The 142,260-nt window shown below is 39.5% G+C and overlaps 8 protein-coding genes and 1 long non-coding RNA gene across 16 annotated transcripts; 4 read left to right on the top strand and 5 right to left on the bottom strand.

The window, feature by feature from the left end:
- The first annotated feature begins 2,315 nt into the window (after positions 1–2,315).
- Positions 2,316–7,564, top strand: LOC101465798 (cilia- and flagella-associated protein 100). 6 transcript variants are annotated; one of them, XM_076889114.1, is made up of 14 exons: positions 2,316–2,427; positions 2,746–2,845; positions 3,651–3,788; positions 3,885–3,949; positions 4,662–4,825; positions 4,949–5,032; positions 5,160–5,299; positions 5,470–5,557; positions 5,782–5,824; positions 5,921–6,066; positions 6,352–6,481; positions 6,599–6,801; positions 7,019–7,112; positions 7,418–7,564. In XM_076889114.1, the coding sequence occupies exons 2-14, from the start codon at positions 2,824–2,826 to the stop codon at positions 7,535–7,537; spliced, it is 1,437 nt and encodes a 478-aa protein (XP_076745229.1). In that variant the 5' UTR covers positions 2,316–2,427; positions 2,746–2,823; the 3' UTR covers positions 7,538–7,564. The 6 variants fall into 6 exon arrangements, with proteins under 6 accessions (XP_076745229.1, XP_076745230.1, XP_076745231.1 ...); XM_076889115.1 differs by having other exon boundaries at positions 2,324–2,427; positions 2,793–2,845; XM_076889116.1 differs by having other exon boundaries at positions 2,385–2,468; positions 2,793–2,845.
- Positions 7,565–41,602: 34,038 nt separating this feature from the next.
- On the top strand, positions 41,603–43,487 carry gsx1 (GS homeobox 1). The gene is made up of 2 exons (XM_004563997.3): positions 41,603–42,766; positions 42,877–43,487. The coding sequence occupies exons 1-2, from the start codon at positions 42,388–42,390 to the stop codon at positions 43,227–43,229; spliced, it is 732 nt and encodes a 243-aa protein (XP_004564054.1). The 5' UTR covers positions 41,603–42,387; the 3' UTR covers positions 43,230–43,487.
- Positions 43,488–51,870: 8,383 nt separating this feature from the next.
- arhgap31 (Rho GTPase activating protein 31) lies at positions 51,871–63,065 on the bottom strand. Its single transcript, XM_004563996.5, has 12 exons — positions 62,215–63,065; positions 58,790–58,892; positions 58,269–58,413; positions 56,979–57,061; positions 56,747–56,854; positions 56,510–56,646; positions 56,213–56,420; positions 55,993–56,114; positions 55,720–55,767; positions 54,879–55,511; positions 54,631–54,779; positions 51,871–54,322 (listed from the first exon to the last, which is right to left on the bottom strand). The coding sequence occupies exons 1-12, from the start codon at positions 62,312–62,314 to the stop codon at positions 52,322–52,324; spliced, it is 3,837 nt and encodes a 1,278-aa protein (XP_004564053.3). The 5' UTR covers positions 62,315–63,065; the 3' UTR covers positions 51,871–52,321.
- A 5,328-nt stretch (positions 63,066–68,393) lies between these two features.
- On the bottom strand, positions 68,394–77,037 carry b4galt4 (UDP-Gal:betaGlcNAc beta 1,4- galactosyltransferase, polypeptide 4). Of its 3 annotated transcripts, none has more exons than XM_004563993.5 (7): positions 76,938–77,037; positions 75,134–75,678; positions 73,944–74,176; positions 72,090–72,277; positions 71,812–71,934; positions 71,617–71,721; positions 68,394–71,538 (listed from the first exon to the last, which is right to left on the bottom strand). In XM_004563993.5, the coding sequence occupies exons 2-7, from the start codon at positions 75,393–75,395 to the stop codon at positions 71,409–71,411; spliced, it is 1,041 nt and encodes a 346-aa protein (XP_004564050.3). In that variant the 5' UTR covers positions 75,396–75,678; positions 76,938–77,037; the 3' UTR covers positions 68,394–71,408. The 3 variants fall into 3 exon arrangements, with proteins under 3 accessions (XP_004564050.3, XP_004564052.3, XP_004564051.3); XM_004563995.6 differs by lacking the exon at positions 76,938–77,037 and adding an exon at positions 76,804–76,899; XM_004563994.6 differs by lacking the exon at positions 76,938–77,037 and adding an exon at positions 76,677–76,797.
- Positions 77,038–78,587: 1,550 nt separating this feature from the next.
- Positions 78,588–85,090, bottom strand: casr (calcium-sensing receptor). Its single transcript, XM_004563992.2, has 7 exons — positions 84,937–85,090; positions 83,709–84,029; positions 83,324–83,630; positions 82,301–83,140; positions 81,978–82,208; positions 81,276–81,399; positions 78,588–81,193 (listed from the first exon to the last, which is right to left on the bottom strand). Exons 2-7 carry the CDS (start codon positions 83,891–83,893, stop codon positions 80,058–80,060), a joined length of 2,823 nt encoding a protein of 940 aa, XP_004564049.1. The 5' UTR covers positions 83,894–84,029; positions 84,937–85,090; the 3' UTR covers positions 78,588–80,057.
- A 498-nt stretch (positions 85,091–85,588) lies between these two features.
- zgc:175280 (cationic amino acid transporter 2 family protein) lies at positions 85,589–94,821 on the top strand. Its single transcript, XM_076889111.1, has 12 exons — positions 85,589–86,332; positions 86,977–87,346; positions 87,465–87,620; positions 87,833–87,989; positions 88,079–88,212; positions 88,483–88,705; positions 88,887–89,023; positions 89,161–89,263; positions 92,979–93,112; positions 93,198–93,364; positions 93,555–93,663; positions 93,773–94,821. Exons 1-12 carry the CDS (start codon positions 86,261–86,263, stop codon positions 93,913–93,915), a joined length of 1,905 nt encoding a protein of 634 aa, XP_076745226.1. The 5' UTR covers positions 85,589–86,260; the 3' UTR covers positions 93,916–94,821.
- Positions 94,822–96,159: 1,338 nt separating this feature from the next.
- Positions 96,160–97,883, bottom strand: LOC112435459 (uncharacterized). The gene is made up of 3 exons (XR_003024613.2): positions 97,557–97,883; positions 97,265–97,405; positions 96,160–97,130 (listed from the first exon to the last, which is right to left on the bottom strand). It is a non-coding gene; the product is annotated as an uncharacterized LOC112435459 (long non-coding RNA).
- Positions 97,884–97,988: 105 nt separating this feature from the next.
- On the top strand, positions 97,989–105,695 carry kif20a (kinesin family member 20A). The gene is made up of 19 exons (XM_004563991.3): positions 97,989–98,180; positions 99,256–99,430; positions 99,900–100,010; positions 100,104–100,223; positions 100,416–100,554; positions 100,676–100,851; positions 101,079–101,172; positions 101,414–101,626; positions 102,010–102,121; positions 102,215–102,289; positions 102,396–102,539; positions 102,837–103,005; positions 103,100–103,252; positions 103,428–103,567; positions 103,759–103,861; positions 103,976–104,174; positions 104,261–104,352; positions 104,457–104,594; positions 105,079–105,695. Exons 2-19 carry the CDS (start codon positions 99,266–99,268, stop codon positions 105,454–105,456), a joined length of 2,721 nt encoding a protein of 906 aa, XP_004564048.3. The 5' UTR covers positions 97,989–98,180; positions 99,256–99,265; the 3' UTR covers positions 105,457–105,695.
- A 323-nt stretch (positions 105,696–106,018) lies between these two features.
- cdc23 (CDC23 (cell division cycle 23, yeast, homolog)) lies at positions 106,019–112,254 on the bottom strand. The gene is made up of 16 exons (XM_004563990.6): positions 112,108–112,254; positions 111,608–111,680; positions 110,428–110,565; positions 110,249–110,291; positions 110,053–110,158; positions 109,816–109,948; positions 109,425–109,602; positions 109,226–109,323; positions 108,940–109,021; positions 108,618–108,771; positions 108,370–108,489; positions 108,182–108,257; positions 108,018–108,079; positions 107,812–107,890; positions 106,497–106,616; positions 106,019–106,413 (listed from the first exon to the last, which is right to left on the bottom strand). Exons 1-16 carry the CDS (start codon positions 112,218–112,220, stop codon positions 106,261–106,263), a joined length of 1,728 nt encoding a protein of 575 aa, XP_004564047.1. The 5' UTR covers positions 112,221–112,254; the 3' UTR covers positions 106,019–106,260.
- Positions 112,255–142,260: the final 30,006 nt, after the last annotated feature.

Here is a 142,260-nt window from a genome sequence, read left to right as displayed (position 1 = left end):
GGAGTTCACTCTGAAAACAAATCTCCAGTCCAAATCACAGCTTGAGCCATGAGGGGATTTAGTCAGCAGATTACTCCTGTCATCCAATCACAGTCGCCATGGCATCCAGTATTTTATTTCAGGATGTATTAGTCCTATTTTTAAGGGCCACAAGTCAACCTTCTATGAATCGGATATTCGTGTGCCAACCTCAAGTTTTTGACATCAAATCAAGACCGAATGAAAAGTTTAACTTTAGTGTGACACAGACGCTGCTTATCACTTTTTGATAAGCAGTAAAAATTTTATTGACCGTTTTAACAAAGTGATTAATTAGCAGAAAAAATTAATATATACAGTGGTTAAAATCTGCATAGTATTCTCAATTCTAAGGGTTAATTTTGTGCATTCTTTAACTTTTGCTCCTTATGTTTTTGTGTGTATGGGTGTCTGTTGTGTGTGTGTTATCACTTCACTTCAGATCAACTACTTGGCGTAAACAGGAGTGTGTCGGTCCCCTTTAGGCTATTAACATCACAGTAGGAATGACCTGGATTAAGAGTGAAATGAGACACTCAGAATTTTATTTGAAAGCTACACACACACACACACACACACACACACACACACACACACACACACACACACACACACACACACACACACACACACACACACACTCACAGAGATATACTGTTTTTTTTCTCACAGATGGCATAATCTGGCCTGTGGGAGGGAGTACTGTAACCCACATATCAGGGCTTAAACCTTTTTAAGTAGCACACTGTGAAATTATGATTCAGTTATTACAGGAGCATACCCTATTCTGAGACATTGTCTAATCCAGCTGTCTCAATGCAGTTTGTACAAGTGATAGTTTAAAGTTAACTCCTTATTTTTGCTTTCTTTTTTTGTCCAGATTGAGCAAATTTTTTAAAATATAGAGGAAGAATTGAGATGCGCATAAATACACTTTAAAGGTGGTTCTTTGTCATCTAGCGATGTCTTTTCCAGTTGCTGTGGAATAACTGCCTCTCTGGGGCAATGAATTGCTTGCTTGCTGCAGTCCTCTGGAATCATGACCTAAAAGCAAACCCTTTGTCACTCATCATTCCCTGGTAACTATCAGACCAGAGCTCTGTCATCTGACCTGAAGCGCTTGCTGTCTAATACATGTGCACGGGGTAGCTCGTTATTGAATCTGTAATTTTTCATGTATATTTTTTGTTAAAGTGTTTCATGATTTGCAGAAAACGTCACCAAGACACATAGAGTTTCATGTTCTTTTTGTCTCTAGAGGGCACTGAAGCATTACTTTTTTCCAGCCTCCTGTAGAGTCTTTTACGGAAGAGTAGTCTGAGGGTAGCATTGCCACTCTTTACATGATAAATATTTCCTTTTAAAATAAAAGGAAATATGAGTATCCAGGCTCGTTCACTGTGACATATCCCAACACTTGCCCTGAATGCTTTTTTTATTTGAGTTTTGGGGCTAATAGAAGTTTGGGGGTTGCAGCTCTCCTTGGTGTTGGTCTAATTCTTTCTGGGTCTGCACTACAAAATAACGATTCTCATGTATTGCCTCATTGTCTCATGCTGTAAACATTCTGATTACATTAATATAATGGTATACTTTTTTTTTTGCTGTATTTATTAGTCATAGCCACTCAAATGCACAGTAATATATGATTTTGAGCCACCCATCTCTTTCTTTTTTGGTTTTGATTCCAAGGAGTCAGACTTTTTTTAATTAAAAAAAGAAGCTCTTTAGCAATAGTTCCCCAGGTTTTCTGAAGGTCTTTCAAAGTTTTCTTCTTCTCTTTTTTTGACACCAGTTGCATTTTTTTACAGTCTTTGTATCTGACTAATTAAAGGGGATTTTGGTTTGTTTATTTCTTTCTCTCTTTATTTGTTATGCCACTTACCAGTGATCTATGAATCATTCAAGCATAACATGACACCCAGCTCAAGGGATGAACCAGACAACTTAACATTTTTATCTTTCTATCTTTCAGGCAATATTCAAAAACACAAGTGGTCATACCAAATATTGTCGTCCAAGCTTGTTAGACTCATACAAACTCAGTTTGAAAACCATTTATGTTACCCCATGTTTCAGTTGCTGTGGCTCAAGACTTTTGCACGTTACTGTAAATAATCTGAAGAATACATAAAATATGAGAAACTGTTATGAGCGTTTATTTATTTTTTAATCATCTTTTGCACATGGAACTAACATTTGCATCTAAACATCAGAAAATGTAAAACATTTCTTGCAGTTTTTTTACACAGTTCCTCTAAACACTGTCCACTTCCTCAGTCTTAAACAATAGTCGCAAAGAAGAAGAAAAACAAGGCAACAGTAACCAGGACAGTCGTCTGTTACTTTTAATCTTAAACATCAAAGTTTGAAGCTCCAGTGTTCCTATCCATGGGATAAAGAGAAAGAGTATGTTCAGAGGGTGCAGTCATTGAGTTTTTATGTATTTGGTAATTTATTTTATTTCTGAATTCACCATGTTTTAAATTAAAGCATGCATAAAAAGTGTTATCAACAAGTTAGCATAAAGGCTAACTTCTACGGTGTCGATAAGCTAGCAGTTCTACTTGCACAGAGGGTTAAATAAGCTAAGCTAACGCTAGTTCCAGTTTAAGATTTTGGTGGAATTACAAAATGATAAGAATGACAACATCACGTTTCAGTAGGGCAGTCAGTGTTTTTCTTTTGTTATGAATTAGTGTGTTGTTATATGGTTGCTGTTTGTAGTCTGAAGAAACTGCGGCTAAACCTGACTTTAAACGTCTGTTTGTAAGAACAACAGCGAATCTAGCATCAAGCTAAGAGATGTCTTCACTACTACAGCCAGGTAAGCACCCAAATCATATGTAAAAATTAATTGCTAGTTTTTCACAAAGTTTTGGTGATATTTGTAGTGTCATTTCATCGGATGAAATATGTACTTATTTAGAAATCTGGACCTTATTGGTTAAAAAAAGTGTTGTGAAATTGTAAAATGTAAATATAGCACTTAACTCCAATGTTGTGAAAAAATATTTGCCCACTCTTTAATTTCTTTTCCTGTGTCATATGTGTCACGCTTTAATGTTTCAGAACATCAAATAAATTTGAATACTGGGCAAAGATAATCCACATAAATATAAAATTCAGTTTTTACATGATGAATTAATTTATTTTGAAAAAAATACTATCTAAATCTGTGTTAAAAAATAATTGCCGCCCAAACCTAATAACTGATTGTACCAGCTTTGGCAGCAAGAACTGCAGTCACATGTTAGGAATAACTGTCAACGAGTCTTTGAAATCACTGTGTATGAATCCATGGTCCATGCTTCTTCCCCAGACCATCACACTTAACCAGCACCATGTTTGGCTGTTGGTATGATGTTTTTGTTTTTATCCCAGGTGTAACAAGAATTAGACCTTCCAAAACCTTTTAATTTGTCTCATCAGTCAACAGAATATTTTCACAAAATTCTTGGGGAATGCTTTTTGGTAAATTTGAGACGAGCCTTTGAGTTCCTTTTGATCAGCAGCATTTCTTTAACGATGTGAAACATGCAAGTGTGAAAAATACACACACACATACACAAAAACTGTTTCAAAGCACTGTATTGAAAACTATTTTTAGGGTTTGTTTTGACTGTCTTCAGTGCAGGACAGACAAAGCATGTCCACAAATGAGGTGATAGGTCAGCTGTTGAAAGAGCAGGAGGAAAGGGAGAAGAGGAAAAACACATCTCTCCCTACTCAAGACCTCACAGGCATGTCAACGTCTGAGGTTAATCAAGGTGGGTGAAGAAAGAGCAGAATGCAGTGTTTTAAAGGTTACATTTGGTTTGAAGGATTGCTCTCTAGTGTTGACATGACTTATTCTCTTTGCTTAGACATTTCTAAGAGAGACAGCAGTGAGAACTGGATCCTCATGTCAGAGAAGAATGCGCAGCTAAAGGTAATGTAATTAAAGGGTCTAAGGCATAGTTTTTGCAAAATCAGCAGTTGCATTAAACAAAAGAAAAGAAAACTTTAGAGGTCCATCATAAGCCCATCAAAATTAGATAGAGATACAGACACTATTATTTTCTCTTACATTAGTTCTTATAATTGTACAACTATGGTTGCATATTTCAAAAATCATTGAAACTAATTTCTGTTTGAGGGGTGGCTCAAAACTTTTGCACATTGTTCTACTTCTATTAAAATGTTTAGCTTGTTTTTCTAGACCCAAGAAGAATCCCTCAATTGTAAGGACTAATCCTGAGGTCGAGATTATTTCAAAATTCATGTGAGCAAAAGTACAAATATCCTGCTCTTAAATGGAGCTATAGAGATTTTAATCTGACAAACTTTTAATTTGAATGAAAAGATGTTTGGGATTAGCCTTACTTAGGATTTCGCTACAGCCTGGAGAGACTGGAAGCGGGGGAAATAAAATCAAATTTTGTTTGTTAAAAAAGAAGGACGTATTGGCTCTTATCTCTTCCTTGATTTATATTTCCTAAAATCTGGAACTATTTTTTCAATTGTATGCACATAAAGTCTAGCATATTTCATTATTTCTTTAATAAATGTGTTTTCTGTTAGAAAACAGTCATCAAAGCTTTTCTGTCTTTTAATTATGACAAATTTACAGTATGTTAATCTTATGTTGTTAAATAATCCAGTTTGATGATAAGGTGATCAGTTCAAAGATTAAGACGACCGCAAAGGCCATGACTGCACAGAAGTATGTAGTACAAAGACTTGAAGATTTCAAGGCATTTGAAGATTGCTTTTTGAAAGAATTCCTCACCTCTGTCGAGAAGAAAGTTATGGATGCCCAAAATCTGTAAGCATCAGAAAATTCCCCATATCAAAATGGGATATTTTGATATAAATATTGTTTTGAATAGGGGATGGGTTGATTTAAATATAATTTTCTGTTGTAATAACTGTAAAACTGCTTTTTTAGCAGGTTGAAAAACTCAAGTAGCTCCATACAGGAAATGAATGATAAGATTGAGAAGGTCACCGATGAAACAGCAATATTAAAAAGGTATGGCTAACAATAGGAATATCATGCATGTCACTTAAATGCGGTACGCATCGGTTTAATGCATAGATCTGTAAAAGAAAGTGACAAATTTGGAATAAGTAGCATGCTAAAGCTTTCTTCTTTATAGTGAAGTTGCCAAGATTGAGAAGGTTCTGAATGAATATAAGAGGTACAGGAGAGTTCTGTTCAAGCTTTCTCCTCCCGAGTGGCAGGAAGCCCAGAAAGCAGCGACTTTAACAACCAAAGGCTTGCCAGACAGACCAGATGGTAGGAAAACAACATTAAATGGATACGGGTCAGACTGGTGTGGGTTTCTTAAATAGGAGACCAGCCTTTTATTAAAAAATAAACCGTGTCTGAGTTACTATTGAATGCATTATAACTGCTGGCATAGAAGCTCACATACATCTGATCTGTAAGTATGAACTTTAACACAGGCTTGGAGAAAGATCTGGATTCCACTCCAGATAGAGTGCTGCCTCCCACCAGTGAGTCTACACTGTTCTCAAACCACAGTGATGCCGTGTAAGAAAGCACACACACACTATCACCAGTTGGTTCTTTTCTATCAATTCTCAGGTCATTTAATTTGATTAGTTAGTTTGATTAGTTTTAGTTTTGTTGGATAATTTAATCTGTGATGTTATCAGAGCAACAGGGAGCAATGCAACAACAGCAAAGAAGGTGGTAGGAGTTCCAGCAGAATAAAACTTTTTAAAACTATGATCTTAAAATCTATTTCATTTCAGGGTGAAGAATTCCCAGCTGAATGGAAACAACACAATCTATGAGGTCAGAGTTAGTGAGTCTAAAACCAAAGATCATTAAAGCAACAGCCATTTTCATCAGGAGGCTTTATTTACAGTGCTCACTTACCTTTCCCTGCAGGACAAGCTGGAACTATATAACTTCGATCCCCTGGAGGTAATCGTCCTGCTGTCAGAGCTGACTGACCAGAACCTGTCTCTGATTCACAACATCACCAGGATGGATAAGAAAATGGAGCACACTTTCGAGGTCACCATAAAGAAAATGTGAGAATCGCGGTTTTTCTAACAGTTCTTTCAAAGCCAGGTGTACACAGCATGAATTTTGGCTTTTGTGAAGAAGTCCTCACAGTATCTTGCAGATCTCTCGTGACAGCGGTTGGTTGCTTTTTGAACTTACAATTTATGTGACTGCTGCTATGTCTGCTAACCAAGCAAAAGGAAAGCACCAAGGATAGATAGATAGATAGATAGATAGATAGATAGATAGATAGATAGATAGATAGATAGATAGATAGATAGATAGATAGATAGACTCTTCTTTGTGTCAAGGAAAGAGGAAGAAGAGCAGCTAAACATGCATGTAGAAGATATGAAGGAGAGAGTTGACATCAAAAAGAAGAGAATGGCCATGCTTAAAAAGAGTGTTCATCTCCATGAATCAATAAAGACAGAGGACCAGGTAATGATGCAGAGTGTACTTTATGCTCAACTTTTTTAATATATCATCCTATTTGAAATCAAAGCAGCCTTGGGGAACCTTTTTTTCTCTCATCTTCTACAACTGTCTTACATACAGGATATTATGTTGAATGATTTGGCGATTAAGGTGGCAAAGGTGTATTCCTCATGCGTCGATGAACGGCCGACCCAACTCACCACTTTGGAGATGCTGACTGGTTTTGAGCACCATATATCTCTGCTGTTCCAGCAAGTTGAGAGCATCCCAGAGGACGTGCTGAAAACACTGAGGAACATCAAGGACAGCGAGAAGAGGAGCAGGTTTGTCTCACTGAACGCAGATGTTTAGTAAACAGGGCTAACTTGTGAATAGTAAATTTTATCCACCTCCTTAATCTCCAGTTTTTATTTAACAATCCAGAAAGATAAAAATGGGTTTTGTTTCTTTTTATATTTTAATTCCTGTCTTTGGTGCATTGACAAAAATCCAGTATACTGTATAACTACCTCTCTTATTACATGTTGTTACACACTCCAGACAGCGAGAGGAAAAACTTAAACTGGAGATGGAGCAACACAGAGAAAGGATGAAGGAGTGCATTCAGAGATCGCTGGATGAAGCCAAGAAAACAGTGAGTCATTTAACATAGATTCATACAACATTAAATACATTCTGTACTTGCATTAAGTCAGTGTGCCACATATATAAGTGGTTGTTGTGTGATGTTAGGGGGAACATCTGTAAAAATGCAGCTCAACACAAACACACAGAATGCTCTTCTTACAATTGAGAAATGTTACCTCTAGCTTTGAGAAATAAAGACACTTAGCCTCTCAATGCTCTACCAACAAATCAATTTTAGTTAGCTTAGAAAAAAAATCTCATAGCAAGTTATATCCTACTAATGGTTAAGGCTCCACCTTTAAAATCTTATAGTATGGACGAAAGCTCATGCCCAGATGTTTCCCGGTCAAGAAGAAGATTGAAGTTGTTGATGAGGTCATCACCTTGATGGAGGACTTCCGTTCCCACCTCTTCGCCGAGGACTCAGATTAAAAATAAGTACAAATGCTCTACTTGTTACACCTGTCTGAGTCCATGTTTTCACAGGGATTGTGTGATAATCACAACTTCAGGTCTAAAAAACTGGGGAGGATGTGTAAAATGTAAATAAAAACAGAATGGAATGATTTGCAAGTCTCACAGACCAACATTTTATTTATGGTAAAACATAGAAAACTTTTAGTATTTAGTATTTTAGTATTTAATGAAATTTTCTATTTGATGGCAGCAAAACGTCTCGGAAAAGTTGGGATGATAATGACACGTAAGTGGTAATAAAAAGCAGCTGGAATCCTAAATCAGACAACGGGGCAACACTCCCGCCCTAAAAGTCCAACAACTGGTCTCCTCAGTTTGCAGACGATTGTTCTTAGAAGAAGAGGGGATTCTTCTCAGTGGTAAACGTGCCCCTTCCCAACTTTTTTGAGATATGTCACTGCCATAAAATTAAAAAAAATAGCCATTTCTTTTTTAAAATTGTACATTTTAACAGTTTGATGTTTTCTATATTCTACTGTAAATAAAATATGGGTGTATGACATTTCAAAATCCCTGCATTCTGTTTTTATTTACACAGCCTTCCCAACATTTTTGGAATTAGGGTTGTAATAAAGCAGCAGTTACAGCTGATGTTCTAATTACAGCAGGGGTCATACTGACTCCTCAATAACCTGAATGTTGCCATCTAAAATCATTATTACTTAATGATCAGCCATTTGTGTCTGAATGTCAGCTCACTTGCAGCTTGGTCATGGCTACAGTTTTTCATATTAATGTGTAGTTTGAAAACTGTCTTCTCTCTTTCTGACTTTCTTAGCGGTGTAAAATCGGTGAGGTCTTAAATATTTTTCACAATGGCATAATCTCTTAGCCAGCTCAGAAGTATTAACCTCAATAGAGTGCTTACCCTCCCCATTATCATCATCATTGACCCTACTGGTGTCCCCCAATGTAGCCAACCACCAGCTTACCCACTTATTGCACACTGCCCTAAACACTCACACCTCCATCATCCATTACACACAGACTGCCTCTCCTCTGATATTTGTCGCCCTATTATGGCTTTCTAGTCCTACTCTCTGCTGGTCACTGCCAATGCCTTGGCAGTTATTTCTCAGTAAATGAGTAACAGACACACACACAGACACATATACAAGCACACACAAACACAAACTGTATCAGAAGTATTGATATATAATTTACCACAATTAAATGATTTTTTTTTGTAGTAATCCTTAATGTGTGAGTTTTCTTAAAGGAAAGCGAAGTTTCTTTCATATTCTGAATAAGATAAAAAGACATTGGTCAGTATGTACTTTTTCCCATGTAGTTTGTACCTCTCAAACAGATATATTCAGTGCTCTGCACCATGTGAGTTTGGAGAATGAATTTGAAGAGGTAATACATGAAAAGTAATAGACAAGGCACTCACAGGTGAAGAAATAATTTCCTGGTGTGGCATAATATTGGAACATTTAAATGCATCATTTCTTGAGTTGGAAAATGTAGTTTTTAGTCTTTACATAGTGGTGGGCTCAATGTCTTAATAAATATGACAGATAAAGATTAAGATACTTGTAAACAGTTTTGAGCTGCACTCATCAACTACTGTATTAGGTACACCTGGCTAGTACTGGGTTGGACCCCCTTTTGCCTTGTCCAACTGTAAAAAAAATATTTGCAATATTTATGTATTTTTCTTATGCTTTGCAATGGCGATGCTGAAGTTTAACAGCACTGCTTCTTTTGTGCTTAAAGAAATCATTACAATTTACCATACCTTATCATTATAAAGCTATCATTAAATTATCCAACTGTTTTCTTCTTATCCTGTTTACAATGGGCCTTCACAAAACACAAAAACTTCAATTTTCCCATAGCAGAGCACAGCACATCACACCGCAGTGGGAAAAATAATCAGCCAGAGCTTAAAGCTGTATCAAAAGCCTCACAGTTCCTGAACAGCCGCCTTCAGAGGGGGTGACTCTTAGAATGCCTCAGCTTGTTTGTCTCATGGTTTAAGTGGTGCACATAGCCATGGAAAGATCATTAAATCACTGTTTTACCACTTGGCTTAATCCCCACAACAAAGGGAGAAGATACAAAAAAAAAAAGGAGAAACTGGAGAGAAAAAAAATGGTGGGTGAGATTAAGTAGAAACTTGATGGATCTAAACTGACGGCTCTGTTTCCCAGCGTTGCCAAGGGGAGTTAAGAATCTTGATTCCACATCTCCCAGTCTGAAGAGTGGCTGCTGAACGGACGTTCCCCGTTTACCCCTGCAGTGGCTACACCCTCCCTTGTAGTGTCCGCTGCTGTGGCCATCTGCCGGATTACCCAGCAGGATATATTTTTATAGAGAGCATCCTATTCATATCCTGCCTGCAAAGGTTTACATTAAGGTTGAACTCGGGTGCACTTACAATGGCAGATGAAATAGGCTCTATCCTTCTTACAGCACCCCTCCCCATCTTCTCACTGTTTGGCAGACAGATAGCAGTGGGTTGAAAGGGGGGGCTTCACTGTGGCATGAAAGAGGATCTCATGCGATGCCACTGTCTGCTGCTGATTTTTTTTCAGGCACTGACAATAAAGTGGTGCCCAGCATGAAAAAAAACATTTGTATGTGCCAAGTGCGATTGTTTCTTCTAATAGGCATCAACAGGCCAACTTCGCCGTGTTACCATACAGGTGAACTCATTCCTGGGAAAATGTTTTTCTCTTTCTCAGCCTCGTAGGCGCGATGGCGTCCCCCTTTTTCCTCGGCCTAACGGGATTAGTCGTGCCAGTGCTACCCCGGCTGTCACGGTACTGTCTACTTCCCATCTCTCTTCTGGGCCTCTAATGTGATTAACCCATTCCCTGTGGTCCAAATGGTTCTGGAGGGTGGGTAGAGTGAAGGGGGTGGAGTGGAGCGCCCCCTTGGCATGTTCCACCCCATGGCTAACGCACCATCATTGGTACTTTTGTCGGGCAGGAAGGACTGAGGTCGGAGGTCTGTTAGGGCGTGCAGATGACTACAAGTGTGTAAAGAAAGAACTCATAGTCGCTGACACCTACATGTAAGGATGTCACTGAAATCATTTTAGCGGTCGTTTTATATCAATTTCCTTAAAATCACCATTATGGACCCTCGGGCTTTTAAGGCTTTCAAAATCTGGTTCTTGCCTGTTTAAGCCTGATCATATTCCATTCAGGCACCTCAATTAGTAATGAAAATCTGTTCAAGCTGATTTGTATTATGACTTTTGCTTTCAAAGACTGCAGCCCTGAATATTGACTGCTTTTTAAGCGGAGACAATAATAATTGCCTACGCCCATCATCTTGTCAAACGTCAGCGTTGCGGGGCTTCGCCTGTTTAACACATGTCACGCTCATTTTCAACTCATCTGCTGCAAGTCTTCTTCAGGGCATCTGCTGCACGCCGAGGATCACATGCCCTTTGCCACTGCTCAGAGGGAGAAGCCTCAGACCCAAGAGCGACATACAAAACCCAGAGCTGAAATCACCTTTACAGTGGCAAGCACTTGTCACTACACATTATATATCTGTGCGGTGACATACGGCATACTGTAGCCTCTCAGTATAATGAGGAAAATTCATTAACATGTGCGTGTTAACTGTTATGTTAACAAATTAGATTCCTGATGAAAAGGCCAGACTCTAGACAAGTTTGTTGTTTACAGGAAAAATGACACTATTAAAAAACATGAAAACTTTTCTTTTATTATAATCATGTTTATTCAATTTACACCTTACCTCAAAAATGAAAAACTACTTGCTATTAGGTCTTTTGAAATTTTTTTGCTACATAGTAGTGTTTTTATATTGAAAGTTTGCAACAAGCTACACAATTATATTATTATGAGAACTTTATTAAATAGATTTTAATAAGTATCTGTTAATCCTGGTTGAAGTTTGAAGAGTACAGATGATAGAACAAAACTGCCAACCTGGTCCAACGACGTCTATCCTCACGCTGCGTGCAGAAGGGTTCACGTGAGTCCACAGCCGTGGTCGGGCGACAGCACGGAGAATTAGGAGTCTTAATTAAGATTTTCTTACACCTCTACATGTGCTGTTCGAAAGCGAGACAACAGGCTTGAATAGGGTGGGGGCACGGTGGATTTTTAAACAGCTGCCTGCACTGAAACAAACCCCAAAGTTGATGTGAGGATCCACACAATGCAAGAATGTGTGTCAGTTTAGCCACTCCTTCAAAGAGCATCCATGAGATGGTGTGTGTGTCGGAGAAAGGTGTCAGTATGTGCACTTATCTACATTAAGTGTATATGTTTACACTTAAGACACTGGTTAAAGAGAAAAGAGACAACAATCTGACATTGTGGTTGAAAGACAATGCCATGCTTGAGGGGGTAGCACCGCTTGTGTGGAGATTTGGTGGGTTTCCAATCCTGATATCCAGCCGAGCACCATGTAATGGAAGGTGACGCTTATTGTATTAGTAAGAGCTAATGAGTGTCTAAAAGCCTGTGTGACTGTGTGCGCCAAGGAATCTCATCGTGTGTGGGGGGGTGGTAGGAAGAACAATATATCTGCTAAGTAGAGGAGGCCATGAAGTGCAGCATGGAGAAAAAAACAGGTCCACCATCAATGCAGAACTCACGAGGCACGCGAGGCCTCAGAGTTCTGTGCATTTAGGTTGTAATAAAGATATAAAGAGGAGAAAGTGACGAAGAAGTTTTAATTGATGATAAGTTTAGACAGGTAAACTTTAGTTACAGTTGGGTGCGTTTGCAGTGAAGCTTGAAGTGAAGTGAAGTGTCAAGTAGACACGTAAAACGCCCACTTCTCTTTCAGACTGAGTGAAAAAAATATTGAGGTATGATGCTGGCATGTTTAGATGATTTAATTTGATTTATTTTTGAATGCATGTTTAGATTTAAAGACCAAAATATGTTGCAAGGTCACAGTCTTGCATCATATCACACAATGGTTAGGTAACAGTTCCAACTCTATGGCTTTTTGTGGCTATAAAGTTGAGCAAAATACGCGCGACCTGTAAAATGGTGCAATACCACCTATTTACCACAAGGTGGATACCTAACTAAATGAATTGAGCTTCATTAGGTGGAGTGGTATCCTTATGCTTCAGCCAATTTTTAGGTTTCTTTTTAAACTCTGGTGTTCTGTTGTTTTTTGGAAACATGCATAATTTGAAGTAAGAGTCTTTTTCTTATTTCATCACATCAAAAATGATTTTACATAATCCATTACAGTAAGTCTCTTAATTCTTTGTCCACACCTTTTTTATGTAAACTTCTGATACTGGTAATATAGGTGTACAATGTATGTGCACTAAACAGCTACAGTGTATCGCTTTTGGTTTCAGTACATAGGTCCAAAAGCTGTTTGGTTTTCATATTGGCACAACTTATAGAAAGATTATGGGCATTGAAAGTACCCACATAGGCCCTTTACACATGATTTATTTTCTAATGTTGCATTTACTGGGTTACTGAACCCATAACGCAAAAACCCGAATATGAGCCGTGAGTTTAAACTACACACAAAGGAAAGATGCTGAAGTCCCCTGTGGGGGCTTTTCGTTTCACACTGTGTGCCTTTTCATACTTAAAATATATGCTAAATTTTGTCATTCACCATGATTATGTATCATGCATTATTGCTGTGGCATTTCTAAATCCCTTTTTTATGTCCAGTATTATCTGCTGTTTTAGAAAGCTACAATAACACAGCACCAGTACTGTTTAATTTATAAGGCCTAGGTTTGTTAGCTCCTGACTTGATTAGCTATTGTTGAAGTCATGAAGTTGAAGTAGACTCAGTTCATTTCAGTGCCATTTATATAGCGCCACATCACAACAGTAGTAACCTTAAGACAGTGGTTAGCATACAGTACTTGCTGTAACCTACAGCATATTGGTTTGAATTATGTAGTCAAGATAAAAAACACCTCACATTTACACATAAATGCAAATAATTACAGAAGTCACTTATACATGTACATTCCTTGCAGCCCCCCACCCCGGTTTTTAGTCTTTGCCCAGGCTAATTTTCAGGCTAGCTTAGCAATGCAGCCGGCAAATTGGGAGCTGCACTCCTACTAAATTTGTGCTCAGTTAGAGCTGTGCTTTATTGTCACTGAAACTCCTGCCAGGCATTTAAGCAAACAGCCCTCACCTAGGCCAAGATGGCAGTGAAGCAGCTGAAAGTGGACCCTTTGTTAATAACCATCACATTAATCAGGTATGGGCAGTTAAATTGTTACAATCCCTGAGTGAAAATTGTTTCGACATTCTGCATATGTTTCCTTATTTATATTACAACTGAATATACTTTCTGGCAGACATCCTATTGTAGCAACACACCAACGCCTTGTTGAATAACATTGTGATGAGCTGCAAGATTCACTGCTTCAGTAATCTGTTAACTGAGCGAACAGACCGGAGGTTTGCAGTTAACTATGTACCATAACTGAAAATAAATGAGGATTTAAATGATGATGATTTATTGCATATGAAACCAACAGTGGTTATTTTTTTTATGTTAAAAGTAACCAGCATTCCAGCATTTCATTTAATCATATTATCTGCTGTTTTTCATTCCCTGCTGATTGGGATGGTTTGCACTGCCAGGAAATAACTCTGAGCTAGAGCTTTACTTGCAATACTCATTTCAGTGGTGAAAAAACATATAACACTTTAAAAATATATATGAAAGGCTAATTTTTACATAACATGAACAACTTTTACAGAAACATTATTCTAAAAGCTATCTCCTTCAGTGTGCTACCTATAGCACTGTTCTTCACCATCACAGACCAGTGTGAATACTGGAATTCTTGTCATTGTTCAGGATTTATGAATGCCCTAATTTGTTGCCAGATCACAAATTTGCCATTGCACATTGCTGCAAATGCTTTCACCGATGGGCGGCTGTGAAAAATAATGTCGTCAAACCAGGAGGCTGTCAAGTGAAGGCACATGGCCCACTGGAGATATACTGACATCAAGGAGCTGAAATGCAAGCGGGCTTTTTCAACCGGCCGGTGGAGTCTAATACTTGGCACACAGGTCAGCTTCAGTGCAGTCATCTGAACGTAACTCAGGTTGACACAATTTGACCTCAGCCGATACCCCCTCTGCCTGCCTTTGTTTTCACATTCTCCCCAGGGAATTGCATTTAATACTATCCTTAGACATTCTATAAAAAATTCAAGTCTTCTAAGCTCTCATTTCTCAACATTTGCTTTTCTATTATTTCCCAGAACTCCTCGTCCTTTCAGAAACGGCCTTTTATAGACCTTCTGACAGAATTGTTTCTCTTGGCTTGCCCTTCAAAGAAACGGCTCCTTTAGTGGATTGAATGAAGAGGCTATTGTTGCTAGCTTAACTCCAATGTTTTTAATACTTAACATTTTAAAACTATATGTTTTTTACTCATTTAAAAATATCTCCAAATCACTGAGTTGTACTTTTATCTTATGAGTAGAAGTCTAAATGTTGCTAAACTTTCCGTAAGGCATGTTAAACAATTTGGAACCAGTGATTCCGAAGGTTTCGCAGTCAAATGAAGGGCAAAAGAGCAATATGTTTAAAGAAGCTCAACCCAAAAAGAAGTTGATGTTTCTTCTTTGGCTTTGAGCTTAGCATCAGGCTATGCAGCGACTAAACATTTGGTTTTTTAAAGCAGTGATCACCTGTTCACACAGGTCTGCACATTTAGTTTTGGGGGAAGTGTTTGGTTTGATGTTGAAACTGACTTCTGATGTTGTCTTTTTGCACAGTAAAGCTGTAAACGTTAAGATGCCATATGTAGCATCCTTTCATTCAGTTTATTTTCATTTTAAAAATGCTCTTTATTCAGTAACAGTGGAAGAAAAGATGAGTTTCTTAGTGTAAGTCTTAAAGCAAAATGTACATTTTCTTTCTTTTCAGTTAGTGAAATGACTTTTATTTATGAAAGAACACATTGCCAAACACAATTCTCCTCCCTAGCGGCTTAGTGGTGTTTTCCATGTTGTTGGGAACACAGTGCAAATATTTGAAAACTCATTTAAATTCTTTTAGGGTGAATCCAAACAAAAATAATAAAAAAAGGACCCATCATTTAGAAGTAGCAGGTGGATGATTGTGCATGGTTGACCGATCAGAAATAAAAAGATCCCAGAAAGAGCATTCAAGAAGGGAAGGACGATGTTCCTCATTTCCTAATTAGTGTTTGGATTCTCCTTCCTTATCCCACGTCATTGCAACAAACCAACAAAAAAGTTGAGTTAAGCCACAAAACCCTGTGTGTCTTTTCAGAGGAAATGGCTCCCTTGCGGGGCCCGGTGCAGCCGTGTTTATTTTCTAACTCTGAATGGTTGTGAGGTGTGAGGTCAACCCACCGTGATGCTGTAAATACTAACAGGGCCTGCTGGTAATGAGCGAGGCCACGGGTGAGCTCTCTATTCAACCCTTTAACCAAAAGAAACTGAACAGGGATGTGTACCTTTGTTTTCTTGAACAAAAAAACACATAAAAAGAGATACATTTAAAACAGACAAAAAAGAGAAACTAATTGCCATTGATCTCACATTAATCTTGTCTGTAACTTCAGCTGCTGGCATTTTGTTGAATGTAATGCTTTAATATAGACCGGCAAAAGTAAATTCCCTCATAGAAATAAATGTTTAAAAGGCCCATAGCTAGCAATGATACACTGATCCTCATCAAGAGATTTTGTGATGTGAAAAATGTGCTGGTCTATGCTCAAAAAGTTAACAAAAAAGAAAAGAAAATGTGATTTTTGAGTTTGGTTTTTTTTTTATTTTTATTTTTTTTATATTTTGACTAAATAAAAACCTCTCTAATTTTCTTCTTAGCAGAATTAACCTTACTATGATGGCAAATGGAGATTAAAAGCTAAGGGAAAGGAGAATAACACAGTTGTGCTTTATTTCAATAGTAAAGCACTAACCTGGGGATTTATGGACCTTTGTCTTGAGTTTATTTTTATGTCATTTTCTTGTCTACAGTATTTCATAGATAGCTATTGTGGGATATGACTGTGCAGTTTGCCTAGACTTGGAGCTCCTATGGCAGCCTGTGGAGATCTGCCAAGCTGATGTTAAATGAAGCATGAGGATCATTATATACAACTACCTTCATATGATAATGAAGGAGACTTGATTTTTATCTGGATTAAATAAACTTGCTTTATATATTTGGCCACAGGCATGGTTCATTACTGGGTTTTTAAAGAAAATTTATCTTAAATTAATCCCCATGTCCCAGCTGAACCTGGCAGAGAGCATACATGTCAATGCAGACAACCCGAGGACATGCAGCTTGGTCTTTTCAAGACAATTGTAGAACCTAGTACTCTATTAGAAGACTTGTCCCGCATCCTTTTCTGTAAAACTCATGGCCGACCAGCAGATTTATCTGTCTATATAGTACTATATTTATCTGTATAGTAGATTGGTCAGAACTTGTTGTGACGTTTTCTCCCCTGACAATCAGTCAGTGAGGAGTTAGTAGGTTAATACTAAAACATGCTGGCTGCACCTTTTTGTCAGATTTCTCACTGACTAACTGCAGTTGCACTGTTTCCCCATAGGATGTCACTATATATATGATTATCTTAAATCATCTGTTGGCATAGAGTACTTGTGCCTGGCAACTTATTGTAGTGCTAATGAAACTTGCTTGTTTCTCACTACTGTGAAGTTATTCATTTACATTATTGGGAAATATTTGGGATGAAAATAATTGTAAAGAAAGGACGGTACACTGATGCAATGCTACAGAATTTCCAGGATGCTATTAATCATTTGACTCAACTCAGAGTAAATGTAAATAGAGTAGCACTAAAGTAAAATAATTAATAAGAAAAGCACCATGGTTCTGCGTAATGTAACAGGCCATTTAGCTGTGGTGCAGATATTAAACTGAACACACAAAGAAGTTACTCCAACAGCAGCAGTCTCACAGCCTATGATAATGTGCATCGCTGTCAAAATAAAGAACGAAATAAAAGGGGCCGATATCACTTGTTGCACTTATTATTGCTAAATAATTCAATAAAATATCTGGAGTTTCTGAGATTTAATCTCCAGTATACTGAGCCTTGTTATAGTTTTCGCTGATGTAAGTGAATGTCAAACTAGGTCAGCAATTTGGCAGTGATGGTCTGTAAAAGGTACTATCTCAACAGTAACAACATATGAGGTGTTGTGCTGCATGTCAGGTCTAAGTAAAAAACTCTCTGTTAATGGAATGCACAAAACCATGGAGTCCCAGAGGATGATTTTTATTGTTTTTATCTTATGTGAATAAAACAGATTGTTTATTATGTTCCTGCATGGAACATAATACATTCACTGTAGTAATGAGGACTGTATTGCACATGAACTATGTTGCAGTATGGTGGCAGTGTGGATTGTAGAAATGTTAAGGAGCGAAAAAGTAATACAGATCCAACAAAACAAAATTCATAAAGTTAATCAAAATATTATTCAAGAAATCAGGGAACGACAGGAAGCAAAACCAATGCAAGACATGAAAACTTTAAATTAAAATAAGAAAAAACCAAAGGAGACTAATAGCAGAAGGAAACACAGAGGGATGAGGTATACACAGAATGAGACAGAGGGAGTACGGTGACAACAGCTACAAGTACTAAACACAAATTCAGACACCAGAAAACACCCAAAAGGCTGAACTCATCCCAAGCATAAACATAAAATAAACAGAAACCAGAGAGATGATTAAATAACAAGAAAACAAAGTCACAATAGAATAACAAAAAAATCCCTAACTGAATTCCCAAAACTTCACACAGAAGAACGGAAAGCCTAAACAGAAAGTCAAACTTGAATATGTGAACTAAGAATTCAAAACAGGAAACAGGGATCAAAGCAGGAAACTGTCAGTCTGCCCAGCGCAAGATTCCTGCTGGTAACAATCTAAACTTGTTTGTATCATGCATGTATCATAACAATGAGAGGTATAACTAAAACTGTCTTTGCTGTGCTCTTTTTATTTGGGGTGCAAGATAAATACATTGTGTGCAAAAGATAACTTTTGAGCTAAAGATTAAGGGGGGAAAAAAGCCTACATCTGCACGTGTTCCTCATGTACTACCCCTGACTGCTGCTGCTGCTGTTTATCCTCCCAAGAAGGAGTTAGGAGGTCATATCTAACAGAGATAGGACTAATTTCATGTTTTTATGCAGGGTGCAGTTAAATGGCATGTCCTCCACGTGTCAGCGGACATAAACAAGATTTTTGCATTGAATCGCACCAGCATGTTAGAGTTGAGTTTGGGGACTTTTAATATTTGTGCTAAAACCTCAGGTTGTCTATTTCTTTGTTAAAGAGAGATTTGATTTAAAAAAAGACAACTTTCTCCTCTGATATTGTTTTAGCAGACACTGTAACCTTTAAATACCTATAGCTGTTTTTAATCCAAATAAAATCAAGGCTAATGCTTCATTACTGGGTATTTTTACATAATGATCCTCATGCTGCTGCTGTTAATTTTTTTATTAACGCAATTACCGGGCTCTTAGTGGACTGGGTCAGAGAGGTCTAATTACCCTGCGTCATGCTGGTAAATAGTTGGAGGTGTCTCTGAGCAGGTGGCCCTGGAGGTAAGAGGGAGACATGGGGCATACCGAGGCGGGCAATTACTGGATGAATTTCACTTTAATAAATGTTGAGCTACATTTGGAAATTCAGATAACAGAGCTTTCTGCCTAATGGGTGCTGCACTGAGGCCACTTGAGCAAGAAAATGATCTGAAAGAGGGTTTAATTAACACAAGCTACATGATCCAGGGAGCGCATGACAGAATGTTAAAGTGAGGGGGAGAGCACGCAGTACAGGGATAGTATGAAAATTAGTGAGGGGGAGAGTGAGGTGGGGAGGAGTGGTCGGTATGCCAACTTTTATTTCACAGGTTTAAAGGCTGAAATGTGCTCCTGGTTTCTCACATTACTACAGGAATGAGAGTGAGTCACAAAATAACACATGTATACACTAATATAAAAGACACGAGTGCAGAGCCTTTGGGCAAACACCTCGAAATATAGCTCGGTTTGATCGACTCATGCTGCATATTCATGCTACGTAGAATATTTGACATCATAAGGAAATCAGATCAAGCTACCATCGCTGGCTAAAGATTTTTCATAACTTGATAATGATGATATTTAGTCAGAATTTTTGTTCATGTTGGAACTAGTAATATTTGCTATCAGGGAAATGAACATCAAAGAGTATGCACATTCTTTGATGTTGGCTGTAGCTCAGGTGGTAGAGAAGGTCACGTACTAACTGGAAGGTTGGTGGTTCAATCCTAGTCTGCTCCAGTCTGCATGCCAAGTATCCTTGGGCAAGATATTAACCCCATGTTGCTCTCCGGTGCATCCATCGGAATATGAATGTGTGTGGATGTTAGTTAGAAAGCACTTGCTGGTGTGAATGGGTGAATGCACAAGTTGTGTAAAGCGCCTTGAGTGCTCAAGATAGAGTAGAAAAGCGCTATATAAGATACAGTCTATTTACCATTGTATTTGCTCACTATGGTAAATGTTTACACTATATGCGGTATAGTGTAAGCAACCACGATTGTAACATAGTGAAATTTCTATCCCTCCTAGATCTTGAACAATGAACGATAAGTAGTATTATTACAAGTTTGAACCATTTAAGAACCACAGCAAATTTACTGCAGCAACATCAGCACAAAAACTGTGTGCCGAGAGCTTCATGGTATGAGCTTCATGGTATGGCCAACTAGCTCCTTTAGGTCTAATGCGTAGGTGGCCCAATACTTTAGTCTGTATACTTTATTTTAAAATGGCAAAATTGACGTCAGCATATGTGCAAAAAGATGAGACTTTAGAGAGCTCTAAACACTCTGTTTCAGACATTGTTCTGTACTCTTGGCTCTCTATGATGTAGACGAGAGCAGGTGTCTCTAACATGCTAATCTTAGGCCCACAGCTCTGGCTATGAGCAGAGATGACTCGCTACCCACCCACCAACTTATACAGACCTTCTGTTTACAAGGGGCAACCAGTCAGAAGCCAGTCAGAAGAAAGCTAAGAATTGTGGAACTTGAAATGATCGTAATAATTAATAATATTTATTACAGACTGAAGATATGAATGGTTGTCCATCTCGCTGTGTTAGCCCTGCGACAGACAACAGGGTAGACAACTTTTTTGCCCTGCGACAGGGCAAAAAAGTTGTCTACCCTGCTTTTTTGTCTAACCCACTTTTCGCCCTATGGCATTTGGGATAGGCTCCGGTCCCCAGACGACCCTATATTTTATAAGCTGAAGAATTTGGATGGATGGCTGTGTTGATAGCGTTACACATGTTACAGATTGCTTAAATATTCCATAGGTGTTCAAATATAATTCAGCAAACCATTAAGTGACCCGCTTATACTCACTCATTTAATAAAGTTTTTCTTCAAGGCTGTCGCTCCTCTGTACTTTATTTTCCTGCCATGTTGAACAAATACAGTGACCGAGGAATCCATTGCAAACTTTCTTGACTTTTTACCTGAAATGACTGCAAATAGCAAAAGTATTGCTGCAACCTGATTGTGCAGCATCGAAATGAATCTCCTAGTTTCCAGCTTTTTGATGATGCACAACACTTCTAAGTGGTACCTACTGTTGACCCTGGAGTTACTATACAACAGCCCTGCTACCTCAACCCCCTCCCCCCCAACTCAGCAATGTTATACAATGAGTGCTCTCAGCTATTTATAGTTGGTGGTTACTTAGAGGAAATGTTCTTTAAAGGGAAATCGGGAAGAATGCATATCTACATGACATAGCTTAGCATGCGGTGACATAATCATATGTTTGAAAAGTTTTTGTACATGTAATTCAGTGTTGCACCTGCATTACGTGTTACAGAGAGGACTGTATTTTGGCCTGTAGCTCATGTCACTTTTGATGTTTTTAGTGTTTGTTGCACTAAAGCCTCACCGTATAGGTCTGTGCTGTGTGTATAGAAAGAGGACGCAGGGTTTTGTTTTTGTTTAAACAGTGTATATGTGTGGTTTTGTGCATGTAAGGTCCTCATGGTTTTACACACCGCGGTCTCCCTCCACTCTCCACAGGAGCTAAAAGCCCCGAAACAGAACGGTAATTGCCCAATTAGGGCCCTCGCTCTGTGGGCTGCAGAGCACTATGCGCCTCCACATGCTCACAGAGTCAGATAATTGAGCTGAAAGCAAATGAACGGATGGCAGACAAACAAGCTACTAGAAAATAATTACTTGGAGTGTTTCTTTTCAGTACCTGTACAGCGAATTTCATTATTGTCAATAGCCTCTAAAGCTGCTCGAAACTGTGGTATTTGTCATTTTCATAGAGACTTGATAATGACATTAATTTGTCTTAATGGGTTGGTTCTATTGTTAAAAATAGTAAAATGAGCAGAAATTGTCTTTCCTCAGCAGGTAGAGAGGACTTCACCACACTCCTGTCAGGCATGAGGAGATAATTTGGTGTGCTTGTCAAATTTCCAATAATTTGTTATATGGAACATGAGTAATGCTAATACCATTAATGTCCATTTTCCTCTAAATTCATTACTGCCCTTTTTCCCTTTTATGTTTTTAATGCCTCTGCCATTTTTCTGTGCTTCAAGAGGTTATACCAGGACTGATTAAAAACATGCACATTTATACTTTCGCCTCATACACACACGTGCATACAGACATAAACACGTCATTTGAAATCTGCAAGATATGCCTCACATCAGCACTCCTTCTAAACAAGTAAAGTGTCTCTTAAGCCTGAAATATCATTTCTGTTTGCTAGAGTGATGTTAGACCACAAACAAAAACAATAACAGTATCAGCTATAAATTATAAAATGGTAAATAATCTAAATTGGCCACTTGTTTTCATTTAACATTGCTACGACTGCTACTAGAAGATGAATTTTATAGCGCTATTTATTGTAATTTGCACATTTTAATTTTGTTTAATATTGTACTGTATTTTTCTACATACCTGTATCATCCGTATTTCACAGACATCATGTGAAAATACTTTTTAAATTTAGCTTTGAAAGACTAAAGTATAATTTTTCACATACATTTTTTTAAAAAAGATTTCATGTATGTGTAGAAATAATACAAAAAATGTAAAATTAATTATTGAAATTTTAATAAATAAAAAATGAATTTCCAAAAGTGATATTTTTTTAGTATATGCAAACTAAAAGATTACATTTTCCTTAAATACAAAAGAGCAGTGCATGAATTAATTATCCACAAAATAATGACTGTACTTTGAAATAAAAACCTAGTCTTTCTAGTAATAATTTTCATCCAAACCAGTCAATTATTTTTTCATTTTTATCTATATGATTTTTTAAAATTAGAATTTAAAAAGTCATTTTACAGTAAAGTCTATTTGTTTAAAAAGTGTGCTTAAAGTCATTACTGGAACGTCATCAGAGAGTACTATAAAACAAATGTAAGAACTTAACATTTTTTTATTTGAATGTATGTATCCAGTTTTATTTCTAAAACCAGAAGCAACATACAAATATATATAAAAGCATAATGTACTAATTTATTTTCCAGCTATTTCACAGAATTAATAAAATCTTGCTAAAGATCACTAAAAATTGCCAGAAATAATAAAATTAAAGGTAAAAAAAAAAGTGTTTACATTTTGAGCAATGGGGCTCTGTTACAGTCGGATATAAACGAGGCAGCGGCTTGGAGTTGATTCTAAATTTACCTCAGTTGATGGCTCATTGTCCGCATGTTGACAAAACATCTCAGTTCTACTCACAATTAGTCTTTATGGCCAAAATCGGGATGTCAAGTTGAGCAATTTCTCGTTTCATTCCTTCACTGTGCTGTCAATAATGAGTGAAGTACAAGGAAGAAGAAAAGGGCAGCAATATTAAATACAAAATCTAATCTGCTGGGGTTTTTTGTTTTTAAAGCAGACACTCTAACAAGCAGTTATTTGATAATTAAATTACTGAAAAGGGACTGTTCTAGAAATGTTTGATCTAATCCTTAATTTATTGTCTCCCAAATGATCTTACACACTTTTACAATACTAGATTATAGAAAAATGTTTTATAATATTTTAAACTTATAGCATATTGCATTTTCAATAGAAATGAAATTTATACAGCTGTTGCTCATTGTGTTCTACTGTGTTTTAGTTGAAAGGGCTCTCCTCATTGACTGTTGCCTCAGTGAATATAACAGCCTGCAGAGGGCGCTAGTAAATAAAATGAGGTGTCTATGGCAGTTGCATACAGTAACAAATATTGTTTTAAAATGGGTTGCATCAAACATATGTGACTTTATTATTCATTTACACTTGATGTTGTAGTCTAGGAACTTTGCAGTTTCCATTTTGTACACGTTGTAATATTCCCCACACCTCCTTTTTTATTTTAATAAACTCAAGACATAATTCAGTATAGGACTTTTATAGTGCTCAGTAATAAAAATGAAATATAAATCAAATTTTTATGTTGTTAAACTCAAAATCTTGTCAATTATCATCAAGCTTTTATAGTAAGTAGATAAATAAGATGACTAAAAGCATTTAAGAGTACTTTTAATAAATTGAAGAATTCAACAACGACCACAGGTGTGCAGGAAAAATGCTTCACATAAGATTGTTAATATGATAAAAGAAATGTATGCTGTGTGTCTAGGATTCATTTGCTCTTTGCTCTGCATTTTTGTGCAGTATAAAAATGTCACATCGCTGTTTTCATTGCTGTCTAAATCTAATAACAGTAACATCAATTATGGTTAATCCTCTGTCATTTTTTATCTCCCGTTTATATTATGGGTGTCTTTTGATGACAACAATACAGGAAATCGGGACTGTTTTTGTAGATTGTACTGAAATAAAATGAAGATCATAATTTAACCCATTTCATCTGGCAACAAATATGATTTTATAACACGCACATTTTAGTCAGTCTTCTGACTTGAGACAGTTTGCAGTGTTTAGTCAGAGGGTGCTTCCATTCACATTTACCAATTATTCAAATATTTTTAGTTGTGTGTGACTCAGATTTAATGACACTCTTTTCACAATCTCAGCTGAACTTCATGTCTTCATCATTTTATAATTTTAATTTGCGCCCGCAGTGTTCTGTCATTGTCATGTGTATAAATGATTGTGCATACAACTTTACAAGCTTGTTTTAAAACCAGTGGTAAATAAGTTCATTCAAAACTGTAGAAACATTTAAACAAACACTGAAAAATGTGTCTTTATCAAAGGCAGGATTTTTTTCACTCCTATGTTGAATTGCACAATAATTCAATGGAACTGCAAAACCCATTTTGCCGAACCTTATTTTCAGAGGGGAAAAACAATCAAAATGTAGCTTTGCTAGTACAATGAATGCAAGTCTGTTGTTTGAAAATAAGATCAGCATATATTGAAATTTGGTTTTATCTGTAAATAAGACTTATGCAAGAGTAATCCGTAAATCTCTTTTTAAAACTTGCCGGTGAGTCATTTTGAAACCATCGTATTATTACAGAAGCATTAATGTAAGCCCAAGTGATACTTCTGTCTGTATTTAGTTGTCTGTGAGTCTTTTTATATAGCTTGAAACGTCACAAAGTGGTTTAAGTGCCAGTGGATCACTGTTTGACATGATGACTGAGCTCGTGATTCATTTGCGAGGCCTGTTTGGAGATTCTTATGTAACACTCGGTTGAATAATACTTTTTAAATAGAGACACTCTTACTTTCCACAACCACTGATAGGATGTTATGTCTGAATGTGAGATTTTACAGTGAAAAAAAAAAAACAGCATAAAGAGCAAAAAACAAAATGGGATGCAAAATACATACAGTTAGGTCCATATATATTTGGACGGGGACAACTAATTTTGCTTCTGTACGTTACCACAATGAATTTTAAATGAAACAACTCAGATGCAGTTAAAGAGCAGACTTTCAGCTTTAATTCAGTGGGTTGAACAAAAAGACTGCATAAAAATGTGAGGAATTCAAACATTTTCTTTTAACACAAACCCTTCATTTCAGGAGCTCAAAAGAAATTAGTTAAAATATAATAACTGAAAATAAAATGTTCATTTCTAGTACATAGTTGAAAACCCTTTGCTGAAGTCTTGAACTCATGAATATCAACAGATGCTGGGTTTCCTCCTTTTTAATGCTCTGTCAGGCCTTTACTGCAGCAGCTTTCAGTTGCTGTTTGTTTGTGGACCTTTCTGTCCAAAGTTTAGTCTTCAACAAGTAAAATGCATGCTCAACTGGCCATTCAAGAATATTCCACTTCTTTGCTTTAGTAAACTGCCAGGTTGCTTTGCCTACAGATGGACAATGTTTTGGGCCATTGTCCATCTGTATTATGAAATGCCGTCCAATCAATTTGACTGCATTTAGCTGGATTTGAGCAGACAGTATGTCTCTGAATAGCTTAGAATTCAGAAGCCATGCACGCCCAAACCATCACACTGCCTCTGCCGTGTTTTACAGATGATGTGGTACGCTTTGGATCATGAGCCGTTCCACACCTTCTGTATACTTTTTTCTTGCTGGTGGAGGTTGATCTTGGTTTCATTTGTCCAGTGAATATTTTTCCAGAACTGTGCTGGGGTTTTTTTAGGGTGGCTGTAGCTCAGGTGGTAGAGCAGGTAGAGCACCTACTGATTGGAAGGTCAGTGGTTCGATCCCTCCTCCAGTCTGCATGCCAAGTATCCTTGGGCAAGATGCTAACCCCAACTTGCTCTCCGATGCATCCATCGGAGTATGAATGTCGTTAGAAAGCACTAAGTGTAGCTAAAATGCTTGTGAGAATGGGTGTGATTGGGTGAATGAGGCATGTTGTATAGAGCGCTTTGAGTTCTCCGTGAGAGTAGAAAAGCGCTATATAAGAATAAGTGCATTTACCATTTAGATGTTTTTAGCAAAGTCCAATCTAGCCTTTCTATTCTTGAGGCTTATGAGTGGCTTGCACCTTGCAGTGAACCCTTATTTACTTTTATGCAGTCTTCTCTTTATGGTAGACTTGGATATCGATACGCCTATGTCCTGGAGAGTGCTGTTCACTTGGTTGGCTGTTGTGGATGAGTTTCGCATCACCATGGAAATGATTCTGCAGTCAACCACCACTGTGATCTTTTGTGGACATCCAGGTCTTTTTGCATTGCATCAGTGCTGTCTTTCTTTCTCAGGACTACCAAACTGTAGATTTTGCTGATCCTAATATTGTAGTAATTTCTTAAATGGGTTTTTTCTGTTTTTGCAGCTTAAGGATGGATTTTTTCACCTGCATGGAGAGCTCCTTTGACCACATGTTGTTTGTTCACAGCAAAATCTTGCAAATGCAAGCACCACACCTCAAATAAACTCCAGCCCTTTTATCTGCTTAATTGATGACATACGAAAGAATTGTCCACACCTCCCCATAAAATAGCCTTTGAGTCAAATGCCCAATTACTTTTGGACACCCTCCCTTTAAAAAGAGGGTGGCACATGTTAAGAAGCTGAAACTCCTAAACCCATCCAATTCACCCAGTTTCAATGTGGATAGCCTCAAGTGAAAGCTGAGAGTCTACACATTATGTCCATGTTTATGATAGAACTATAATTGGAATAGATTTCAGTAAACAGGTAAAAAAACAAAACTTGTGACAGTGTCCAAATATATATGGACATAACTGTAATGAAATACAACTTTGCTTCCAGTTGGAAGTGTGGAACTGTTCGATGTTTTTCAGTACATATATTATACAGAAAAAAAGATGGGGGTGGAGGGGACTTCATGAGCTCTCTGAAAATTGTTTCATGTCCCAGATAATTATGTATGTGTTTTATTTACACTGTGCAGTCTTGGTCATGTGTTCTTTTCAGATCACCTGCGAAATAGTTTTCATGGAGGTGTTAACTAAGGTTGGCCGATATGTAAAACATATCTGTTTATACCAGCCACAAGCTCACGTTCAGAATCCGTCTTCAGCAGTGCTGGTAATATTGTTAACCACCTGCGCACACTGCTAAAACATGATACAGTAAACATGCTTGTTTTCCTGTCAAAGAATTTATAAGTTTGGTTTGGAGGGAATATTTTACCTTCTTTTCTTGTTTGTTTTGGTATTAACATAGTTACTTTTTGGATTATTAATTAATTAATTTATTTATTTGAGATGCTCCAAATCGTGCAAAAGACTTAACTTCACGTCGGAGATTTTCTTTTTGTTCGCTGGAAGAGACATTTTGATTTTTAACTTTTTTGTTTAATTTTGTATTTGTTGTTTGGTCGAGTGTGTAAGATGAATAAACATGAGAACGGCCTGTAAACACGGTTATAGTGGGAAAAAAGAAGCCAGTTTCTCTTCATTTCCCTCCCCACCAGTGTTTTTTTATTTAAATAACATGTTTTTGTTTTTTTTCTGAACATAGGCTACTGCCGTTCTTTCTTTCTGTTATGAGTTTGAGTAAATGATTTGCTGCTGCATCTGGGTGCACTCTGAGTAGGGTGCATTTGCTTGCAGCTGAACCAGGGTGCTGTTAAAACAGCGCTATTATTTATTTCTGTTGACTGCTTCTATTAGCTTCCACCAAACTTACTCATGGGCAAATAAATAAATAAATGCTTCAAAACCATTGCATTGCAAAGCGTAAGCCTTGTGACATTTCTATTGGAAAGGTCAATAAGAACGTACTCCAGAGTTTAGAGCAGCATTCTCTTCTGACCTCTGGCATCAAGATGGCTTTTTCACTCAGAGAACTTCCACTCGCTGGATATTTTGGTATTTTCAGACCATTCTTTCTTAACACCTGTGTGAGAAATATGTGAGGACATTCCAGTAGATCAGCAGTTCATGAAATACTCAGATCAGCTCGTTTGGCATCAACAACCATGCCACACTCAAAGTCACTTAAATCATATTTGTTCCCTATTCTGATGCTCAGTTTGAACTTCAGCAGGTTGTCTATATGGTCAAGATGATGTGAATGCATTGAATTGCTGCCAAGTGGTTGGTTTATTAGGTATATGCTTTAATAAACAAATGCACCTAGTAAAGTGGCCAGTAAGTATATGTAGCCTCGACATGCCACATCCATGTAGTTTCCATTGATAAAAAAAAATTGTAATTATTTTTTCTACTTTTTATTTTGATAGTGAAATTTGTATTAATGTTTTCAAATTATCTTAATTATGTACTAGTGTGAAAGGTCCCGTTTTTCTTGATGCCTTCAAAAATATGCTATAAAAGATTTTGTAGCGTCCCTATTGATTTTTAATAATGCTATTTTATTCTAACTCGCTAAGGATAAAATGGTATGTCACGACAATAGAGACCCACTAAACAATATTATCCCAGTATTTAAATTTAATTTAAAGGATATGCCCTGTGTCTCATTTGAATAATTCATTGATGGTGTATCTCCACCTGCTTCTGCCTCCGTGCCAATGTCTGAATTTGTGTGACGGAGCGGCTGAATGGTGATGTGTGACACACTCCAGATGAAAAATAACAGCGGCCCTCAGATCTGCACAACAGCTGATGAAGAATCACTGACTTTTATTGGTGCTCAATAAAAGGATGTGATGAAAGAGTCAAAGGCTGAGGGAGAGAAAGAGGGATTCAGAGGGAGGGGCGGAGGAGTGCAAAACAAGGCCCCATCCATCACATGAGTTGAGAAGACACATTCCAGTGCCCTTAGCAAGAGGATACATTCACTCAAAGTCACAATAGAGGGGGATTCTGGGAGAAGCTGGGAGGGGCACCCATCAATACACAACCTCACCCTTGGGCTCTCTGTGCGCACAAACTCAATGGCCCTTCCAGTCCAATTCATTTCTCTCTATGGGCATGACAAATGTACATTTTGCTGCTGATAAAAGTTTCCATACTAAAACAACAAAACAGATAAAACAAAAAAAATGAGGGCATAGTTACAGCTGAAACTTTAACTGCTCAGCTCTTCCCCAGTCACTTTCTTGCCATCTCTCTGTCCATCTCTTTCTCCCTGGCTCTGTCATTAACTAGATTCAGAGAAATTTGAGCTGGGGTTGTAGGATATCTGTCTGGCAGAGTTAGTGGGGATTTGAGGGTGGAGGGAGCAGGTGATGGCTTTCTGGAGTGCACTCATTTACACTCCTCCTTTTCTCTTGCTGAGCAGCGTGAAGAGGTGGGAGAGATGAGGGGCCGGCTCCTCTCACTCCTGTGAGCTGCACCTGCCAGGGGTGAGAGGATCAATTGTGAACTCTGACCTTATACCTTCCACAGTCCTATATTATTACCCACACCGTGCAATATATACATTAAGAATGGACAAAAATGTATATTCACTGGCATGAAGTCCACATTGTTGCGCAGCTCTAGATTTCACTTTCATGAATGGACAGCATGTAAGATAGAAAAATAAAAAAAATATTAAATGCAAAATCTTTAGGTTTATAAGGTTATATCAGAAATGGTAAATTGAGCTGTATCTGATTTGTATATTTTAGCACAGTTATAATAAACATTTTAGGTGAAAATAAATAAATAAATGAGTTTCCCTTGAGGAACAATCAACATGCACCAATAAATACCAGAAGAAAAGTATTTGGACAAATGATGATCAGCAGGTCCATCATTAATGTTACACCTTTCTCCAGTTTAATTGATCACAGAACTCATTTGTTAAAAGCAAAGACAAAGATGAGTGAAACAAGCTCAGCAAAAAGGTCAAGTAATGTTTGTTTGCATGCCAGTTGAATCGTTGAATAAGCAAAAAAAAAAAAAGTTCTATCCTCCACAGGTGGGCTTACTGTTAAAAGTAAAAATCGAAAATAAAATAGAACACCTGAAGCATATCCAGCCTGATAGTTGTATGGAAACAAATTAAAGATATGTGGGAGAAAAACAGCTTTAAAAATGAGCGTCACCCAATATGGCATTGTTCGTAGACCACTTTAAAATATTATCAACAAGTATGGGTACACAGGGAGAGTGAAAAGCATTGATGGGTTCAAAGGCAGGTAGGATTACGCTTTCACAGGAATATACACAGAAACACGCAGCTTTTGAGATGGAATTTGAGAGTTCAAAATCAACCTAAATGGATCTGATGGTTGAAAGCTTGGGCGGAGAAAGTGGCACAACCCACCCCAGCTGCATTAAGGGTGTGTCAGGAACAGCAAAGTCTGAAGCTGTTTTCCTTCAATAGCAGGTGAACTTTTGTATCGTTAGAATGATCCAAGTCAGGGATGCACTGAACTGAACTGAATCAGCAGATGTCAGTGTGTTTTTAATTCAATTCATTTCAGTTCAGTTTTATTTATATAGCGCCAAATAACAACAGCAGACGCTTCAGTGAACTTTATATTATAAGGTAAAGACCCCACAATAATAGAGAGAAAACCCAACAATGACCAATTTTGAGCAATCACTTGGTGACAGTGGAAAGGAAAAATCTCCTTTTGAGAGGAAGAACTCTCCGGCAGAACCAAGGTCAGGGTGGGGCATCCATCCGCCGCTTTCAGTTGGAGGTGAGCGGAGGAAGAGAAGATAAAAGACACACTGTGGAAGAGAGATTAATAATTACTGATAATTAAATGCATAAACACATAGTGAGTGTAAAAGATGAGTGAAGAAGCAACACTGCCCCACCAACTTTAGCCTATTGCAATGTAAGTAAGGGAGATACAGGGTTACCTGATACAGCCTTTATCTAAAAGGAAAGTTTTAAGACTAATCTTGAAAGTAGAGGATGTCTGTCTACCGAATCCTGTTCTACTTTTAAAAACTCTTAGACCTGATTATTCAAAGCCTTGTGTGTGAGAAGAAGGATTTTAAATTACATTCTGGATTTAACCGGGAGCTGATGAAGAGAAGCCAGTTTGTTAGAATATGCTCTCTCTTTCTAGTCCCTGCCAGTACTCTTGCCACAGCATTTTGGATCAGTTGAAAGCTTTTCAGGGAGTTTTAGGACAGCCTGGTTATAATGAATTACAGTAGTCCAGTCTGGAAGTAATAAATGCATGAACTAGTTGTTAAGCATCACTCTGAGACAGGATGTTTCTCATTTTAGAGATCTTGCACAAATGTAAGAAAGCTGGCCAACATATTTGTTAAATATGAGCATTAAAGGGCATATCCTGGTCAAAAATGACTCCGAAATGCCTCACAGTCTTACTTGAGGCCAAGATTTGGCCTCATGTAAGGGCCGATCATGGCTCAAGAGTTAGCAATTCGTCTTGTAATTGGAAGGTTGCTGGTTCGTGCCCCAGCTCCGACAGTCTCGGTTGTTGTGTCCTTGGGCAAGATACTTCACGCGTTGCCTACTGGTGGTGGTCAGAGGGCTCTGTGTCGCCAGTGTCCAGCAGCCTCGCCTCTGTCAGTGCGCCCCAGGGCAGCCGTGGCTACAATGTAGCTTGCCATCACCAGTGTGTGAATGTGTGGACGACTGAATGTAGTGTAAAGCGCTTTGGGGTCCATAGGGACTAAGTAAAGCACTATACAAATACAGGCCGTTTATTACTTGTTATTTCTGTTTGTTAAAAAAAAAAAACACCAACTATTTATTTATTACTTTAAAAAAAAATCTGTTTCTTCATTGTTTTGTTTCTTTTCGCTCCAGGACCGTGTGTACATAATTTCGTTCTACCTCATGTTAACGTGATGCGAATGACAATAGAATCCTTGAAATACTGACTAAAAGTACACCCAACTTCCTGCAGTAGCTTTTTAACGACCACAGAAACATTGAAGTGGCATTATTTTTCCCTTATACAAGAAAATAAATTAGCTTATTGAAAATTATTCCATTAAGGCTGAACAAAACTGCAAATCTTTTCATTGTATCACATTTTTTAGTGGGAGGAGATAACATTGCATTCATCTAGATACTGTAGATACATTCATTCATACATTCATCTATAACTTGTTGCTTGCATCTTGGCTTATACGCAAACATGTAACAGTGCACATATTTTCCTAAACGTGTGTTCATCCAAAAATGGGGCCACTTTATTTTTTGTTGTTATAGCATTTTGCTGGCAGCTCATTTTGTGTGTGAGCTGGGTACAAATGGGTATTATTCTGTGTGATGAGATCCATTTGGGGTTTTGTCAAGACTTCGAGTGGTGTGAAAGTTGGTGTCAGTGGACCCCTGGCCTAGACCAGCTGAAAGCCAGTGTGTTAGTTTCTATGGTAATGGAGAAATAGTAACTAACTCCCAGCAGCGTCCCGCCGCGTGTCGCCTCCTCAATAGAGCGCATCTGCAGAAAACTGGGGGACCCCATGAGATGGGCAGTGACCCGTCATCACACTAGCTCTCACATATATGGTTATATTATGGACATTGAATTAGCCTAAATCTCTTTTTCACACTGCTTACGTCATAACTCTTGAGAGACGTTAAGACGGAGCCATATATTCCCAGTTTTTGTCAAAAGCAGAGTGTCAGACTGAGTTAAAAGCCATTGCAGAGGTCATTAGAATGAGGTGGGGGGTGAGGGGTAAAACTAGCGCAACCACAACAACCACGAAGTGGGACAGAAAAAAAAATGAAACAAAAGCTGACTCCAAATCACAATGTTTACAATGGAAATTTAAAAAAAATAGGGGGGGGTACTCAGTTATGAAAATAACGCAGACGTCTACTCTCATTCATGCAAATGTTCTTCACTTTCTCGCTCTTTGCCCCGAAAGTATGCCTGCCACTCAGGAAACTCAAACAGTTAAAGTGTAGTTACAGTTGAAAAATCTATTTTTCCTTAAGGTTTTAAACAGAATCATTAAAACCTTTTCCCTCTGTTTTCATTACACGTCTAAAACATCATGTGCATAAAAAGTTGTACCATCAGAGTTTGAAAAAAAAAAAGTAATTGAAAGTGTCGACACTCAAACCTTTGTATCCTAAAAAATGAAAACAATTCCAAAAACAATAGTGACTCTTGAATGGAGGCTAATGTGAGATGAATGGAGAGGAAATGGGCCAAGCTGCAGGAGGTCATTAATGAAAAAAAACAAACTTTAAAGAATCACAGTGGCTTTAGTCTCTGCTTCCTCATCTTGCTCCTTTAGAGGAAAACGCTGAGATGGGGGTAATTATAAACTGCTGAGCTAAAACTGAGTACTTAATGGTAACATGGGTAGTTTTGGTGGGTGTCTATTCCCCCTCTTTTTGCTGCTCTAAGTCTCTGACCTCCCTCCACCCAAACACTTACCCCCCTCTGTGATTTCCCATGGGTTTCCAATTGATTCAATTAAGTGAACACTCCAACACCGTATGATTGCAAGATTGTTTTTTTTTTCTGCCAAGCGAAAACCAGCCAGGCAGCTGCATCAAGAAAATGCCCATCAATACACGGACATTTTTAAAAAGTTAAACACAAAATGTAAAATAGTTGTTAATTCAGTTGAAAATCTTCATCTCTAAGCTGTAGAAGAAATCCCACTGGAAACATCAAAGGATCAAAAATCAAATCTTAGAGAAAAAAAAGTGAATGAGGGGAGAGAAAGAGGGGAGGATCAGAAAAGTAAAGTGGTGAAAAGGAGGGAGGAGCAGCCCGTCACCATCAGAAGTTGTTCTGCACCGTAATTCAGCTTTGTTTTCTCTACAAAAAAGTCTCCAACATGCGCGCCTACAGCATAACATTCGGCGAAGAGAAATGAGGCAAACACAACATCGCAAAAGACGCTTTGCATTCTTTGGCTTTTGTACTTGTGGGACTTGTGAAAGCGCAACGGACACAAAATAGGGAACAAAGGGAGCAGTGTGGATGAAGGCACTATCTCTGACATCCCCAGCACTTTGAACAACTTGTCAGCGCAGACACTGAAGCAACTGCATTCTGTCACATTTGTGTACAAACCCCTTGAAAGGGCTTGCTGACCTGCCCATATCCCTTTATTGGGGTTCAAATGGCAAGAGGCATTCATTGTGTCTGGGAGAGTTCATTAAATTCATTGGTTTGACCTGTTATTTCTAGGCCAAAAGTCTGCTGATTTGGAAAAATGTGAGTCAGCCATACGTAATAGCCTACTGACCTCCGCAGGGTAACAAACCCTTTTGAAGAACATTTCAAGGCCTTCACATGAATAGGGTCAAAGGGAACGTTTGAGACATAACTATAGCAGAACCAATGGATTCACATCAAAAGGAAATTTGAAATCATCCAAAGATATTTAGACCTCTAATGGTTTGTCTAATAATAATTCTGAGCACAGCACGATTTCTAATTATTTTTCATTTATGAGGAGTGAGTGCAAGGACTGGGGCAACTTTGACGTTAAACAGCACAATTTGAAAATTCATTAGCGAACAAATGCTTTGTATACTGGAACGAACGGCAAAGTCGGTAGAAGTCAAAAAGTTCAGGGAAAAGTGCGCTTGACCATTTTAGTTCCCATAGCGTCGTCACATTTAGATGTAAATGGGCTCATTACTGAGGCCAGGCTGCCAAGTTAGCATCTATTTCTCATTTGTTTTTTTGTCGAAATAGGCAAAGGCCCCTTTTTCCTTTTAGCTATATATGACATTGAGTGAGAAAAATGCCAAAAGCCCCAGGCTCGTGATTAAATTATATGATCTGTACAAGTCTTCAATATGAAACAATACTATTTAATATTCACTGGAGGAAACTGTAAATTCTTATGGATTTTTCTCATTGTTTTTCCAGTGATGCGTCAGCATTAGTATACAAAACTAATCACAATGCTAAAAATAAAAGCTACACAAACCAGGGATTTTTGGATTGAACGGTATCAAAATTTGCAACCTCTAGTTAGTAAAGGGCAAAAGATGATGTACAGTAATTTTCAGAGGCTCTATGATAACATTTAGGTATATTGAATTTTTACCTGTATGTAAATTTGTTCATCATTTCATTCACACACACTCATACAAGCTTATTGTTGACAGGGAGGTTGAGCATGTCATTAGTCTTATGGGGTTTTTGGCACTTCTATATCTTCCTCTGTTTGATTTTTGGTCCACGTGTATTTCTTTTTACCTTTAACTGCCACGTTCTCAGCCAGGACAGAAAATGCATCATAGCTCACTTCATCCACACATTCATGCAAAAGATAAATCTAAATAACCACTTATTTTCATTTTTAATAGTTTATAAATAAATAGGTTATTCATCGCTGGTTATTCATCCATTCAAAACATTCCAAGGATCTGTTTTTGTCATAATTAGCAGTAATTCATAACTGCACCAGTCGCTGGCACTCACAGTGTGGCTGTCAGCGAGACGCTCTGTGTGGCCAGCTGTGTAGAGACAGACATAGCTTTGACGATGCACCTAGCAACAGCACTTGACCTGGACTCAACCAGATCAGAGAGGCTCTACATGTCTGACTGAGGGATCGATGCAGCAAGCAGATTCACCGTCAGGGAAGAGCCAAACTTTTTAACATGTCATCAACACATCCGCTGGTTTGCTGCTCATTCTAGAAACACTTTAGATTTGTATTTTTAGACCTATGTGTTCATACCTTCTGTATATTTTTATGTTCATCCCAATATTGATTCACTGTGAGGTTTTCAATTTGCTGGATGCACCTCTGTAAGTTAGTTTTTCCTGTGCCCCCTATGTGTTTCTGTGTCATCTCCTGTGTTAAGTCACTTTTTTCTTTGTGGTTTACTTTTTCCTGTCAAGTTCCTGTATCTTAGTTTCTGTATCAGTGTGCTTGTCACTTCCTGCTTTACTTTGACAGTCATTTGTCCTGTGATCTTCATGTTCAGCCTTGTTCCTGTCTCGTTAGTTAGATTACGTTCAGCTGTGTTCCCTCCTGTGGTGTGTTACCTCGTTTGTCAATAGCTGTGTCCCAAAACGTAGGCCGCATCCTCGCACTTCCGGCCTTCTCTGTCTTCGAAGAACCTGGCCTTCGCGGTCTACGTGGGCCGGGTCCTTCGAAGACCGAGAAGGACAGAAGTGCGAGGCTGTGAAATGGGACAGTCTAGCCTTCAGATTTGCGTCACCGCTGTCTCGGTGAAGTTTAATAAACTCAGCCGTCTGCTCCTTGCTATCTAAAATATAACAGGACACTGGCGTAAATTCTCGACCGTCTCAAACTTCTGTTTATTCAGTTTTCTGTTTGACGTTTATTCAGCTGTGTGAAAATCCTGGAGAAACCCCCCCAGAGGATTAATAAAGTTTTATTTAATCCAATCTAATAAGTTTGATCTCAGCCAAACCGATTTATTCCGCAACAAGTAAAACACCGAAAAAAGCCAAACAAGTTATCCGAGTGACTTATATATCATGTTTAACCTGAGTAGCGAAAGAGCGGGGGTCTGAAAATGACGAAGCCGGGAGTCCGCTGCTCTCGCCGGTTCGAGTGACCATTGAACCCCCCGGCTAGCTATCGAGCGGGTGGGTAACAGACGTCTCCGAAAACGTCGGAGCACTTTTGCAAATATGCGTGTCTTGATAAACCAAGCAGATATTTGAAGTTTACACGGCTACTTTCTCGCCTGAAAATATTATTTTGTGACCCGGCTGCCATTGTTGGAAACTGGAATTGGCTGGGCCGCGCTATGAATTCTGGGATATGGTGGGACACGAAGGAAACACCCGACCCATCCTTCAAATTCGGGGAAATGAAGGACGCATTTGTCGGCCGCATTTGAAGGAGTTGACGAATTGGGACAGCCTTCGTCGCCTGGCTGTGACGTAATCGGCCTTCAAATGCGGCCTCCGAAGGATGCAGCCTACGCTTTGGGACACAGCTCTTGTGTGTATTAATGTCTGCGTCTTCCTCTGTCCTGTGTTGCAATCTCCATCATTCCCGTGCTGTGTGTGCTGCCTGTTTGTCTAGTTTTCCTGTGCCTCATAGTTTAGTTTTGTATTTTTGGCATTCCAGCAATAAAGCTGCTTTTAAGTTAAGTTTTCTGAGAGTCTGCACTTTTGGGTCCAATCGACTCTTCCCTTTTCACACCGCCTCATTTGACACAAATATATATTTTAAAATTCTCAGCAGATTTAATTGTGAATATTAAATATATTAGCGAGCAACCCAGACATTCAGGCTCAGCTTGTGGTCAAATGTCAGACATTTATCCTGCAATTTGTGAACCTAGTTACAGTAATAAAAAATAACTAAGTGACAAAGATTCTGCTCATGTTACTGATGATTAGAGAGTGTAGTTGAGTATTTCAAGCAATCAGAAAACATTTGAAAATTACAGAAAAATGAATTAAGAAGGGAGGGACAACAAGTTATACACGATTTTAAAGGTTTTATTAAAACATTAAAAATGCTATATATTTACTTGGGACTTTGCTAACAGCTAGGACAGCAAGATAAGAAGGCAATGCTTCATATCAGGATGCAGTGATTTCTGATCAGTTATCAGCCAATAATGAGGTTACATTTAGACCACAAATGCCACAGTCTACTCCAAATACATCTTCACCGCTTGGCTGATCTCATCATCATTTGACTTGTTTATATTTTTTACTTCACTTGCCTTAATCATCAGTCCTCTTCATCTTTAGAGAGATCTGAAGCTACAATAAAAAGTGTTGTGCATGGTTTACACAAATCTAAGCTTTGATTTGTGCTGAAACAAAAGGGTTGTGTACTTGTACTTGTTTACAGATGAAAACTGATTGAGAGGGAATATTGTGGCAGAGCATTTGGATTGAATGTTTCTGGAAATGTTACATTCATATCAATAAAAGTGGTCCAAGTTATACATATCAGTGTTGGGCCAAAGACGAAACTCCAAAGAAAACCTGACGTATTCCACTATTTTCAGAATGGAAACAAGAATGGAATAATCAGTTTTAATCACATTTCGACACATTTCTGATCTTCTGAATATGATTCCTTTAAAAATCTGTTTTACAAAAAGGCAAACCATAATGCATATGTTTTGTAATGTACTGATTTGTAAAATGTTGCTGGTTTGCCTGATCTCCTCTCCTGATGCAGCAACATTGAAACAGGGAATGTAAAAAAAGTTCATAGACATGGTATTTTGAGTTTTTCTCATCAGTAAAAAGGCAACCAGATGTCAACAAATGTACAAACCCGACTCAAGGACAAAACATTCATTTTTGAGACTATAAAAATTTCAACAAAAAAAACCAACATTTTTTAAGAACTGTACATCAGAAGTGTTGAAAATGTAAGTCTCACTTAGCAGTTTCTTGAAACTGTTAAAGCTTAAATTTGATCTGTTTAATTGTGAGGCCAAGCTGAGTTAAGTTGTGATTATACATTTTCGAATTTTTCCTCAAATCAAAATAATCACTGACATGCCCCTAAAAAAAGGTATCTATCTATCTATCTATCTATCTATCTATCTATCTATCTATCTATCTATCTATCTATCTATCTATCTATCTATCTATCTATCTATCTATCTATCTATCTATCTATCTATCTATCTATCTATCTATCTATCTATCTATCTGAAATTTTCATTACAGATCTGTTTGAATGTTGAAAACCCATAAAAACATGACACTTACATTTTCAACAGAATATTTAACACAAAACTTCTCTGGTCTGCTCAAGTCCCAATTCACCTGTAGAGCCTTATATCTGTCACATTATGGTACCTTGACTGACAGCTTCTCTTTGTCCGTCTCCCTCTCTCTTAAGGATTCATTAGTCCCTATAGACTCCAGCAGCCTAAACATATTGCACCATTCAGCTGGTACTTACGTGTCATCTGTTATCTATTGGACTGGTGTTTCTGGTGAGCATATGAATGATAATCAGGCCTTTGTGCGTCCATAGAGGTGCAGCAGGATCTGCAGCCTGTGATGTTGCCTCAGGGGGAGATTAGGAGGGGCAGCCGGCCCTCTGTGTCACGTCGACAGTCACAGCGCCCATCCGCGGCTGGGCCAAACCCCACTGGGACCTTAAATCCTGTTACACTGTCAGCTAAAACCATCATTTGTATTAGAGATGTGTGGGTGTTTAAGTGTGTGTACATATTAAGTGAGGGAGGGATAGTGTCTTAAACTATGAATTATTCATACCAAAAAGAAAAGGAGATATTGACTACATCTCCATAAACAGACTGCTCTCTTTATGTCATCAGGCACGAGATCTTTGGGTATAATTGCGTAAAAGCCCCTGAAAATGTGCTTCTCCAACAGCACAGCAGGCACTGGTCAGTGTTATCATCAGGGATGAATTTGAGTGATGGCAATTGTTCCAACTTAATATCTTATAAATAATTTACTATTTCAGGGGTATGGCTTCCCCTCCCCATCAAACATTAATGTTAAGAAGCTTTACCAACCCACAGCTGCTAGTTACTGAACGCATGAAGCTATGCTGAATTAGTCCGGCTCACTGGTTTGTTACAAAACATTAAATAAATTAACAGAAAAAGAAAAGTGCATGTGGATGTGGAGGTGATGATGCATAAACCTTATAAGTGCCTACAGGTGTATTTTTGTAGCTTGGAACTAGTGCAAAAATGAGCCGTTATAATGTGAGCAGGCTATTTTCCCTCGATTACTTATCTCAGTAACAAGTGATTATGGAGGATGAGATTCTTTGCACTTCTGGCCCGCGCCTCCAGAGGGAGGTCAAAACTATTTGTCAGTCTCCAGTTGGGATTGCAAATTAGGATAAGCCTCCCCTGCGAGAGGACCCATGAAACCTCTATTCCTATCCACGGGATGACTGCTGCACATAATTTGAAAATTAGGGCCTCTGATAACATCTTTATGTTGAGCAATGCGTCAAGCTGCCACCGCGTAGGCTGCATATCTGAGAAAGCTTGATATGAGGCATAATTCTTTTCAAATCTGAAGCGATTAGAGGCCTGAATTGAAAAAGAGAGAGACGCGTTTTACCCCTCCTTTTTCATCATCATCATCATCATCATCATTATTATTATTATTATTATTATTATTATTATTACTATTATTATTTTATTTTAGGGGGGCTTTAGCGCACAAGCTGGCAAGCTCTCGGTGAGTGTTTTGAGGTATGATGAAAACAAGTCATTAACGTATTAACTAATTAGGAATCGTAATAAAAGCGGCAGATTCGTATTTACAGGTTTCAGAGATTGCAGCAAGATTGACAGACTAGTTAATGGCTCATTCCTGGCAGGAAATGAAAGGATGGACTAATGCAAAAAATAAATAAATCTGAAAATGGCTCTTGCGCATATAACAGGTTTTTGTCCTAATGACGAGATCTCGTTAAAGGATTTAACTGCTCCTAATTTGTAACTACTTTAATGGCGCCACCTAATTACAGGTCTTGTTTTTTTTATTTTTTATGGAAGATTAGCGGTGTGAAGCTGAGCGCATTAAGCCTCTTTTATGAGGAGAGAACAGATAGCATCACACCGTCATGTGGCTGTGTTGTGTGGAGCTGAAGGACTAATTCCCTGGACGTGACAATTTATGGCAAATGATGCTTAAAGCATAACACGTAAACAATAAAGCGACAACGAGGAGCCTTTCTTACATTAAAAAAAAAGATGGCCTTCGTGTCAAGTATAGGAACATCAGAAGGAAAGAAAAAGAGGGGAAAACAAGCGTCGAGTTTCGCCTTTTATGTCACGTCTAGTCGTACTTTAACGTTGTGTGCTTAGGAAAGAAGCAGCTCTGCAGAAGAAGAATCGCATTCCACTATTTACTCACATATTACGGCTCCAAGTCTCTTTGAAGGTCTTGTTCAGAAAGCCTTAAAGTGAAAGAAAATGTTTTCCTATTACTTAATTCAATCAGAGCGCGAGGCGGGGGCTTCACGCACCGCGCACTGGGCTCCTCTATGACAGAGTCGCCTTTGTTGGGTCTATCCGCCGCTGTCACACACTTTAATTCGACTCTCTTTCTCTCTCATTGAAAACCCTCCACAATGACATTCAATAAGGGCCGCGGAGTGAAAACCTGGTTATTTTTACATATTCTTTCCCCCGACTCGGCAGGGGCCCGAGCAAAGGAATTAATCACTGCTCTTTAACAGCACTGGCTTCAGGCAATGACTTGTCCCTTTTTTTGTGCCCAGAAATGACACATTAACCCTAAAATGGATATGCATAAACTTTACATTCAGCTGTTGCGTTTATGTTTTTTTCTTATTCTTTCTGCACTGTCAGTAAAGTAGACACACGGACCTGCCGGGATGCAGACGCAAATAATGAGGAAAAAAGAAAGAAAGAAAAGACGTAGGTTTTGGAATCATGGGTGTTTTCTGGTGTTAATTTAAAAAAAGAAAAACTTTAACAATACTTGGCGGCTTTGCCTTGACAGCTCCACCAAATATAGACGCGATTAACTTTTGATTTTTAAAAGCAACTGCGGGGAAATCGCTCTCTAATTTACCTGCTGGATTGAAATATTTGAATAAATGTAAATGTGTGCCAGCGACTCTCCACCTCTACCTCTCGCCCCGGGACACGCAGACCTACTTTAGACTTTAACTCAGACACACTGGTTAATGTCTAAGACAAAACTTGAATGCACGCCGGCTCTCCAAATGTGACAGAAACGTTTTCTCTCGCAAATTTAAGCTCGTCTCTATGATAAAATGAGAATGATGATAAAAGGGAGAATGGGCTGTGCCGCCTCTTGCGGCGTGGGTGGGGCTGACAAGAATAGACTACATTATGCAGTTCATTTAGTTAACAAGTGAAATAATGGGGAAGCGTGCAGTGGGAATGCCGAGAGAAAGGCACAAAACCCTATTGAGAGCTCTTGGCCGCTTACAGCGTAACCGTCACATGGCCGAACCGAGTCCACGGCAGCTATTTAAGGAGAGGCTGTGCGCCTTCAGCACCACTTCGCTGTCCACAGTCCCGGAGAGAGCACGCTGACGCAACCAAACGAGCACGAACGACTTCAACTTTCGAGCACGCCGAGCAACAAGTTTGCAAACATGCCGAGATCTTTTCTCGTGGATTCCTTGATTTTAAGGGAGGCCAACGACAAAGGGAACGAGAACAACCCACCTTTATTCCCGTACGCTGTGCACTCGCCGCATCACGCGCACGGGCTGCCAGGCTCCTGCCACTCGAGGAAAGCCGGGCTTTTGTGCTTCTGCCCGCTGTGCATGACCGCCTCCCAGCTCCATCCATCTCCACCGACGCTGCCGCTTCTCAAAGCATCGTTTCCTCCCTTCAGCTCACAGTACTGCCACTCGGCTCTGTCGAGGCAACACTCTTCATCCAACAGCGTCAACCTCAGCCACGGACCGGGGATATACCAGGCTGCCTACTCGGTCCCAGACCCTCGACAGTTCCACTGCATCTCCATCGGTGAGTAGAGGCTGTTTTAACTACTGATCGAGTTCAGAAAACGCTTTATTAAATTTGTTTCCACAATTCCCCCCCCCCCCGTGGCTCACAGTTTATGTTTGTTTTCTCAGAAAACAGTAACGGCAAACTTCAGAGCAGCAAGCGCATGCGCACCGCCTTCACCAGCACGCAACTTTTGGAGCTGGAGCGAGAGTTCACCTCCAACATGTACCTCTCCAGACTGAGGCGCATTGAGATCGCCACGTACCTGAACTTGTCCGAGAAGCAGGTGAAAATCTGGTTCCAGAACCGCAGAGTGAAGCACAAAAAGGAGGGAAAGAGCAGCGGCCAAAGGACTGGATCACATAACTGCAAATGCTCGTCCCTGTCAACCGCCAGATGCTCGGAGGAAGAGGATGATGACATTCCCATATCTCCTTCCTCGTCCGAAAAGGAAGATGTGGACCTGTCCGTCTCCCCCTGAACGCCCCCCTCTTTGATCCCCCCTTTCTGAAAGATTTTGCTCCTGATGATTTTGAATACAGCCAAAAACAAACAGACTGTTCCACTTGTGTTCAGTCGACTGTACATAGACAGAGAATATTTTAAAATCAGGGGACTGCCCTGAATTATTGTATAGCTGTATACATGTTGTACGTTTTGTATGTAGTTTTTTCTGAAAACAGTCACTTGTTGTTGCCAATCCGATGAATATGGTAGGCATATTTGTAAAGATACCCCCCCCCCCCCCCCCCCCCCCAAAAAAAACAAAAACAAAACCCAAACAAACAATAGCAACATTGTTAATGAGTATTTTGGGGAAGACAGTATTTTGTACTATACTTGGTAAATACTGGTTAGATTCATTCTATGTGGATGGAACTGTGACTTAAAATATGGAAAGCTGGAGAGAAATCCGCCGACACCACTCTGAAATTATATCCTCAGTGTAATTGAAAAAAAAATATTTATTTATTTAAAAATGTTCATACTTAAATAAAATATTTCTGAGCGGTAGACTGCGTTGTCTTGTGGGTTATTATTTTATGTTTTTTTGCGCACCACTGAATGCGCACGGGGACAAACATTCTGTATTCTGTTTTCCGGCTGAAAATATTAGTTTGGGTATTAATTTAAAAGGAAAAAGCCAAAAAGGTACAATTACAAATATTCGAAATTGTATCTAGTATCCTTTATTTAAACTAAGAAATAAGATATAGGGACATTCACATATTAAAACTTTGGATAGCTGCGCTTACGTGAAAACGTTCGCTTTGCTCGGCTTTTCAGAACTTAGACTGTTTCTGTGCAAATTAAACACGCATATTTTAAAATTCCCTCACGAAACGTTAAAGCTGCTGGTTGCAGGGTGTGTTGGTGCTTTGGGGAGATTTTAAAGGTGCTTAACAGAGTTAATTTTCCCCCACAGAAACCCAAAACAAATTTGGTGTTACTATTTCCCCCCGTGAGATTCCCAGACTGCCCTGCGTCGTACACACAAATAAAATGTTCTTTTGCATCGAAGAAGCGCGTTGGATATTACGTGCCTAAGAAGGAGTAAATTAAGTACTTCATAATCTTTATCACTCAGAAGCGATAAATGCATTATCGTGGACACCTCTTACGCGCTTTCCCTGGGGGGCACTCGACCCAGCTATAGCTGCCTGGCCCTTCTGAGCTTTCCCCCCCCCCCAAAGTTTCATCCCAGCTGAAACGATCTGTCTCGTGTGACCGAGTAAATAATCACTGTGGGTGTATAATGGTGCATCAGGAATGCGCATAACTTAAGATATCGATCTAACATGAAAATAAATGAGAAAAGGACGCAGTTTAGTGTCCGTGACCCAGATTGTTCTAATTGTTAACGGAGCACTGTGCACAAGATTGTTGTCGGTTTTATAAACTCTGTGTGCTTTAGCCCCATACAAACCTATTAAAACTCGACACGTGTAACTTGATAACATAAAAAAATATTAATTAGCATAGCATTTTTTTTTAAAAAATTGTTAATGATTTAAACCAGCCAAATGAATTATTTGTCAAATAATACGCGGCAGCCCTTAAAAAAAGAAACCCAGTCTTCTAGGAAAAAACTAAAATGCTCTCCTGGTGAAAAACGAGTGTAAAATCAGTGTATGTGTAATTTTCTTTTTATTTCAGTTTAAAATAAATATTATGTTATAAATAAAAAACGTCCAAAAAATCAAACTATGAGTTAGGTGTATAGTTCCATATTTTTTTGCCCGTTTTACGCACCGCAACAGCGGCTGTTCTTTAGAGCCTTTGACTGCCCAAGTCATATTTATTAGGCTGAATAGGCTTTAAATTATATTTACTCCGTATAAACGTACTGCTAGAGTTTTCTAAAGAGACTAAAAACTGTTCCTAAATTGCGTACAGCACGTTATCTGCATCAGCGTGCCTTATTTGGATGTGAAGTTCCACTTGTAAACTTTCATTTAATTGTTCACTTAACCATTTTAACAAAACTCTAATATTTGCATTTGTTAAGATATGGGATTAGACCATTTTGTTAATTGCACCATAGAGCTCCATTTTGCTCACAACGTCCTCTGCAAAGCGCCCTTTATCCATTCAATAGCCCGGGGGTATGCGCCCTGGGGGAGCTTATACGCTCGGTGCTTCAAATGCTCAATTTATTTATTCTTAATTTTGTGCCGATCAATTCATTGAAGCAAAAAGGACTACGGTGTCTTTTTAAAAAGAAGAAAAGGGAATTGTGGACGTAACCTTGACGGAGCTGAGGAGAGGGCTCCCCTGACGCTGGAGAGCCGCTTGAGTCAACAGGCGCCCATCTAGCAGACTCGCCCTTGTCTTTATTCTGGCTAATTTTTTATTTACGGCTTTTCTTTGACATGTCTCTTATCTATCAGATTAAAAGAACAGCTTGTAACAAATCAGTCTGCACGATTTACAACAGCATTAAAAGGGGACAAAGGGAGCAGGCAGTCAGTACCTGAGAGTCTGGTAGACGGCGCGGCGCTGCAGCTGATTCGATGGTTTGAAAATACGCACGAAACAAAATACTTGAATCCTGAAAAAGAGCCTTTGTACGTTTCTTTAGAAATCAAGCAATTCTGCATGACAAAGGACAATTAATAAGCCGTCTTTTCACGACCAGCAGCTGGTTTCCCCGTCAAGGAAAGTTGGAAAAAATTCAGACTGAATGCGCGCAAAAGCCCTTTGCGCGCAGACAGCAACCCAAGGTGACCCATTTGGCACAGTTAAAATAACCAAGCCGAGGTAAAAGCGAGGGAACTGTCAAAAACATTTAAGCTGAAATATCTTGAAATTGCAAATCCCTTTATGTGGAGGGACGCTGCCGATGTGGGTTAGTCGTACAAAGGAGGTGGTTAAGTTGGAGAGGCTTTGGAAACGGACACGTGGCTTCTCAATGAGAGCTCTTTTGGACCCGCGTGGCTTGCTGTGGCACTGCACATTCAACTACTTTAAACTTATCCAGCTTAGTAAAAAGTGTGTAGTAAATCTTAACAAGTTAACTCACTAACTTTTTACAAAACAGTTTGTAAACTTTTACACACTTTAAGGTGTTTATTTACTCTCGCCTTAAGAAATAAATACAAGCTGTTCCACACTTCCAACTTGGTTTATAAATGCAGAGTCCAGACTTAATGCTGGAAGGGGGGAAATGACTTCCAGTAGATAATTTTCAATCAGGACTTTAGTGATTTTAATACACTTTTAGCTTAACATTTCATCACTTGAGGATGTGAGGCGTTTTTAAAAGACTTGTAACAGTTTTTGTCAGTAAGCCTAAGGAACGCGTTTACTGATAAAACTATAGTGGGTTTGTTTGTGTGGTTATAAATGAAAAAAAAAAGGTTTAATTTTGCTTTAACATTTAGAAGGCAGAAAAATATTATCCCCGCAGTCTGCAGTCTATCACGGTTATCATTTTATATTTCGCTGCAGCTTCAACTAACATCTCGACCTGCACTGATGGACTGGAAATGGGTTCAGCTGCTCACGCTGTGTTATAAAATGAATGTTATTAAAAAAAAAGACAGAAAAAAAACCCCGCAAAAGCAACACGTTTCATTACGGAGCTGTTGTTGGTGACAAAGTGTGTTGAGCTTGCTGAAGTGGCAAGGAAGAAAACCGCTCGTCATTGCCTTGAACTCCGGCTGCATTCTGCTGCAACATTTGAACCTATTCAACTGTATATAATCTGTTTAACAGCTAATCAGCAGTGTAAGATGAAGGACTGGCACGCAGCTTCACTTTTCCTCAGTCGCCCCTCGCTAATTGAATATTCAATGCGCGCACTGTGCTCTGCTTGCCTTTTTCAGTGTGCTCAGAATACGCCTTTTTAATTCTCGGCCCATACACAAGCAGTGTCAAAGGTTGAGAAATAATGAACTGCTCAGACATGGAAGAGACCTCTGCGAGCGCCACCACTGACGCAACCTGAATGCCTCCGAGGATGATTTGTCTTTTTTTTCTGTCTAAATAGGTATGAGATTTGACATTTGGACAAAGAAACGTATTTGTTTTCTGTCGGCGTTTGACTGTGGCACCTGCACACAGGCCACTGATGTAAATATCAGACTTAGACATAAAAACTGGGGATAACAGAACTGTGCCGTGCGCACTGAGATGCGAAAAAGAAACATGTTGGTGTTGGTGGTGGCCTATTTATTGTGTCTAGGTTAGAAAGAAGAAAAAAAATCAATTACAGAGTTTTCATTTGCTTTTGATGGTGTTAAAAAAGACTTGTGTGTCATTGCGTTTTAAAGCATTCTGTCAGTTTCTGTTCCAGGTAGTAGCAGAATTGTTGCTGAGATGCTGCTGCAGTACGTAGACCTTATGCTGTTACTGTGTGGGCATGCAGAAGGAAACCCTTTTTTAATAATAATAATAAAAAAAAGGGGGTCAGGAGAGAGTACAAGCGGTTGTCTTTCCCCTAAAGACGCACAAACACGCGCAAAGTACACGCACTAAAAACACTCTGGAACCAAAGTGACAGACAACCCGAGTGATTCTCTCGGCCGACAGATAAAGGGCACCACACCTCTACCATCTCCATCGCCTTGTATGCCAAGCAGCTGAAACGCTTTCACGTGCCTGGAGCGCACACTTTCTCCGTTTTCAGCGCGTTTGTCTGTTTGTTTGTTCCGCAGCTGGGTGGCTTGCGCGGATGTGCACTGTGAAGCAGGAGCGTCACCTGGTGGCAAAGCACAGAGCCAGGAGATTAAAATGGAAGCGTGTGTTCCACCAGGCTTACAGAGTTTTGACATGAAAAATCTCGGGGGGCCCCCTTACAGGAATACTTCTTATTCAGGCAGCAGCACCGGTCAGCTCTGTTATTCTCCTTTCAGGGAGCTGCTTTGAAAAGGAGAGGAAAACAGAGAATTCCTATCTAACCATCTACTTGTGAAGATTGGCACTAAGATCCAGATACATTTTTTAAGAAGGGCAGAAAAACAGTCAGGAGGGCACTCTTTAAAAACCTATTAAACTGTATTCAGCCTGCATGTACCTTTCAAAGTGATAGAGAAGCAATGGTGGTCTCTTACTGTAAAGTAGAAGATGAAGTTATCACCAAAAAGTTACAAAGTTAAAGATGAAGCGTTTGTTTCAATATTTAAAGCGAACTTGGTGTACTGATCCTTTGTGCCATGTCAAAGTGGTGAAAAGGAGCGTTACACAAAATATGTGCAGCACTCATGACTTTTACCAAAATCTCAGACTTGAATCAGCTTTGTATGGGTGGGCCTTGTTACAGTCATCACCGAAAACTTTGATGATGAAATAAAATAAACAACAAGCATCTGAAAATGTTTGGTGGGTTTTTTATGGAGTCTGTGAAGTTTTGAAATGAAAACAGAATTTGCTGGTGTTGCAGCCACTGGGTCAGGGGACAATTTACTGGATGAGAAAAGAACAGACTTATATTGGATATCAGCAAATTCTCGAGTATGTAAAAAAAGAGAAAACACCAAAGACAGAAAGGGGATCATTTCCAAATGTTTACCAATATAAAACAGCAGTGGTGAAAGATCACAGAGCTAGAAGCCTTTTGAAATAACAAAGAGCTGAAAGCTGTGATTCTGAGGGGAATTATGACTAAGAACTTAAGGAACCCAAACTTTTTCTTTGGAAAATATAGCCAAATGAAAAGTTTTCTTCCTTAAAATATTTAGAAGTATTTCTTTCTTTTGCATTTTTGGGATTGGTTGCTTTCATTGTCAGGGGGTACCAAAACACTTCATGCTGTCAAAGTGGAAACGTCAGTAAACTAATAATTAACAAATAATTAAACTCTAGCTCTGAAGTGGTGAGCTGGACATGCCGTGATTTAATAACAGTCATTGACACGCTGATTTATGTAATTTTTTTTTTGAACATTTTATTTTCATAGCTTTCTGTTGTAACAAAACTCATCTTATGTACATTACTTTAGGTGCCATAATCAGATAATTAAGGCAAAGCTCATCTCGAAGGCTCCCCCCACTCCATGATTACACGCAATTCAATCAATAATTTTCAGTATCAACAAGTATACATGAGTTACAAAGTAATTAAACACTATGACATGAATCACACATCCAGGCTGTCCAAACTACAGTATAAAAACACCGCAACTTTTAATTACATGAAGGACATCTTAAATACAATTTAACATACAAAGTGATTTAAAAAAAAATCTTCTTTTTTTGGGCTGTTCACTCAAAAATAGCAGAAAATGCAAAACGGAGATGGTGTTATTCGACTTTTACACAAAGCACCATTAAGATCCAAGCACAGTGAATACAGTCAGCACGCACAAACTCAAGCTCCAGTTTACTGTCTGACGAGCAGCGCTGATCACATCATCAGATGACCAAATAAAACCCTCTCATTAAATCCAAAGTGAAATCCATTCAATCATATTACAGAAAAAAGTGACACAGGAATTAAAGCTCTTAATTCATGTGCTGATAGAAATTTCCTTTTAAATACTTCTTTAAAAAAAACAAACAGCCACCAGCTCTTCACTAAGCCTGTCGTTGCATGTGTAATATACAGTATCAGGTTTACGTAAAGTCACGTGAAACTTCATAAAGGAATAAATAAAGTCATTTTCCTGTAAAGGATCAGGCTTGAGATCTGTATTCAGGCTATTGAGAACAAACTAGGTTGACACAAGTATGTAAAAAGGTCATAATCTCATGCGGTGCCATCACATCGCTCACGAGTATGGGACAGGTTTCTTTCCAGTGTCTGTATTCTGACATTTTTAGAAATGAGTGTACCAGAATCCAGACAGCGCTCCTGCAGACTCAGCTCTCTCCATAACAAATGACTAACCATCAGTGATTAGTCAATGCAACCCGTGGAGCTTGCTTACAGACCGCATAGAGGAGCAGAAATCGTAAAGGTATGCTCATCTGCTGTGGGTCAATTTTTCTTCAACCTTCAGCACATTTCTGCCTTAGAGTTAAATCAGCAAACTATTCGAACAATTTGGCCTCAATAAAAATCTTGTGGGCTGGATTCTTGACTTGCAAATTGACTGGATGCAACTAACGGATAACTGAAATGTCCATATTATTATCTCACTGTTATTGTTTATCCCATGCAAAAACATGTGACAGGGCGGGTATGAACACAGGACAAGTTAACGTATCCAGATGACTGTGGTGTTGTTGGATGACTCCAGGATAATGAGACCGATCACAAGCTGGTACATTGATGATTTCATTATATTCTACTATTTTTAAAAATTGAAGATAATTATTATGATCCATGATTTTAGAAAATGTACTCATACACAGATGTTTACATCCAACATCCATTTAAATCCTGAAAAATGAAATGATAGTAAAATATTCAACTTTATGGTGGAAAAAAGTGTTTATTGACTTAACTAAACAAAAATGAAATATGATTTTGCATAAATGAGCTCTCATTTGTTTTAATTTGCTTTTTTTGTATTGTGCAATGTATTTTTCTTTAATTTTACAATTCCCCAAAACTCATGCATCAAATATCCATTCACTAGGGGTTAAGAGGGAATATCTTCAGTTTTATACATTTCTTGGAATAATTATTGATTTAAAGCTGATCTTAATAAACTGTAAAAAGCTGCGTGTAAAAAAAACAAACCCATATTCTATCATCTGTCATATTTGCACATTGATAAAGCCACCTTGAGTTTATTGTATCATGCTTTTGTTGGGGCTGCTTTGCCCTTTTCCTCAGTGTCATATTTATCTATAAAGAACAGAAACTCACTGAATCAAATGGTCTAACGGGCTGACGGGTGAGCCGCGTCTACGGCACCGCTTTGATCGTGAGTTTCAGTTTTTTTCTTTTGGAGAAAGGCTCCGCGTCCCAAAGTGCAGAACAGCATTGTTTTAAAAAACCCAGCTTTGTTCCTGCAGCGATAACTCATGTACGCAAATCATAGTATAGTTATTTTAAAATCCTACATGCTGCTGTGTGGATCCTCTAGTTTATTATTTATGTCTTCACTATGGTACATTGTGCTTATCTGCTGTCCATGTATTTCTTTAAATATGCGTGTGAGGATGGATTACCTACTTACTCCATACCAAACCTTCCTAACCTGACCATTTTGAACTAAGTGTACCTGACTTGAATATTTCCATTTCATATCTTTAAACTTCTCCATACTTCTACTTTACTGAACTACATTTCTGTTATATCAGACAGATACAGCTACTAACCCTTTTATGCACAAAAACATCTACTAATCAGTGCAACAGATATTCCCTTCGTTTTCTTTCCTACTTCGTTAATCATCTCCAGACCCCTCGGGTTTCACTTCTAACTGTGGTAGTAAAATGTGGTTTAGACACTGCTACACCAAATGACTCCATACAAGTTTAAAAGGGACATTTTTTTCAGAGGTCTGTGTTGCTGGTAACATTTTACTTTCATGTATAACTTGGATTTTGAAGCTGTGTATGGTTAAAATGGTACTTCAAGCCTCTGGATAAACAACCAGTTTTTCAACCCTGAGTTAAGATTTTGTTTTCCTTTTTTTGCGGTTTAAAAGGTCAATAGTGATTTTTCATTCATCAGAAAATATTTAGCACAGCTCACTATTCCATCTATGACAAAAGCTGCCCGGCAGCCAGTTTGCAAGTTGCAGTTTTAATAGCAAAAGGATGCTTTTCATACTTTCCAGTCTGGCAGTGATTCTCTTTGACAGGGTAGGATATATATCATAACATGCCTTGGGAATGAGACAGAATGTCTGTTATCCTAAAATGAATTTTACATAAATTTCCTAAATGAGCTAAAAACAATTAGATGACAGCAAATCAATCTCTAACACAATAGAGACCAAAATAATAGACTAATGGAGACTTAAAAAAAACATTGGTTGCAGATGTCACTCAAGGATAAATGGCACTCAGGCACATCGTGGCTTCCTTTTCCTCTTTCCCACTTACTTCCTGTTTTTAAACCGCCTTTCAAGGAATGTGTGAGTCATACAATTTACAACAGGTTATCATATCATCTTCCTTGGGATCTTGATGTATCGCATCTATTTACATACATGGTCGCTGAGTGGATCTCCAGTCACTCAATCTGCCTGTGGCTCCTGCTGTCAAATATCATCGACCTTCTCTGTGGCTGGTAGAAGCAGCTGGTTGACGTTTCCAGTCTCTGTCCGCTTTTTGGGATAGTCATTTTATTCTGAAGAGCGATCCCCTCTGTTGTCCTGAAATTTTCGGCCATCTCTTTAGAAAAGACATTCGCTGCTGACGCGTCATTCAGGCTCTTGATGGGTGAAAGGAGCTTGCCGTCATCCCCCGACGTCGGATAGTCCATGATGGGAAACGGAGGGCTGAGCAGGATAAGACTTTGAGGTCTCTGTCTGTTCCTAAAGGACGGTCTTTGTAAGAGGTTCCCTCTGCTGGGTCTGGGACAATCCACAAACACTTCCAGGCTGGGTGTGTGCCTCCTGGTTATCACAGGCAATTCTGGAGTGGATGAGATCTTCAAAGACTCGGCAGATTTCTCAACACTTGGCTGTTTTTGGAGTATGGGGGCTGGCTCTTTATTCTCCAGCTCCTCCTTTAGGTCTGACACGCTCGGAGGAGGTGCAGCATTGCTTTTCTCCGTGCTCACTTTAGGATTCTCCTTTTCTTGTTCCTTCACCCTGTCAAATTCATTCTCGGGTCTGCAGTGAGGTATCTGGCTGTACTGCACCTTTGGGGGGATGACAGGGACAGCTTTGGCCTGGCACGTTTTTATCATGAAGGCTGTCCGCACAGAAGACACGCTGACCGGGGCCGAGTTTCGCCGGAGAGGCGCCTGCCGATCGTTCAGAAACAGCTCCAACTCTGAGGGCAGCCCGTTGTTCACAGCTCCAGATGAGGCCATTAGCCCCCTCTGACAGGAGGAAAACTCTGATGAAGTACGGTTTTGCTGATTAGAAATGTCTCTGATATACCTATGTCCCAGATCCAAGTTAAGCGAACACGGCCTGTGTTTAGAAAAGCATTTCTCCTCTCTTTTCTCTGAAGCTGCTGCCTCATACGACATTTGTCTATTAAACCTCTGAGATGACGCTGTGTTCTTCGATTTTGTTGTGCTGCACTTTTCCGTTTGAGGTTGTGTTGTGCTATTGCTGTTCAAGCTCGACCGTGTAGGTGCCGAAGGAACGTACATCCACGTTGTTTCTGGTTTGCTGTTTGTAGTCTGAAGGAGGTTTCCTGGAGAGCATTCGGTGCTCCTGAAGAACTTGTTGTTATCAGCTTGAGGAGATGAGCTCTTCTCCACCTCTAAGCTCAAAGTTTCCCCGTGTGAGCTGAAGGGTGACAGGTGGTTAAATAAGTGCTCCAGATCAGGTGAGTGGAGTGGGCTTGTAACCCACTGCTTAGTGGAGCTAATATCCTCCCAGGGCTCCACCAGGTCCAGCTCCTCTGAAGTCCCTCCTTCATCATCGTCGAGGTTCGGCAGCTCCAGTGTGTTACGTTTCTCCTCCAAACACACTGGAAGCCTCTGAGGGATCTCCAACTCAGGAATCATAACTTTCTTCGCTCCATCACTGAAGGCATTTTGGTTCTCCTGAGGAATTTCGTGTTTGTGAGATTTGCTGTCTATATTATCTGCAACCACAAGAACATCCTCAATTCTTAAATGATTTATGACTTGGTCTGAACTGGCTTTCTTTGGACAAAGCTGGCTCTGCTTGGTGTAAACTGAGTTATCTTTGTTTAAGGGTGGGATTTTAAGATTCAGTTTCTTCTCTTTCTCATCCATCGTGTCAGTAGGCGGTGCAGTTTTGTGAAGAGACAGTAAGATGTCTGATTCTGAAGGCTGCTTCTTTGCGACGACTTCACAATCACTCCGAGAGGTATTTGAAGACTGCTCTCTACATAGCAAAGACAGAGATGGAGAGCTGCGGCTGCGCTTCGCCTTAACATCCATTGTTAACTTAGTGTTCACACAAGTGCTTGTTGAGACGTTAACTTGTTTAACATTTTCATCCAGCAGGTCAAATTCGGGTTCAGTTATTTTCAGTTCCTGGTTTAGGTCAGACCACAGGTCTTTGCCAGTAGAAGATCTCTTATCCTGGGAAGTTATAAGGGATAAGCAAGCAAAGATTAGCAAAGAGTAACAAATTACAGCAAATGTACATGAGCAAGAACAACTGGGTTACCACACTAAAACATTTCTGGTATTTTAAAGCAGTGTTATTGGGTCTGGTTAGTTCCTTTTTGTAAAAAAGGCTAAACCTGAGTAAATAACGTGACGCAAAATACTAATAATACTAGCAAATACAGTACTTATTCCTTAAAAAAAATTAATTTCACAAATTATTATGGAGTGTTACACCTGAACTATAATAAAAGACAACATCTGTAATCGGAGATGATTACCAGTTGCTTCTCTGTGGGCAGGTTGTGCAGTTCTTTCCCAGAAGATGGCGCTGCATCTTTGCCTTCTCTTGCATTTGCAAGGGACTGCAGTTCCAGTTGAGAAATATTCCTCTCTCCTTGACCGTCTTGGACCATTTCTTTCCTTATATCTGAATAAAACATGTTTTTTGTTTTCATTGCAACCGGTTACACAAGTATGACTTTAGATGTGAGCAACAATTCACACAAAAAAAGGAAGATGGCCTTACCTTGTGACGATACCCTGGACGTCACCTCCTCTACGTTATTCTTCTCTGCTCTTTCCTGCCTCTTCCGTTCCAGTTGGGGGAAAGTGTTGCTCTTTCCACTGTTGCCGCTCTGCTCTGAAGTCTCTTTGCAGGGTTTCAGAGTAGCTGCTTTTTCTTTGCCGTGCCCTCTGCATGGCGTGCTGTTAGAGCTGATAACTGCTGACACACGCAGAGGTACAGACACAGCAAAAGGCTCAGATATGTTGACGGCTCTGCGCTGATGCCTCGGCGAAGACTCCAGTGGGAAGAAACTTCCTGGAAAGGAGGGTCGGGAGGAGCTGTTGTGTGAGGAAGCCGAGTACAACATCCTCCTGTTTTTTGGGGAGGTGGGCTTGTAGCCACCGAGGTCGTCACCTTTAAACACCTTGAGCTGCTCTGGCAGGTTTTTCTGAGGGGGCTCAGAGCCCTTCTGGTTCTCGCTGACATTCCAGCCACCCGTTGCCCCCCCAGTGTTCTTCCCTTTAAACTCCCAGTTTTGATCATGTTCGCTGATGTCACAGAGCGAGTCGGATCCCAGCGTTCTGGATTTTACATCCGGAATGAAAATACTGCCTGGTCCACCAGCTGGACTATTGCTTCCTGTTCTGTCATCATCTGCAATTCAAAGTCCAAAAGTGATAAATATTAGCATAAGAAAATGTCATGCCCTTTTACACACACGATTTCTGAGAACTACAGTATATGCAATGGTACTCTCTTATAACGAGGCAAAGAGAAAGTCTTTTGCTAAATTAAAACATCCAAAATTTATGCAGTTTGTTTCAGTTCCATGCAAATAGTTACAACAAGGTTTAAGCCCCACCTGTGTACAAGGACTCCATGCTCCTGGATGGACGGAGAGCAGCTTTTTCTGTAAGAAAACAAAAAAGAAATATTAAATTAACACTAACTAGCATGGGCTGGATATTCGCTTTAAGGCCTGCATAATTTTGAAACATCATTAAAGAAGGTCAAAGGAAAAGGCAAATCATGTTGTCCAACTGTTTCTAACTTGCTTGGCTGTTCATGTTGCCCGGTGGGGACGTATATTTAGCTAGTTTTCCTTTAAATAGTTCTCTCCTGTGGGAATCTTTACCTGTCATTCCCTGTGCTCTTATGAGCACACTGCCATTCCGGCTAAGTTTTCCCTTTGGGTCCAAAGACCTTCCGATGTTAAAGATAGACTTCCACTTCTTCGATTTCCCAGAAAACTTTCTCCTGACAAACGAAGAGAGAAGATTAAGCTCACTGGCATCTGTCACATGTCACAGCATCACAGCACTTTAAACACACGTGAGGCTGAGGCCAAATCTTACTTGTTGTCTGATATGTCTATGACGGTGTGATAGAGCGTGGCCGTGCTTGTATCAGGCAAACTGTTCTCTCGCTGGCGTTCTTTATGGAGAGGGTGGTCTGGACTTAAGGAGCGAGCCTGAGCTTCTTCCAAACTCATCAACTTCATTGGCCCACACTGGCCACTGATGGGGAGCGTGGCGTACTTTTCCCCACACTTCGAAACCGGTCCTGGAGAAATATAAAATGTTGTTTTTTGCGCTGGTAACTGAGAAAATGCTTCAGCTCAACATTTCTCCTCAGCAAAAGAAGTGTCATACCTTCTTTGACTTGAATTTGTTCACTGCTGAAGATCTGATCTGCGTGGTTTAAAATAAACTCAACCACCGACTGTTGTATCCGCACCTCCTGGAAAGCCATGTCTCCATTACCAGATGAAGCCTCAATGTCTTTAGATCTAAAAAAGGAAATACAAAAACAAGTGTTGAAACCCAACAGTAAAAACTTGCATTGACACTGGATGGCGTATAATGTGTCTCAACCACATCTAAACGCACCTCAGCAGATTTGGAGCCCACACCAAAGCAAGGTTACGTGTATGCATGTTTGTTTGGGTGCTCAGGGTAGCGAGGTGAGACAAGTGCTTTGCAAGGTACTCCAGAGTCCTAAGGATAGGTGAGAAAAAATGTGTTTTCACACTTATTTAAACACGATTAGTCAAACACAGTAAAGAGTTTGTCAGCAGGACGACTGTCACATCCATTAAAGTTTAAGAAGTTAAAGGTTCACCTGAAGTGAGCAGTCGGCAGTTCTTTGATGACCTTCTGAATGTGTAAAAGTCTCTCATGATCGTCCTGGACTGAGACCACTTCCTGCATGCGAACCGCACAAAATAATTCACGTCAGCCTAATTTTGTTACTTTGAGATACATGAACGCCAGCATTCTTTTAAGTATATGTTAGAGGAAGTACATTAGAAGATTGTTTGAATTATAGAGTACCATTATATTTTAAAAAAAGCATTAGCGTTTTCTCTGCAGCTCTCTAATCATTAATCAGAGAAAACCTTAATATAGCTGCAGAACGACTAGATTGCCCTGCACTAAAACAACATTGAACTTTCTTTTTCTTTTTCTTTTTTATCTTAGATTACACTCGATATGATTAATGTTATAATTATCTGTAGGGTAAAAAAAAAATCTAGCTGTCAGGGCTGTTAGCCCTGTTAACAGACAAGCATAGGTTGGTATGTTTGCTGTAAAACTAATGCAGTGGAGCTTCAAACAGCTGAGCTTTTGTAAGTTGCATTTAACTCAAACAGTCAAAAGTACAAACCGTCCACCTAAAAATAACGTTTTATGCAAAAAAAAGGAGCAACGTTTGCAATCTGAAAGCAATTTAGCACCAACTTTGTTCTTTTAAAGAAAACAATAAAGTTTTCTAAACTGTTCTTATGATGTTTTTAGTGCACCGTGCGAAGGGCAGATTTTTCCTAAAACACTGGAGTCCTGCAGTTTTTCAGGAACCAGCGGCACGAAATGTACGAATGCCAAGGTATGCAAATGCCCCGTGAAAGTACACAGAACGCTGGGCAGAAAATATGATCCTGATCTTAGAGTTTGATATTCCTGTTTCCTTCTTTCCTACTTTCTTGCCTGCATTTTATCCAGAAAATTCACAAATGTTCGGTGCTAAAAATCTGAATTTATGAAGATGTGATTACACTTTAACTGTGTTTTTCTAACTTCGTTGTGCATCTTATGCAACAGTGAAACAGACAAGATGTTTTTCATCTTTAAATTAAGTTTTTTTCATGAGTAACACATTTTTTGGAAGTGGTTATTGTTGTCATTACTGTAAAATTACAGCTGTTATAAACATGAAAAACTCTTTATGAATAGTGTCATTAGGTCAAAAAATACCATTTAAATGCAAATTAGCCAATATGAAGCTGATATCTGCTAATTGTACCCTTGTGAGTGACATATGACCAGCTGAACGTGCAGTCAAACCACTTCTGTGTCACACAGGATCCCCCCTCCCCCATCACGACAGCAGATGTGACTTGAATGTACTCACGGTGAATTTGCTGTAAAGCTCATATGTGAGCAGAGGATTGGGTAGCTCCCTGAAGTACAGCTTACATAAGGAACCCACACAGTGGATGTCCTGGAGGTACACTTCCTTTGTAAGGTCAGGGCACGCCTCAGAACAAAATTCCTGCCTACACACAAACACACACACAGACTTAGCTGAATGCTTTGATTGTTTAACACCCCTGCTAACTACGATTGCAGAATGTAGCTGGTAAGATTTAAGTCTATTCAGTTGACTTGTGTTATTTTGGGGGGGAAAAATCACCAGCAAAGATGCAAAAAAAGATGCAAAAAAGATCTAAGGAAACACTTGCATAACGCAGATGATTTATGTGTGTTGTTTCTTTCAAGAAGAATACATACACCAGTAACTGTTCAGAGAAGCTGCATATAAACAGAGGCGATACATACAGACCATCAGGATTAGTCTAAGATTTTAAATCGTAATTCTTAGCATGTCATGTCTAATTGTTGCAAATCTTCAAAAAAGTATGGTAGGAGTACCTGAGACGCTGGATATTTGAGGTAACCCCCGACAGTCTGTAGATCCCGTCCACAATCCCATGTTTCTCAATAAACTCTGCACATTTCTTCAGGACCTGAGGAACTTCATTAAAGAAACAATGTTAATTGTAGAGAAACCTGAACGATTATATTTCATCGTGTTTCACCTTTTTTTTTTTTCCTTTACACATATCCACATTGCATTAATCGGAAAAGCAAGGGGAGGAAATTGCTGTACGTTTAACTTTCCACAGTAACAATGCATACGGTCGACTTCATGGTATGTGGTTTGTTCCACTATGACCGTTTTCGACTCCTTGGGGCTGGTGATTGTAGGTGGACAGGAAGTTAAAAATGGTTTGTTTGTTTCAGAGGAAAGTTGACACACCCAGTCCTTGTAGCTGGGATTACTTACGACATTTCCTCTAATAGAAAACGGCTTTTGAAATGTTACCACTGACCTGCGCAGCTTTCTAAACGACGGCACATCACCTTCTGAACACAACTTTGTCTTGCTCCACTATTTTAAAACCTTATGAGAATGGACTGCAACCATACGATCCGATCGCAGCTTCCCTTTAACTAATTATGAAAATAAAAATTGACTGCAAGTCACTTCCTGGGTCAGCTTACTCTTGCTTTAAAAAACTTCTGAATAATAGAAATGACCTCCAACATTTAATCAGATTTTTCATCTTCCGAGTTTCACGCAGATCAGCAAACTGCTGTCATTAATTATTATCATTAATTAACTGTGCATTATGAAGGTTTATAGAATGTATTTGACATGTTTATTTGTCGTACTTAAAGATGAAAGAATTTAATTAAGGCATTATTATTTCAAATGAGTATTTAAGGTTCCTATACTGACTTACAAGTCTTAAAAGTATATTGCTACTTATGACTGAATGTCAGTCCCCAACTTATTCCATTTGTAGTTATATTGACTGTACAGTAGTGTAAACGCTTGCTGATGTTAGCCTATCAGAAAACGTATGATAGTGGCAGGTGTTGAACTGTTTAACTGTGTCTTGTCAGTTTCATAGGCTAAATAGTCAAAGTGTGACAGGAAACTGAAAGCAGTGTCCGAAATCAACTTTTTGACTTATTGCCAAAGGAACTGGTAGCTTGGAAAAAAGCCATGCATATTTTTCACCACCACAGTTCCTGAAGAATTTCTTTTTCATAGATACTTACATATACACACTTGCCATTGCTGCAAAACTACGTTATTAGGTTGAATACAAACTTAAAGAAGAGGCCATAATATACTTTATTACAATATTGTGACATTATTGTGTTATGTTGTAAAATAAACACACTGCCCCATAGAAGGACAGACTTCTTTAGTCTCTACAAAGTTTAGTCTTTATACTTATCTTTATACTCACTCATTAACTACTTCCATATAGCTTAGAGAAATTAGCATTGGAAAAAAAATGCAACTTAAACATAAACACAGGTCTCAGGAAGCTAAAGGTTACATTCCAAATTAAAAGTCTACTCATATCTGTTGATTGGAAGGTGTTCTTTTAGGACTCTGACTGATAAGGGCTGAAATAGTAAAAAAAATAAAATAAGCATACCATGTTTTTGTTTGCCTGAAATAAAAGTTTGAATATAAAACAAATTAAAAAGTTTTAATCAACATTTAGCTTTTTTAGATATTGAATTTTATGTAATGTTTCAGTTTTTTTCGTACAAAACGAATGATCTCGCAAACAAAACATAGACTGTGTCCTCAACAAAATGAATGCCTGAATATTACTTGCAGGAGTTAGTCTCTCATTCATCACCACAGACACCAACAATCTGCTATTTAAATTCTCTTCCTTCTGACTTAATTGGACTTTTAATAGCATGCTTGTGGTTAAATTCTGGACGATGAGGCACTCTGGAGTTTCCATTTTGTGCCTCCGCGTTTCCCAACTTAGAGAAGATTTCTGCCTCTCGCAGAAGGACAAAACGCAATTTGATTTTCATCTGTTTTACAAAGAAGCCTCGGAAACAGGATTTGACTGCATGTGGCAACAAATCAATACACGAAACTTTGTAAAAAACAGGTATTTGCACGTCTTGCTACTGTCATCTTAAATGTTTCATTAAACACTGAACATGTTACAGAAACAGTTGTACGTGGACCAAAGTATTTGATGCTGTTATTTTACAGAGCCAACATCACATTCCTAATGTGAAAAACTGAAAAAAACCTTACTTCATCTAGACAGGAAGTGTATGTTTTAAACTTTCTTGGCATCAAATCAATATTTATTCATTAAATATTATCAACTATTATTTATCATTTGTTTTTTTTTGACAGTTTAGATTAAAGTTAATCTTAAAAATGCAAAAGTTGAGAGTATTTTCTGTCAAATACCATTTATTGTAGATGTACAAGTGTGCTGAATGCATTATTGTCACTTGTGCACAACGCTGTGCTTTTAAAGCTGTTTCAGCACTTAACCATACCAAGAAGAGCAATACAGAAAACACTTTCAAATGCATCAAAATATATAGGTTTTTGAGCCTTTACTCAACTTATCATCTATGTTGTGTTGCTGTGAGTTTGCCGGTTGCTCTCAGGGGTGTTCAGCTACTTTCATGGAGAGTCACTAAGAGTACAAAAGCCCAATATGCTTCCATGACATAGGAGTACAACCTATACCTCCTCCCTCACTTCCTGTGTTGAATACCCCGCCTTGCAGTGTGTCCACTGTAACAGGTCATCTTTAAAGTTACCCTCTGCGTAGCTATTCATATCTGCACGTGGGAGGGTTTTTTCTTCACTCTTTTCATATTTAACATATGATGTCAAACCTCGCATATGACGGTGGTGATAAAAGAACGAGGATGACATAAACGGACACGAAAAACCCCAGAAAGCTAATGAAAACCCGGTTAGTTGAACAATCTGTTGAATGAGTCGGGAAGTCTTTGTTTCTGGTCTGTTTTTCTTGGCTCGTTATTTTCTCACAGAAGCAGGGAGCCGCAGTCCTAGCAAGTCTTTTGGTAGGCACAGAATTACTCATAGGAACTATAGCCACCATAGGAAACTGACACAAAAATGTAAGAGCCACACCCAACGTCGCAAATGACCATTTAATTTAGTCAGTGGGTGAATGAATGACCTTACTAAATGTAAAAAAACTTGGATACATACAGTGTGTATATGTAACCGCTGAACAAAGACTGTGTTTATTACATGAAGGAATGTTTTGTCTTCTACTCATACAATTTTTCTGTTAAAATAGCTACAACAACATAAGAAACGACTAGTAAAGCCTATTACCCTCATTATCTTCATTAGCCTCTATCTGTATGGGAAATACTTATTAATAGGAATAGTTTGAAGTTTAGCAACAGTTCTGGAAAAGTAGAATTAGATTTCAAGGAAGCAATTTTTAAAAAGAAAGAAAAGAGTTTACCATCTTGTCCTGAATTCTGGAGATGTTCTATCAGGTCACAGCCGAACGCATTTTCACTTCCTTTCTTCTTGGTCTTCTGCTTCGTCCCTTTATTCTTCATGTGGATCCAGTTAGTAGTCCAGATGATTAAAGCAAAAGGTTCCTTGAGAGCACACCGAATGATCCATATGACCTCAAGAAAGTTGAGTTAGTAGATCAAAAAGCAGCCACATAGAAATCCCAGCAAACAGCTCCCAAAAAATCTGCATCCGCTCACATTCTGTCTGACCACACTGCTGGAAGAGGAGAGGAGAAGTGACGTCACTTTTTAAACTTGAAGTCCTTTAGAGTGTTGTCACTTTAACAGAAGACCAAACACAAAAAAGACACGGTGTGACTGTTGGTTCTCTAGAATGTGGCATTATCTCTGAAAGCTCTGCAGAAACTGCGTTAGGATCCGTCGGTTTCCTGTCGTTTTTCTTTAACCCCCAACCAGTCTCGCTCTGCTCCTTCTTTCTCCTCCTCTTTTCCTTCATTCCACACTGTCTCCTTTTCTTCACAGATTCTCTGTAGCTAAGACGAACATGCGTCAAGAGGGGCAAGAACCCCCCCAATGAAGAATGGCCCTAGTTTTACACAGATTTCTCTAATTTCACAAATAAATACATTCACGTAAACGTGTTGATTTGTGGCAGTGGTATGCCTGGGATTTTTTAAATGCTGAGACTATGCAAGGGGAGGGATGTGAAGTTAAGGGAGTGAGAACAGCTGACACTTGTGTTTCTCTCCTAGTTTAGTAATTACTCTCTTCTTCTCTGTATTTTTTTTTGATGTGCCCAAACCTGGAGCTAACGGGAAAACTTCTCTCTGCCTTCCTGAATGCTCCCAATGTATACAGTTTCCTGTGCAAAGAGCTCCGGCTCGAAAACAAAAACAGACGGGTTATGAAGGAAGAGGGAAGTGGGAGTTGACTGAAGTAAGGGCCTGAAGGGCACAGATGGGAAATGGGGGGAAATGGGGAGGGGTGGCGTGGCGAGATGGACAACACATGGTTCTTGTTACTAACTGCTACATATGTAATCTTTGTCTTTTTCAGTTCAGTTTCTATTCAAACAAATAATGAATTAATGGCTAAAACACTGAGTCGTGTTAGTTATAGAATGTAAATGATTTCTATGTAATATTTTCCATGTAATACAAACACAATTGCAGGGGTCATTATGCCCAACTCCATAAATAGTGAGTCTATACATTCACCTGCCACAATATAAGGTACACCTTATATGTATTGGGTTGGGCCCTACTTTTGCCTTTAGAACTGCCTTAATTTTTCATGGAAACATTCCAGGGTTTTGTCCGTATAAATATGACAGCATCACACAGTTATTGCAGATTTGTCAGCTGTACATCCATGAGGTGAATCTCCTGCTTCTCTCCAGACATCAGAAGATGAGTACGCTGTAGCCCTAAAAGTATGGGCATGGTCAGCATAATATTCAGGTAGGCTGTGGTGTTTATGCTCAGTTGTTACTAAGAGGCCCATAGACCACTACACCACTGACATCATTATGAACTCTAAATCCACAATTTCTTGTTTTTCAGACTATTCTCTGTAACCCATAGAGGTGATTGTGTGGGACAAAATGCCAGATCAGCGATTTGTACAACAACCATTCTATGTTCAAAATGACTGAAATCAGCTGCTACCCCATTCTGATGCTCGGTGTGAACTACAGCAAATCATCTTGACCATGACTACATGCCTTAATGCGTTTAGTCACTGTGATATGATTATACCTAATAAAATGGCCAGTGAGTGCATTCTTGAGCGCTGTGGAACTCTGACGGTTTAACAGGGAAAATTACAGACCCCAAGAAACATATTCCGCAAATGAGGCTTGGAATTTTAAAGCCGTGAAAAACTGAATTTTCCATGAAGTGACATTTTTGGACATAATCGCTGATTCCCCCTGACAAACCACCGAGTGCAATGATTTATTAACTGTAGACATTTATCGAATTAAAACCATTTACTCCTGCCAGAAAAACATGCATATGCAGACACCAAAGAGCATGTTAAACCAGCCTTACGTAACTTGAAAAACTGATTTGGAGTAAAAGCAACTTTTTCCTATACAGAAATAAAAAGCTATAAAATAACAAGCTGCAAACCAAACATTAAAAACATAAGCCTGGTATCACTTTTTAATGGTAAACCAGATAGGGAGTAGTGCTGCCTTTTACACGTCTAGGAGATATGCAGTAACGTTAGCATTAATCTAGAGTTTTGCTTTTTGTCCACCCCATAACTTAAGCCTAATAAGTCTAATAATCATGCTTCTTTTAGCTGTGTTCTGGCCTCCTCCTGCTCCCTGGGGAAATATCTGGCTCCTTGGCTGTTAAATGCTCGGCTCTGTTTACCAGCTCATTGCTGACATTGTCTGCCTCCCGCCCAGTCGCTAACACAAGCAGTGTGAGTGAACCAAAGTAAAATAACAGGCCGGAAAACCAAAACAATGAGTTGACAGAAGCTCGAATTCTCAGTAGAGCAGAGAGAAAACGGCAGACTTGGGTGATGATTCTATGCGGATTCTTTACATACAAATAATCCTTTCTTTCTCTAAAACATTAACCACCACTTTTTACTACAGCTGTCAAAAATGCCAGTTTCCATGTCTTTCTTTTTTTTTTTTCCCTCTGAGAACATTTTGTTAATCCATCCATCTGTTCTCACTTCTACGTATTTATGAAAACAAGGAATCATTTTCCCAGGATCTATTTGTTCTAAACAGACATGGCTGATACTGACATCCAGGCACAAACACACCTACACACACACACACACACACACACACACACACACAAAATTCAGATTCAACTCATCTGACCTGCGTAACTGAACAGTTTGAAACAACTGGAGAAAAAAGAGGAAACTTCCACATACTTAAATGACTGTTCTGCTACAAATAGAAATGAGAACATCTGACAAAGGAGCTCTTACACAAGCCATATAGTATTTAAAAGCAAGAACAACGAGGTACACACAGCAGGTAGCTGTGGACCTTTTTTTTTAATATCTGCACTGTGTGGTTTGTTGAGTAGATCACAGCTCGCAGAGTTGATATTTTTGTGAGTGTTTTGTGAATGTCACATGTGAGCTACATGACCAAGCTTGGCCTCAGCAAGACAAAGCTTTCATTCTGCACCATAGGAAGAGGAGATGACATCATGCTGTTCATACAAAGCCTCAGACATCCCGCTCTTTCTTTGCACTGGTTAATAATAAAAAAAAGTGTCTATGCTAAGAGACCATTTCATTGTGTGTGCGACTAATAAGGAGTTATTCTTGTCCTTACTTTGAGTCTTTTAGAACAAGTTCTCCATGTTCTCAGAGTGATGCAATGCCTTGGTAGATCTGCAGCACAATTTGGCTCCAGCTAAATGTGGAAGAAGGGAAATGACACAACTAGGTAGAAAATGTTCTTTATATATACAAAAAACTGTTGATTTTGCATGAGGATATAAGGTTTTCAAGACAGAAGATTGATATTTCAGCTGTATTTGATGCGAGACAGGTGGCTATGTTGGCTTTAGTGATTTAAATAGGCGTGAGGTGCTATGTCAATTTGCTTAAACTATATCAACAGAGAGTCTAACCCTTTGTTTGCATAGCCTATTCACGCCAAACCTGATTAGGCCATGTTTTCTAACTAAGCAGGAATATTAGAATCCTAGAAAATAAGATATAAGTTTACATTATTTGAACATCAAGAAAGATCATTTGTTTTATTTTCTTTTATTGTTCCATGTCTGAGCTTAATCCTGTTATTATTATTATAATGAATTGAGGCCACTGTTGTCCCAGTTGTTTGGCAATAAATGCAATTTTCTTAAATACCTTGAGATGTCCTCTTTAAACTGGAAGTTGTGCTCTCCACGCCCTCCTCTGGTCAAATCTTTGCACTACAGCAAGTTGCACAGTGAGGTTGTGCTTCTTATGTAATGCACAGTTACAACAAATATGCATAGGGGCGACCGTGGCTCAGGGGGTTGGGAATCGCATCTGTAACCGGAAGGTCGCCGGTTCGATCCCTGGGCTCTCTGTCCTGGTCGTTGTGTCCCTGGGCAAGACACTTTACCCTACTTGCCTACTGGTGTTGGCCAGAGGGGCCGATGGCGCGATATGGCAGCCTCGCTTCTGTCAGTCTGCCCCAGGGCAGCTGTGGCTACAACTGTGGCTTGCCTCCACCAGTGTATGAATGTGAGAGTGAATGAATAGTGGTATTGTAAAGCGCTTTGGGTGCCTTGAAAAGCGCTATATAAATCCAATCCATTATTATAGATATGTACAAAATTGAATGCGTCACAAACAGCTGGACATTGCACGTCTTTACTGAACACATTCAGTGACCGTTCACTGTGTAGGGCAGTGATTCTGGCAACTCAGACCTCTAGTAGCAATAACCTGCATTTTCTTTACCTTCTTATTAATTATGAACATTAAGTGCCTAATAGTACTTTGACTTGACCGTTCCCATTTTTTTTAACAAGTGCATAAGATCGGGGTCCTGTGGTAATCACAGGAGGCCCAAACAAGGACATTTTGGTATTTTGTGTTGATGTGCAGTGCACTTTTCCTCCAGATATGACGTTAGAAATCATTTCCAAAAAGCAAAGCTTCCTTCCTTCGTCCTCTGAGATGAACACTTGCTTTTGGTTAATTATTTTCCACAGTTGTTTTTCCTGTTATCCTCAGGTTCAGCTTTTCATTTCTCTCAGATGTGCATGGCGTGCACTGCATAAGATCTTTGCAGACTGTTGTTACTAAATAATTTAGAGCAGGCCCAAGTTCCCTTCATGTGTACATAATTTGTCTTATTGTGAAACTGATAAACACTCTGCTCTCCTGACGTGCCTTTGAAGTCTTTTCCAGCTTTGTGCATATTTATGGTGCGGGAAATAATTATTTGATCCCCTGGTGAATTTGTAAGTTTGCTCACTTAAAAAGAAATAAACTAATACAAAATTAGAGACTGTTTAATTTTAATGGCAAGAAAAATAAATAAACCAAATAAACTAAACCAACTAAAAATCCAGAAAAAAAACAAACAAAAAAACAATACATAGAAGTTATAAGTTGGTCACCAGGTCTGCACACATCTCAGGAAGGATTTTGGTCTACTTCTCTTTACAGAAACTTGAAGTCCTTTAGTTTTCTTAGCCAAGCTTCAGCTTCCTCCACAGATGTTCTATGGGACTGAGGTCTGCAGACTGGCCTGGCCACTCCATGATCTCATGACCTCTTTGGCCTTACCCATGAAGATTGAGTTTGGACTGGAATAAACTGATTCTATAGGAAGCTGTGCTTTATAAACATAAGTTAAGTTGAGATCAGAAGTATTGTGATCGATTGATTGTATTCTGTGTGGCAATGTGGGGGAGCCATAATTCTAGCTAAGACTCAGAATCTTTCATTCCATGCACACAAATCAAGAGTATCTAATAAATACAACATAAAAATATAAATGCATGCGTGTTTGAGTAATTGTTGATTGAACAGGTTAGTGGAAGGGGGACAAACGGATGTTCATTAATTGTTTACTTACTATTGTAACAACCCTGGCAAATGTACTTTTTCCCCCCATTCTGTTTGTTTTAGTTTTTATTGTATTGTACTGCCTTCCTGGAATAGGTGCATGCTGGGGGATGTGTCCTTCTGGAAATCTTTTCATAACCTTGGAATTTTGGGGGAGGTATTTGATATTTTCTCTCTCTTCATTAAAATAGAATTACCATAAAAAATATTGACATAATTTCTAAGTTCTGATAAATGAATCACTCTTTCCTTCTGGCTTTCCAAGAAGACAGTTTTTTTTTGTTTTTTTTTATTGCTCCATTTAGAGTAACTTGTCTATAACCCATACCTCCACTCTCACAGCCTTATTTGACACACTTCCTTTTTGGAAATAAACAACTCATTAATCTGAAGGTTTTAGAATTTTTCAGCCAGTAAATGATAAAAGAGTGTTTTTAGTAAAGATGAGAAAACTGGTTTTGTATTATTAGTTTAGCCAGACTGTATTTTTTATATTAAAACAGAGAAATACCTTTTCCCCATAAATTAAACAATACAGTATATTGTACAAGATGATCCCAAACTGTATTTTAAACACTGAAACACAAAATCATAAAACTGTTCATAAGAGAAAATATTTTTATTACGTTGTCTAAAGAGAAAATACCATTTCAAGTCAAATTGTATCCCTTTTCTTCTTCAGAAATCCCATAATCCAAAACAAAATTCTAAACACAAAAACTACACAATAAAACTACTTTGAATTTCAAAGTATAAACTGAATTCAAGAGAATTTAAGTTTAAGGTTCTTAATGCTACAATATCACAACATGATTTTGTCAGTCCTGATCAAGTTACAGTTGAAAATGTAACTACTTCAAATGTTTCAGTCATATAAAATAAAAGATTTTAAACCACAGTACATATAAAAACAAACAAACAAACATACATAACATTCATCAAGGAGTGGAAATAGAACTACAATAACAGACAGTATGGCCACCAACACAGAGAACTTGTATTCATAATGGCTACAACACACCGCAGATTTAAAGAGTAGTTGGTTCATGAGCAGTGCAAGAATTCACACACACACACACACACACACACACACACACACACACACACACACACACACACACACACACACACACACACACACCTCATTGCGACCTGTAACTCACAATCGTGTAACAGCAGAAGTAATCTATATCCCAGTATAGTTACTAATATTGCTCATTGAAAAAGATACAAATAAGAACATATCTTAATAGCAAGTTCACAGCTATACTACCTTGCGTTCAAATAAAAAAAAAAAAACATGACAAATTTGTGTATCAAACAATGCAATGATCAAAGCACGTATGCAATTTGCTCCAGTCTGAGATGCCAGTAAATAATAATAATAAATAATCCACCACCCAACATTTTCTACTAGATAAAAATCATGTTAGTCGTTATAAGAACCATGCTGCATCACAAAACATGGCTCATGGGGCTAATTTTGTAGTTGTGTGTATTAATGCAGCAAATCTGTTTTTCATAGCAATTTTAATGTAGGATGATTTACTGTGATCCTAGAGGAGCTTACAGTGTGCACTAAAAACACTACTTAAGCATAGTTGACCTTCTAATTGACCAATATTCACAGTATTATGGTGTGAAAATGCACAGGTTTCATCAATAGCAATCGTGATAATAAGGCAGCTTACTGTCCTATACTTGTTTTCAGAATGACTGGTATAATTAACTCTTTGAATTCCTTTATTACATCACCCTGTTTTTTTTCCTAACTCCTAACTCTTAAGTCCTTTCATTTTCAAAATGACATATCTGAATGGAATCCTTTATATATTATTGCATGAGATTTTAATCTTTCTGCTTAATCTGATGTAGTAGTGGTGAAAAAGACGATTATCATGCTGCACTTAAAGTGGTTGTTTACCACTCACTGAACAAAGCAAGCATAAAAAGCATACAAACGCTAGAATACTGCTGCCAAATTTAGAATAAGGAAGACCTTAGATAGCATCATTACTATGATTACTGTGATTTTACTAACATTCCAAACATGTCCTTGTTTTTGCTAGAAAAGTGAGAAACCAAGTGTTGAATCCCATAAATACAGGTGTAATTTATCTATAAACAACTAAATGATGATTTAAATGTGTGCTGTTTATTAGGCACTTTGTGCTTTTGTATTCAAATTACTTTTTAAGTAGTAATTTAAGCTAGTTTGTAGTTTGGGGATGTATCAAAATTAATAATACAGCTTTAGTGCACATTACATTCATAATCCAATAATCAACCGCTATCAGACTTGAACACTAACTGTGTCAGATGTCTTCTCAGTTATCTGACTCATGAGCCAGTTGCTCAAGTTAAAGTTAAAGCTGGGGGAAAATATACTGTGACGTGCTGGGTTAGTGGAGTGGAAAAACAGAAGCAAACATCTAAGAGGTGTTAGATTGAGATGCATGTCAAAAAAAATCATAACAATCGTAACTGCCAAACTGTAACTGTAGGAAGAGTTATATGATATTGCACTCATAATAAAAACACAAGATACACTCTGTTAACAAATGTTAAGGCAGGAACGTAAATTAATCAATGTTTGGCAGCTGAAGCCCTATCAAAATATTTGAAATTGCCAGGTAGGGTGAGGCAGAGCTGCAGATAAGAAAAGAGGTTTATCCAGCAGTAGCAGCACATCATAAGCCATCAGTTTGTTTTCTGTGGTTTACTTTACTTGCACCCCTCCTCTCCACTGCTGCACTGTGTATGTGTCTCTGCTGAGCTCGGCTTGTATTACAGAGACACGGATAAAGCAGAGGGTAGGCCAGACAGGTGAAGAAAGTGTTCCTCGAATTGATGGGAACTTATTACATGTAATAAATGTGTAATAAATATCAATGACTGTAAATCCATCTACACAGTTTAGTTTCGTTTAACCAGAACCAAGCAGTTATCCAGTGTGCTCCTGGCACTGTCAATACTGATGTCCGCCATGATATTTTCTCTCCCCTAAGCATTTGTTTTTACTCTGCTTCTTAACATGACAGACTGTAGAGGTGTGGACCCGAGTCGGGTCTCTCACAAGAGCAGAGTTGAGGAATGCTCATAAATCAAGAGTTAGCCAACTGCCAACCTAGCAGCCAACTGTGAAATGCCGGGGTCGGGACTAAGTTGCATATTTATAGTAGATAAGCTCATAAAGGTTGATGAGGAAAATGTGTAGTTAGCCATTGTAAGGCACAAAGATTATTTAAATGGAGAAAGAAAAATGTGCACCGATTTTAACTATCATATATGACTTTTTAATGCTTTAGACCATTTCAAATGAGGGATTTGGATACTTTTCTGACAAAAGCTAAACTTTCCTTGTCAGAAAAATCTTTTGGTTTTTTTGCATGCTGGTAACACCATGAAGATTGGACGTAACTCAAATGTTTCAGCTAACTCTGAATGCAGCTGCTGGTTTAATTTGATTCTAGTATTTAAACTAAATCAAAACAATGTGCATTTTGCATGCTCAACATATTGTCTTCTGCATGTGTAGCAGTTTTCCTGCACTCTGGTATCTGTAAATATAGCAAAGTATTTTTGGTCACAGGAAGGCTTTCTATTTAAGACTTCAACTTCATGGCTTGCCAATGTCCACAGTAACATTCACATAGAGAGGCATCCTCTCAACTGATAAAGTCTTATATGAGCAGCTGTTGAGTCCATCTTTCCTCCATGACTGTGGTGTTCGACCCAACAACCTCATCCTGAAAAGCACAAATCCATACTATGAAATGACCTGTAACATGCTACACACACGTTATTGCCATCTCTACACTACTGACCTGTCCCGGTTTACTTCATTGCCACTGTCTCGTTTGTGAAACACCATCGTGTAGCGAGCTACGTCAGCGGGCGGCCGAACGATCTTCATTTTCTGTAGCTCAACCCTGCATGAGACAAAAACATGCATGCTGAATGAATACGTACTACCAGCAATGTTTAAAATGTAGTCATGTTTTCACTTATTCATGCCTCACCTGATGCGAAGGTCATCATCTTCTCCACCCCAGCCCCAGTATGCATTTGAAAACCCATTCACTTTAAAAAACTGGTCTCTGCTTAAGGCAGTGACTCCTCCAAAGTAGCCTTTATAACGCAGCCTGAAAGTGAAAAAACATGAGAAAAAAATTAAAGACAATAAAACCTCTGAATGTATCATCATAGGAAAGAGAATGGCACATGTGGAAAAACAAAGCATTACTTTTTTCCATGACTCTTCATGACTTACAGTAAATTTCCTCTTAGTCATTCTTACCTGTATCCCGTTACATTGCGGCCAACCACCAAGTGTTTGGGCTGCATGTCACAAACATATAAATTATGATCATTTTCAGGTACCAGGTCCACATCATGGAAGATGAAGCAATCCCAGTTGTAGTCTTTTAGTGCCTCCAAGTATCCAATATTTAGTAACTTGGCACGATTAAAAGTTACATCACCAGCCTTTAAAAAAGAAAAAAAGAAAGTACAAAGATTACAACATGCAAGACACTGTGGAAAGTTCAGAGCTTGTTGCAGATGTCTGTGTTCTCCTGGTGTATGTGATGGGCTGCATTACTCACTGCAAAGAAAAAAAAAAAAGGCTTTTACATGTAAAAGTGATTAGGGACAAAGTATGATTTAATGCTGCATATCTTTCTTTATCAAGAATAAAGCTATTCATTACTGAAAGTCACCCTGAAAGTGCCAAAAAAAAATGTGTTCCTCTAGTCCAGTTTTGGGTTCCTCCTGTACAGAAGCCATAAGGTGGGTGAATTCATTTCATATCTAGGGCTACAATAATTCACTGACTAACTCAAATAACTCCATCCATCCACTTTCCTCCGCATATCAAATACAGTGATCCGGGGGGGTGGAGTCTATTCCCAGCTACCATAGAGCAAGAGGCAGGGTACATTACTGGACAGCTCGGCAGTCTGATGCAGAGCTATCATAGAGAGACAGATGACCAGTCACACCCACATTCAAATCTGTGGTTAAATTAGAAACACCAATTCACCTAACCCCACTAACTGTGGAGTGTAAGAGGAAGCTGGAACACAGAGGGTTAGTGTTAGGCTGAACAACAGAAACTTTGCTCATAAAGCCCCCGGCCAGATGGTGGTTTGAATTGAGGGCCTTCATGTTGTGAGGAAACCGTGTTAACCACTGTGCTGTCCAACTCCAGCTCGAACTTAATCATATAAAAAAAAATAAAAAGAAAGAAAAACCCCATACATAGGCCATAAAATTTTAATCCACTGAGTGGGACTATTAAATTGGACAGTGAACTATTATTAGCATTGATAAGATTAACATCTTTACTTATTCTTAACTTCTCCGCAAGAAACTTTGGAGACATGAGAGAACAGATCAAATCTGACATACTTGCTTTTCCTGTTTGCAGTCACTACATACATGCAGACACACCCACCAAATCTATGTCAAGATGCCAGTCCCTTTTGGAGGACTTTTAATGGAATCAGTTAACAAACACTACAGCTTGCTGTGTGGTACTGACTGTCCAAGAGGTTTGTGCTTCAGTTTTAGTGATTGAAATTCTAGTACTTTACTAACAGGGGTGCCTGTAGTATTTTTTTTTATTGGGATGGGCACATGGGGCCATTCGGCTGGCACATCAAAAACAGAATTTCCAGTTTAACTATGCTGTTGTCAAATATAGGTTACTTGAAAAATATGGCAAAAAGAGAGAGAGAGAAAAAAAGAATAAAAAAAAGAATATGGCTCGTTAGTTTCTTGCTATTAAAAGTGGATATCACTGAAAATAGGTACATATGAAAGCAGAGCTGAGAATCATTAAAGCTATGAGCAGAGGCAGTTTAAGATTCACTCTGCCAGTTAAGTTCAAGAGCTAAATTAAAGTTAACTCCAAATAAAAGTATTAGATCATGTAAGAGTGTGAACTGTTGCCTGTTGGTTTTTCAGAACACAGTTCCTTCAGTGTTACCGGTTATATTTTTCCTTTATAGTGTTACAAAGTAACACTATGTATGTAACCAGGAAGTTTCAACAGCTTTATGCAAAATAAAACAGAAATGTCTGTTCCACAAGCATAAGAACTGAATTAGCATGACCTTATATAAAAACTGTGCACAAAGGTGACAAATACCTGCTGGATGACATAAATGGCATAGTGTAGTTGCTGTCTCTGCAAGAAGGGGTGCAAGTGATGCAGGAGGTAGAGGAGGTGTCGCTCTCGGTTGCGATGAGGGATGAGGATTGCTACACTCTGCCTCGCTGTGCAATCCGAGGGCTCATACTCGCCTTCATTTACTTCTTTGTTGTCTTTCTCTACATCCTTCAGTTTCAGAGACGACTCAAAGGACAGTTTCACAGCCCCCACTAGAGAAACAACATTCACATTAGGGCTGCACGATTAATCGTTAGAAAATGGCGATCTCGATTCATACTTATGTGCGATCTCATTTCCAAATGACAACGATTTAAAAAAAAAAAAAAAAAAAAGAAAGAAAGAAAAAAAGACGACGACGACTGTACCACGTTTTGATCCGGGGCGTAATCTGCATGAAAACAAGCGCTCACTCTTCCTGCTCAACAAATGACAAGCCTTATACCACGTGATACAGAAGCTGTGCCATGTGATGCTAAAATTAGCAGGGAAAAAACAACGGAGAGCACGTCAGGGATGACGAGAAAGTGACAGGAGAAAATCCGTTCCGGTCAACCACCCAAATATCAATATCGGGAACCTTATACAGCGCTTCCCTATACATGTCGAACTCCCGCAGGCACAAAGAAATTACGGAGGCTATTACTTATCACCTGACCAAAGATATGGCTCCCATCAACACTGTGCTAAACGAGGGATTTAGGAAAATGATCAACACCCTAGACAAACGCTACACAGTGCTGTGTTATTTTTCTATTGTTGCACTACCTGCTCTATACACGCAGTGTCGAGCAACGGTGGAGACGGAATTTCAAGCAGTACAACAACAAAACGTGAGACATTTATTGTTTTTATGTTCAGTCTCAACTGTTACGAAGTTGATGTGCAGTTAATAAGTGCAATAAATATTTATACTGGAAAAGAAAATCGTGAGAGAATCGTGATCTCAATTCTAAGCCAAAAAAATCGTGATTCTCATTTTATGCAAAATCGTGCAGCCCTAATTCACATGTTTAACAGTGAACATTTGTTTTAATGTGTATTAACACTTGTTAACAAACTAACATAAACAAACTAATATAAAGGGTTGATTGATGGATTCCTTGAGTTACATGGTAGTTCTTTCATCTATACAAAGGCATCTAAATAGCATTTTGTTCTATACTTACTCAGCAATGGTGACTCCTGAGGGCACTTGGTTTTTTGTGGTGGTGTATTTATTTCATTAGCTGCTTCTATCTGCAAGTCGACCTCGTTCCTCTGACTCTCTTCTTTGACATGAGTTTGTTGAGTGCCGGGGTAATGCCAGATAGGTTTCACCATCTCTCTTGAAAATATTGCTATCCATGCCAGTACTGACAGCACAAGAATCAGCAGTATGACGTACTTGCTCTTGCGTGAAATCTTCCTCGAACTTGAACAATAGCCCATGGCTATGTGACTTTGCTGATGTGAAGGCAGAAAAAGTGAATGTAGATTCTGTAAGCTATAGTTTACACTACTTCTTTCACAAAGAACGTTTCAGCAAAAACAGTGACAGCCATAGAGTCGCTGACCAGTCATCCCATGCTGATGAGACATGCTCCTTGACTATATAGAAACTAATTATTATAGTCACTATAATATAGAGCAAGCACTTATTTGTGAAATTCCATTGGTGAATCAGAAAACTCCACTTTTAGACGGGGGGCCATAAGCTTGGGCACTCCACCAACTGGGAATAGATGAACAGAAAATAAAAATGTTAGAACCAAAAAAAGGGTGCATTTTTGCTTGGAAACATGCAACACATTTTGAGGGCAGGTTTTAGCTAACAATATGTGACACATTAGCAGGAAAAGCCACATTAAGGAACCAGCTTACCGTGTTACTTGAACTGATACGTGTACTTTCTGAACCTGTACTACCACTTGAGCAGATTATTGCTCAGATGGTAGTTTCACTGGTAAAGTATTCATTACAGAAAATGACTGCATAATAAAACAAACTATCCCGTTTCAAAAACAGAAAATGCCCAAAGATATAGAAACAGCTGATAAGTTGATCAAAACTGTGGACTGCTTGTTAATAGTAGAAATTTTCTTTAGATCCTCCTGAGAACCGAGGAAAAAAAAAAAGCTGAACCTTTTTTGTGATTTCCTTCCTCTTTCGAACTAAAAGAGCCCAGCCAAACACACGAGAGACCAATTGAAAGCCCTGGATGGCCTCCATTGAGTACATCAGGATTTAGTAGGGTAGCTCAAATAAGTCAAAAGACATAGACCAAAAACAAATGTCCATTACAGAGGAGATTAATGAATGGGCTTTTTTTTCTAGGTCTCCTATTTAAACCAAAAACATGTAAAACAGAGTAACACTCCAGTTTCATTGACATACTACTATAATAATACACTCTCTCCATTAAATCAAACACAGATGCCATCAGCTGACATAACAATTAACGCTAACTCTTTTTCCGTTAACATTATTATGATAATTTTTTAACTCACAACCAGCGACAAACAAAACACATGAAAGCCATTATGCTATTGCTAGCATGGTTGTCCTCTCTTGGGATGCTAGCAGGATCGTTAGCAGGAAAGCGTTTTACAATTTAAATATTAATGTTCTGCCATTTTTAGTAAGATTTCTCTGAGTTAATTTTGAGAACACAGTCAAGCTAACGTCGACTAGTTCGTCCATAACACGAGGTGCAGATCAACGAAACAGTACCTTTTTGTTTCCCTTATACTTGTGCCAGCTCCTCTCTCTTTTGACTGCAGTCCTTTTTATGATTGCAGAAGCTCACAACTTACACGTTGATGCCCTCACATAAACGCCACCTGTAGTTATAGCTTACCTGCTAGCTAGCTGACGAATGCGGATATAACGGCTATTAAAAATAAAACATTAGCATTAAAAGAGACACGTGTCTTGGAAGCCGAGTACAGTCTGGCCTTATTTCAATTTAGCGCAAAACACCAATTTCCTTACCTGATACTTAAGTAGCCTTTCATAGACTACAACATCGCTGTAATTAGCCTGTCTACAAGCCCACCAGTCAAGTAAACGTAAATTAGTAAGGACTTCCGTTCCACGCATTTCATAATAAAGTTTTACCTTTAAGACCTTGAAGAGATCTCGGGCGGCGGGGGTTTAACGGTTATATTATTTATTATGAGTAAATCTTCTTTAATTTCTGCTTTTTATATTATTTGCTTATGCCTCATGAACGCCGTTTTTCTGTTGAGGCAGAAAGTCTGCGAGTTGATGATGATGATGTGCGTCACATAAATACTTCCGTTGTGAAAATTTCAAAATTGAAGTTTGCGATCTGTTGATGACACCAAAAACTACTGGAGGACAAAACTCACGGATACATTTTTAACTGTTGTTACGTTAGTTTATAAATTTTCACTACTATGCAGTCATTGCTCTACACACAGTGCTTCTGATTCTGCTCATATTTCTAAAAAAAAAAAAAAAAGCAGAAGAATCTCTAACAAGATTAAAAGGTTTTATCTTATCTTTATTCCCACTTAAGATGTCTTATAAATGACTTTAGCTTAATTTGTGTCTATTCTACCTATGCAAATTGGTATAAATTGACTATAATATGGACTTGTTTATTTATTTGAATTTGGATTTTGTACTCGGGGTTTTTAATTTGTTTCTATTTGTTGTTGTTGTTGTTGTTTTTGCTAATTCTGAGCATTGATGGAGAGTCATAAGTAAACAGCTTGTAGAAAAGCTAAATGCAACAGCACTACAGCCTTTGAAAGTTTGCTTTCCAGTCTTTTCTCTTTCCACGTTTAATTTTGTGAGATTTTTATGTGAATAAAATATGAAAGATTTAGCTTAAATAAACTTTGTGAAAGGGTAAATTTCTACTCCACTGTAGTTAAAATTCAATCAAATTTCCTATTTCCACTTGCAGGTGTGCCAGTGTTTTCCATTTGAATAATTACAGTACTTTGACAAAACCCTCTCCTTTTTCAGCTAGGGCAAGCTTTGACAGATGTGCACAGCATGCAATGCTTCCTGGTTATTTTGCTCAGTCTATGGTTCATCCCACCCTAGAGTTCAGATGTCAGCAACATGCTGGTCGTGCTGCAGAGCTATATTTGAGCCTCTACAGATAAAGCTCGTTTCTTCCTGTCAACAGAGGAGTTGGTTGTCCAGCTGCACCTCAGTCAGTTTCAGGTCGAGTGTGGTCCTGGATAACTGAGCACGCTGACCTCTTATTGAGACATGTGGGAGGTCTGGTGCTTGTGAGATGCCCTTTTACCTTATTTTTGTAACATAGTGTACATGTATTATATTATATTAATATGCTATTACATAGCTCGTGGGATTTTATTATATTTTGAGACTTGGATGTGGGGTTGTGGTTTTGACTTCAGTTGTAGAGGGCACTGAAACAATAGATGTCACTACTTTTCAGAGGAATATTTCCTTGGCTGCGTTCCTAGATGGTGGTGTTGAGCTATAAATTTTCCAAGTCTTGGCTTTCATGTTCACACAGTGTGGGCTATATAATTTCTGTTTTAATTAGTCATAAAATATGACTGGACTTTCATCTAAGTCAGAAAAATAGACAACGTCAGTGTACTGACACTAATAATATGTAAACCATCGTGGCTATCTCCGCCTTTATTAAATACACACATTAAACATTCACAACAGGAGAATTAAAGAAACAATTTCATTTCATAACTGGCCAAACATCCATTAACAGTATTCATTTGAAACATGCACTTCCTTCTGGTGTAGCTCAGACTTGATGAACTGACAAGAGACATTTTTGACTATATATTCAGATTGAACTGCTGAAACTCAACTATATTGTGGTTTGTCATTTACTGACCAGTTGAGGTCATTCCAAAGTAATAATTTTGATTAAATGTGGGGTACTCTAAAAAACTGGATTTGTCCTTTTTTAATGTCTCCCTGTATTCATTTCTTTTAAGGGTTGTAAATGTAATTTGTTGTATTGAGTTTCAGGAGATTCTGCACCATCAAAGAAGTCTTACATTATGATACCTTCTCTATTGTATTTCACTTTTGTGTTGATAATTTCATATATATGTTAATACTCAGTTCTCTATCCTTTATCATTCTTAAGGAGTTAAACCTTAATTTAAAGTAGAAAGTTCACAAAAAATATCATTAGCTTTGTAAAGGTACAAGGTGCTCTTTCACAATATTCTGGTAACAAATGATGGGATGTTTTTGAGAGCAGACTCCACATAGCCACTATTATACTATTATTTGTGCTCAGTACACCCACGAACATGTACATTTATGGGTGTACTGTATCGTCTGTTCAATAAACGTTCAGTGATTTGTTAAACAGCTTTATATGTAAAAGTATCTCTGCAGCCCTGAAATAAACACGTACCATAGAGTTTAGAAAAGTTACAGATTTTACAGTTGGCAAGCAGATGGCTACTCCTCACACCACCATTGTAAAGAAATGACTGCAGGGCAGGATTACTGCACGAATGACATTAACATGCGAGACAGGCCTGCACTGTTTGCAGTTGTCAGATACTTGTGATAAGCAAACCACAAGCAGAGCAAGTTCTTAGAAAGACCAGAATCCCCTTTAGTCAGTGTGTTCACCAGATTTTCTAGTAATAAGATCTATTTCCAAGAGAATTTAGGTAATTTTTACTTGCATCTTGGTTCATTTTTATTATATACATAACATTATAGGTAGTTAGTTTGTATTTTACAAGCTCATAGTGTCATAACAAAATACAATAGAGGGAATATAGGAGGATATTTATCAGAGGAGGGAACATTGTGCCACAAAACAGTGCGAACGCCTTTTAGAAAGTGGATAATCCTTTAAAGAACAGGCAACAATTGGAAATTTTGCTTGTATTGCTGTGTTTTACCATATTAGCAGAGTTAACATTAATCAGAAATACTAAAAGTAACAGAATTCATAGACAGTATATTGTTTTGACTGATCATTCTGATAAAATATGGAGAGGGAAAAAATTTAAAGAAAAAAATCTACATTAAAATAAATTCCAAAACAAAGTCTAAAAAAATACACTCCTACTTAATTTGGATCAGTGAAGGTGACACATCAACACCTAGCAATCACATCAGAGAACTCCTCCTGGACTCCTCGAAACTCAAGGACAAAGTAACTGTTCCACTCCCAAAGCTCACCCTTGGCCTGTGCTTTCCTGAGGCAGTGTCGTAGTCATTGCCATTGGTCTTGACGCTGATGGATGAGGAAGGAGTTGAGGCAGAAGACCCACCGAGGCTGCCGGACTTTTTTCTTGAAGTTGTGCTGTGTTTTAATGTAGCTTTGGCAGCCACTTTGAAAGCATGGGCTGCAGTGCTGCATCTGACTTCCTCAATCGTGTTCCTGGAGGGTTTGAAGAGGATGATGTAGACCTTGTTGAAGAAGATACAGGCTAGCATCCCAAAGCTAGATGCCAGGATAGCAATGACCTCCACAGCTGAAACAAACTTGCCGTAAGTACTGAAGTATGCAGGAATAAAAGAGATCCAAACAATAAAGAATATGAGCATGCTAAAAGTAATGAACTTGGCCTCTGTAAAGTTTTCTGGAAGTTTCCGTGACTTAAATGCAAAGAAGAAACATATGGCTGCCAATATGCACGTGTAGCCAATTAAAAACCCAAGAGCCATCACAGAGCCCTCATTGCATGTGATAAAAATGATCTCATCGATGTCATGATTTTGGTAACTAGAAGGAGGGGCGTTGTAAAGCCAGACCACACATATCATGACTTGGACAAATGTGCACAGAAACACCAGGAGAAACTGCAGATTCAATCCCCACCATTTACGATGGAGACTCGTAGGAATCTTGGCCTCAAATACCAAAAGGACTCTGTTAGTTTTGACAAGGATGCAGGAGATGCAGAGAACAAAACTGACCCCAAAGGCGGGTTGGCGTAAACGGCATGTCCAGTCTTGTGGCTCTCCAATAAAGATGAGAGAGCTGGAGAAGCAACAGATAAGTGAGAAAAGGAGCACATATGATAGTTCTCGGTTTGTGGCCTTCACAATTGGGGTGTTGCGAAATCTGACAAAGACTCCAATCACAAAGGCTGTCAAGACAACACCCAGTACTGCACATATAGCCAGAGCTATCCCAAATGGTTCTGTCCAGGAGAGAAACTCGACTTCCTTGAGGAAACAGAATGTGTGGTTCCCGTTTGACCAGGAGTTATTTGGACACTTGGCACAAACACTGGCATCTGTATAAGAGAAACTGTGTTAAAACTCTATCATTCATCAAGTCTAACATTAACAGAGAGTGTTTTGCATCTACCTACATACCTTTATGATTACTGTATTCACCATCAGAACACTCTGTGCATTCAAAGCAGCAAGTAGGCATGCTGTCTATGATCCCCTTTCTTGTGCCAGGTTCACAGTCCTCGCTGCAGTTAGAGAATGGCACCTTTAGAAGATAAAATAACAGGAAGGTTAATGAGAGGGGTTGATTTAGATGGGCATTCAAATGTAAAATAGAAATAAAGAAATCCCCCAGTACTAATTTAAAAAGAAGTCTACGTTACAGAAGCGGAAGGCATGGGACTTCACACACACCATCTTACATAACAGAGACTGAAGCAGACACCACCTGACTTATGGATGTGGAAACTATACCATACATGTGAGTCTCAAATACTGGCCCTGTAAGGTGGGCCATACACTGCATTTCCAGTGGTGGAGAGAAAGGAGGCCAACAGGGGGACTACTTCCCAGATGGCAAGGGCTAAAATGCAAAACTCGGAGCTGAAAAATGGTAATCCACAACCACAAAGGTGACATCTGTATTTAGCTTCACATAAAATCACAACTTTAGTTTTGGTTCACTCTTATTGCTCCGATAGTACTTATGCAGGCAGCTGTTTTACCTTAAAAAGTACCATTTATCAGCTGAGACACTGATAAGTCAGAGCCGCGTTCCCTTGTTTTTCCTCAATGACAAGAAATAACAGTGTTTTAATGGATATACAAAAGAGTTTCACTGACCTCTGTGCTATAGCCATTCCAAAGAATCTTTGTCCTGTCAATGAACAGCTTGGCTCCTCTCTTGGCATGCATGTTGTAATATCCAACCTCCTCAAAAACCACAGAGCCATCTTCAGTAGACCTGTGCCAGTTTATAATGGTGTAATTTGCTTCCATATCTGAGTTCTCGTCAAAGCGCATCTTTTCTCCCATGCTGTTGGTGTAGTTCAAATGCCTAAGCTGCTTAAGGACCTGAGAAATAGAAGAACATGCTTTCATCATTCACACATTGGCATATCTAATATTTAACTCCTTTTATTAAACATAAATTAAATACATTGTACCTGCCATGCTTCCATTTTTTTTATATCTGCGCAGGAATTGTTTGCAAAAAGTCCACGTCCAGGTGTGCATGTGAGTATGTCCTGTAGCGCCTGTGCTATGGAATAAACTGCAACATAAACGTTATAGGAGATACGAAGGTGTTTGTAGTCCAGGTATGGTGTTTCAACACTTGCGATGTCCTCCTCACCACTACACAAAGGCCTGAAACTAGTGCTGCCATTCTCACTTTCTTGGAATCTCGGGCTATCTTCTAGATAGCAGTTGAAAGTTTCTTCCCAAAACTCTCTGACAAATTCATTATGACTGTCTTTCTTTGGTTGGACGTGCCGTAAGAACTCTCTAAAGCCAGGTATACGACCTGCCTTTAGAGCAAAACCAATAGTCCCTGCCATAACATCAAGATATTCTGGTTTAGCAACAAGGGAGGAGATTGCCCAAGCTTCACTGGCTAACCAGATCCGATCTGTGATGTTTCTCCTAACCATCTCTTTGATTAGAGGTTCGACATCTGGGCCACTGGCGAACACAACGATTACTTTAGCTGTGGAATTTTCAATCCTGTCAGCCAGTGCTTTGATTTCGTGATCCTCAAAATACTGAGAAATAAGTTCATTTAGATGAATGCAGATGTCTCGCTCTTCCATCTCCTTCTCAAACTTTTCAATCCCTGGACGCCCATACTCATCATCGGAGGCCACAGCAATGACCCAGTTCCACTGAAAGTACTCAATAATGTCTGCCATGGCTGTGGCCTGGTACTCATCTGTAGGAATGGTTCTCATGAAGGACTTGTACTGATTCTTGTTGCTCAGTAGGCGGCTAGACGAGGCATAACTGATCTGAAACAGGAAATTGCTCAGTTAATCTATCAGGTTTTCATTGCATCTTCTTAATTATCTTTAACCACTTTCAAATCATTTATTGAACAAACACGAAAATCATTATATGTAGACTTAATTTTTATGGATGTAGATAATGAAGTAATGATGTGTTGTTGACATAGCTATTACCCAGCAACTCACCTGAGGGATATAAAATAGACCCAGCAAGTTTGCAACTGCTGTGGAGACAGCAGATCCAGCAGCTCCTACTACTGCAATGGTTGATGGTATGTGATCAGTACAGTTGCAAAACTCATCTAAATTTAAAGAGTCGATCTTATTTTGGGCCACAAAACTTAGGGTGGCTTCCAAGGCTTTTGACACAGTGTTGCAAGTGTCAAAAATCCTGTAGCCCAGCGTGATGTTGGGAAGGAGCGTACTGCTGTTGTTAATCTCTTCAATCGCGAAAATCATGGCCTGGAGCCAACGAAAACCACGGAAATTGAACCTGTGCAAAGAAAAAAGGCATGAGTATGACACACTTGGTTTGCAAAAGGGTTTTTTGTTACCTCAGAGCATAAATTACCTGACACACTGAGTGGATTCTGGCCGGGCTGCAAGGTCTTGATCTTTGGATGCAATGCCAAAGTGTAAGGGGAAAAGACCTCCAAGTAAAATATCACCAGTCATCTGTGCTCTCTGGTGGGGTCCGTACGTTGAAATCACATAACTGGACCCCAGCAGTGTCAAATAATACAGAAGCAGTCTCATCTTTTTTTGTCTTTGATTGGATACGATTGTTTTCTGTGACTTCCTAGGGTGAAGAAAATTTCAATATTAACTTCTCCCATCAATCTGCCTGCTGGGTTGTTTTGTGTTATTCATGTTTATGCTGATGAAGGTCTACCTGTTTGAAACACAGAGATGAACAACTCATTGGTTAGAAATAAGTACCACTGGTGAAATCGTTAGTTTTCCGTTTTTAATTCAGAAAAACACAGGAATATGCCGAGTGTGTAATACTGACTTAACTCCAATTATTGAGTTCATTTTCCAGCTTAAGCAGGGACAAAATATTGTAATGAGCCATCATGGCCTAAGGCTATATTTCTTGCTTGAGCCAGACCACTCAGATACAGAAGTTTTCTAAGAGTTAGGATTTTTCTTAATGAGCTGACTTCTTTAGTTGTAATTCTAAGAAGAGATAAATTTAAACATTTCACACCTCACTAACAGTGTCATAGTGTTCTTGAAATATCCTAGATGAACTGAAACAAGCACAGGATATACATGAGCCAAGAGAGAAGTCACACTCTAATGACCTTCCTGCAAATGCTATGGCCAGTGAACCCAGTCACCATGGAGAAAAGCCATAGCGGCCCTGCTGCAGCTGGTTAATACTGCTGGAAAAATGCTGGGGCAGAGCCGTGATAATGAAGCAACTACAACCCCTAGGAGCCATTGTTTGCCACATTACGGAGAAGAAGAATTTTTATTGCACTAAGGAGAAACAAAAAAAAACACATCAATTTTCTACAATTAGGATTTATTACATCTTGCAGGTAAATGTTAAAAAAACAGAAAGTAACTCAGTTAATTCAAAGAACAGTTTTAACTAAACTGTGATTAAAAATCGATTCAAAAGTGTTTTAAAATCAATAAAGCCAGTAACCATGGTTTTATTACTGGTTTCAAATGATTAAAAACCTAAATTAGAAAGTAGTTATGGGTCTATTGGTTAAAATAATGTCCTGCTTTTTAAACATCCATTTAAAACAACAAAAATATGGCATATAAACTCAAATAAAACTTACCTCCCAAATTCCCGAGTATTACTTAAAGACATGTGAAACAGTCAATTTGCAGCTATTCGTCGATTTTAAGGACTTTTTCCAAAATATCCTGACTGCTGAATGATTTCGCTAGACAATGCTGCTGGCTTCTGAACCTCTTTCTGCAGATGAATCATTAACAAAGAGAAGGATAGGCCATTTCCTTCAGCTAATGAAGTCAGCTCACAGTTCACTCCTCCTGAAAGAAATCACATCTAAAGTGGCAGAGGATAGGTTGGGGCTTAAAATCTATTCTTTTGTCTACGCTATTACAAATGAAAATTAATGTATTTCCTAGTACACAGCCTCATTGTTGGATTAAAAAAGACGAGTTGTGGAGATTGCCTTTCTGTATGGGCTTTGATAAAAATGGTATTTTAAACTGGATTTGGAACAGGGTTCTGTGTAATATTATTAATAGTAGTAGTATTACTATTTTTATTATGTAATAACTAAGTGCCTTTTTCACGTTTACATTTTTATTGTATTTCATCTGCATTGTGATTCCATGAACTCCTGGAAGCAATGGATTGTACCCTTATGTTCAACTAATTGTTCTCCAAACAATTAGTTGATTCCCGCTCTGATGAACAAGTCAATTTGTTGCTGAGGAGATGTCTCCAGTGAAAACCATTTCACTTTACAACGTGTTGACTTACCAGGGTCCCAAGGCGACTGTGTGTTCACGAGACATCAGGCACACAGAAGCTCTCCAGAGGTTACAATAAGTCTAATAAGTCTGTTCTAAGTTTCAGTCAACTTCTTTATAGCTAGAGGAAGGTCGTCATACTACATGCAGACCTTGGTATGCTAATCAGCAGGCGTATAAAGTACTGTGAGAACCATTAACAGTAGCATTTGTTAAATGAGGCCAATAATCTTACAGCAAATTAGTGCATGCTTAATTTGTTCACATATTATTGAAAGAAATGACAATAAATGAGTAAATGTGTTTCTAGATTTGAAGTAAAAATAAATTATAAAGTGAATTAATAAATTCACCAGCACGTCTTTATGACCGAATGTATGAATCAGTAAGAGCAATTCATCATTAAGGTTTCAATAGCTTTTTTTTTTATAGCATTCAGTTTAATTCAAATGTAAAAACATGTTTAGTATAAGTGTCATCTACGCACAAAAAACAGCTAAAATAAGTTTTTTCCCGCTTGCTCCCACCTTTATAAAGTCTTGATATGTGAGTGCTCACACAAATCATTCTGATCCCCTCTTTTTCAGAAATGGCACATAAGTCTGAAATGTAACATAATGTGTAAAAAAATGTTGGGCTGTGAAGAGTTCACGGTGAATGAATTTATTCTCATACACAGTGTGGAGTGGGACAGATCAAAACAGACTCACACAGAGTTTAGCTAGAAAGGTAGGAATGCCTCTCTTTTTTTATTGATGTGACTTTAATATATCAGCTGTAATCTCAGTTTGTTAGTTTGTGTAATTAGTGTGCATGGCTTATTTTGTAATGACATCTTATCTGAGTCACGGTGAATCATCGGTACATTATATAAACACTGTAAAATCATAAATTTATAATGATAAAGCACTATCTGCCCTCATTTACTCAGCAAATAGACCATGAAATATACTTGTCAAATTCTTGCATGAATAACAAAGTAAAAATTAGTGCTTATAGTCTCTACTGTTCAGTAAAGTCTCTGTATGTGTAGTTGTAGCTTACTGTTGATGGTATGAAACGTGAGCTTGTTCATTTGTGAAGTCATATGGTGATTTATACACTAATAATAATTATTATTAAATGCATAAAGGCTTTGAGTGCTCAAGTAGAGCAGAACAGTGCTACGTAAGAACTAGTCCATTTATCATTTACCAACTCGGATTAAATGAACTGTAAAACAAAACAAATTTACTTTGTTTGATCAGATAACAGCATAAAAATAATTAAAATCTAGTCCTGGTTGTATTCACAATTTTCTCACTGCCAGTTCTCAAGTTTTGATTTTCTTCTAGTACCCACACAATTAACTGAATAATTCCTAATTATCACAGATGTCCGGTGCAAAGGTGCTGCAGTTTCTGCAGAATATTTCACGTAGAAAACCTCTGGAGCCTGAGGGTGAAGTGTCCAACTTTCGCCGGTGTCTGACTACCCTTGATTTGGTGGCTCTTGGGGTCGGCAGCACACTGGGGGCCGGTGTGTATGTGCTTTCAGGAGAAGTGGCCAGAGCTGTGGCCGGGCCTAGTATCATAATCTCCTTCCTGATAGCAGCAGTGGCCTCCATCTTTGCAGGACTGTGTTATGCTGAATTTGGAGCTCGTGTTCCCAAAACTGGCTCTGCTTATCTCTATAGCTACGTGACTGTGGGTGAGATATGGGCTTTTGTCACAGGCTGGAACCTCCTGCTGTCTTATGTCATAGGTAACAATAAGGCCATTGAATGAATATTAATCCTGGAAAAATCATAGATTAAAATAATATTTGTCAAGTGATTTTAAGTAACACTGGGTATTGTTTGCTAATGGCTTCTGTTGTTAAGGGACATCAAGTGTAGCCAGAGCATGGAGTGGGACCTTTGATGATCTCATTGGAAATGTCATTGCCAACTCTTTAGGCAAACAGGTTGCAATGGATTTACCTGGATTGGCTCCCTATCCAGACTTCTTTGCAGCAGGTATCATTATGCTCTTGGCAGGTAAGTTTCATATACTAAAAACCTAATTATTTATTAACATAATACAGGTACTCTTAGTTTATTGTAAGTTTAAAAAATGATTAAAAAAAACAAACAAACACAAGAGGTTAAAGTGTCCTACATATTTTTGACTAAAGTAAATATTTGACAAATGAGTTTCCACTAGGTTCATTGACATGGTGAAATTAATTCTTATATATTTTTCTTTCTAGGGATTCTTGCATTTGGTGTTAAAGAATCGGCCACTGTAAATAAAGTTTTTACAGCAGTTAACATCTTGGTGTTGCTCTTTGTTATCCTCTCTGGGTTCATAAAGGGGGACATCAACAACTGGTACAGATATGAAGACACCCTTCCAAACCAATCCGAGTATGGCCTCCCCCTGCCCCGTTATTTTGGCTTCTGCTGTATTTTTCTTTCTTTTTTTTAGCTGCTTGACTGTTGATCACTGTTTACAGGAACTATACGACCCTGAATAAAACCACCACATATGGCAGCGGAGGATTTTTCCCTTTTGGTTTTGAGGGGACATTAGCAGGAGCAGCCACTTGCTTTTATGCATTTGTTGGATTTGACTGCATTGCAACAACAGGTAACTTTTAGAATTTAAGTGCAAAGCCAGTAATTATAATGCACTGCATAAGGAAAGTGAAAATTTGATCACAATGACATCAGAAGATGTTTGTGGCAATTTCAATTGTCCAGAAAAACACAGAGATCTTTGCACACTAGAATATTCTCTACAGCATATACATTTTGTAAAATAGTTTATTTTATAGACATGGTGCTATGTCATAAAAACGCATCTAAAGATTAAATGATGGCATAAACCACACTGGGATAATTTTGTGTTTTTCTTTAGGAGAGGAGGTTCAGAACCCTCAGAAGTCAATCCCACTCGGGATTGTGGCGTCTCTCCTTATCTGCTTCTTGGCTTATTTTGGTGTGTCTGCCACCCTGACTCTTTTGATGCCATACTATTTGCTCAGCGTTCACAGCCCACTGCCTGTAGCCTTTACATACATCGGTTGGGGCCCTGCAAAGTATGCAGTTGCTGTGGGATCACTCTGTGCGCTCTCAACAAGGTATAATGCATGAAGTATCACGTATAAACAAACCTACAATTCTTTATACATTACAATACCCCTTTGGTGACATTTATAGCACATACACCAAATAAAATCACTGGGATCATTACTAGGAATTAAAACAGGGACACGAGAATAACTGAATTGCTGTTAATGAGCTATGAGCTTTTTTCCGAAGCCTTCTAGGATCAATGTTCCCGATGCCTCGTGTTCTCTTTGCCATGGCCCGGGATGGACTGCTCTTCAGACCTCTCAGTAACATGAGTGACAGACAAAGTCCTGTCATTGCTACACTGGCTTCAGGGGTCGTAGCAGGTATAACTAACTTTAGAAGAGATTATAATATAATTATTATTATTAATTATTTGATTTTGTTAAGGCCATCAGCTACTACGCTGATAAAATGGTTGCAGAATTTATAAACATATTTAATTTCTCCTACTTCTTTGCAGCTATCATGGCTTTATTGTTTGACCTGAAGTCGTTGGTTGACATGATGTCGATTGGAACCCTGTTTGCCTACACACTTGTTGCCATTTGCATTCTCATATTAAGGTACAGATGATCACAAGTATGCATGTTGGCACTGCACTTATTACTGCTTATTATTGGTATATTTTGCACCTAACAAACAAGACTTTCTTGCGTTTTTTAAAAGTGTTCTTCACCATTAGTTGTCCAGCTTTCTGAAGGTCTTTCAAAGTTTTTCTTTGCACACTGGCTGTTTTCACTCAGTTTTAGTTCAGTCCTTGTACCTGACCATTTTCAGAGGAATGTTTTTTGTTTGTTCAATCACTAACCTATGAATCCTTCAAATATAAAAGGGTTTCTAACTGAAAGGATGAAATGGTAATATGTCTAACAGACAAAGCATCAGTTTAAAACTGTATCTTGACGCACTTTGTTCCTAGCAGCCTGTCAGACCCCCCCCCCCCAAAACATCATTGGTTGCTATTTTTTTCCAGTTAATGCCAAAGATAACACAAAGAGCTATTAGCCAGAAATTGGCACATCTTTGTCTTTAACCCAGTATTACAGTTTGCTTGGACTTGTTAGTTATTTCTTTGGAGAAGTATAAGATGATTTATGTATATATGGTTAATGAGTGTATTGTTCTCTTGTGCTTCTGAGTTTGGTTATAGTTCTTGATTTCTCGTTATGTTAGTCACCCCTCGTGTCCTCTCTCTCTCTCTCTCTCTCTTTCTGTCCCGTGCTTGCTCTCTCTCCCTTGTCTCAGTCATGCCTCTGTGTTTGTTTACCCTTTCCTTGCCTTGGGTTGTATGTCTTGAGTCTGTGTTTCCGTCCCTGTGTTTATGCTTCCTCTCTTATTTTGATAGTCTCACCTCCTGTGTCAGTTTTGCTCTGTCTTGTTTCCCTGATTTAGTTCAGCTGTGTTCACTTACGTGTTTCATCTCCCTGTTTGCCTCAAGTGTATATTTAAGACCTCAGTTTCCTTAGTTCCTTGTACCAGCCACCATCATGCTTTGTCTCCCTCGTGTTTTGTTCGCCTAGTTGATTATTAATTCCATTCTGAGTTTCCAGGTTTTCTAGTTTGTGGCTTTCCTGTAAGTCTTTTTGAGTCCAGTTCTGCCTCTGAATCCTGCATAAAGGTTCAGCATGCCAAACACAACACTACACCACAATCTTGGCATGGCATCCAGTTTGTCTTTAATAAGTGAAGAAACTGGAAATGTGGAGGACAAAAGAAGACATGGCTTGAAATATTAGCTAATGAACAGTATCTGAAAGTCAAAATATACAAAGAGCCAACACAGGATTTGAGAGATTCATCTGTCCCCTCAGTTGTTCCAGCCACTGGATGATCTCACTGGAATGATGGCTCCCCTTCAAAAGTGATTTTAATGAAGGGAGCAAGGAGTAAATGCTGAGCTTTGCCAAATACCTCAACACAAGACAAGAGCTAGACTAAAAACCAGTGACAACAGGTCTTATGGAGTGATGTCTGCAGCTAAAACACGGTGGAGACCTTGTCATGTTGTGGGGCTTATAGCCAGTGCTGTTGGAGATCTTGTCTAAACTGAGTGGCAACCAGTGGTGGCTCATTAGTTAAGGCTGCTAGGGCTTAACAAAATACAGTGGCTTGCAAAAGTATTCGGCCCCCTTGAACTTTTCCACTTTTTGTCACATTACAGCCACAAACATGAATTAATTTTATTGGAATTCCACGTGAAAGACCAATACAAAGTGGTGTACACGTGAGAAGTGGAACGAAAATCATACATGATTCCAAACATTTTTTACAAATAAATAACTGCAAAGTGGGGTGTGCATAATTATTCAGCCCCCTTTGGTCTGAGTGCAGTCAGTTGCCCATAGACATTGCCTGATGAGTGCTAATGACTGAATAGAGTGCACCTGTGTGTAATCTAATGTCAGTACAAATACAGCTGCTCTATTGGGAGCAACAACACCATGAAGTCCAAAGAACACAGCAGACAGGTCAGGGATAAAGTTATTGAGAAATTTAAAGCAGGCTTAGGCTACAAAAAGATTTCCCAAGCCTTGAACATCCCACGGAGCACTGTTCAAGTGATCATTCAGAAATGGAAGGAGTATGGCACAACTGTAAACCTACCAAGACAAGGCCGTCCACCTAAACTCACAGGCCGAACAAGGAGAGCGCTGATCAGAAATGCAGCCAAGAGGCCCATGGTGACTCTGGATGAGCTGCAGATCTACAGCTCAGGTGGGGGAATCTGTCCATAGGACAACTATTAGTCGTGCAGTGCACAAAGTTGGCCTTTATGGAAGAGTGGTAAGAAGAAAGCCATTGTTAACAGAAAACCACAAGAAGTCCCGTTTGCAGTTTGCCACAAGCCATGTGGGGGACACAGCAAACATGTGGAAGAAGCTGCTCTGGTCAGATGAGACCAAAATGGAACTTTTTGGCCAAAATGCAAAACGCTATGTGTGGCAGAAAACTAACACTGCACATCACTCTGAACACACCATCCCCACTGTCAAACATGGTGGTGGCAGCATCATGCTCTGGGGGTGCTTCTCTTCAGCAGGGACAGGGAAGCTGGTCAGAGTTGATGGGAAGATGGATGGAGCCAAATACAGGGCAATCTTGGAAGAAAACCTCTTGGAGTCTGCAAAAGACTTGAGACTGGGGCGGAGGTTCACCTTCCAGCAGGACAACAACCCTAAACATAAAGCCAGGGCAACAATGGAATGGCTTAAAACAAAACACATCCATGTGTTAGAATGGCCCAGTCAAAGTCCAGATCTAAATCCAATCTGTGGCAAGATCTGAAAACTGCTGTTCACAAACGCTGTCCATCTAATCTGACTGAGCTGGAGCTGTTTTGCAAAGAAGAATGGGCAAAGATTTCAGTCTCTAGATGTGCAAAGCTGGTAGAGACAGACCCTAAAAGACTGGCAGCTGTAATTACAGCAAAAGGTGGTTCTAATAAGTAGTGACTCAGGGGGCTGAATAATTATGCACACCCCACTTTGCAGTTATTTATTTGTAAAAAATGTTTGGAATCATGTATGATTTTCGTTCCACTTCTCACGTGTACACCACTTTGTGTTGGTCTTTCACGTGGAACTCCAATAAAATTGATTCATGTTTGTGGCTGTAATGTGACAAAATCTGGAAAAGTTCAAGGGGGCCGAATACTTTTGCAAGCCACTGTATAGAGAAATAAGCGGTCACTCAAGACATATATGTATAGACAAGGTTGTATATTTGTTATTGAAAGAAGCTTACCTTTTATGAGTGGTTACGAAGAACCTGTGATAAGAGACGGAATTAAGTTGTTTATACAAATGAATTAATATTATTACTGCCTTCTATGATGCTTACAGTATACCTAATAATATGTTTAGATACACAGGTCAGTCACAAAATGGCTCAACAACCTCAAAATATTGACTATGATACGGTCATATTACTGTCATAAAATGTGTGAGTACGCTAGATAGGGAAATAACAATGCACAATAATGAGCGTAATGAAATTAAACAGATGAATGACTCAGGGTTTGCTTGTTTGAAGAGTTTATGAAGACATCAGGCTTTCTTTACTTTAATCAGTCGCTTATAATTACAAAAGATCATGTAATGAAGTGCTGTTGACTTGATGTGTGTTGTTCAGACATTAAAAATAGACTCCAGGATGTGAACAAGAAAAAAAAAACAGGAATATAATAATTTGGTGCTTTACGAGAATATTATAAGTAGAAATAACTAAAAACCTTAAATGTTTTCACTTTTTTAAAATTATATTTCCTTAATTTTACAGGTATCAAACTGACCTCAGTGATGATTCTAGTCTAAGCAAAGCAGAACCTTTTACCATTGGAGGGATATTATGTCCTCCATACCAAGCCACTACAAGGACATCAAAAAATGTGTCCCTTTTAACTTTTGTTATTAGTGAGTCATCATCTTTCTGTTGTACTGTACTTTTTATTGATTTAATTTTTGATTAATAGAACTCAAACGTATTGATTCTCCTCAGTCTTTTTAGCAGTTGTTCTCAGCGTCTTCGTATCTGAGGCTGTAGATTACCTGCAAGCCCTGGAGTGGTGGAGCATACTTTGTCTTTCTGTGATAGTAGCAATGATTTTTCTAATCATCCTCATCGTCTGGAGGCAACCGCAGAATACAGCAGAAGCTGCTTTCATGGTATGAAAGAAAGACAGTGAAGACTGATTAATGAAAGCATAGAAATAGAAACAGAAATTTAGCCAACCTGTATTATCATTACATGTTTATTTATTTTTTAAGCTCCAAAGTTCTGAATTTTGGGGGGTTTGGGTTTTTTTTTTTTCCTTTAATATCTTTTAACAATGCTTCTCCTCTTTTATATCCCCAGGTTCCTTTTGTCCCATTACTTCCTATTTTTAGTACCTTTGTCAATGTCCATCTAATGGCTCAGCTTGGATCAGACACTTGGATCCGCTATACAGTGTGGATGGGAGTAGGTATGTGCAGCACATTTCTGCTACAGAATACATAAAAAAGATTATACATGTGCAAAAATATCTCTTTTTATATGTGTGACCGCTACGTTTCTTTTAAAATTTTGAACAGGTTTGATCATCTACTTTTGTTATGGTGTTCGCCACAGTGTGCAGAAACAAAGGCTTGAAAATTCACACGATCGAGTCAGTATTCACAGCATCGCTGCTGCTATGGAGCAAAGCACGAAACCCGGACAAGACGTAACTGGATAAATACATAGTGTATTTAATGACATAAATTTTAAAAAGAATACCTGATTTGCATAAATCTCACAATGGTGATTGTCTCAGGAATTCACAAACTTTTATTTGGCAGCATCCAGCAATGCAAGGCTTTATGCAATACTCTGCTTTTATATTACTGTTTCTTATAAGTATTAATTAAAGGAAAGAATGAGGAAGGATTCAGCAAGTATTTCAAGTATAATCACATAGTTATTAGTATTATATAACAAAAAAAACCCTAAAACATTTAGCTTATATATTAAATGGTAGAAAATCTAAAGAAATTTGGATTTTGTGAACAACAGAGTTTAAGATGACAATGTTTTTAGTAGAAGCGACCAGAATGGACAGAAGGACAGCTCAGGTTGAGCCATTTGGACACAAAGTCAGAGAGCCAAGATGGCCTGGACATGTGCAGAAGAGGGATGGTGGATACACTGGACAAAAGATGTTGAAGATGGAACTTCCAGGGAGGAGGAAAAAAGGAAGACCACAGAGAGGGTTCATGGAAGGTTCATGTAGTGAAATAGGAGGACAGAAATGTATGCTAGGGACAGGGTGAGATGGAGGCAGATGATCCCCTATGCTGAGCCCTGAAGGGGGATTTTGTGATCATCCTGTCACAGTTGTTCAAAAGGAATTGTACTCACGATGCCCATTTCTTTTATGTGACAGAGTCATATTACTCACGATTCCTTCATGTTTAAATGCAATTCAACTCTTTTATTTTTCTGTACAGAATACATTGTAATGGCATGGGTTTAGTTTGTTTGCCTTGTACTTAACTGCCAATATAGCCAATACTGTGTTATTAAATGGACTTTAAAGTAATAATTTTCTATTGCTGTAAACATTTGATATGCATGAAATTAAAAAGGCATTATAAGTTTTGAATGAGATACTCTGCACTTTGACTCCTGTCTCCCTATTTTCAGTTTTTTCTTTCTTACATACCTTCCCTATGACAACCTTTGTAAACATGCCCATACACAGCCATGCTGCCTCCACGCTATGATCAAATGCCACATTTACTTACAGCACGTGATATGAGAGGAACCAATGAAATGTGTGCTTTGTTTAAGCAGGCACCGTTTTTAAAAAATGCTCTCGATAAAAACATAAACAGGCCGTCTGTAGTGAAAGGCAAAAGAAGCCGTCCTCAAAAAAGAAAAATTCCACCTGCTACTCTGGAGGAGTTGTCACTGCTATTGGATACACTGCTGGAACACAGTAAAGCTGTGGGTTTGTCAGGAACTGAGAAATATCACACTAAATACACTGTATATTCACCTACATTACCCCAGTCTCTGGCATTTTTACACAACAAAGGCACACAGTTCCTTGGCCTTACAGTTCTACAGCTGCACTGTGTAAAGTGTCTAAATGCTGCAACAGTGACTGAAGAGCAGGCAGAAGCTACTGAAGGACACGCAAGACTTCAGCACAAGAAGTTGGTTTCGATGGTGTGCAGGAAGAATCACAGCTTCGGTGATGCACGCTGTATTTGCCACAAGTTTGGAAACACCAGCCCAAAGTGTTGTTAATTGTGTGAGCTACCCTGAAAACTGTCTGTTACACAAACAAGATGGGGAGTGGAGCATGAAGAGGATGCATGAAAGGCCTACACCCAAAAAATTGCAGCACATCACTACAAACTGCAGGTTTGTTTATGCAGTTTTATTGTGAACACAATTTTTCTTGAACTTGGAGCATCTCACAATGTGTGACTGTTGTGGGGAGTGGTGCCTGGAGATTAAGTGTCCTTTTAAATACACAACGGACAGCATTAAGCAGGCATTGGATGCACAGGATAAAGACTTCTGCCTGGAGTCAGCTGCAAATGGACTTCACTTAAAGAGGGCGCACCCCTAATACTTACAGGTGCAAACACTTTGTCACCAGCTCCAACCACTGTGACCTCGTTGCATGGACTCAAAGAGACATGGCTGTGGTACACATCTTCCCTGATGTAGATTTCTGGGAACCACGTTTGAAGAGAGCACAAGAGTTCTTCAAAAAAAAGAAGAAAAAAAAGTGTGCCTTCCAGAACTGGTGGGAAAATATTTCTCCGAGCATAGTTTTGTTCTGAATGCCCCATAACTTTTTATTTAGGGGGTCTAGATTGATGCCTGAAGTGCATTGCCATGCAAATAATTTTCATTTACTGAATATGTACTTACTAAGTACCACTGTTTAAAAGATGAATAAAGAAACAAACAAATTTTTGCCTGTTATTAAAACCACTTTATAGAACATCAAATCAGTTACAATGTAGAATCAATGTCGTTTATGGTTTACAACTGACAAATTTTTTTACATAAAATATTGACAGCATTTACATAATAACACTCACTAACATTCTGTAAATTTACTGTATCTTTTGAAAAATTATAACTACATATACACAGCACAAGACTTTTAATAGTACTTAAGAGCAAGTTTCATTTTCCCTTGGTTTTACTACCACAATGGGGCACATGTTCACCAAAACGCAGCAAACCTTTACTATCTTATCCTGAAGGGCCTCCTCTTCACCCTCACATTAAAGAAGTAATCTGATTGGCATGGTGGTATGCAGCATTTTATACCTGTTGCGTAAACTACCTACAACTCGCTCGACATGAATTATTAGGTGGGCAATAGCTCTTGTATCTTCAATGTCCTTGGCATCAAGTTGACAGAAGCCTTTTGTAAATGCGGGGATCTTAACCTCTGCACACAAAGATGCTGGACAGGAAGATCAAATGTAAGGCGGAAGAGTGAGTAAAAGCATTTGGAAATGCCACGGTTTCTTTGATGCTGGCAGGAAAGCTTTTACATTGTTGAATAAGGAGAGTAAAATAGCAAAACAAGGTATTCCAGTATAATATTTTACTTTTTTGGTGTCATCCTTTAAAACATTTTTCATTCAGCTGTCTTTTTCAACTGTGATTCAAGCGTTCTGTTCTCCTCCAACAGCTGGTTTATTTCTGCTCTGTTCACAGCACACACAATCCATCGGCTGTCTTTTAGCTTCTGCATCTCTCTCTGTCCCATCTCCATTTTCTACATTTGTTGCTACTACCTCAGCCTCCACTCTTGGCCACAGCCTCCATCACGTGGTGATTAAGGTGTCGGTCTTCTGTCATGTCCATCTCTGGCAGCTCTTCATGTAACGTCTATGCAGGCCTCACCTTCACACTCTGCTCCTCCATTACTAAAGCCTGTCAGATACAATGAGTGCATAAGGCAAATGTTCACCAGAAGCCCACTTAAAAGTGCATGACTCATCAAAAAGCTATGAGCTGATTACCGGACAGTGAGAGCATTTTTTTATGTTGGTGGGAGTTGTATTTACCTCCGACTGCTGCTCTTTGCTGCTTCCGTCGCATTCGTCGTCTGTGACGGTCCAAGTTTGAAGCAGGGATTTCGGAGTGCCCCATGTATAGCGTTGGAACCCAGTCAGGATTTGTTTCATCCATTTCATAGGCTGGTTTGCCTGCAATTATGCTAAGTAATTAGCAACTCTATAAATAGAACGCAGTCCTGCAAAATCACACATTGAGATATTTGTTCTAATTTGCTATGACTTCAGAGCGAAATAAAACTAATAGGCTATACAGAGTAATATGAACTTATTTAGAACTTACCCGAATGAAAATGTCTGGAACACACCAACAGATATCTGGGGATGGTAGAGAACTGGATATCAGCTCGTCTCACAGCTGCTATCCAGGCTATACGCCTTCTTTTGGTAACATCCGACACATGAGCTCCCTGGTTTTGCTTCCAGGTGGGGAAACAATGAAAAGACAGCCCATTTTCAAGCTTATTCCCTTGCCGGTCGTGCGATCTAACGTTACAACCCATCACACAGCAAGTACGAACCATAGCGGATATTATTCGTGTGCTTTCGCTCGCTTTGTTTGGCCTACTAAAATGGCACCTCGACCAAAAATCCTGGCCGCACCCCCTCTCGCGACGTCATATTCCAAAGCCCATGCGCCATGCGAGGCCCTGTTAACCAATCAAAGGGAAGACGGCGATACACTTTAACCAATCGGCGACTCTCCCTGTGGGGAAGCGCATTGTTCAAAAACCCAAAAAGCAATCGGGTAAAGCGGCTCAGCTGGTGCTAAGAGCTCGAGACGAGGAGGGTTTGTTGAACTTATACAGTTTTACCTCAACGTTGGCTTTTGGCGATCTATCGTAAACATTAAGCTAACGAGCTTACAGGAAACCAGGCACATTTTGGACATTCCAGGAAAGTTAAAGTGAGTTTTACTTAAACGTGGGCAATACGACGTTAAACAAGATAACGTAATAGTTACAAAAATAATATTAGATTGTAACTATAACTGTTTGACGGAGTTATGTAAGTGTGTGTTAAGCTAAATGCAATATCTACGTTTTTTGTGTGCTTGTTTTTGGTTTTGAGTGACTGCACGATTTTCCCATTTAAAACCAGGAAGCAAGTCTCTTTGTTAGCATATATTGGTACTTGTAGTAGAAATCATTGTTATTAAATGTATGTTAGCTAGTATAAACATTAAAGTGACTCTGTTTAATTCACTGCAATATAGGCTCCGTTTACTACGTGCTTACTGGAGGATAAACATGGCTACTTGCACATGTAAAGGTTCAGCACTGAGGTTTTTATTTTAGTTGCACTCAGTGCTGAGACACTTTTTGAAAGCACAAAGTCTTCTTGCTGTAACAAGCAGTGAAAGGTGAAGATGGCTCGAGTGATTTTTTTTTTTTTTTTTTGAATACTAAACGTGGATTTGATACTTTTTAAATGCTGCTCAGTGTAACACGAAATACCATTTGGATTAAAAAAAGGGAATGAAATTGAAAAACCGAGACTTCTAAACTCGCTCATCGTAATAGCTACAAAGACTAAGCATGACAGGACCTGCTGTAGAGCAGTTGTATTGATCAGCACTAATGCCAAACTTGCCTGGTCTGGTGAAAGCCTGGGAAATATTTCCTGTTTGACTACTTAAGCAGGTTCAATTTGGCTTTAAACAGTAAACTAGTGTTCCTTTACCTGTCAGCTTGTTTGATGACGACACACCCATGTTTAACTAATTCATAGCAATGAAATGCTTGAGCAGAGAATAACATCATTACATCATTATTACAAACAACACAGACACTTGTGTGAGTGTGTTTAGTTTTTCATCTTTTATGTTGTATATTGCTGTTTTTTTTCCAACACAAGCCTATATTATCCTTTCAAAGTGACTTGTGCACACGCCCTAAGTCAAGCCCATGTTTGAAACATTTTGTAATCCCCTTTTAATAGAATTACTACATACTAATGAAAACGTGTTATCCTTGGAACAGATAGACGGGCATGGCGCTGTCTTTGTCATCTCCGTGTGGATGCCCCTCTGATGAGGAGGAAATGGCTGTGTTTGAATCTACAGCAGCAGAGCACGGAGGTTTGGCCAGACCACGTCTACCAGAGATCTCTGTTATTTCCCCGGGCCTGGACACCAGGCCATCCATTACAGGGCCGGTAAGAGTTCCCAAAAAAAAAAAAAATCATATGTCCCTCAGGTATAACAAAACATGTTCAGAACAAATCTATATGAGATTTTTTTGTTTTTTGTGTGTGTCTATATATATAATTGATCAATATTGCCAGAGGTGTAACTGTTTTTCAAAGCCATAATTTCATACCTCGCTTTTCCTTCAGAGGAGATGAATAACAGCCCCCCCAAAAAAGAAAGGGAGGCAGGGAAACATTCTGTTTAAACTACATCATTCTGACACTTTTCCAGTTCACTTGCTATACCTCTCTGATTCTTAAACACAGCTGCTTTCTTCAGTCTGGCAGGCTTAAATAGGCATTAAAAGCCCAGATGGGTATTGCAGTAGAGCGAGATGCAATATGTAAAATTCTAAACCCTGGGATTGCAGTTTGGTGGTGTTAATATTTTTCCATTCTACCATCAAAACATTTACAAAGATGCTTGTGTGTTTAGAAAGTAGCAGTGAAATCTCAAAGCTGCGATGAAGGGGCCACCGAGAGGGTGAAGGTTTTCCTGCGCATCCGACCACTTACTGACACGGAGAGATCCAGAGGGGAAGAGCAGGTAAGGCATTATGGTCAACATTTTTGTTTCTTCTAGGATAAAAGCTTTCAATACTCTGAAACTGTACTTGAGTCTATTTTGTTTTTCTTTTAGGGTTGTGTGGCTATCCAAGACGAAGAGACCCTGCTGCTTAAAGCTCCAAATGACTCTCAGAACATGAGAGCAGCAGAACGAGGCATCACTCCGAGTATTCACAAGTTCAGTTTCACGAAGGTAGGAGAGTCGTATGTGTAGCTCCTCTTTACTTAAACATACTGTTTCCAAAACTGAAAACCCATTCAGAAAAAAACTGTAGTAATCACGTAATAATATTTTCAGAGAAGAACTTGAAGAAAATGAGAATGCTGGAGTGAAACAGACCAGTGAAGATGTTTTTTGTTTTTTTTTCTTTAAATGTCCCCTTAGATATTTGGTCCTGAGACAGCGCAGCAACAGTTTTATGAGAGCACAATGAAGGCGATGATAAACGATGTGCTTCGAGGAGAAAATAGACTTCTCTACACTTATGGTGTAACCAATTCTGGAAAGACGTACACCATTCAGGGTGAGTTATTTTCTGTTCTGCAGATATTACTTGGACACATAAATCCCAGGGTTATTTTTTGAGGTTTGTTCGTTATGTAATCGCACAACATAAACCATGCTTGTCAAACTTTGGCCTGCAGGCAGCGGTCGAGAGGCAGGCCTGCTGCCCCGGGCTTTAGTGTCCCTGTTTAGGAAACTGCAGGGCCGTCTGTACGGTGGCATGAACCTGAAGCCTGTCTTATACCAGGATGTGAGGCAGCTCAGTGCCAATGAGGTCAAGGCAGAGGAAATCCGCAGAAACTCTCTGCTCAAAGAGGTAAACATAAATATGACTTTTAAAGGCCTTACAGCATTACTCTGGAACACATTGTAGCAACAAGGTGAATTTTAGGATGCATTTGGACATTGTGGTGCTCCAAACGTATGTGACTACACTTTGGTATATTTGGCATGTTCTTTTCCTTGCAGACTGCTACTTGGTTAAATGTTTTCCTGCAGATGAATTATGCATCTTCTGATTCTCCTTCCTCTTATGGATTTCAGGATGGGAATTCTCGTTGCACTGGCACCACCACAAGCTGGGATAGTGGCATCGGAGGACTGTCTGCTACCACTACCTTTGGCACTCAGCTGGAAGGTGAGGATTTTCATTCCTAAATGGAGTCAATTTTCTGCTAAACGCACCACATGCTGTATTTGGAGTAGAATAGTTGGTGTTTGATGAGTACACAGCACTGTTTACAATATAAGAAGTCAACATCAGCGTTGTTTGTGCAGCACATACCAATTTCCAGTTTAAACACTGCTTTCTTTATATTAAAATCATTACTGCCTTAAAAAAACAAAACAAACATGTGACTTTTAATTTGCCTCTGCAGACACGGACAGTGTTTGTCTGGAGCCGGACAGCCTGTCGCACAGCGGAGGGGAAGATCTCGAGGAAGGAGTGCAGTTTTCAATCTGGGTGTCCTTTTATGAAATCTACAACGAGTTCCTGTACGACCTACTGGACGCCTCGCCCTCCCAGCAGCCCCGGAAGAGAGTCACATTGCGGCTAAGCGACGACAAGCAGGGCAACCCCTACGTGAAAGGTAACAGTGGCTCATTCACAGGAATGGAGTTAAAACTAGATCAAAGTATGTTGGCCTGAACTTCCTGAGGCTCATTCCCACCAGGCAGCCGCTCTCATCTGATGTATGTTACGCTTCATCAGGCAGGAAATGATGTTTAAAAACTGTAAATTGCTTCTTTCATTTTCCTCAACTCTACCTGCAGTCTTTGTAGACTTTGTGTTTGTGGGAGTGCAACAACACACCACAATGAATGAGTGCATGAATAAAGAACTGTGCAAAAGATGGTCACGACTTTGAACACTACGTTAGCTTAATTCATGTGTTTCCTGCATAACAGCATGTGTAACTACTGCTGCAGCTCCTTCACGTGCACCACATTGTGCTTCTTCCTGTTGTATCAGACCTGACCTGGATCCAGATCCGCAGCGCCGAGGAAGCCTGGAGGATTCTGAGAGTTGGGCGTCGCAACCAAAGCTTCGCCAGCACTCACCTCAACCAGAACTCCAGTCGCAGGTAGGAGCATGTTAAATGACGTGTTTACCTATTGAAACCTTAATTTGAGTTACACTTGTGGACACTCTGATCATAAACGTATCACTTACACAGCCACAGCATCTTTTCCCTCCGTGTCCTGCACGTCCACCCTGGAGCAAATTCAGGCCAGGCCATGCACATCAGCGAGTAAGTTGGCTTTTAATTACCCAGTCTTGATTTCAGTTTTGGGTCATTTTAAATTATATTGATTAGAGTTTGTAAAGGTGATAATGTAAGTCTGTCTCCTTTTTAGGCTGACTGTGTGTGATTTGGCTGGGTCCGAACGCTGTAAAGATCAGCGTAATGGTGAGAGGATGAAGGAGGCCAACAACATTAACACCTCCCTCCTAACACTGGGGCGCTGCATTGCTGCCCTGAGGCACAACCAGAGCAATAAGTACGTTTTAAAATGTTTAGGTGGTGTAGTAAATTAGAGAAATGGTTGAAACAGATCATCTTGTGGAGCTTTTTACTGCTTTTCTGCTCTCAAGATCGAAAATGCTAAATTGCTATAAATTTTCTTCACGTCAGCTTCTGCAGTAATTAAATTATTGATCCGCTAATTTATGGCGTGTGGATTTCCTGCACTAAATCAACTTTTACAGCTTTTAGGGCGTTTTTGTTTTTTGCTATTGTACATATAAAGATTTAATGACCAAATGGGTTTTAATATGTTTTCCTACTGCATCAACAGGTCACGGCCTCCTCAAGTGGTGCCTTTCAGGGACAGTAAGCTGACCCGTGTCCTGCAGGGTTTCTTCTGTGGGCGAGGAACCTCCACCATGGTGGTCAACATCAATCCATGTGCATCCATCTATGACGAGACCCTCCAGGCCCTCAAATTCTCTGCTATTGCTACCCAAGTAAGAAACTCATTTGTACACGAGTACCTGAGTGGCTGGTTTAGTTTTGCGTCCTGTGTGAGATCAATCAAATGTGCCGTTTCTCTTCTTTAAGCTCGTCCACGGCCCGTCCACGAAGACCAGAGTGGCCTACATCCTGTCTTTACTTCGTGATCCAACAAGAAATGGTAACGACAGCACGGTGATGGAGGAGGAAGAGGATGAGAGTGATGTCGACGATGGAGATATCACCATGTTAGATACTAAGGTAACATCCTCTGCTTTTTATGTAACACCTAAATATTAAGCACTTTTATTTCACTGACAAAATAAATCAACCTTTTATTTTGAAACACTACTTAAACCAAGTAACCGTAACATCTTAAATGTGTCGAAAACTGTCAAAAATCTATTGTTCTAACAGCCGACTGTTCTACATTAAGGCTTTGCTGCAGGCCATTGATGTTCTGAAGAGAGAGGTGCAGCGCCAGCGGGAAGAGAAAGAAGTCCTAGAAGCAAATGTGAGAGAGCAGGTGGTCTCTGAGATGATGGAGGTCATCTCTAGAATGCAAGATGGTTTCAGGTGTGTGTGGGTGCTTGTTTGAATCTGAAATGCCAATTTAAAGGCTTTTTTTTTTTTGTAATACTTTTTAGTGGTAAGGAGCAGTAGGCACATCTAATAGTTTTCTTGGCAGGGATTTGGGAGAAATGTGTTGTTTAACTGTTTTTGTAATGACTACATATAGCAACATTATATATCTTCTCACCCTGTAGTGAGACACTGGATGCTGAGAGGGCGCTCATTGAAGAGAGGTATGAAGACAAGATAAATAGCCTGCAGAAACACCTGAAGAAATTCTACACCCAGGAGCTAAAGGTCAGTTAATGACTTGAAAGTTTGTAATGCTTTGCATTCTCTGCAAATTAAGCATTCGCAACTGTTTGCGATGCTCTCGCTGAATCTCTACCAAATTTATTTCCGTTCTCCCAGGAACGTGATCAGGAGATTGAAGCTCTGTCTGCTGCTCTTGAGGAAAAAAAGAAGGCAAATGAAGCAGCCCCCATGACGGCGCCACCTGGAGACTCTGAGGGCCCTCGCCGCTCTCAGCGCGTCAGTACGCAGAATGAGCTCGGCAGACTGCGCACTGAACTCGACCAGTGCCGCACTGAGCTGTGCACCAAGACTCAAGGTACAGTCTGACTGGAAGATTTCTGATTATATGCACAAGGATATTGTTCATGATGGCTGACTGATTTGTTCTGTTTGTCTGTGCAGAGGTGACAAAGCTTAAGATGCAGCTAGAAGTGCCAGGTAGTGCTGGCACTCTCACCTCTGCTGCTGACCGCAAGCTGGAGGAGGGTCAGCGGGTCAGTACATGCTCTACACAAACTCACTGCTGCATGTGAGTCTCTGGACTGTTTGAAAGATTAAAATTTGTATGTGTGTATATATTTCTTGTTTTTTACAACAGAACCTGCGTCAGCTGCGCCTCAATCTGCAGAGGCTGGGGGTGGACCTGCAGTCTGGTGAAAGAGCCTGCTGTCGCAACACAGGAGGGGAGAGGCTGCGCCACGCTTTAACAGCTGCAGATGAGACTTTAGCCAAACAGGTAGAGTCAAGCAATGTGCAGTTTGCACATTCAGTTTTACTTGTAAACTAAGATTTTCTTTAAATTATTTAACAGGGTGCTCAGCCCTCTGTGTTCTGCAACAGCTGAGAAAGTATTGAACACATTTTGCAAACTGCATGTTAAATTTCCATCAGTGCAGAGTTTAAAAGTGCTTTTTCCTCCTAGTTAGAAGCAGCTTGTGAGGATAAAATGCATGAACTCTTTTAAAAAAAATAAATAAAAAAAAAACCTGCATTATATTATGAGCAGTTCTCATTTTAAACTGTCGTTTTCTTCTCCTAACTCACTTGCACCGGCAGATTTTAAACTAAAACAAGGTTTCTAACATCTGCACAAAGCTGTCAATGAGCTAGAGCATGTTTAGCTGTTGCTTTTTGCCTCACCTTCTGAAACTAAACAGCCCTCCCTTCCCTCTCTGCTCCTGTCTAACCTCACCCCCTGTCAACTGACTTCTTCTTCTCAGGGCCAGATCCTTATGGAGCTCCAGAACGACCTGATGCTGGTCAAAGCCGACTTGAGGCGGAAAGCGCAGACCCTGGCCCAAACACAGTCCCTCCCTCCCCAGCTGCCCCCGTCTGGCTTTGCTGCCCCCAGCATGCCGGGCTCCTGCAAAAGGAGAGGCTGTGGCGCCGGCGCACCGAGCGACCCCGAAAACCGTCCGCTGCAAAAACGACAGTTTTTCCAGTCTCTGTTCCCATCTCGCACCCCAACACGTAAATACAACACCCGTGCTGCCGAGGATGCAAATCTGACCCCCTCCTCAAGGATTTTGCGGTCCCGTCAGCCATCTCCACTTCCTAGTCCGGTCGTCACCCCTCGTAATCTCAGGGGGAAGTACTGAACTTTAAAGCAAACTAAGTTGCTGTTGTCTTTATAATATTTTTTTATGTTTTTCTACTTTAACTATATTATTGGCATCAACTGAACTGTTAATGCTTTAAGCTGAGGTAAAGCTGCTTAGTGACTGTATGGTTAAAATAGTGCATGTGTGTTAATCAACCTGCTCTGCCTCTGCAACTCCACTTTGTGCCTTTGTGCTGTACTCTCCCTCCACCACTCAATATAAATCCTACAAACACATTTGAGCAGCCTGAATATAATCATGCTTTAAAACTGTAGTAAATTATTTTACCCTTTCCAGTCAGTCCCTGCAAAGACTGCTGTAAACTATTTACACATAAACCGTACCGATGAGCAATGAAGTGAGAAGTCAAATTCCCATTTGTATGCTCTGTGCTGTAAACTTTAGACTGTGTGTGTGTGTTCGTTCATTCATATATACATGTTAATCTTGTCTGTTTGCTCTTGAACATTTTATTTGGGATTCTTTTTGTAGTATTGCACTATTGACCATTAAACCTTACCAAAAACAAGAAATGGGTATTTACTGTATGCGATGCTGCACCGTGCATACTGACCTGTCCAGTGCTTACTGCAGGTACGCTGATTGTTTTCACATTTCCAGCAAAGACAATGTCATGGGCTGGACAAAAATGGTCAGGATTGCTAGTTTTACAAAAACAAATGCAGTTTATTATGTAAATTCCAACGCAGCCCTCGTCAAGATAACCTTCAGAGCAGTTTCATGTCACAAGATAGGTAAATTGTCCATATTTTTTTAAGCCAATGAAGAAGAGAGTTGGTGTCAGGGTGTAAATGAGATGAGATTCAGGGGAGACACCCTCCTGACTGGAGTGTTGTTGTTTGAGAGTGGTGCAAACAGGTCTGCTGAAGGTGTCTCGATTTGATCTCTGACCTGTGAGATCTGCCGCAACAGAGCCTTTCCTTCCTCACGTGCCTGCAAGACGAGGCATGACCGATCAGTACCGACCACACAACAGCAACTAAAACAAGATGCTCAAATCGTACAGGAACACTTACGTCATTGTAGTCACAACAGCGCTGAGCGCAAAGGGATGCCTCATCATAGAGCTTGTTCTTGAAATAGTACTGGCCCAGGTACCGCAGGGCTGTGCTCACCTCAGCATGCTCCAGTTGTTCCTGACAAGACTTAGTTTGGTTAGAACTATATTCCTTTATATTAATGCAACACATGACCTGGAGCACAAGTGGGAAAAACAGAGCCAGAGGGCTGGAACCTCCAGCCACCGATGTCATCCTCTTAATTGTTCCCATTTGGCTAATTAACACACGAGTAAAACAGCAGAAAATGAACTGATGCAATGATGCATTTCTGTATTTCATTGGTATTTAAGTCTGTTTTTGCTTGCAGAGATAACTCAATCTGCTGGCTTTGGCCCTGGGGGGGCAACAGCTAATTTTGGAGGCCTTCTAATAATTTAACCAATACTTGGGTCAAGATTTTCATTGCTCTGGACATTATTTATTAATACACACAAAGTATTAAAAGCTAAATTGTTGCAGAACAATAGCTAAGTTATGTTAGTCATGTGACACGTTCCTCTACACAGGCTTCACTTGCATGCAACTGAAGCCTGTCCAAATGTTCAAAACACTGTCAACAGTTTCTCTATATTAAAGAATCGGTTTATAGAGATCACCTAGATAACAGCATAATTGGATTTCCTTCATATTTATGATCATGTATTGTAAGGGTAATGCTGGATTTTGATGACGGCTGAACAGTTGTCTGGAGTCAATATTTACAACATAAAACATTGTGTTAAATCAGTTGCCTGCGCAGCAGTGATAATCAGACAGACACTGTGTGGATGTAGGCTAAAGTTGATATAGCATTTAAAGGGATTATTTTATTTAATGAACCTTTTCACTGTAAACCAGACAATTTAAAAAAGTGAAATGCCTTTTTCAAGATCTGGCCTTTGTTTACCGTCTAAAACTCTGTCTGGTCCCCAGGAAAAGAAACATGCTGGCCCATTTTTGTTTGTAGTAGATAAAATGAAACCCATTAATGATTGCCGATTCCAAATCCACACGCATTAATAGACTGGATCTAAAGCCCCTTCAGTTTGGGAAGAAACATGAAAGGATGCTGCATTCAGTGACGCTGGGAGACAAAACCTGGATTACAGTTTACCAAGTCATCTTTGCTTGCCAGTCAGGCTCTATCACATGAAACAAATTAATAATAATGCATAATAACTAATACATAATAATAGCAAGCTGAAGCATCGTGATCTCACTTGAAAGAGCAAATCATCGCAATCCTAGACCCTGAGAATATGAGTGTCAGAGCTTAATTTAAAGTGCTTACCCCACAAGAGAAAATGTCTTGAATGTAAAGCATGTAACACTGGGCAGCATCGTCAGACTCATTCAGCTGTTCGTGGAGCCTAACAAAAATAACAAACAACCAGAAAAATAAATATATAAAAAAGGAAAATAAATATCGAGCAGCAGATCAGAGCCTCGTTTCTTCAGAGCACTGTTGTTCAGCTCAATATAGTGATAAACACTTACTTTGCCAGTTTGAGCAGAGCCATTTTCTCTACATCTCCGACAGAATATGCTCTCCAGTAACACTTCACAAAAATAAATCCATGACACAAGTTAGAATCAAGAAAAAAGCTTTGGAACTGACTACAGAAACTACTGTTAATTACTGGCAATGGGTAGATGTGTACCTTCTTGGCTTCGGCTTGCTGTGACAGTTTTTCGTAGCTTTCACCCAGTGCGACCAACATGCGAGAGTCATTCGGCCTGAGAAAAAACAACAACAAGTGTTTATATATATGTATAAGTTTTCTTCCAAAAACCGTCCATTCTTTATAACAGCAGCATGAAATATCATCTGCTTAGCTTAAGTCCAAACCTGAGCTGGTGAGCCTTTCGATAATAGTACAAACAGTAAAAGGGCATCTTGAGGATCTCGTATGTCTGACCAAGACCATACCAGGCACGGTAGTCTCGCTTATTCACTTCAATGGCATGTCTGAGGAAGAAAAAGGACACGAGACTAAAATCATAAATCCGTTTAAACCTCCAGACCTGTGTCACCTGATAATAAATACATCCTGATGATGCAGATGCTGAGCGCGACTATGAGATATCCAGACTGACCTGTAGGCTTGAATGGCAGCTGAAGTGTTTTTCATTTCCATGTACTCGTGTCCCATGAGTGTCCAGGCACCGAGACAGCGAGGGTTCAGTTTGAGGGCCCGCTGGAAGTAGAGAGCTGCTTTCTCATGCTGAGAGCGTAAGCTGTAATAGTTACCTGTGGATCAGACACACGACTTACTGCAGTACAGGAAACACTAGTTTTCTTTTACAACATATATTATGGATTACATGTACATAATGAACGATCCATTTGTTTTAAAACTAGCATAAGTAACGTCCTCTTGCAGCCGGTGACCTCTAATCTCATTAGTTCAATGCTTACCGATAACGCAGCACGTCTCCACTCTGTACTTGTCAATCTCCACCAGGTTGTGGGCCAAATAGCTCAACTCTGGCTTCATGCTCTGTGGAAACATGATTACAATCAGCAACACTACAAAATTTCAGTTATGATACTGACTTTCCTATTTTCTACAATTTTTTTTCCTTTGACCCCTCACTGAAATAATACAGAAACTGGCCCCCATGTCTTTGTGCAAACCACATCAGTCATACTGATTACTGACTAATGTTCTTCAGATCTCACATTGCAATTGGCATACACTTACTTTGACATAAAGCAGATTTGAGAATGTGTCCATGTTGTCGATACGATACGGATCCTGCTCCCTCAGCTCATTGAACAGAGCCAAAGCTTGATCAATATCTGAAAGAAGGGGAGACAGCATGCTGTAAGACTAGGCCCGCTTACATGCCATTCATCAGAAATTCAAAATTTCCACTGAAAAAGTAGAGAAAAAAACAAACCTCTGATATTGTGGTAGGCCACAGCAATCTGTGAGATGATGTAGGTACTTTTCGAAAAGCCAGCCTCTATTAGGTTCTGGTATTTTTGCAATGCTTCTTTGATCATCTGCAGCTCTGTGTACATGTGGGCCATGAAGAAGTCTTTAATCCAGCAGTCTGGCAGAGACAGTGACTTCAGCTGAGGGGAAGCGGTAGAAGCAGACAGAGTCACTTCAAGGTGAAATATTTCTGAACATTTACTGAATATGTGGACCCTGTATTTTAAAATTATTTTTAAAAAAGGAGTGATTTTTTAATTGAAACTGTTGCTGTGGATTTGGTGAGTTAGCTTATGGAAATAAATGCTATCAGTTTCCACAGTTTCTGTGTGTCAGAACATAAGGCTTGTTACCATTTCAATATTGGTGACAAGGTTACTGAGCTCCAGCCATGCGCCCCAGTGCAGTGGAAGTGCATGTATTCCCTCAACAAACACGTCCACGGCCTCTTTCGGAAGATCCAGCTTTCTTAGAACCACCCCATACCTGTGTGTTCACACAGACACAAACATGATATCATCTGTAAGTAATCCACTGTATACGTCTGCATAATGGCAGTAATGTGTTTCACTATGGAGGAGCAATCTTACAGATAGAGGGTGAAGCCGTCCAACTCTCCTGCAGTATGCTTCTTACTGAGCTCGACCCTTAGCTCGCGCAAAGCTTCATTGCGCACCTGACCCTTCTCCAGAGGGCCTAAAACACAGAAAATATATAAATAAGCTATAAAGACTAATACAATTCCTCATTTTTATCTTTTATGGGTCTAAAAGAAGAATTCCTCACCCAGGCTGTCCACAGTCTCATCATCCTTCTTTTTCTCGCCCGACTGAAAAAAGAAAAAACAGAAGGACAATGACAAAATGTGTTACAAATGCAACGATCAAAGTAAAATCGGGCTTCCTATGAAATAAAAAGGAAGGATCAAAAGGACGTGGGCATGCTCGACATCTACAGAATCTTACCAGATAGCGAGAATACATATAGAGGAAATAAGCTTTCTGACTGCGACAGCCTTTCAGAAAGTAAGCAGCACGATCATATTCTTTCAGGTCAAAGTATGATTTGGCCAGTGTAAGTGCATCCAGGTCTTGTGCATCTTCCTGCATGATGACAAATAAGAGCCATTTGAATAACATCATTAAGTTATTACAAGATCATCTTAATATCTACATTGCAAGAACTGTCAACAGGGGGCAATATACACATGTGAAAAATAATATTCTGCCACCTGCCAGAAAATCTGTCTGTCTTTATTGTCTTTTAATTCTTATCAAACTTTAGATAAATTCCAGATCATTATTTATTCATATTATAGTATAGTATGAAAATTATCACCACACCCATATCCACATATCCTAAACGATCAAAATTAAAGACAAACACATTTTGAAAAGATTGTGTGCGCAGACAAATCTTGATATAGCCAATTCCTGTTCTACACACCTGTTAACTAAACAGTAAAACATCAGAGTTCCCACAATGCCACTGAGTGACTTCTTCCTTTATCACAATAGACACTGGCACTGGGGTTTATTTGGAGATTCTACACCTTCAAGTGTATACACAAACACGCAAGTGTCATTGATGAAAATACAACAAATACAACACTTTAATTACTAATTGCTATTTCGATCCATTTTAGTAAATGTACTAACCTTTTAACACCCAGTTAAAATCTCGATTATACTCCAGTGGCATTAAAACTCACTGATGAGCCTAGAGTTCAATTTTCTTGCACAACCAGGGTGTCGATTTTTCTATGAAAATAATACTCCAGGGAGGTTTGCACGACATCGGACCGGTTTGTGCAAAACCTTAAGCACTCTGGATCTGCAGTTCACTTGCACTAGTATTTCTGGAGGAGTCCAAACATAAAACTAGACCTGAGCCATAAAGCATTAAGGGTTGTCCTCCACAAGACGGGAGTCATGCCACAGGTAACATATCAGATTCCAATGTAATGTAGTAATAATGGAGCTATAAAACACGTGTTTACAAGTGACAATTTTGCACCGTTTCACAGACACGAATGAAGAACTGGAACAAACTGTACTGCATGTGAAAGAACGAAGAAATAAGGAAAAGAAACATCAGTAACAACTGAAACCCAGAAGGGTCCTCAATCATGACAGTTTTACAAACCTCTGTTAAAGGGGATGTTGGTGGCAGTTCATCCTTTGGCAGAGGATCCAAAGCAAATGCCAATTCAGAAGCCCTAAAATGTAAAGGAACAACCGCAATTTTAATATTAACACCTAAGTGCAACATTTAGCATTAGATTTCTTCCTCATCTGACATCAGTTCGTTTATTTCCATTCATCTAAACTCCCCAGTTTTAATTTACTGATCAAAAACAACTGACTAGAGAGACGACCTGAACCAAGTTATACCTCAGGCACAGGCAACACTGACGTTACACATAGTGGACTTTGTCAACACAACTAGTAAATCTACATATACGGTCTGCTTATGTTTAAGGTGACACTGACAGCAAAGTTAACGGCAATAAACAGCTAGCTAATACAGAGACTGATTTTTTTTTATCAGTGCTAACGCAGCTAACACGTAACTAGACGTCAACGCTTACTGTAAAGAGCAAAAAGACAGCCAGCTAATGGCACATTATTCACTGGGAGTCTCACCACTTTGCGCTGTGTAAAAGTCCTCTTTCTTTGCAAAGCGATATCACCGATATTAGCTGTTTTTTGATTTGTAACAGATCCCCAAACTCACTACAGAGAGCCGCCATTTTCATATTTTACCAAGCAAGTACGCTATTGGTGGAAGTTTCAAAGAGGCTGTCCCTCTTCCTCTTCCGCTTTTCCTCCAAAATAAAACCCTCTCTGTCACACCTCCGCGGCTGGCTTCATCTCCACCGCACGTTACAGGACATAAAAAATGGATCTGTCCTGGATTTTAAAATGAGAAAAATTCAATTCAGTTTTATTTATATGGCTTCAAATCACAACAACATATAGTCTTTATAGTGCAAGGCAAAGAAGAATTGAAATTATAGAGAGAAACCCTTAACAAACACACTACCCCCAGTAAGCCAGCTCTTGGCGACAGTGGGAAGGAAAAACTTCCTTTTAACAGGAAAAAATCTCAGGGAGGGACAGCCATCTGTCTCCACCGGTGAGTTGAGGAAGGCAGGATAAAAGGCACTCTGTGGAAGAGAGTGAAAGATTAATGATAACAAAATAAAATGCTAAATGCAAAGCGGTATTTGAAAAACTAATTACACACCATGGTTTTATAGTTTGTAGTTCAACTTTTAGCAGCAATAGCAAATTAACTTGAAGAAATCTTTTTCGGTATGACTTAATCAGTCTCTCACGTTATTTTGAAGGAGTTTTAGCACACTCGTTCCACCACTGTTTGAGTTCATTGAGGTTTGCAGGCATTTGTTTTTGCACAAAGACCACCCTTACTGTCTCACCACAACATTTTCCTGCGCCATTGCAACACCTTGATTCTTATCATTTTCTGCCATTCAGTCAGATGACCTCACAGTTGACACTAGAATACTTTGGTATACAGAGGAGTTCATGGTTGACACAGTGACTACAAGGCACACAGGTCCTGTGGTTGCAAAACAATTCCAAATCATCACTCTTCCACCACCGTGGAGATGTTATGAGATGTTTGTGCTGATATGCTGTGTTTGGTTTTCATCAGACTTGGCACTGTATTATGGTCAAGCATTTCAGAATGCAATTTGGCAAACCTAAGCTGTGCTTTCATGTTCTTTCGCAATCAAAACCATACTTGTTCAGTCTTTTTCTAATTGTACTGTCATGAACTTTAAAGCTAATGGCTTTAGCTGTAGCCTGCTGTAGAGTCTGAGGTGTAGCTCTTGTTTTTTTGTTTTTTAATTTTTACAATTTTTTTTTTTTACAATTTCTCTGACCATTTCATGGTCTGATCCCGAATTTGCTGGAACATTTAGTCCTGGGAACATTGCCATCTGTCTCGAATGTTTTCCACTTGTGAATAATCTTTTTCAATGTAGAATGATGGAGTTCAGATTGTTTGGAAATGGCCTTATGACCCTTCCCAAATTGATGGGCAGTAACAATTGCTTCGCTAAAATCACTGCGGAGATCTTCCCTCCTTGGCATTCTGTTAACACACACTGAATGCTCAGCAGCAAACTGCCAAGACTTGATTTTTATAAAGGTGCTCACACTTGCTGATGATTAATCAAGAGTTAATCAAGAGCTGATTAGAAGCACCTGGATGCTATTTAATCTCTTAATTTCTGTGGAAGATCATTTACTCTGTACCTAGACATACAATATTTCTGCATTTTGGCAACATTTTTGTCAAACAAATAAAGAAATGCTGTTACATGTCATGTTATGTAGTTCATTTCAGAATCAGAATCATATCAGAATCAGAATACTTTATTCATCCCGAGGGAAATTAGGGGTTACAGCAGGCAGCACGCTAATGGCGCATGCGCACTCACAAAGGAACCTTCTGACCAACTTTACACAAACATCACATTGGGCAGACATGTCAGAAGGTAGGCTGATAGGAAAAAAACAACGAAAATACACTACATGAGGTAAGAGGAGGAGAAAAAAAACTCCACTCAGACTGAGCTCCTAGTGGGAGAACAGTTTGATAAAAGAAAAAACACCTCAGCACAAAAGCACATGACTATCAATACACCATAGAAACACGAGACAAGCAACAGAGGCGGGTAAAGGGTAAGAGAGAGCCGGCGTAGACAGCGCATCCGGTCCTGCAGCATCTGTGCTGGTCCAGTTGACTGCTATCATCCCCGGTAGGGCACAAGCATCGAAGGCGTTGGAAAGGGAGGGGGATGAGTGAGTGCTTATCAGTGTAAGTGTGTGTGTGTGCGTGTCCATAGTTTAGCTGAGACAGTGTCCTTCGGCCTATCAGGCTAAGAGCAATCATTCAAAATAATATTACCGCTGTTATGTACAGTGTCATTAGAGGACCACGAATAAATTGTTGCCCTGGGGTCTTTCGGGAGGTAAGTAAAAATTTCAGGTTCTATTTCCTGCTTACGTAATTTTAAGACCTGCTAAGAACTGGAGGTTTACCAAAAATTGAAATCACATGGCCCTTCAACTTGTTTCACAATCCGTCTCAGTAATCATACACATATCACCACTCCTCACAACATCAGAGCATGGTCTGGTTGAAAACGTGGATGGTGTTCTGAGGTCTCTCCATTCCTGGACAGTTTGTGGGACTATTTTAATGTGTTGGAGGCACCGATAAGTAATATCAGAGGTTCTCAGCTGGATTCTTGTCTGATGAATATGAAGACTAGTCAGTGGCTTGAACACCTTCACTGTCCTGGAACTGCCTACATATTCTGGCCACATGAATCCTGGCATTGTCTTGTACCAGCAGGACCCCAGGGCTCACTGACAGTGGATATGAGGATTTAATCCCAGCACCTAGAAACTGTGAGGATATTGCTGGCTAACATGTTGTGGTGTATGTGACCTTCCAAGAATACGAGACCACCACTAGACCTAATGCCAGACAAGAAGGTTTTGGGTTCAAGTCCATTTTTGGGGCCTTTCTGTGTGGAGATGCATATTTTCCCCATGTCTGCATGATTTCTCCCCAGTACTCCTCCCACAGTCCAAAAACATGCATGGATTGAGGTTAAATGGTGCAGGCAGCATAAAGTTTACACACTTTCTCAAGACCATTTCACATCTGTCACACGAGGGCAGTGTGAGCATGGTGGGACCTTGAAGCTCTGATGTTTTCTGGAAAACGTCAGTCAAGCTGTATGGTGCTCGGCTGTGAGCACAGGTCCCACCAAAGGACACCGGGAACTAATTTTACCCTTATGGAGTCTGTTTCAGACAGTTCAGTCTGAAACACGCACACGTGAGGGCCACTGGAGGTCATTTCGTAGGTCTCTGGTGGTGCTAATTCTGTTCCATCTTGCACAAAGGAGCTAAGCTGATGCTCTGCCCAGCTCTCCTCATGTAGTGGCCCGTCTCTTGTATCCTCCACACTCTTGACACTGCACTAGGAGAAACAGCAAACCTTTTTGTGATGGCACATATCCTGGAGGAGTGAGGCTATCTGTGCAACAAGAATGCCGCTCTCATGCTCACAGTATTGACAGAAAAAGCAAAACTAGAGAAAAATCACCCAGGATGGATAAAGAGAGGGGGATGGTCTGTGGCTACTACCTTAAAAAAACAAATAAAAACTTTCCTTTTTGCATGTTGTTCTGTTATTGCCTCTCAAGTGCACCCGCACATTCATTTCCATCAAAGCAAGTGAAATAAAGCCACTATTGTTTCTGCTTTCTACCTGGACAGATCAATATGTCTGAAGTTTGAATCTCTGTGATGATCAAATGTTTTGTATTTTTCATAGCAGCTGATGACATCAAGAAAACCCTGTGGGCTATAATGAGGGACAAGATGTTCTTTTTTAGTAAAGAATGATACACCAACAAAAAAATCACTAAAGACCCTGTCTAAAGAAAAATGTGTTCGATCAATTAATTTAATAAAAAAATTATGACTCCATTTACCTCCCAAAAGACCCCAGGGCAACAATTTATTCGTGGTCCTCTAATGACACTGTACATAACAGCGGTAATATTATTTTGAATGATTGCTCTGCAGGTGAAATGATTAAACAGTCAATTATTATTTGTTTGAAAGGGCAATGCATCATTTTATAAATCTCTTAAGCCATTTAAATAATATTAATAATGTCAAGATCCATAAATATCATCTTGCCAACGCATGCACCGGAGTCATGGCAGTCTGAATAGGACCTTAACTGCGTTACCTCAGCAACTCAGTGCACCGCAGCTGTTATTTTAAACACAGTAACTTATTTTCCGAGCCAGTGCAGCTCTGTAAGGGCTACCTCGTCTTATAGGAAGCTTCGAGGCAGTTTCTTTTTTGTCTAAATAAATAAGGCTGTTTGTAATAGAAATAAAGATAATAAAAAATGAGGTATTTAAACTAATAAAGGCCCATCTCACAACTGTTTTGTAGCAATCACATTGAGTACTGCTGTCCAGGATGCTCATTGGTTTTTAAATACAATTGGGAGAAGTACCACCCTGCTTTCATGTCTGCAATCAAATACTGGATGAAGACATCGCAGCATCATCAGGACTTTTCACTCTATATTTAGCTGTTGGTTGAGACGCCTGTTAGCTCAAGGCTTACAGCTCTGTTGGCCCACAGCTTACTGCTACTTCACACTCAGAACTTCAAATATCCCCACCACCAACCCGGGCTTAACCCTGCTATGAAGTGGATTGATCCCCGATTTCTACAGGGTAGCATCCCCAGAGGATCAGAGTTAAAGCAACTGATGCGAGGGGAAATTAGAACAAAACACTGGGATGTTTGTTGTCCAATCAAATCATTATGATGAGCTCTGTGTTTTCAAATGTGAGCGTGCAATGCCTTTCTTTACTAATATGGACTGAACACTAGAGTTCAGCTTAATCCTAAAAGTCTCTGAGTAGAAGCATACCTTTATGCTTTTCCATCTCTTTTAAATATTTTCATCAAGTCACAGTGAGAGTTTAGGCCATTTGCACAACAGTGGTTTAACCACTAATTTCTCTGCTTAATGATGACCTGATTGCACACCTGAAGGCTTTTTTAAAAATCTTTCTTTCTTTTGTGTCTGCTTTCCCCTGAGAATGACAGGATGATGTTGGTTAGACTTTCTTCTACTACACAGACAGTAACATTATAATGAAAAAAATTAAAGCTTTGATAGAAATCAGGATCAATCTCAGATTAATTTGCTGTGCATCAGTTGTATTGAAGACTTTGATGGGGATATTAATGCCAAGTTCATGCTCCAGTGAATCCTGTCACTGCTCTGTTAAAATCTGCAATTTATTATAGAGAAACAATAGCTACTTATTGCAACAATATCTAAGTCAGCAGTGAGTTTGAAAAGAGCAGAATCATTATGGTTCTTTCTTGTACCAATAATGAATGTTACTTGATTGCCTGCCCAGCTCCTGTCACTGGCATCTGTGCTCAACCCCGCTTCACTGGTGCAGAGCTGACATAGCTCATCATGTCCTTGTCTGTCAAAATCAGCAGTGTCACTGGCTTTGGGATTTCCACCACGCTGCACACGAGTACTGGCGCAGAATTTTTATCTATACTACTCTTTTTTCCTAATTTAAAATCTAACGATTCACATAATGGTTTAGGTATTACACGGAGACTCACAAAATAAAAATGGAAGCTTTTTCAACTACAAATGCAGTGTGGCTTGCCTCATGCTGAAGCTCAAAAGTTGTAAGTTAGTGGAAATCTAAAGCCACTTTTTCCAAAGACTTAACTAATGACAGAGTTTTGAGCACCATCAATAAATCCATGACCAGCATGCACCCTTGAAATAGTACACCAACTCTGAGCAGCCGCTAAAACCAACATGAAACCTGCCAACTGCCCTTTGATCATAAAGAAAGGTCATTCTTCAAGCGCTAAGATTTTTCTCATGCCATGCTTTGTGCACACGGAGACGAAAAGATGCAGTCTCACGACAGACCTCACACAGGCTGATGCATCAACAGTGGGCAAGGAGGGATCGATAAACTTTCACATGTTCCTCTTTAACATTTGTTACGCTGTAATGAATAAATAGATCTGGTATTTATAAACAGCTCGTATTTCAGTTTGAAATGAAAAGGAACCATTCATCACAGACACAGGGAAAGCACGCAAACTGGCCCTGGTGGGATGATGGATTTGAACCCAGGACTTGCCTGCTGTAAGACAACAGTAGTAGCCAATGCACAACTTTACTGCTCAAAAAAAATGAATGGATGGATGGACAGAAAAAAATCCAGGGCTGCAGGAGGGCTGGCGTCTATTGCAGCCCTCCTGCAGGAGGAGAGAAAGGGTACAAACTGAATGGGACGCCAGTGTATTGCAGGGTAAAGTAGACAAGGCAATCATTTCTGCAGCAAAATGATGTTTCACTGCAGTAGTTTAGTTCCTATCTTTAAGTTGAGTGTAGATCTTAGTCCTTGCATTGTTGTTATTAAATACATAAAAGCTTAATATATAGAAATATTATATAAATATTAAACATATATACATCCACACCTTTGTCCCAGTAGAACGTGTGAATGTTTTTTGTGTGTCGTGGTTGTTTTTATGGTGAAACCTTTTCCCCTCTATGTTCTTTCCTTCACAAATACACTGAGTCAGTTGGTTTTGCATGGATAAATTGTACAGTGAGCATAATTCTGGCAGTTGTACGGACCGCATGAAGAAAAGTGTGCCTATTTTTGCCAAGAGGTGGCACTGTCTAACTGGATTCCCAAATTCCCAAATTTTCACTCACTCACTGCAAAACTGTGATGTTTAATCGTTACGGAAATCACACAAAGGAATGAAAAATACGTTTTATTTTGATTTGAGTTTCCAGGAAAGTGCTGGAGTGAAATTATCTCCCTGTATCATCATTATTCTCCTGCAATTCAGACAGCGACCGTAGCCATCCAAACCCTCCCTTTTCTGAAAGGTAGCTTAAGAGTGGTGTGTTTGAAATGTCTTTTATTACTTGCTTGAATTTTATTAAAAGAACTGAACTGGGATTTGGTATGAGAAATAAATTGTCTCCGCTCCCTCAGGACTCCTTAGGGGGATGAGAAGATGACAGAACAGTTTTAACTATGGGCACAGTAAAGTGAGATTAAAGCCCTCCGCAGGAGTGCCGCGTGATTCTGGTTGCTCGGATTGATACAACGCTTATAGCACATTAAGAAGAAGAAAAAAAACTTGGCAAGGCTGAAGATACGGTGCTCACAAAACAGCAAAATATAATTTCCCTTTTTTTTTTTTTCCCGGTGCAGTGTCTCCAGTAATCTCTACACTCTCTGTTGGACATCCTCTGTCAGACATGTCTCCCTATTTTTTTCCACAGTGCAAAAGCCACTTAAGGAGACTGACAAAGTAATAAAGCAGCACTGCAGTTTACAGGACTGAGCACATGGCTCACTGAGCAGGTTGAAATAGGTGCAGAGACAGTCCGTATAGTCTATTCCTTCTACTCAGCTTTTCCCTGCTTCCACAGTTATGCACACAACCATCTCCGAAGTCTTTTCCCTGCCTTCTTGCCTCGATCCTACTTTACCTAAACATCCAAAACACCTTAGCTGCAGGTATGGGGCAGTGAGGATGATATTTGAAAGGGAATATATGGCAATAATGACTGGTTTGTTAGTTGTTTGTGCACCTTCACATTGAGACTAGTCATTTATTTATCCATATAATACACGCTTATCTAACCTAAAATATACATAATATGCAAGTCTTTTTATTTAGAGCTGAAAAGTACCAATTTTCTATTTGCAAAAAAAAAAAAAGAATAAATAAAATAAATAAAACAAATAGCCTACTGCCTTCAAAATGTAAAGTTCAAAGAGTTCCAATTAATGTGAAGTTCTTTATGTGTTCCCACTCACGAGCTATGTATTCTTCCCCAGGAAAGAATCTATTACTTATTTCTCACTCCTATTTTTCTTTTCAGCAGGCAGTATATCAAAGGAGATGGTGGAGTAGATTTGTCTCCAGCGGTACAGAAGAGAAATAGGAACTTGAAAATATTATCAGCCAAGAATGTCTGAGGCAAGAAAAGACAACATATTGCTGGGTGAAAAAAAAAAAGGCAACATTTCTACACTTTTGTACATCTGTTACATTTATGTAAGTAAGCGTGAAAAGCGGCTTTACAGACACACTCAGTCCCTGTGGTTTTGATCTTCAGGGTCGTGTGCAGGACCTTGTGATTGGCCACTGATGATGCTGTTTCACTGGACTGAGAACAGCCAACAGCCATGTCTCATCAGGGCAGCCACCACCTGAGCACTGGGCACTGCACCACATGGATATAGTCACGCACTGGTTTTGCTCTGGGTCTTTTTTTTTCTTTCCACAAGATAGTGAAATGCACACTTTCCAAAGAAAGAAAAAGAGTGCTATTCACTTCATGATACCAAAGCAATTTCAAGGTCTTATTTCTCCCCCCCTTGTTCCGTCTTCAAGTGCCGTGTCATGAACAACTCTCAACAACACTTTTCTATGAAGAAAGTGTTTTGAGTGAGGTCATATGAGGAGATAGCTGGTGTGTGTGTGTGTGTGTGTGGGGGGGGGGGGGGGGGGGGGGGGGGATGAAAGAAGCATCATGCATAAGATGTGAGACCAAATGCTGCAGTAACTATATCCTCCATGTGAAGGTGTCATGTGATGTATCCCAGCAACATGTCACGCCACGGATAATGGCTGAGACAGATGTGTCATGTCTGTGCACAGCAAGAGAGAGAGGGATATGTTTTGGTTGTGGGATTAATTTGCCTTTTGGGACAGGTGCTGTGAGGGCCAGGAACAGACACAATAACTCTAGTGTTACATGCAACCACCTCTAAAGTCCCTCCCAAGTCCCGCCCCCTTCCCATTTAAACAACTCCACAAGGCCACTGGGAACATGTAACTGACAAAATTCATATGGAAAGTCTCTGTCAGTAATGGGCTTTTACACTGCTGTTATTACATCCTGTAACGTGATACCATTTGTTCTCGTGGTCTGTGAGAAACTCTACTTTAGCTGGTGGCACCGACGTAGCCAGATGGTCTCCACAAATTATACTAAACCAGTCTGAGTCACCCCTGATTTAAACCACACGCTACCTCATTTTTTAACCACACAGAAGAACAACTGTGCTCCTCTTCAGTGAGTAACGGTTTTATATATTCGGGTTTTAATAATTTTACATGAAGGGGTCCTTGGTCAACTCAAGGATTATGTTGTGCAGATGAATCTAGACATGTAATAAGCCCCTCAAATATAATTATCAGCAGATGTAATTCAGAAATGGCAGCACAGAATGTGGATGAGATGATGGGTTGCTGCGCCCAAGGCTATGTATATATACATTATTTAATATTTTATGACGCATGACTTTATACATGAATTCTGATATCAATTCTCTTTCCTCCATAAAACCCAGAAGAAATATTACTAATTTATAATTGGGCTATGCTCTCTCTCTCTCTTCCCTCCGCTAAGTGGCACAGTGCTGATAATTAAAAAAAAGAGATCAACAATAATATTATTACTATTAATATGATCACCAGCCCTTTTCTTGCTGGTTAAAAGCTACAAAATTAACAGATTAAATTCTTTTATCTGTTAATTTGAATGTTAAGTGTTCCTTTTCCACTGCTGAACTAGACACCGATGAGGATCTCAGCTGATAATAAACTTAATGTTCGAACCAGTATGTGAAATCACCAAACATCAGTAAACGAAGGGCTTAAAGTTTTGTTTTTTCATCTCCTCCTGAGGCACTCGGTGCTGTTAGAGATCTGACTTTTCTTGTTTCAGCAGCTGCGTCTTTGACCCCTTCAACCTCACTGCTGGTGTGCCACTCATTAGCGATCCTAAGCTGGACGCTCCCAAACATTGTTCAAATCGACAAGGCTTTCCTCAAAATTTTGGCAAAGCCCCAAATAGACGAGAGTGAGAATTAAACACGAAAGGAAAAACATTTAATATCCAACAAGTGTAAGCAGGACTACTTGCAAACTATTAGGACTGAAAACCTGCACCAGAGCTTACACTCCGCCATTCCACACTATTTTTCATGTTGACAAGTGACTTTAATTTTAAAGGTGAGGTTATTTGCTTCGTGGTTATGCACTGCTGCTGCCGTTTCTCCCTTTCCTGCCTTTTACAATTTTATTCCCTTGACTGGAAGCACAAACAAAGTCCATTCTTCCTTTGTGGTTCATTCCCATTGTCGTGACCTTTGTATACATCCTACTGGAAGCCGCTGCCTACTTTTGTGAAATGACTCACCTCATGTCCTCAGTTGCAGTCACTGTTAACATACGTAGTCATATTAAGCACCCCAACCCGCCTTTTAAGTTCCCTGGCAAGCCACAGATGACATGTCCCTGCTACTCCTCGCGGGGACTATTTTAAGTGTATAAAATGGGTTATGTTCACTGCGGCTCAACTGGGACACTTCTGATGAGTTCTTTGGCAACAAGGCGTCAAATTGCACATCGTTGTGCGTGAAGATATGTGCACCGCCGCTGACAGTGAACTGCTCTTTTTTTTTAAGAAGAAGAAGTCCAGAAGTAGCAGCATGGTGTAGACCTCATCAAGGTTCAAGGAGAACAGAAACATCGCAGAGTCCCCATTATGCCACTATTTTATCCCTCAAATTCAGACTGCTGCTGGGGTTTGTAATGTGGGTACATGGTGAGCCACTGAGCTTTTAAAGGCTGAGGAAGTTTTCTTCATTTAGAAATCAAAAGAACACCCATCCCTCTTTCTATCTCTCTCCCACTTTCTTTTTCTCTCTGCGTTTCACACTTTGTTTCATTTTCTTAAATGCACACAGTGGCCTTGAAACAAATTAATTAAAAACTTAGCAGAACAACTGAAAACTGATGTGAATGAGGACAAAAAGAATCATTAAGATGACCAAACAGCTGATTTCACAGACGACGCACTTCTATGTATGTGTGTGTTTTTAAATTTTTTCAAAAAGCATTTGATCTACAACTGCACATAAAGTCTTTTTTATTATTTTGAATGGCATCTTTCATTTATTAAGGGAGTTAAAATTAATTGCAGGTCTTCTTCACAATGATGTGGTTATTAACAAACCTATGCAGTACTATCGGGAAGGGGAAATTTCTATTCTCCTGTTTCTGTTTTCTGCATTTACAATGTGTTATTGTTACTCAAGATGAATCGACAGCACAAGACTGAGCTTTTGTTGTAAATTCTGATTTAATTATTGCTCAATAATGACTTGCAGGGTTTTTTGGTAGGGCATGAGTGAGAGAGAGAGAACTGTATTCATTTTAACATTATGCATGTAGAACTTGTCAGTCAAATGAGCTGAGGTTCTTGTCCATCATCTACATGCTGATTTTTATTTGTTAAAGAGTAAGATTTGATTAATTAAGTTAATAATGCTGATTACCTTGTATCACTGGAGAATGATGCTACGCCTCCAACTTTGGGTTAAAACGCAGTATTATGTACCACATCTACTTGAAATTAGTAAATATATATGTAAGCAGTGGTCCATTTAAATCCATCCATCCATTCGCTTATCCTTTTCAGGGTCACAGGGGGTGCTGGAGCCTATCCCAACTGTCATAGGGTGAGAGGCAGGGTACACCCTGGACAGGTCGCCAGTCTGTCGCAGAGACAGACAACCATTTGCACCCACATTCACACCTATAGGCAATTTGGATCGATCAATTAACCTATCCCCACAAACTGCATGTCTTTTGGACGGTAGGAGGAAGCCAGAATACCTGGAGGGAACCCACGCAAGCTCCACACAGAAAGATGGTGGAATTGAACTCAGGACCTTCTTGCTGTGCGGCAACAGTGCTAACCACTGTGCTGCCGTCCATTTACATCCCATGGCTTAAAAGACAGGTCTTTGACTCCAGCAAGGAAATACAATGCACTACTGTACTACTGCCAAGTTCATTGTCTTAAATTACAAACAAGTGCTAAAAGTGGCTGTAAGATATGAAGACATGCTGTCATCATTACACAAGCGAAACTCACTGTGTGACCTGCAATCATATGTTGGCTCTCAGTCATCAAAACTAAAAATGTATACTTATTTTGAAACTGATGCTAGCAACATGTTTTGAAACAGTTTGAACAGGGAAACAAAAACCCGAGGAAGTTTTCTAATTCAAAAAAGAAAAAAAAAAGAAAAAATCCTAGTAAATCTCAGTTTTTTCTTCTTGCAGCAGCTCCCTTTAGCAGCTGCCACATGGGATTATCTACCTCCGTCTGACCCCATCCCTTGCATCCATCATCAGATCTCTGTATGTCCTCCTTTCCTACATCGTGAATCTTCTCAGTGCTCTTCCTCTTTTTCTCCAGTCTGGCAGCTCCACAGTCAGCATCCTTTGTTTAATATATCCACCATCTCTCCTCTGCTCATGTCCAAACCACCTTTGCCTCTCTATCTTTGTCTTGGAATTACTTAACCTGAGCTGTCCCTCTGATATATTCAGTTCTAGTCCTGTCCCTTCTGCCACTCCCCCCAAAAAATAAAAAATGTTTTTACATCTTCAACTCTGTCACCTCCAGCTCGCCCTCCTGTCTTGGAAGGACAGGGGATTTTTGCCCGAATAAGACCTCAAATCTCACCAGTCATCCTGACTGATTTTGCACTTTCCTAACTTATATTAACCTCTTTCTTTTAAAGACGTTTTATTGTAACTTTGTGCCATCATATTCAAACACACAAATCATAGCAGGTCTCAGTATCTTGTAAACCTTCTCCTTCACTCATGCTGCAATATTTCACAAATCACTGAAACTTGATTCCATCTACTTCACCATGCTTTTGCTCTGTCCTTCACCTGTCTTGTACACTGTCTGTTGCCTTGGATGGTTGACCCCATGTATTTAAACTCAACTGCTTTCAGTATCTCTACACCTTGCTGCTTCACCGTTACACCTGTCTCCCTCCCATTCACACAGATTTATTCTGTCTTGCTCTTCTCTCCTGAGTATACCTCCAAAACTCTCTTCTAGCTGCTCCCTTTCACTACAGATCTCAATGTCATCTGCAAACATCATAGTCCACGGAGACTCCTCCCTGACCTCATCTGTCAACCTGTCCATCACCTGTGCAAAGAAGAAGGGGCCCTGAGCTGATCCCTGATGTAAACCCATCTGTGGCTCCTACCATACAAATCTCCACTTTCTTTCTGTCCTTCATTAATGTCTGGCACCACCTTCACATTCTTCTCTTCAACTCCTGACTTCCTCATGATACAGTTCCTCTCTTGTTACCCTATCATATGCTTTCTCTAGATCATCAAAGACACAGTGCAACTCCTTCTGTCCTGCTCTTTCTTCATCAGTAGTCTCAAAGTAAACATTGCATCTCTCGTGGTTGTTCTCAGCATGTAGCCATACCGCTTCTTGCTGATCGTCAGTTCTCTCTTCAACAACTCGTTGCCATAGCATCATTATGTGGCTCATCAGTTTTATCCTTCTGTAGTTACAGCAGCTCAGCACTTGTTCTTGAAAATCTGTACCAGTACACTTATTCTCCATTTCTCATGGTTCTTCTCACTCTGCAAAATTGCGTTAAACAAACTGATTAAAAAGTCCATTGCCCTCCTTAACAGCTCAGTTCCTCCACAGGTATGTCAGGAGCACTCTATATTTTCTTGATAGTTGCCTTCAGTTCCTTCTAACTAATCCTCTGCACTCACTGATTCACTAACTGTCCTCTATCCGACCTCCTCTCTCTCTCATTTTCTTCATTCGTGAGCTCCTCAAAGAATTCCTTCCACCTTCCCAGCACACTCTCTTCCCTTGTTAGTACATTTCCATCTCTATCCTTACCCTGACCTGCTTCAAATCTTTTGCAGTCCAATCTTTCTGCCTGTCCAGTTGATAAAGCCTTTTTTTCCCTTTACTTGAGTGTCCAGCCTCATGTACAACTCACCTTAAGCCTTTGGATTTGCCACCTCTCTATTAGACAGGAGGAACTTCCCAGTACTGTTTACTTTCTTCATCTCCCTGACTATCCCACTTTTTCTTTGCCAGCCTCTTTCCATGAATACTTTCCAGTATTTCCTCATCCCATCACCAAGTCTCCTTGTTCTCTGCCCAAGGACACACCAAACCCCTCCTTGACAACTATGTACACTTTTATATGTTACCCTATGTTCCTCACTCTTCCATAAATGTGTATTCACCACAATCATTTCATCAGTTTTTTCACAGTCCAAAACCATCTGTCCTTCCACATTTCTCTCCTGAACACCATAGTAACCCATCACATCCTCATCACCTCTGTTTACTTGACCTACATATGTCCTCTGAAGTCTATCAATCACCAGTGGTGACCGGACTTCATCCAGCTTACGCCATAGTTCTTTTTCCTACTTTAACTGACACCCAACATGTGAGTCATACACAATCACAACATTCAGCTTCACCCCTTCAATTTCTAGCTTCAGATTCTGCCCGACACTCTCTTCACCTCAGCCTGCCACAAGCCACTATGTAGTCCCCGGCCCAGATAAAGGCGGAGGGTTACATCAAGAAAGGCATCCATGCCAAATCAAACATGCAGATCACCGTTTCACCTGTAACCTAACTGACTCTGAGACCAGGCCATTACTTCATATGGTGTAGGTAACTTGCTCAGCAAAGGCACCATTAATGCTAAATGACGCTTGAATGATGAAGTTTTGGAGCAACGTTTTCCAAAAACACCTTTCTTGCTTCACTAACGCAAAATTAAACCCCATTCTTCATGTATTCCTTTGTAAAGGACACCAAATACTGAAACTTTAAGCCCTGCCTTTCTGAAGCCCAGACTTGTCACCCACTGAAATCCTGCTGCACAGTGTGAAATGAAGGACCAAGACAGTTGAGCAGCTATCAGGCAAGAATGGGAAAACAGTTTGCCTTCAAATCTACAGCAATAGGTCTCCTCAGTTCCCAAACACATGCAGAGTATTATTTTAAAAAGAAAAGGTGATGCAACACAGTGGTAAACATGCCCCTATCACAACGTTTTTGAAACATGCATTAAATTGAAACTGAGCACTTTTTTAAGCAATTCGTTTTCTCATTTTCAATTAATATTGGCAATTTGCAGTTAAGTACAAATTATATGAAAATACTTACATTTTGTTTATAATTGACTATTTTGGAGGAAACTCGGTTATGCTATGTAACTTTTCTTTGATGCATCTGACTTCACTGCTTTTCTTTGACTGTGGAACAGAGAACTACATAACCCGAAGGAATAATTACATTAATCACACTCACCATGTCACCCTCATGAAGTTTTAACATCTGATGTAATTATTATTTTTTCAACTTGGGAGGTTTGGCATTGCAAGTAATTATAGAAAGTGGCAAAAGAGAGGAGAAAGGAATACTGGGCTGGATCTCTGATGCCTCGCGGAAGCTGCATTTGATCTGCTCTAGCACCACGATACCAGATCCTTAGAAACCCACTGAGCTAGGCAGAGACTCGTGATACGGTCAATTAATGTTACAATACTCTAAATGTCAATAGTGTAAAATCCAAAACATAGTGTCTCATTTTTTATTTCGCTTGTGTCAGAAAGCAGAGGTACTCTAAAGGACAATTCTTGAGTCAGCTCTTGATTAAATAGATCTATGGATCAATTTTTCATCCTAAAACCTCTTTTTCAAATGACTAGAGGCAATTACTTCAGAGTTTGTCAAAGGTCTCCTCTCTCTTCCCTCTCTCTGTCTCTCGCTCCTTTGCTTTCTCTTTGCTTGCATCACTCACATCTGCCTTTGTAGAGTGCATAAGTAAAAAGACGGCACTAATAAAAGAGCAGCCATCCAGAGCTGACTGATTGAATTAATAAGCAACATAATCATGGCTGATCTGTAAAGTTATCTACAAGCCAAAGCATTAGGGGAGTTCGGTGTAGCACACTGGAGTGCGTCTGGCTGCCTGTCACATCTCTGCATCTGCTTTCTGCTGCTGTCAATCGTACCCTCGCCTAATTGCTTGAGATAGAGGATTGCAAATGGTCTTAAAGAGCTCCCTCTCTATTTAATTTGCATCCAATAAAAAGTTTGAGATGCCTGGCTTGTTTATGCCTGTCTGCTTTGAATGTTTACTTCTGTGGAATCAAAATAAACAACAATTTCGAGTACCATAGATTTCTGAAGCCGAGTTGCTCTTGCAGTTATTGTTTGAGAAGGTTTACTTTTGGCTGTCATCAAACGGCAGAATTCCGTATTTGACGACTGGCTCGCGTCGCCATTAGAGAAGCTTTTTGTCCGTGTGTCATTTGCGTGGCATCTGAAGCATCCAAGCCAGGAGAATAGTGTGCTTCATCAGTGATTTGAATTCAAATTCATGGCTTCGAGGCTCTGAGTTAACAGTGGCTTAAAAGACAGAACATCAGTCAGCTAGCCTTTATCGTAATGTCGTTGGAATGCTTCAGACAAAATCGCTCTCATTGTGAGCGGACTTCAGTGATCCCTTTAGTGATGCATGGCCGTGAGGCTGGCATTTGTGGCTTGGAGTAAAATACAGCTGCTGAATGAAGTGCTATGGGAATTGATATTCCCCTAGCGATGGCTTTAGTGAGTGTCAATTACATCATATTATTAATTACATTCCCATGAGCCTCGGCTGTACTTTGTGTTTGGTGGGAGCTAGGAAAAGCTGCTAACACTCTCAAATAAGGTGACGAAGAAAGCAACATAAAGCGATAAACAGCTCCATATTAGGGTTCCCTTTTGAGCACATTAGTATCTTGACAGTAGTGTTAAAACATGACTGTGTTCAAGTGCAGCTTATCCACTGTTTAAAGGTAATTTTATACAGTCTATGGAGACGCAGGCTGTAGGATGCTACTGTAGAAAATGCTTTTTGAGAATTTGAAGGCAGAAACCTCATTATTTTAGCATAATTGAGGGTGAGTGAGGTTATAATGTTCAAGGACAGAGCCACATTCAGAACAACCAATATAGGCTAGTACTTGGTAGTTATTTTACACTGATAAATAAAACAAGCCTGTGCATGTGCCCCGTATAGGCACGTGTTTGATCCAATGACGTTATGATTATTGCGCAGCGTGGTCCTTCAAAAAGTTAAAAATGTGCTGTGTTTTTGCTTTATATGCAAAGACAGTGTTTATATAGAAGCATGCAGATGCATGCCTTTTATGAACAATGCCATAGTAAAGGTTTGGCTAACTTGACAGAAAGGATCCGAACATTTTTTTTTGTCTAAATGATAAGCTCCTCCTTGCTTAAGAGTTGCTATGGCAGTAGAAAGGCTGAAGATAAACCGAGATCCAGCGCTGACATCATGTCTCTCTCTTTGATTACGCCTACACAGAAATACCATTAAACTGCTTCACACCATTGACCGCACATTTGACATGGTAAGAAATTCTGCACACTCATTAATGCTTACACCCCTGGCTGTACCTCAGGCTGTGACCATGTTAATAATTTCTGTGTAGATCTATATATTTACAAGATTCCTGCATCACAGTTAGGAATGTTTGAAAGTTTGAATTGGATTATGGATTAGCATGTTTCTCGTGTGGGTGCTCAACACCTTAGAAAACAGTATTCAAGACTGTCCTAAACAGTAATAAATTCAAATAATAAGATTTTGACGGTTTCCAAACCCATGTGCAAGGGCTAGCACCTCAAAATAACCATAAATTCAGAGAGACTCATTATTACCACTCACAGTATAAAAGATTCTGAAAAGCTTCTGGGTCTGGAAACTGATGGTGCGTTCCTGAATAAGTTGGACGTTGGAATTTCTGAGCTCCCAGCCAGAATTTTAATCTAGACTACCACCTTTAATTCTAATTTCCTAGTCAGAAAGCCAGAGCTGCCTCAGCAACCGTAAGCTAACAATCAAAAGATGGTTGAAGTGAATATAAACAGCTGTAAAACTTTTAATTTCCCCTGCCACTGTTGTATATTTGTAAATATGCAAAAATGGAGCACTTTAAAACTGACCAAGTTATATCCATGATAAGTTCTACCTTGCTATGAACTAAAACCAACCCTGTTCTTCATGCTTTCTCTAGAAAATGCTAATGCTAACCTCAATCAGTTTAGATATCTGGAAATGCCTTTAACCAGGGGTGTCAAATGTGTGAGCTATGAGAACTTTTATGTGTACATTTATCAATTTTACATTTAAAATTGAACTTATTTATCTTATATTAGGATACCTCGGGGATTAAATGTGTAGTTACACTAACAGAAAGTGAAGTTTTAGTCATCTGGCCCACTTAAGAGCAATCTGTGTTGCATGTAGCAAATGAGTTTCACATCCCTGCCCTAAACCTTTAAACCTGCATTCTTTTTAAAGTCCACCAGGGAGCGATAGCTTCGGTTGCAACAGGAGTTTCAGTTGTACATGTACAGACATTTATGGGAAGACAGCCCTCTGTGAACGATATCCTGCCAAGCTTATGGTCTCAGTCACTCATTTATAAAATGGACTCACACTGAGACCATTTTATGAATGCTATGTTGTAATTTTGCTAACCGCTTGCGATCGACAAATCACTAGCCAATGATGGCAGGTTAGTCAGACCATTCCCTCATCTGGTTTGAAAATATCAAGATGCTGAGGGCAAAAACAGGACTTTACAAACCAGGGGGTGACGTCATGGTAACTACATCCCTCTTTTACGCTTTCTTTTACTGACAGCGAGAGAGCTAAATGCTCAAAAGTGCGGTTTAGAGCAGATGCACTCTAAAGAAGTTATGGTCTTGGGTATGTCTAATTGAATCTGCAAGAAACATTTACATAAATGTCCTGCTACCAAAAAATAAATTAATAAAAAATTGAGAAAGCCAGAAATGTTACTTATGCAACATTTGAAGATCTTGGTTTAGGATTAAAATAAGTGCTTAATTCACTTTAAAGGTCATCATTGTTACATTAAAAAAACAACCCTGTATGAATAGAGCATGCACAGAACAACAGCTGTACGTGACGCCCTGGCTTGAGAAAGTGTTTGTGATTTTTTCTTCCTTTTAATTATTTATATTTTTTCTAAATTACACTGTGACTTTACTTTGATTTTCCATTAGAAGAAAGGCTGAAGATAAACCGAGATCCAGAGCTGACATCATGTCTCTCTCTTAGCATTACGCCTACACAGAAATACCATTAAACTGCTTCACACCATTGGCCACACATTCGACATGGCAAGAAATTCTACACACTCATTAATGCTTACACCCCTGGCTGTACCTCAGGCTGTGATCATATTATTAATTTCTACGAAGAGGGATCTATGTATATCTATCCACAAAATTCCTGTAAATAATTGGTGTTTGTGGTGGAGAGCAGCAGTGTGAAAGAGTCACTGATACCCAGTCTATTAACTTGTTGACACTTTGGGGTCGGTCTGACTCTGGGCTAATGTGGAGTGTGACCGAGCAGAACCATCTTCATTATCCTGGCGTAATGTTTCATTGCTTCAGGCTTGTGCACTGATGGCTAGCCACCCACTCCTGTGCCTGTACCTCTCTTCTACTACTGCCCCATGTAACTGTCTGTTCTGTGAACGGCTGCTTGACATTCAGCGCTTTTTTATGTATATGTAGAGATATATATATATATATATAAACATAAAAGAAAATCACTGATTTCAAGTTTCTTCTCACCCTTCCATCCGTCCATTCATTCTTCCATCCATTCATCTATCTCCTTCTACTTCCATCCTTCTCAGTAGTGTCAGAGCTTTCTTGCATCATCTTTCTTTGGTGTATGTGCGCTCATTTTTCTTCCTCTCATATTGCTTTGCCTTGAGATGCTGCCATATGTCTGCATCCTCTGGCCTGACTGCACTTTGTATTATTTGTACATCTTCTTCACAATTTTGCAGGGCTAAATCACAGCTGCTCTCTGTAATTTTCTCTTTCCTCTGACTTATTTTGTCGCCTTTGCACTTTGGGGTTTTCAACTGATTTTAAGGTAACAGACTCGGCCAGCGGGGCGTCTCTTGATAGCTGAAAAGAATTTGTGATTGACAGCTGCTTGAAAATATTATATTTCCATGTCAAAAGAGACAGTTATGCATTCCTCTTATATCGGAAAAGCAGCGCTATAAAGCTCAAAATTGCATGCTATGCTTTTAGTACAATTTCACCATTCGTAGCTGTGTCGGGCTGTCAGAAGAGTACAGCCTTTGAAACATGTCCCAGTTTTACTTTATTTGCATTCTTGATACTTATTGTAAATCACTGCACATCTACACGAGCGGTGCCAATTAAAGTTCAGGGCGTAAACAGCTTTGGAATCATTATGCATTAGAGGAATATCAAGCAATATGATGCTGTCCAGAAGAATCTCTCACTGTCTTTCTACTGTTTCCCAAGACTGTCATTTTGTCACTTGGTCTGTCAGGAGCTCTTAAATCAAACTAACATGATGTATTAAGAAAAAACAGACTCAGAATAAATGATGCAGAAGCAAGGAGTAGAAAGAATGCAAAGCAAAAATAAAACAGAACAGTCAGCCAGGTGCAGACAGTTGATTTAAATACAAAACATGACCTTTACAGTGCATTCACTCTGGCTTTCCTGCTCTAATAAGGTATAAACACCACATCCTAATCTTTGAATGCCTTATTTTTCCTCTTTGTATCACTGAAGTAACTGCAGCAAAAAATAATAGATAAAAGTGTAAAACTCATTTGCTTTTTGTACCAAAAATACACAAAGCAGCAAATCTAAAGGGACCTGAAAATGAAAAGGTAATGCATCACAAACAAGACACAAGGGGGGAGGGAAAATGAATAAAATACTATCTGATTTGTTGCCATTCATTAAATTATGCTGTTTGTGTCTGGAAAGTCTAAATCTATAAAATAAGACAGGTAGTTTTAGTAGTGACAGCATAGCTTTGTAAGTTGAGTGTTTATATTAGAGGCTGTGGATGGACTCCAAACACTGTACTCAATGGACAGATGTATACTTGCATAAGCTGATGACATGAAGACTCCAGCGACACTTAAACAAACAGCTTTTGGCTTGTGGCCTTCATCAGGGTCATTGCTAAATACATAATTTAACTAAATGGGTCATTTAATCATCAGGGTCATTTAACTAAATACAAAAATTTAGTCAAAAACATAGATTTTTGTATTGTTTCTCCCTCTTTTAACGTCCCTGTACTTTAGTTTTATATAAACTTATTTGCATTTGTCAGTGTAATTTTGATTATGTATTTCTTTTAGACCTGCAGGGAAGTTTTCTTTTATTATTTTTCCCCCTTTTAATCTGTAGTGGTTCAGTCCAGAATCTATTTGGGCTGTAGCTTAACCAATTAACCAATTAGCCAGTACCACCTCGTTAAATGTTAATTGGTCAGTTTGTTTATTTGTGAAGGTGTGACTGGTCCTGTTTTTTATTTAAACAAAAACTGTGTTGCTGGAGTCTTCACGCCATCAGATCTTTGTCCTCTCCATGCATTTTGGAAGTAGGTGAAGTTGTGCCAGAAAAATGTGTTGCTATACATGTATAAGCTCCCAAAAGACTTTGTAAAAAATCTGTTTTAAATAGACATGCTAAATCAAAGCTGATTCTAAAAAACGATGCATCTTTAATAGTTTAAATTGCAAGAATTCAAGAAGCTTTTCGTGTGGTTGTGGTTGAGATTTGATTGACAAGCTGTTGATTTAAATTCAAAAGCACTCCCATTTTGGAAACTGAAAACCAACTATTTCAATGTGGACTGAATTGACGAAATGGAAACAGACTAATACTTACATTTAGTTGAAGACTCAAAATGCTTTTGCAAGTGTCATTCACTCAATCATATAACATTTTTATCTTTGTCTAAGTGCTTTCTAACATTTGGATACATCCTGAGCAACTTGGGGTCCAGTATCTTGCCCACGGGTACTTTGGCCTGCAGACTGACAGAGGCAGAAACTTACTTTACTAAAATGTTGTATTTCAATAGAACAGTTTTGCTCGTAAGATACAGAAAAAAAAAAGATATAGAGGAACTCTTACTCATTATTAAGGCATGCAGCTGGAGAAGCTGTGTCAACACATCCACTCACTCCCAGTGAGTGTGACCTGATAAAGACCATCCTCGTGCTTTCTGCTGTAATTGGAGGAGGCTAAAGTCCATTCTCTCCTAAGGTCAGCCTTGCTAAACCTGCAGGGGAAAAAGTTCAGCTGGATGACAATGGAGACAAAAATGCAGGCTGCCTACCAACTTAACTTATTAATCTTGCAACTCAACCACTGTTAATGTTGCTGATCTACAAAGGGAAGCTTGTCAATTCACGTTTGATAATGCAGGCCAGCAAAAAACAAACAGTTACTGTAGCTGCCATGTGGTTGATGCTAAACTAGCAACTATTACAGCTGCAATGTAGTAAAAGAACTCCGTTCCATCAAACATTATCACTGAAACTGTCATTATAAAAGTACTCTAATGAGAGAGAGTCTGACTGAAAAAAACAAAAGAAAAATTAACGCTCAAAAATTAAAATAAAAAAATATGCACCAGAGTGATAAATGACTGGTAAGACAGGAGACAGAATACTTGCAGACCAAAACAAAAATACATGTCAGGAGACATTTGGGGTAGTGGATAGCACAATCACTAACACACAGACTCCAGTAATTTCAGAGAATCCTTTGTTTTTCAAGTCACCTCTGTTTTTGTTTTTGTTTTTCCTTTTTCCATCGCTCTTTATTTAGGGTAAGGCACTAAAGTCAGAGTTCAAACACAGGCATTCACCCACCATAACACACGTTAAAGGGCAGTATTTCCCACAGATATTTCTTTATTACTTTGGCTGAATGCACAGCAACAGTCATGTCCCTGAACTCTGTCAGACTGTCTTTAAAATGTGAAGGCTATAATGTATTGACCAAGCATCAGTCTGTGATGATTTGAGAGTGTGAACGGGGTGTATAAACATTAAAAAGAGTAAACTGTGTGTTCCATGGGTGTCAACAACTCTATTCAATCTGCCAGCTGCAAATAAAGGGAGAATAAAAGCAACAGGGTATGTAATACAAAAGGACCTGACACACAGCGTTGCAGCATAGATGAATGTTTATTTACAGTGTTTCTTTGCCACTTTGTGTTTGCACAGCTTTCCAGCTGCCTCCTCCAGCTCAGCACACCACACAGCTCACTCGTCAGGTCCTGGCATTCTATTCAAATAAGGGAGGCATGATTACATGCTGGAAATATGGAAATCTGCAGAGTCGGTGTCAGCCTCAACTGACACCACACCTTGAACCCCGACCCCAACCCAGAAGCGGGAGAATGTTTGGATGCGATGGAGCCACTGGAGTGGGGCATGGTCCGAACAGAGGGTGAATGGACGTTCCAGGAAGTACAGCAAGTATTATCAAAGAGAGTCAAGTGCTCTCACCAGATGGCCAGGAACTCCTTCTCTACTGTACTGTACCTGGCCTCTCTCAGCTCTAACAAATCCCCACTGATATATTTCAGAGGGCAATTGACCCCCGCTTACCTGCTGGGATAAAACAGCCACCTGCCTTCCGTTCAAGATCAGAATGCAGACTGAAGGGGAGGGAGAAGTTAGGAGTGTGGAGCAGCATTTCCCTACAGAGAGCCTTCTTTACCTGCACGAATGCTGCCTGGCACTGCTCTGTCGACTGGACCAGATCTGGGGTGACTTTTCAGGGGAGGTCAGTCAAAGGTCTAGTGAGCTCTGCAACAGTTCTTGAGACAAGAGAATCAGTTGGTAGCCCTTGGTTAAATCCATTGTCATGAAGAAATGACCAGTCCCTAACTGGCCCATGAACCATCGACCTGAGCATGGCATAAAATCGTGGCATCTCTTTCACTTTGTGGTTGTCAGCACAATGTTATAGACCCACCTTTCTTCACCACAAGAACTGTGGGGCTACACCACGCACTGTGGGACTGTTCTGTTACTCCCATCTTCAGCAGTTCCCCCATTTCCTCCTAACTATTTCTCTTTTTTCCCTTTTTTGTCTTCTGTCCAGGAAGCTGGTCGAGTCCTGAATGCACCATCACATCAGGGCGCATTTCAAAATGGTGCTCTATGAGCGAGGTATGACTAGGTAGGTGGGAGGTAACACATGTGCAAAACACTGCTGCAGTCCAGCACCATCCACTCTCTGAACCTGTGTGACATGGTCATCACAATGGAGGGAGATAGGAATGGTGGAATTCGGCACCTCCGGCCCCAACTCATCTCTTTCCTTCACCGAAGAAGTGGCCTAAGCCTCTCCATGCTTTGAGCAGGTTAAGGTGTTAAACTTTTGTGGCTACTCCCCTGTCTGACCGCACCACCTCGTAGAGGCAGCTTTTTAGCACCAACAACTGGATGTGTTCCTTTTCCATTCAAGTGTCACAGATCACTAGATGCAATCTGTCTGTCACCATCGCAAAATGCGAGTAGGTTAGCGCTACATCAGGGCACACCATTTGACCAATGATTTTCATCACCTGGTCAAAGGCTGAGCTTAGAGTATCGTCTTGAGACTGCTCTGGTGGGAAACCTCCCATTGTGTGAACCGCTGGAAACAGTGAGGCCTCCCAGGAAGGCCCACCTATCTAATCCTCCCCAGAGTCACCGTCAGACGACCTCTTTGCCCTTTCACAATGCCCCTGGGCAACGCAGGGTTGGGTGGATCAGGACTTCGTGTAGCCTGAGTCCAACAAAGCTGCGTATACACCCTTGATGCGTTACTGAGACAATGTATGTTGGAGGGTTGACAACACTGTCCCACCCCCATCCGTGGGCATTCCCGGTGGACATGTCCCAGTCGCTCTGCAGCAGCAATGGCCCATGGTGGTGCTGATGGGTCCAGGAGGGGACAGTCCGGTATCGCCCAGCGGATGTCCCCCAAAAAAGTTGAGGGTGTTACGTCCAGGTGGCTGGAAGGCAGCGTGGACCCAAATGCAAGACTCAGTGCTGAGGCAAGAATACCTTTTCACTACTTTTACTTTTACTACTACAATTTACAGTGACATGGTTTGAATTTAGGAGCCCTGGTTTGGTTGTGTGAGTAGCAGAGAGTCTCTGGGGAAAGGGACACTGGTGGGACAGTGATGTTGGTGCGGAGCAACTAGGTCCTCAAACAGCTTCAACTAGCACACCTTAACCCTGCAGACGGTCAAGCTATTGCTGTTGTACCGTTGCTTGTTCCTGATGCACAGCTCCGACACTACTTTTACCACTTTTTTGGTCATGGATCCATCATCCCATGACTGGGTTGCAGCACCTCTTTTGATACAAAAGGACCAACACACAGTGTTGCAATATGGATGAATGTTTATTGACAGTGTTTTTTCTCCAGGGCAACACATCAGTCAGCTCTATTGTCAGGTCACGGCACCCTACTCAAATAGGACAGGCATGATAAGATGATGAAAATCTGCTGTGTTGGTCAGCCTCCCTTGACACCATACCCTGAACCCACTGCTCCACCCCTCCCCTATAGCTAAGCTGCAAACTACACCCTACCATGGAGTATATGTATACATACATACATACATGCAGTTGAATGCACTTGAATCCAAGAGGTAAAGGCTTGCTTGTTAATTTGCTATTATATCTAAACCAGTGATATTAAATTCAAGCATGCACATCAAATATAACATGAACTTTAAAAAAATTATTGCTGTATAATTCATAATCTTAAACTCACTGTTGGAATCGCAGTCTTGAGCTGCTGTTATTACTTTGTTTTTTGTTTTTTTATTTACTAGAATGGTCACAGTTTAAACCTTGCGGCTCTCAATCAAAACAACTCAGAAGACCTTAATGGTTTCCTCACAGTGTGAAAAAGACAGAAATAACACCCAGCAGGTTAAGAACGGCTCCCCCAGGGAGCCTCCCCATTTTTCTAATTATTGACTGCCAAATTTCACATGTCATTTAATGTGTTACAACAGTCTCCTCTGTACGTTGAAAGCTTGTTTACCAGCAGAAGAACAAGCTGATCCTCTGATACACTGACAGTAACAATCACTTGTTCATTGCTCTTCAGTTCGACACCCTAAATCAATTTCACGTGTTGTGATTGCCTGAAATGCCAAAAAGGTCTCTGTCATCATGTTTGACATGTCTGCACTGCTGATGACAACAATCAACTGATTTTTTATTTTATTTTAGGTTTTTTTTAATGTAGTTTGTTTAGTAAGACCTTGAGATATTTCCCTATTTGACCTTAAAATGTCAAATCATAGATTGTGTGGCGTGCATGCTTTTATTTTCTCAAACAGCCTTGAACTTCAGCAGTATTTGAACTTTTTTTTCTCTCTCAGCTCAGGTTTGTGGCTGGTCTCCCCGTGCAATGATTCCCTTTGCACGGGCCCCGTAGCTAATCAAAGCCTCTCTTTCTGCTTGGCTGTCATGCACACAAATTCCCAACAGCACATCCTTATTAGCCCTGAGTTTAAAGCGCACCAAAGTCAACTGACAGGCCCTCCAGGCCCCACAAGAGCAATTCTTAAGAAGTGTTTCATTCTGTGTCTGTCAGACACATGTGAATCTGAGTTGATGACTTTGCATCTTGTGTCTGAGCATTCCTCCTCCCACCTTGGCATACGTATTCATGGTGTAATAATTTTACTGGAGGTGGATGTCAGCTACTTTTTATGGCAGCTATAATAGCTTTGACCCAAGCAAGGTCAAATTTGAGCTGAAGATCAAACAAAAATGTTCACAGACATTTTTGATAAGCTCACCACCAAGTGTCCCACTTCTGCCCCGAAACTAGATCCATGTTTCTGTTTTTTGGTGGCAGGTGATAAGCCACTGAGGTGCATGTTTTTTTTTTCTTACCTCAGGGTTTAAGTGCTGTAAATGGATAATCTTCTAAAGAATGAAATGGCTCTCTTGACAGCAGGAACTCCAAACTTTAAAATCCCTGTATGCTGTTGCCATCTCAAGCTGTGGGAGGAAAGCATAACCTGCTGCAAACATCTGCGGGGTGGGGGGGGGGGGGGGGGGGGGGGGGGGGGGGGGGTACTGCTTTTATTTATAATTTTACATTTGAAGAGTAGTCCCTAATTTTTAAGCAGGTGCTCATTAGAATAAGCCACTGAAAGATCCCTGAAAGACTGAAAGCATGAGCTTAAAAACTGTACTTAGGCAGATATACAGTTAGCTTAGACAGAGACGATATTGCATAAAAATCTGAGGAACTAAAGCGTTGTTGTTGTTTTTTAATGCAAACCCTTCATTTCAAGGGCTCAAAAGTAATTGGACAATTTAAATAAAAAAAATTTAATGTTCATTTCATTTCAACTTGGTTGGAAACCTTTTACTGGCAATGACAGCCTGAGGTCTTGAACTCATAGATATCACCAGATGCTGGGTTTCTTCCTTTTTAATGCTCTGCCAGGCTTTTACTGCAGCAGCTTTCAGTTGCTGCTTGTTTGAGGGCCTTTGTGTCCGAAGTTTAGTCTTAAGTGAGATGCATGCTCAGTCGGGTTAAGATCAGGTGACTGACTTGGCCATTCAAAATTATTCCACTTCTTTGCTTTAACTTCTGGGTTGCTTTGCCTATATGTTTTGGGTCATTGTCCATCTGTATTATGAAATTCCGCCCTATCAATTTGACTGCATTTAGCTGGATTTGAGCAGAAATTATGTCTCTGAAAAACTCAGAATTCATTCAGCTGCTTCTGTCCTGTGTCACATCATCCATAAAAACTAGTGTCCCAGGGCTACTGGCACCCATGCATGCCCACACTGCCTCCACCGTGCTTTACAGATAATATGGTATGTTTGGATCAGGACTACCAAACTGTAGATTTTGTCACTCCTATGTTGTAGTCATTTCTCAGATGTTTTTTTCTGTTTTTGCTGCTTAAGGATGGCTTGTTTCACCTGAATGGAGAGCTCCTTTGACCGCATGTTGTCTGTTCAAAGCAAAATCTTCCAATTGCAAGCACCACACGTCAAATCAACTCCAGCCCTTTTATCTGCTTAATTGATAATGATATAACAAAGGAATTGTCCACACACGCCCATAAAATTGCCTTTGAGTCAGATGTCCAATTACTTCTGGTCCCTTTAAAAAGAGGGTGGTACATGTTAATGAGCAGAAACTCCTAAATCCTTCATCCAATTTGAATGTGGATGCCCTTAAATAAAAGCTGAGAGTCCACACATTATGTCCATGCTTATTATATAACTATAACTGGAATATGTTTCAGTAAAAAGGTAAAAAAAAAAAAAAAAAAAAACTGGGACAGTCTCCAAATATATATGGACATAACTGTATGAAAATATGAAATTCTAAAATCTTGTTGTAATAATTTAAAAACTTATACAAAAAGATTTTGTAGATTTCATAAAAGTTACTTCCAGTTTAAACTTGTAACTTGGCTTGGCCTCAAGGTTTTTTTGGTTTTGCCCTGGTGATCTCACAACTCGTCTCAGACTTGTGGATATGTAAGTACTCTCAAAGTTGTGTGAATCCTATCAAGTTCTGTCAGATCATCCTCCTGCTGTGAGCACCTATGTGCTTGCACCAGAGCTCATTCTGTTCTTCGGCGGTGACAAGCCGATGGATTATTCAATACTATAATGAATGAGGTGTCACAAACATTAAGCTCTGCTGTTGGGCAGAATGATTTCTCTCTGTCTGGGTCTGCCTAGCTATACATTGCTCTTATTGATTATGATGAGACTTTCTCCTCCAGTTATTACAATATTGATCTCAGACAAATGCAGAAGAACAGAGTGAATAGACCAGGGAAGTTTCAGAGGCTGAGAAACTAAGAGCAGAGGCAGCAAAAAGAATTGATGGATAGAGCACACCAGCACACTAAGCTAATTTTGATATTTCATAGAGATCAATCCAAAGCTATTCAATTATTTGTTTGCTTGTTTTATTTTGTTCTGAGGTCTTTATTATGGGAGGCGACACACCAGGATTGGTTACTCTAAAGTTTGGCCTTATCAACAAAACTCTATTGTATTTTATTTTATTCATTTATATGTGTATTTATTTATCTTGTTAGGTATGGAAATCAATTAGTCATTTATTTTATTTTTGTACAAGCTTAATCTCAGATTTTCTCATAAGATCAGCTATTGCTTGTCTGTTTTTGTACTCACTGGCTAAAATAGTTTTTGGAACCATCAAGTACGCCAGCTAATGGTTAGCTAGTACTGTTTTTGTTGTAGCCAGCAACTGTTAGCTACAGCAAAAAAGAGCTTCAAAATTATGGTATGAATCAGCTGAGGAATTTTTATATTTGTAGCTTTTTTTTGTTGTTGTTATTGTTGGTGTGATTTCTTTTGATTTCTAGGAAATCAAAAAGAACTAAATGTGTAACTTGAGGACATTTTGTTTTTGGTTACTGGCTAGATGTGTTTGGGTTGGGAGTGTTCTGCTGCATCCTACAGGAAGTGGTTTAGTCCAAACATCAGATCACGTTGTGCCGTATCATTGGTTTGGAATCTAAGCAAGGCTGTCTTCTTCAAAGCTTCTTGGTACAGATGCTCTGGTTCATACCTGAGTACAATGAATATGCTCACATCTGGACAAAGGGGTAGAATGAAACAGACTTCTTCAGTTGAATGGACTAAACAGGACAGGTGTGAAAACACCCTTAAGGTTTTAAGGCTTTTACTCATAAAATTGTGTCAAAAGTTACATGCCTAAAATTTGTGCAAATATTTTGTGCTTTAAAATATTTTTCAGACTAAATTATTCTTAATGCAACAACTCACAAATGTGAACAAACAGATCTGACCAATCAGACCACAGCATTTGGCAACAAGTGCACTCGTAGCTCAAACATGCACCAGTACTGAATATACAATGATATGAAAATAATAAATTAATGCTACTTTGCTCAGTCACAGAGCTAGATGCTGCTCAGCTCTCTGAAAATGTTTCTCTGCCTCCTCAGACGAGATCTCAACTCTGCCAACAATACTTCACAGTGACGTCCTGAAATATGTACGAAAGCAGAATCTCCATTTCTTCCTTTTACTTGTTCAGAACTATCAGAACCACCTCATCATCGCTTGTTGTTGACTTCATATATTTCACTGTGCATTTTTTGAGAATTTTCCTTCTTCTTTAAGTCTGTAAATACCAGGGGTCCCCGATCCCAGTCCGCAAGGGCCGGTGTCCCTGCAGGTTTTAGATCTTACCCTGGGTCAGCACACTTGAATCACATGATTAGTTCATGGCCTCTGGGGAACTTCAAGCCATGTTGAGAAGGTAAGTTA

This window comes from Maylandia zebra, linkage group LG10 (genome assembly GCF_041146795.1).
Source record: "Maylandia zebra isolate NMK-2024a linkage group LG10, Mzebra_GT3a, whole genome shotgun sequence".
Lineage (NCBI taxonomy): Eukaryota > Metazoa > Chordata > Actinopteri > Cichliformes > Cichlidae > Maylandia > Maylandia zebra.
The sequence above is the reverse complement of the archived record's forward strand: the minus strand, read 5'-3'. Positions and strand labels throughout refer to the sequence as shown.

What these genes read in the sequence shown, in the direction of transcription:
- cdc23 (XM_004563990.6), bottom strand. Translation starts at nt 112,220, where the DNA reads ATGAAAATGGCGGCTCTCTGTAGTGAGTTTGGGGATCTGTTACAAATC. An exon ending in GGAGACGTGCTGCGTTATCG is followed by an intron (nt 108,772 to 108,939) that starts GTAAGCATTGAA and finishes TCTGATCCACAG; the next exon opens with GTAACTATTACAGCTTACGC. An exon ending in GCTCTGCTCAAACTGGCAAA is followed by an intron (nt 107,891 to 108,017) that starts GTAAGTGTTTAT and finishes TATTTTTGTTAG; the next exon opens with GCTCCACGAACAGCTGAATG.
- casr (XM_004563992.2), bottom strand. Translation starts at nt 83,893, where the DNA reads ATGAGACTGCTTCTGTATTATTTGACACTGCTGGGGTCCAGTTATGTG. An exon ending in GTCTATTTTATATCCCTCAG is followed by an intron (nt 83,141 to 83,323) that starts GTGAGTTGCTGG and finishes TTCCTGTTTCAG; the next exon opens with ATCAGTTATGCCTCGTCTAG. An exon ending in GGAATGGCTATAGCACAGAG is followed by an intron (nt 81,400 to 81,977) that starts GTCAGTGAAACT and finishes TATCTTCTAAAG; the next exon opens with GTGCCATTCTCTAACTGCAG.
- zgc:175280 (XM_076889111.1), top strand. Translation starts at nt 86,261, where the DNA reads ATGAATTTATTCTCATACACAGTGTGGAGTGGGACAGATCAAAACAGA. An exon ending in CACAGAGTTTAGCTAGAAAG is followed by an intron (nt 86,333 to 86,976) that starts GTAGGAATGCCT and finishes TAATTATCACAG; the next exon opens with ATGTCCGGTGCAAAGGTGCT. An exon ending in TACAGTGTGGATGGGAGTAG is followed by an intron (nt 93,664 to 93,772) that starts GTATGTGCAGCA and finishes AATTTTGAACAG; the next exon opens with GTTTGATCATCTACTTTTGT.
- gsx1 (XM_004563997.3), top strand. Translation starts at nt 42,388, where the DNA reads ATGCCGAGATCTTTTCTCGTGGATTCCTTGATTTTAAGGGAGGCCAAC. An exon ending in GTTCCACTGCATCTCCATCG is followed by an intron (nt 42,767 to 42,876) that starts GTGAGTAGAGGC and finishes TTGTTTTCTCAG; the next exon opens with AAAACAGTAACGGCAAACTT.
- arhgap31 (XM_004563996.5), bottom strand. Translation starts at nt 62,314, where the DNA reads ATGAAGAATAAAGGGACGAAGCAGAAGACCAAGAAGAAAGGAAGTGAA. An exon ending in TGGGCTCCAAATCTGCTGAG is followed by an intron (nt 56,647 to 56,746) that starts GTGCGTTTAGAT and finishes TTCCTTTTTTAG; the next exon opens with ATCTAAAGACATTGAGGCTT. An exon ending in ATAGACATATCAGACAACAA is followed by an intron (nt 56,115 to 56,212) that starts GTAAGATTTGGC and finishes TTCGTTTGTCAG; the next exon opens with GAGAAAGTTTTCTGGGAAAT.
- b4galt4 (XM_004563993.5), bottom strand. Translation starts at nt 75,395, where the DNA reads ATGGGCTATTGTTCAAGTTCGAGGAAGATTTCACGCAAGAGCAAGTAC. An exon ending in CCATTTATGTCATCCAGCAG is followed by an intron (nt 72,278 to 73,943) that starts GTATTTGTCACC and finishes TCTTTTTTAAAG; the next exon opens with GCTGGTGATGTAACTTTTAA. An exon ending in CGCAATGTAACGGGATACAG is followed by an intron (nt 71,935 to 72,089) that starts GTAAGAATGACT and finishes TTTCACTTTCAG; the next exon opens with GCTGCGTTATAAAGGCTACT.
- LOC101465798 (XM_076889114.1), top strand. Translation starts at nt 2,824, where the DNA reads ATGTCTTCACTACTACAGCCAG. An exon ending in AGAAGAATGCGCAGCTAAAG is followed by an intron (nt 3,950 to 4,661) that starts GTAATGTAATTA and finishes TAAATAATCCAG; the next exon opens with TTTGATGATAAGGTGATCAG. An exon ending in TGGATGAAGCCAAGAAAACA is followed by an intron (nt 7,113 to 7,417) that starts GTGAGTCATTTA and finishes AAAATCTTATAG; the next exon opens with TATGGACGAAAGCTCATGCC.
- kif20a (XM_004563991.3), top strand. Translation starts at nt 99,266, where the DNA reads ATGGCGCTGTCTTTGTCATCTCCGTGTGGATGCCCCTCTGATGAGGAG. An exon ending in GAAACTCTCTGCTCAAAGAG is followed by an intron (nt 100,852 to 101,078) that starts GTAAACATAAAT and finishes TATGGATTTCAG; the next exon opens with GATGGGAATTCTCGTTGCAC. An exon ending in GCTGTGCACCAAGACTCAAG is followed by an intron (nt 104,175 to 104,260) that starts GTACAGTCTGAC and finishes TTGTCTGTGCAG; the next exon opens with AGGTGACAAAGCTTAAGATG.